The sequence below is a fragment of the Crocodylus siamensis genome, chromosome 5, assembly GCF_052110815.1.
Source record: "Crocodylus siamensis isolate JL-2025a chromosome 5, ASM5211081v1, whole genome shotgun sequence".
NCBI classification, from domain to species: Eukaryota; Metazoa; Chordata; order Crocodylia; family Crocodylidae; genus Crocodylus; species Crocodylus siamensis.
In genome coordinates, this window is record NC_143399.1 from 185,345,678 (window position 1) to 185,489,856 (window position 144,179).

The 144,179-nt window shown below is 44.5% G+C and overlaps 2 protein-coding genes across 5 annotated transcripts; one reads left to right on the forward strand and one right to left on the reverse strand.

The window, feature by feature from the left end:
• Positions 1-1,876: 1,876 nt before the first annotated feature.
• Positions 1,877-27,899, reverse strand: MAP3K8 (mitogen-activated protein kinase kinase kinase 8). 4 transcript variants are annotated; one of them, XM_090047446.1, is made up of 8 exons: positions 27,808-27,899; positions 20,681-21,041; positions 16,797-16,961; positions 13,957-14,218; positions 10,604-10,710; positions 6,110-6,262; positions 5,231-5,477; positions 1,877-3,416 (listed from the first exon to the last, which is right to left on the reverse strand). In XM_090047446.1, the coding sequence occupies exons 2-8, from the start codon at positions 21,014-21,016 to the stop codon at positions 3,283-3,285; spliced, it is 1,404 nt and encodes a 467-aa protein (XP_089903572.1). In that variant the 5' UTR covers positions 21,017-21,041; positions 27,808-27,899; the 3' UTR covers positions 1,877-3,282. The 4 variants fall into 4 exon arrangements, with proteins under 4 accessions (XP_089903572.1, XP_089903571.1, XP_089903573.1 ...); XM_090047445.1 differs by lacking the exon at positions 27,808-27,899 and adding an exon at positions 27,670-27,784; XM_090047447.1 differs by lacking the exon at positions 27,808-27,899 and adding an exon at positions 24,920-27,588.
• A 5,065-nt stretch (positions 27,900-32,964) lies between these two features.
• Positions 32,965-64,089, forward strand: MTPAP (mitochondrial poly(A) polymerase). The gene is made up of 9 exons (XM_090047450.1): positions 32,965-33,135; positions 34,629-34,801; positions 35,979-36,209; positions 42,680-42,904; positions 47,321-47,532; positions 56,173-56,399; positions 57,830-57,922; positions 58,044-58,117; positions 63,290-64,089. Exons 1-9 carry the CDS (start codon positions 32,985-32,987, stop codon positions 63,635-63,637), a joined length of 1,734 nt encoding a protein of 577 aa, XP_089903576.1. The 5' UTR covers positions 32,965-32,984; the 3' UTR covers positions 63,638-64,089.
• Positions 64,090-144,179: the final 80,090 nt, after the last annotated feature.

Sequence of the window (144,179 nt, forward strand, 5' to 3'; positions counted from 1 at the left end):
CTGATAATAGGGTATTTGCACACATGGTGCTTTTGATAGTATGGTCATTATCTGGGCGGTGATTCAGCTACACCACTTCACAAGATTCAAACCGCACACTCACATGCACATGCAATGGTGTCCATTTCTTGAGGTTCTTCCTGTTTTTACCATCTAAAGGTACAGTTGATTTTCATCTCTCTAGCTTTTAAGTGGACCACCTATTGGAGTAAAAGTTTCCTATATAACTACCTAGAATACTTGTGTAGGCTCCTTCAACATAGCATCTGAGCACTTCTCAGTCTTTAATGCATAATGCCTTCTAACTATCTTATGAGGATAACCTTCATTTTACTCATGGGGAACTGAAGCATGGGAAGCCTACATGCACTTTAAGGATGAGGAGAGTTCAGTACAGAAGAGAACAATAAACGTGATTAGAGGCCTAGGGGGTATGACTTACGAGGAAAGGCTTAAATAACCTCTAGGTTTATTTAGAGAAAACTGAGGGGGATTTGAGAACTGTCTTCAAATACCTGAAGGGTGACTACAGAGAGGACAGACATGGGCTTTTCTTCATGACCATAGGGGACAGGACTAGGAATAATGGTCTCAAGCTTCAGCAGCAGAAATTTAGGTTGAAGGTTAGAATGAATGTTCTGACTATGAAAACAATCAAGCATTAGAATGAGCTACCTAGAGAGTCTACATCCTTGGAAGTTTTTCAAAAGTAGGTTGGACAGACACTGGGCTGGGATGCTTTAGTCAGGAATGACCCTGCCTTGAGCAAGGGGCTGGACAACATAACTTCATGAGGTGTCTTCCAGCCTTACTTTCCTATGATGATCCTGTGTCTATCCCATTTTCCCAGGACCCCCCACCCCCCAGGGGCACTTCCATTAAACAAACCCCACCCTCTCACTCCCTTTTCATGTGTCAAACCTAGTTCTGAAGCAGGGAAGCTGCTTTGAGGGGGCCTCTCCTACCACTCAAAATCTCTGCCTCTGGTGAGAATTGTGTGCGTGTTGGGGGTGGGTAAAGCTTTATTACTGCATTTGTGGGATAGGTGGAGAGTAGGAGCAAGTGGGCAGGATGCATTTGACAGCAGCACCCCCAGGAATATTGGGGAAGCAGTGAAGAAATACCTTCAGGCCCAGATCTTCAAAAGTACTTGGGTACCCCCTTTCCAGTGATTTCAAACAGCATGTGTAAAGTTCACACAGTAGACAGTCTATGATGGCACAGGGAATTACATCTGGGTCTCCAGAGTACCAGGCTATTGCCCAAACTATTGTACCACCCTTCCCCTGTAAGTCAGCTGTACTCATCACCCAAATCCCTGGTCCATACTGGTAGCCATAGCCAAGATGAATGAAGCTCTTCAAATACCATCACAAGCAGCACGTCTGTTATTGAAGGCAAAGCTGGTTCCAAATGTACTGGCACCTGCCTTTTCTTTGGATTAAACCAGCAAGGTCAAGAGAGAGACACTGGCATGTGGGCAGCTCAGTGTCTCCACATACACTGCCCAGGCCGTGGTCACTCCAGCTTCACTTTATTTACAAGCACGAATTTACATTTAGTGAGCTGTCATCTCATTCAGTGTAATTCTATTGTCTTGCACAACAGACAGCCAATGCTGCTCTGTTAGTTCTGGAAGTATTTTCAAATGCAAGTTAACGCTATTTTGGAAAGTGTTCAGATTACTATGGCCCAGGACTGAAAAAACTGTTCCACTCCCCAGTTCTCAGGCTGTCACTAGAGGACAGTAACTTTCCCCACTGGCAGCAGGAAGAAGGAAACAGACAATGCTCCAAGCTCTGGCAGTCTCGCAGCTGACTCTGCAGTTCGGAACACATTTGAAAAGAACAGGCAGAACAACTGCTTCAGGACACAACAAACTGGATTTATTCATCTGATTATATCAGTATCAAACTGGAAATAATCAATTAAAGATCACGTTTGATAGAAGCAGTCTTAAATAATTGACTTCTAATAACGAGGCCTTGTGTCCCAAAGGGTTTGATGTCCAACATACACGGTATGCCATCTTAACAGAAATGCTTACAAGAAAATGATCCTAAGCACTAAAGAGTTTATAAAAGTTTACATTCTCATCCCATGGGATGTACAGAACTATGCGAGTTTCATAGTTTTACTACCATCCAAAACATTGTGTTTTAAATGTATTAGCCATAGTGAGAATAGTAAAATTCTGTTTCCATAGGAACAGAATATGTCACTAATGACATGTTTTCTAATACACAGTAGTAAAGTTACTTAAACATGTATAGTTTTAAAGCAGTAGGAGTCAGGAGTTCTCCTGACATTACTGACAGCCCAAGCATGTGTAACATTTGAGTCACATGGACAGTCAAGGCCAGAAAATTTGGCTTACTCTCCCAGCACAAAACTCCCTCAAAGCCTGTGGATGCAGCCAATGAAGGATTGTTCCCTCTCAGACAACCCTTGTGGGGGTGGGGGGGGCACAGTCTATGCAAAAATGCCCCTTACTGCTGGCATTTCCAAGAAAAGGAAGCATAGCAAGGGGCATCTTCCTAAGCCAGTTATCCCTGGCTCCATTGCTCACCGGTCACTGGCACAATTTAAATCTGCCTAAAGGCTATTTTGATTTGTGCGAAGACTGACCAAAAGCTGAGAAAAAAGTGTTGATTGTGGAAGAATCTCCCAAGAGTGGTCCATAAAGTCTCTCACACCTGGTTTTACATTAAGCACAACCTTGCAAGACTGAAGGACCCAACCCCAACATTTAAAAGCACTAAACAAGAAAAACATATTTTTCTTTTTTCGCATATCAGAAAGGGAGGTTTTTTTGTTTGTTTTTCTTGCATTTCAAAGTACATGTGCTAAGCACCTACAGCGTAAGGATCGTTTCTAGAGAACAACAGTCCCAACAAGATGTTCTCCAAGACCCAGCTGGACAAACTTTCACTAGGATGATTTAGTTGGGGGTGGTCCTCCTTTCAACAGGGGGTTGGAATAGATGACCTCCTGAAGTCCCTTACAATCCGTACTTTCTATGATTCTTTCCCCTTTGTCTTGGTTTGCAATCGGAGACAAAATGTTATTGCTTGGGCTGCATCTACCAGAAACCCAAAGGGCTTAGCTTAATTAACTGTGAAGTTAAAAGCAGTTCACATTTGATAGCCCCAAAAAGGCTTCTTCTTTTTTTTCAAATAGATTATGCACTCACACACATATACACACACATCACACACACACAATGAACTTCTGAGAGAAAGGGTCCCAACTCTGATCCAAACACATGAGAACTAGCTAAAGTCAGTCATATTCAAATGTTGGTGGTCCCCTAACAATGTTGAAGTAGCCAGCTAGAGCTCCAAGATCTATGTAGAGTGATCTCTGTCTCTTTAGCAGCTCTGATTCTTCTGTACACCCAGTACACAAGGAAGAATCTGAAAAGAAAGAGAGATGTGACTTTAACAACTCACAACTGATTCATTTAAACTATTGCAAAAAATTGTGGGAAATTAGCCTACTTTTGTTTAAGCTATTTTGGAGGGGGCAGTGGGTGCTATTAAAAAGTAGCATAATTTTTAAGCAAAAAATTATAATCAGCTTATATGGAAACAACAGGCCAAATTTCTTAAGAATTCTGGGGGAGAAGCTGGTGGCAGCCACTTTCTGGTTTCTTCTGCTGCCCCAAGTCTGGTTGGACTAAAAAGCAAAAGCTGTATACAGTTTCTAATTGCCCTTCCCCCTCAACTAGCCTGCCACAGGAAAGCTGGACTTCATCATCTCTGGACAGGATCCTAAGTTGTGGTGCCAGGTTGAGGCTGGCACTGCAGAAAGCCCTGTTTATTTTGCAAGTTAAAAATTCCCCTTATCGACTGAGGGGAATTCTCATCTGGCCAAAGTATTTCCTCTTTGTGCCATTCAGATGTTGCAGACAGTAGAGAACAAGGACTGAGTCTCTGGTTTACTAAGCTTGTACTTTCATAAATGGTCCTGCAGCTGCAGGATTCCCTCAAGCATTTTTGTAATGTATATCCCTGGACACTAGTACTCATCAAAAACCTGAGTTAAATGGCCAAATGTCATTTGATATTCAATTGAATTGTGACTTTAGAGGCCCAGCAGAGGGCAAAGGTGCATGTAACCCAATAAGGCACAAAGAATTATGTAATTACAGAAACAAGTCTTGCAACAAAAACCCAGAACCATTAAAATAATAAGAGTCCTCATGCATTGGGGCACCTACAGCCTTGCATACATGTCTTTTAAAATTATTATTTCAATATAAAAATTAAGTAAAAAACTTCATTAAGGTTGGGTTTTTATAAGCAGCTGGTCAATTTTGCAGGGGGATCGTGGGGCCAGCTGCCATTTTAGAGGACGTATTGTGGCCAGGGCCCCGTGTGCCAGCAACTCCCCAGTTCCTCCCCAGTGGGCTAAGCTGCTGAGCTGCAGCACCACGAGGACTTCTGTCTCCCTCTGGGGAGCCAGCATTTTATTTTCAGTAAGCTTTCCTTTTGTTTTTCCATGGACTTCGCAAACATTGCCTGCTTTTATAGGCAATAACAGATTTTGTGTTTTTCATGATTAGGTAGGTTTCTATTTGTAAGTGCCAGTTCCTAGCATGTACCCACCAACTCCTATGAATATTGGTAGAAGGAAAATGTCTCAACAGAAAGCGAAAGTGAAGAATACAGCCTTTTAATAGGTTGCTGAGACCAGATTTCTTTTGGACCTGGTACTAAGATTTTAACTGGCTCATAAATTATCTTCAAAAGCATGTATGGCACCACAAATAGTGGCTTGGTATGCATGTAATAACTTTTTCCTTTCCTCTAGTCTCATTCTCAGAGGCCTTGCATATCACTGATGACATGCCAAAGCAGTCAAGTTACAGAGTGTTTTTTAAATGAGGCAGAGTGGTCTTAACTAATATTAACCTGGCCTATGTACTGGAAGGGGTTAAGACAACCCAGAGAAGTACTTGTACTTTTTTAAAGAACTTCTTTGGAGGAGGGCCGGGTTTCTGGTGAACTGATTCTTCTGGAATTACAGAATGAGGCCAAATACCGGCACTCTTGAAGTCAATGGGAGTTTTGCAACATGTTTAATAAGCCCTGGTTCTGACCTCCTATTCTCAAGATTTTTCTTACCTCTCTTATCTGGGGTCCTGGAGTGTTTACCTTCATTTAGTTTCTTAAAATTTTGATGGGAATGAAAATACAAAAGTGCAAGAGAAGGAAGCATGTGATACCTGTAATGTTTTCTGGCAACTCCAGCTCCTTCCTCGTCAGTAGCCTTTTCCTTTCAAACAAGGCTGAGTCCAGACTCTGGCACCGCGGTTGCTCCTCTGGGGGAGGGTGCAAGGCCTCATGTTTCAGTAAGTCCGCAGCAGAGAGTCTATGATTTGGGTTCCTTTCCAGAGCTGCTTGTAGCAGTTCCCTCATTGTGGTGCTGCAGTCCTCAGCAATGTCTTCTAGAGGGGGGGCTTGCTTGTGGATCTAGCAAACCAGAAAAATAATTCTCTCAGACCTACAATATTACCAACAAGAGCAGATCATTTTCAGAGTAAGTTCCAGGTTATTAGGTTACTGCCATGGAAATTCTCCTCACTCAGGAATTGTGTCCCCACAATGAGACTGGTAACCAAGCAAAATTCACCTGCTGTCAGGTGTAACAATAAACTGAAAATGTAGACAAGGTCTAGCCAGTGACCTGAAAACCTATTAGCAGCCTGAGGCCCATAGGAGGCTGTGCGTATGAAACATTCACCAAGTTTCCATGCCAAAGCAGAGGTCTGAATTAATTTTGCTTTGGCTATTTTGGCTTTTGTTCAAAACTGAAAAGTATAAATTCTGAGTTTTGTACAACTCAGACCTGACCTCCACAAGGCCACATCAAGCATTGCAAAACTAAACTTTATGGCTGACACCATCCCAGTCAGTCACCTCATAAATTATTACAGCCTGCTTTCAACCTTTATGGTATTTCTTTCAGACTTTGGAAAACCACATCTTTTTTTCTGACAGCAGATACTTTCCCAATCCCACAGACGGCTAGGAGACTTACCAACAAGCATACAGTGGCCTCACTCTTTGGAAAGCTATTCCAAGACAGTTTTCTAGATACTTACTATATAGAGGTAGGATGGATATGCCGAGCGAGGGTATCTATTCACCCAGGGTGGGCTGCCAGTCTGCATATGAATAATGGTAGCCCCCATACTGTAGATGTCTGCTTTCGTTGTGTGTCCTCTGCAAAGTATCACTTCAGGGCTCATGTAAATCTGGGAAGGGAATTAAAAAGGTAGATTACTCTTTGCTTTTGCCATCCACCCATTGGTCAGCCACCAGACTTTGGGCAGTGAGAATCTCTCTCCTATCCCATCTCTTGGCCCCCCCCCGACTTCCACACTGTATCCCCACAGACTGAACTCACATTTGCTCAAGGAGAAAATGTTTTTCTGGCTCCACAAAAATATTCAAGATTTCAAATATTTTTCTGCTTTATCCTGGGACAAACCCAAGATCTTTCAAAGATTTTCAAGTGGAAGAAAAACACATGTCTACTTCAGAATAGCCCAAAACTAGGACAGTCCCTCAGAGTCTAGAGATGCAGATTCAAGCCCCTATGATCGATTCAGAAGTATATCAAATCTCACACAACCCAGATGTCTGCTCCAATTACCAATCTGTTTTTAGGTGGGGCTCTCTCTCCTGTTGAATCTCCTGTTCCACTTTGTCTATTTATTCATGGGGTAAGGGAGTGAAAAAGAATATGGCACTTATCTGAGATGTGGAAGACAAAATACAAATCTCCTGTACATGATATATATAAGTGCAACAGCACCAATGGGTGAGACTGAAAGCCCCAGAACAGCTAACATGGTTTGACTGAAGCAAGGGTAGCCAACCTGCAACATGCGTGGATAGTGTGTGTGTGTGTGTCTGTGTGTCTGTGTGTGTCTATGTGTGTGTGTCACACGTGGCAAAACTGGGAGGGGACAGGCAGCATGAGGACAGATTGGGCAAGAAGCAGAAAGCACAGCAACAGGTCAGGCAAGGAGAGAAAGCAGGATCAGGGAAAGGATTGGAGTGGCACTTTGGGAAAACAGGGGGTTTAATTTGCAGCGCAATCTGCTAAAAAGGTTGGCTGTCACTGGACTAAAGGGCTTGATGCTGGATCTCCCACATATTGGGTCTTCCCTGACCACTGGGCTATATGTTATTCTGATGTGAAGGGTCTCTCCCTCCATGTTTTGTGAGCAGAAATTCCATTCTTGTCGAAATGAGTACACCCATTTGTCAAAACAAAACAAGACACACAAACCCAAGATCTTTTGACAGGAGCCCAAATTCTCCAATGAAAAACAGCTCATCAGAACATTCCCTACCAGCGCTAATCATCACCCTTCCCGGGGAGATCAGCCTAGCAAGAATGTCACCGGCAGCTGTTCTATAATCAGCTGGACAGGATGCCCGAGGCACACCCTCATGTTGAAGTATGACGGCACTGCATGCACACAACTGCCCAGCCCATCGACACAGAGAGCTAAATTTGAACAGAACAATGCACAGACCACATGCTAGATTAGCAGGCCAGCATGTTTGTTTTGGGATTATATTTTTCCTTCATCCAGCTGCCTCTAAACAAACAAATTCAAATGCTTTTTCCTAGTTAAATCATCTGGCAACAAGAGTAGCTCAACTGTCAAACACAGAAGTGGCACATTACATAAAGAATCGTCACCACATAGTTTTACCACAAGTCATCATAGGATTAGGTATTTCTATGGGACTCATGCAGTTATTACAAAACACTGAAGATATTTTTACAGTAAATAATTTGAATCACTTTTGCAATCAAGGCTCCAAATAAAGTTGCATACCCACAAAAGTGCCAAGAGAAATCTGGCTGCAATAGCCACTTGCCTCTGTATACTACTTTTGTTGGGGGTATATTGCTATATCTACCCCGCTTTAAAAGGGACAAGGTGATCAAACAAAAGGGGCCTTTCCAGTTTAGAAAATAAATTAGCATACCTCTCATTTCTATGCATTTAAAAACAACATTTAAGTGCAATAAGGAAAGAAAGTGACTGAATAAGTGTTTTTAGTTCTACTTTTATTTCTAAGAGTAGGAAAAAGCAGCTTTGGAGTAAGTAGGGCAACAAAATAGGCCCTGACTTGCACTCTGTGTGACCTCAAAATCATTTCAACATAGTTGTACAAAGCATAACGTAATACAGAATTCAGCCTAACATGCATAGTGGGTGGCTGAGTGTGCAGGCTCTCAGCATCTGATACATTTCAGTGGACAACTGTTTCTTCAGTAAGGCTTATACTTGGGGAAAACACTTTATCAAGCATGTTGGAAAGAACAATCCATGACTATGAAACTACAAACAGAAGTTATGCTGTCCCTATTAAGCACTTTCCTCAATTTCTGGGTCTACTTTAGATTTAAATTTTCTGTGAAATGCAGAACTCACACCACACACACTCATGCTACTTGGGTGTCCTTCAGATATTCTTGCTTAATTTGTACAGCATGGCAAAACACTATCCTCTGTCACAGAGCCATGATTCAGTATGGGCCATGTACAGCCTGTGCTCACACAGCAAAGAACTGAACAAGAAAGCCTAAATGACACACCTCTGCAACAGCCTGTACCCTCCTTCACAGCAGCTGGCATTAGACCTTGTCACATTCCAGACTCCAAACTCAACAGACCAGTAGCAGGATCCAGAATGGTAAATCCAAGTTCTAACTCACTGTAGCCATTATAGAGGAGCACTGTTTTGCATAACCAAAGGCAAAACTTTTCTAGAAAAGTGTCACCTCTTGAGGCTGCAGTTTGATGCAAAATGCAGGACACCCTCAGGTGGAGTATAAACACATCACTAAGCAGAGGAAACAGCAGTGCTCATTCATCTCAATGGCTTTCAGAGGGCATGGATGCACACCTGAGTAAACCATCTATTCCTGGCACACCCAAGCTTGTGAGCCATGAAGACATTACTGAGGTGACAAGGCAAGAGAATGGCAATGCAGCTTGAATTTTTCCTAATAGGAGTGAAAATCTAGAATTGTATTCCTACAAATGTTTACCCAACGCTCTGTCTGTTGCCTCTGCAGTCCTATCTCGCGATTCCCTCCCTGTCTCAGAAGGCTTCTGTGGATGCAGATGCTGAGGACTTTCAAATGGGGAAGAAAGATATGTGCCTATGAATTTAGGGATTGATGAATTCTTGCATAGCTTGCAAAGGTACAGGATTGCAGGCACCCACCTGGTTTCACTTTGTACAATCACTTAATGTTATAAAAGTAGTGCAATTTTCTCTCATCAACCTGACCTTGACTTACATAAACCTGGCCTGATCAAAGTAAGGCAAACTGTGCCATAACGTAAGTTGTTTTTTTTTATGCCAAGCGAAGTTTTTTGTTTTTTTTTTAATGCAAAAAAACACGTTTCTTCCTCCCTTGGAAATTCCCTTCAGAACTTCATGCCTTTCCCATCACATTGCTTCGTATTTGTTATTGTCACATTGGAAAGGCATTTCCTAAGTCGAATGCCAAAGGGACGGTTATTTTTAGCACAGGTTCAGTAATTAGTTTTAGTTCTGAACTCTTATGGCCGGAAAACCAAAAAATATATATATATATGTTCAAGCATCCTCCCAAAAACGTTTCATGGAACATCAGTTGGTTTTTTGAAATGTATTAGTCTAGCCTTGCTTTCAAGAAGTGGTTCACTCCCCTTAAAGGGTTATGAATACATCTCTGTTAAACACGTATTCATTCTGTGCTTGGAAAGACTATCAAAACAGCAAAATATTTCCTGTAACAGCTTCACTGGCAATGCAAAGCCAGCCCACATTTTCTTCAGATAATTCAGCCAAGTGCAGCTTCATGGTTGTTAATTCAGGCCCTGACCCTGGAAAACCTAAATATGTGCCAAGTGGATACACCAGTGCTTGTTACATGGAATCGTGGCCCAAAATCTAAGTTACATGGCCCTTATTATTTTAGTATCTAATCACCACAAACTGCAGCTGTCCTTACAAGGCGCAATCCTGATGACTAAAGAGCTAAATTATTCATAACTTTCTGTGCTTCAGGTTTAGAACTAAGTGGTGTGAATACAGTCGCACAGGAAGGCTATGGCAGAGCACAGAACTGAACTCTGACCTTCTGAGTCCCGGCCTCAAGCCCTACTCGCACAACCATCCTTCATCCCTGCATACTTGTCTTCTAAATGTATTCTTAACAGTCTGCTAAGCATCAGGGGTAGAGATTTGCCCAGCTGGAAACCAACAGGAGTCCTGTAAGTGGCGGCATTAGTGGAACCAAAATTTTCACACTTGGTTCTGAATTTAACAGTGATTAGAAAAAACGATTGACCTGAAGACAAATTATGTTTGTAACATAATACCTAGTTCTCCAGTCACTGAAAGTTCAATTTGTAACAAACTCTCACTGTCACACAACTAAATGTTAAAATAACATTTTTAAAAAGCGCCCCCAAACCCTCATGGTTTCACCAAACAACCCTTCTTGAACATCTGGCTGCATTACAACATAAGTGGAGCAATGACAGGGCTTTCCTTGCACACATGATCATTACCTCTGTTCCTCGGAGGTCTTTGGGGTAGTAAATGTCTCCATTCATTTGAACGCTTAGACCAAAATCCACCAAAACAGCCTTAGTTGACATGAAAACGATGTTGCTGGCTAAAAGCAAAAAAACAAACACACATTGGGTTCTTGTAAACTTGTGCCATTTATTTTGCAATCCAAGCATCTCACACAAAACTTAAGTGCAAAGACAGAGAACAACAGAAGTTCTAGCTCAGCATTTCCCAATTTTTTGCACAGCAGTGCTACTTCTGGTTAGCTTGTGACCCTTTTTCCAGGCTGAGCCCAGCTGCTCTAACAGAACTTCTGTGGAGTTTGCAAATATCACTCACAAGTGTTGTGAGCTGCAATTTGGGAACTGCAGCTTCTAAGTCTAAAGGCATATTCAACCTCTAACTTCATGTCACAGATTAAGAACACTATCAGATATTTAGCTTGCAATTTTAAACTGGATCTTACAGGTCAGATTGTCCACTTCCACAGTGAAACTGCAAAGCAAGAGGCTGAAAGTTTAGGCGGGTTGCTCCAAGGGCCTAAGGCTTCATGCAAGAATTCAGTAAGCTCAGTCCTGAAATCCCCTAAGGTCCTGCTATCCAGGAAGGGTGGGAGAAACACCTCTTCTGGATCCCAGAAATTTCAACCATGAACAAGTCTGAGCCATGAGGGAAGGCCAACTTGTGCTTAAGATTTCTCCCAGCTATGCAGCTGAACCAATAAGAGATATTACCTTAAAAAATAGAAATCCTCTCCTCTTGCATACAGTAGGATAAAAAGACATATGAGCAAGAGAGCCTGGGATTTTCAAAGCAGCCTAAGGAATTTGGGCCTGGTATTCCCATTGAATGTCTATGATTTTTTTTTTTTTTTTGGGGGGGGGGGGGGGCGGCACATGGGGAGAGTTTTAGTCCAATCCCTAAAACTACTTTGCAAATCCCTACCGTAAGTTTAAACTGGGTCCTGCACTTCTTTCACAAAATGTACAGGTCTCACCTAATTTCTGCCCTTGTGGTTCATTCATCATACACCTAAGATTTTACTGCATTCTCTACAGTATAAATTAGCGGTTTTCAAACTGCGGCCCGCAGAGGGGTCTGCAGACTGTTTAAGGGGTCCACACAAGGTGACTTTGATTAATCGAAAGTATTGTGAATACACACATTTACAATTCAAATAGGTCTGCACTTCAATTTTTAATTTTTTAGAGGTCCACGAATGAAAAAAGGTTGCAAGCTACTGGGGTAAGCTTTTGAGCAAGGTATTACATTTTTTTTTTACCATCTTCTCCAAAGGAACCTATATCCAGATCATTTTCTACTTTGCTATTCAACTTCTTTAAGGAGTTATGCCTAGTTCTCTCTCATCCATATCATCAGTAGGACACAAAATAATTAATACTATACCGCAGGTACATTCTAAAAAAAGAGCTCCTTGGGCACATGTACACATGCTCACACCCTTGTCTACCTTTTAAATCAGAGTGCTGGTGACATGTTACAGTAATTGAACCCAAAATTCAAACATCAAATATTCTGTAGGATCACACCCTTATTTTACAGATATTCTTGCAAAATAATGAACATCAGCTTGTTGTAAGATAACATTTTTAGTTGCTCACAACTTTGTCTTTTGGGAATGAAGCTTTACATGTTTAATCTCAGCCTGAAGGCTGCTTTTTGTTTGAGTGCACATGGAGAAAATATGAGCTAAGTTCTTGAATTTTGTTTTCAACTGTGGAGAAATATGTACAGTTAAAAAGGGGACTTTTCCCTTACCAATAAAATCAAGCCCTAACACCTACACCAGTCCTCCTACCAGCTAATAAAGAATGGACAGGTCATTTCTAACCATGCTGATTCAGGTGGTTTTCTGGTTATCAGTTTGCTCTCTGGTTTAACAGACTGGTTAAGTATAAAAATGCATTTATGTAGCTATGGGTTTGTGCAGAATGTGACACTGCTACAAACGCAAGTAACAACTTCCTTGGGTAAGTACCTCTAACTTCATATTCCAGAGAACAACTGATGTTTGAAATCTTAACTCAGTCACAGAATTTCCAATAACGCCTCACCAGGACACAGAGATAAGCACCAACAGGCAGATCCTAAACTCATTCAAGTGAGGAAGGAAGGAAGACTTAACAGGTTTGGATTGGACCACCTAAAGAATAGTTTTGTAATGTCACAGCCTCCTATCTTCTGAATAGCTCAAAGAGATGTAGCTAAAAACCAAGGCAGAGTCCCTCCTCCTCCTTTTGGCTCGGGGGAAGCTGTGCTCTATTGGAATGTTCTCTCTGGAGCTGGAAGTTGGAATTTGCTGGCCGAGAAACTGTAAGAAGGACCGAGTACAATACAAATGAGGTTTCAGCCTTCCCCACCAACAATACCTGGCAGAGAAAGAAACACTGTTCTACTCACTTTCCGTTGAAAGAAAAAAATACATATGCGTATTTCAATATACTTAATGTATTTTGAGATTATATACATCAAGCCCATAGACCACTACCCTGCCAGGGCAAAAGAAGAGAGCCTGGCGCTACCTCCCTGCCTCCTAAAATGGAAAGGAGAATCCTGAATCACAAGCTCCCCTGATGTTATGTCAAGCCCCTTCTGACATGTGCTTGCTCTTCTAAAAAGCATGAAATATCAAGAGATTACAACAGTCAGACAAGACAGTCTCTCCCCCCTCCCCACAGCATTCACTCTTCCTGTGTCAGAGCCAAAAGCAGGTTCAACATCAGGAAGAAATTCTTTAACCAGATAAACAGAGAACATCAATGATACAAACTTACACAGCTCGGTACACTGCAGGCCCAAACCCTCTTTCTGTTTGGCTATGGGATACACAGCTCCTTTCAGGCATAGGTTTTTTTTTATCCCCATCCTTCCTCCATTGACATACCCTATCACCACAAGACAGTGCAATGTCTCACCACCGCATAGTCTCAAGGCCTGTGACAACCATCATCAAAATTGTTTGATCTACTTTATGCGCTGACCTAACCCAGGAAAAGCAAGGAAGTTAAAAGCTGCTGGAAAATAACAAAGTTTACTAAACTTTTTCAAACTTGAGCTCAAGGTCCTTTTTGATTTTAATTAGGACTTGGATTATCTTAAAGGGTCGAGAGGCTGAAACAATCATGTTTCAAGGCAACATAATAATTGAAATGCAGCACTAATTCAAGCACTCCCTCCACATCTCTCCCCCAACCCCCCAACAAGAAATGGGATGTGGAAGTGCTCAGCCCACCTCAAAATTATGTTATGAAGAAGAGACATTAAAACATTGGTGTATTCCCAGTGTAACGAGGACAAGAAGGTCCTTTGACGAATGGAGCACACATACGTTTTATATCATGATGTATGATTCCTTTGGAGTGAAGAAAGTCAAGTCCCTTCAGGATATGCTTTGTCACCCAAATGATCTCAAATTCTCTCATGCGCCCACAGCCCTCCAGCTTTTCCATGACAGATCCTCCTTCTCCTGCCTCCATAAAGAGATGGACAGTCTCATCCCACAGGATAGCACCATACAGCTCAGCAATGTTCTCATGACGGAACCGGGCCTGGATTTCAACATCTGACGGTTTGAACTGTTCCAGTGGGACCTGGAGCATTGAAACAAAACTTGAGTAGAACTACACAGAATAGCTAACTACTTAGTAAATAGTTTCTCTCTATGTTAACTGAAAACAAAAGGAAAAAAACCTATTAAACATGTTAAAATATTGTTGCCTTGACTTATTCCCCTTCTCTACTTTCAGTGCATCCTGTTTAAAAATAAAAAGGACACAGCTTTTAGAAGCATACCCGATTCCAGAAAATTAGCAAGAACTATTCCCATCAAAATCTAGCAATTTAGCAAGAACTATTCCCATCAAAATCTCATGATTATGCAACATTCTAGATAAACTTTCTGGTGAAAGAGATAAGAATCCCCATTTTCCCTTCAGCCATCTGAAGTTTTATTTATGCAGCGAGAATTGCCTATTGCTGACAGCATGAGTCTGAACAGGTGCAAAGTCCTTAGTTTAGCTACAAGGGTAACCATGGACAAATCGTGTTTAGTCTCTTCACTAACCTCTGTTAAATCCTGATAGATGCAAGACAGCCACCATATATGCAATGGCAAATAAAGTCATTTTAAAAATGATTCCTCAGCAATTTGGTTTATTCTGGAGGTGGTGCTGACTGAAAAGGACCAAAATAATACACAGTTGCAATCTGGGGCTAGAGGGAAAAAAAGGCTAATGGCCATTCTTTTACATTTGCTCAATTCATGGCCACAAGTGAATTTTTTTATTATACTGAGCAGTGCTTTCCCAAAAGCAGTGCATAGCTGCAGTTTTAATTCAGAAACATAATTACTGAATGCTAGCTGTCCCAGCATAAGAGGAAAAGGGCAAGCCAGCCTTCTTCCCACCTCTGCCACGCTGTGGGCAGCAATGTCTGTTAAGCATGGCACCCATGTCTTTATCGGTATTATTTACTAATAGCTGTGCATGGAACATGGCTCCAACTGAGCTTTAAGTCAGCCTTAAGAGTTCATCGATAAAGTCAGAGTAGTATTTTGAAAGCCAATACTAAGAACTGTTTTATCCTAGAGAAGAGATTGAAACAAAACCTTGGACTCTGAAAAACTGCGTCTCTCCTTCCAATGCACGCAAAGCAAACAGAGATATTGCACATTTCATCTCAATTAGACCCTAAGTGAGGGCAGGAAGCAGATACAGTCCAACCTGGACAGGTTTGATAAATGGGCGGAATGAAATAGGATGCAATTCAACAAAGATAAATGTAAGGTACTCCACCTAGGAAGGAGGAATCCCCAGCACACCTACAGGTTGGGGGATGACATCCTCAGCAGCTCAGAGGCTGAGAGAGATCTTGGAGTCATAGCTGACTCCAAGATGAACATGAACCAGCAGTGTAATGAGGCCATCAACAAAGCCAACTGCAGCTTGTCATGTATTAGCAGATGCCTGACCAACAGATCAAGGGAGGTGTTACTCCCCCTCTATGCGGTATTGATCAGGCCGCAGTTGGAGTACTGTGTCCAGTTTTGGGCGCCGCACTTCAAGAGCAACACGGAGAATCTGGAGAGGGTTCAGAGGAGGGCCACTCACATAATTAGTGGCCTCTGTGAAAGACCCTACAAGAGGAGGTCGAGATATCTGGATCTCTTCAGCCTTCACAAGAGACATCTGAGGGGAGACAATGTAGCCTCCTATAAGTTTATCAAGGAAGGACAACTGGGAATTGGTGATGCGCTGTTTCCCAGAGCGCCTCAGGGAGGAACTAGGAATAATGGCTGCAAACTAGTGAAGAGTAGATATAGGTTAGGCGTTGGGAAGACATTTTTTTCAGTAAGGGTGGCCAATATCTGGAATGGGCTTCCAAGAGAGGTAGTACTGTCACCTAACTTAGCGGTCTTCATGAGGAGGCTTGATAGTCACCTGGCTGGGGTCATCTGACCTCAGTCCTCTTTCCTGCCAGGGGCAGGGGGTTGGACACAATGATCCACTGTGGTCCCTTCTGACTCTACAATCTATGAATCTAATGGAAGAACACATGCATGTGCTTCAAATAACAGTAAAGTCAAAGACACTTCAGACTGGCATTGTAGTGAGATCTTCATGTATAAGTTTTTCCCATTGAAGAGAGACTCAAGGTGATGCACGATCTTTATGCATAAGCTTTCTCCTGACCTGCCTTCAACATGAGTCTGCCCCTGACTTCAAGGAACTCAGTGGTTTACTATGCTGACAACAGCCAAGCTCAAAAGGCCTCTGAAGAATACTAATCAGGCAATAGGCTTGTACAGCATGGCAATTACACAAACTGCTGTACACATTCAGAATGCTGAAGGTTTCTCTCTCACAGCTAATCACTCCAGGATATTCCTCTCAAGAAAATGTACTTCTTCAAATCCCCCCCAAAAATGCAACTTCTTGCTAATACAGTCCAGTACAAAAAAGCCAAAACAAAACACTTGAAATAAATCATACATTAAGCATTCTTATAGAGAAGTATCAGTGGCAGGTGTAACTGAAGAATACTTTTTTCCTAAGCAAAAATAATGCCTCAATTACCACTGCAATTAAATGTAGGTATGGTCTCATGATATATTATGTATGCCATATTTTACAATGTTTACTTGGAAGAAAAAACTCTGAACAAGCCTACCAGCTTGCATGCCATTCGCTTTTTCGTCTCTCTGTCTTGTGCCAAGTACACTTTCCCAAAAGCTCCACGAGGAACAAAATCAGAACCAATATTCCTATAGGTCAGCTTCCATGGAAACAAGAGCACATCTGATTCGATTTGATAACGCCCATTCTTTGGAGTGATCTAAGGTGGAGAAAAAGAATGTGTTACAGGAGAGCAGTTCAAGTTTTAGCCAATTCAATTCACACAGTGAAAGCATCATCACTTAAGTCTACTGAATTCAGAATTTCCTGACTAACACCTTTACAGACAGATTCCCCAGGATGTATGCTAGTCTGCATTTGGAACCTGCACGTGAGGCGTACTCATTTGTGGAGATATATTTAGCATTTCTCTCCGATGATTAATCTTTTCAAAGTGTAAGTTGCAATTAATTATCTGGTAACAACAACATGATTACTGAGACTAACAAGCACTGTGTAAATTAACTTCAACATTCTTTATTGGAATCTGCTAACCTGTTAGGCCACATAGCTGTTACTCAGGCCATTCTATACAAGGTGAGCAAGACTTTCAGCATTTCCTCACATCACGTGTAATGCTAGGGAATAAAGCCTTATCAATGAAGAAAAAAAAAAAAGTCTTCACACAGTTTATCCAAAGAAAGAGAGAGAGAGACGGCTGACCTTTGCTGTGTGTCCTCATATTGCTCAAATTAAGCCATGAAATTAAGTTTGCTTCATTTGATAAAGCTGTAGATATTATTGATAATATATGGACTGTCAATCTTACAATTAAAAAGCATATTCATTATAAATGTTAACTGAAAATATTGCTTTAAATAAATAATACTTCAGAAACCAATATCATGCCTACTGGTACAGAATGATATAATTTCATATAAATATCAAAACAGGTCAGTGCTATAGATTAGTTTCACCCCTCTGATATAGTCACATACAGCACATTATTGTTACTCAGTTCTTCAGCGGCACCCTACATGCAATAGCATGTTGCAGAAAGCAGAATATTATTCTTAAAAGGTCATGTGTATAAACGCAAATCCGATTCAGCTATGCTTGAATGAACAGAAAATATGGTATTTTTGCAATCAGGAAAAGATTATTTTGACTGATAAAACTGACATTCATGAACAGCATTCACATATAACAGTGAGATTGCCTAAACAAAGGATTAACCTTGTTTCAAGTTCGTCAGAAAGATAAAACTTTGGGGTTTTTTGTAGGTCACAAGCAAACAAAGGGCAAATTGTTGTATTTTCTGTCACACTGAAGCACTGTGAACAATGAATTAACAGTTGATACAGGGAGAACAGGAATTTCATGTCCATCATCTCTGTTAAGTCCATGCATCTCTAGAACAGAAGATAAAGGCTACAAGGTGTTTTTCTCAGTAAAACATTTCGTGTTTCCCAGAAATATGAAAGGCAGGTAGATCTTCAAGAAAGACTACTATGGCCTCTGCCAAAATGTAGTCATGAGTTTTCTCTAGTATCCCATTCTCTCCCTGTATTACAAGGTATCAGTAAGATGCCCCCCTCTTCCAAAGCTCCCAGATCCCACTTGGATACTACTGTCACAAACAAATTCAGGGGCCTCAAATATACAACTGTGTCTACCAACAATTTCAGTTTTGTTATATGCAATTAATGGGTTCTTAGAGACAATGAAAGTACTTTGATGCTAATCAAAAAGGTCAAAATTAGACCAAAAAAACAAGGTAAAAAAAAAAAGGTTTTAGTAAAAGAAACTAAGAAGAGAGGTTGGATTTTACCAGCTTGTAATTGGTAAAAATTCCTTCAAGCCTTTTCATTAAGGAGCAAATCTATCCTGACATAAGGCCTTGGCAGTCAAGTTATTTTCTAGCGCTCACTATAAGGATAAACTATCCCACCAACAACCGAATGGAACTATTCTGCTTCTACCACACTAGACCCAAAATTGGAACCATGCCTGGACCTTCCTTAAACCTCCTTTACTTTTTTATCCAGCAGAGAGACTGGTGGATCCATTCAGAAATTCTGATTGGCACTATCCTGATTCCACTCACTTGCCCAATTGACTGTCTACACCCACACAGAGCTGGTTAATGCATACACTTTTCTGCACACAAGGCAGTCACAACTATGCAGCACAATATTTATGCTAAGCAGAACCACCATTCAAAATTAGCAAGACCCTATTTTGCAGTGTCACAAAAAGTATCACAACATTTACAAAACTCAGTATTAACAGCCAAGGCTATTTCAGTATTGTATCCGTTACTAATACCCAGTAAACAGGGAAAAAAATATTATATTATATTGATCAGAGCCAGGCAAGTATTTAGATTAAAATTTTCTCCTCCTCTCTAGCCTAAATTCAGAGAGGAAAATAATTAGCCAGGGTTAAGTAAACAATGATCTACATATTTAAGAGCTTAGAATTACTTATTTTCCATTCATGTTTTGAACTCAAAGCTATTATTATTTATTTTTGGCTTTCTTTAATTTGATGGTTGCATGAGAGATGGAAGGCAACAGTACCAGCAAATTAGAGGAGCAGAGCTCTGACTCATGAGAATAAAATCTTCGTAGCCCATGACAACAGGTTAAGCATTTGGAGTTTCACTAGCTCTTGGTTTAGTACTTCCACTGACTCTCAATGGGCTTTCCTTTTAAGTCTCACATTACATCATCGTGGGATTGCCCCAAGAGCCATCACTAACAGATGGAAGTTCACACTGGTCTGTATAAGGGATGGGCTCAAAATGCATATATTCTCTGAAATCAGAAGGTTCAGTGCCAAGGACAAGACGTGAGATACAATGCATAGCAATGACACTAAGGGCACAGACAGAAGTCACATTTGTCAAGCAACCGACTCCCTGAAAGCACTCACATGCACAGCTCCAGCGTGCTTTTAAAGTGGCCAATCACATGACAAAATAACCCTCATCTAATAGGGATGAAATTTATGTTCCCTAGTGTTAATCTGTCACGCAATCAGGGCTGGGCTGATGTAGCCTAGCCCCACCCCTGGGGCTGCCTGCAGGAAGGGAGGCTGGGGTTTGCTTGGCCTAAACTGGAGGATCAAGGCAGGTAGACTGAAGACCCTGCCACACCCCCACCTCCAGCTCAGGTCAGGCAAACCCCAACCCACAGCTGCAGGCAGGCTTAGTTGTCCCCCTACCCCCAACTCAACAGGTGAACATCTGTTGGGTCGGAAGCAAGGGAAGGGGGGGTGCTCTGACTCACGGTGCTTTATGTAAGTCACCAAGAGTTAGGCCACGGGTCTGCATATCTGTCAGCACCCTAAATGATCAAACATTCTCCCCTAAATATATCTGGCAGATCTTCCTGACTTCAGACTAACAAGGCTAACTACCTCTCTCATACATGTATCTATGCAGGATGTTTAAAATTCTAAAGTATCATTTCCTCTTGTGTAAGTGGCAGTTTCTACAAATCAATATCAGCAGGTATGAAGCAAAGTGGAAAGAGACAAGATTTTGTAGCATGCAAACAACATTGTGGCTACATTGTGCCTCTCAACAAGAGACAGCTGTGCTGTGGGTAGCAGAGAATACTCAAATACTGAAATATATGGCATTGCTAAACATCCCGTGGTATCAGTTTTCACAGCTGGTAAATAGGAACTGTGAGCATCAGAACAACTGCCTCTGCGATTTTGACTTTTTGGAGGCAGAATGATCCTTTTGTCAAACTTCTGAATGGAATAATCCTACCAATTGCTTTTCTCCTAATAATTCTGCTTTAAAGCTGTTATCGTTTAATGTTATTTCACTGCTGGCTGCAAAATATATAGACTTGTTTCACTTTCAAGTAATGAAATTCTGAATTTTCTTATTTCCTTTTAATAAAAAAGTCTAAAAACCCATACCGTATGTAACAGGATTCCAGATTCTTGCCGCCTGTGTCCTTTAAATTGCTTTGCAGTGTTTGACACCTGATTTGAAAAAGCAAGCAAGTCTTCCACAGTCCCATATCTGACATTTGACAGCAAAGAAACTTCTCTTTTACAGAACAATAAGGATTCTGCACACTCCTCATTTTCATTTGTTTCTTGGCACATGGTGATTAGACTGTCATCATAAACAGCCAGGTCTCCATTTGGATAAAGGTTTTCCATAATGTCTATCACTTCAGACATATTTAAGTGTGCTAGCAGCAAGTCAATCTCCTCTTTATTGTCACTGTCAGTGCTCATATACTCCATTACTGTCTGTTTTTCTAAACGTCACCTGTAAATAGAAAACAAAAAGTAAACATTAAAATGCTTAACTTCCACACAGATAGTTTGGGGTTAAACACAGCATTAAAAAACAATGATGAGGAATATATATTATCCCGGTTGATTTCAAACTAAAATATTTTTCCCTCATGCATATGGCAAGTATATTCGCATGCAAGTGTTAGTACACTGACAAAATAAGCATCAATATTATAATCTGTTTTTCTTTTGGTAGTGATTTACAGCATGACAACAAAGTGTCACATCTCTTTCCCCTATTAAAGAACACACTGACCAATACCATCTCAAACATAGAACAATCAAGAATTATTAGCTGCAACTGGGAGAAATGAAATGTACATTTTAAAGTACAAGAGTAAACAGTAAGAGGTGCATCATCACCAGTGCCTACAACATTTCAGTCAACAACAGAAATGTAGGGTTTATGATACATGCAGGTGTGCTAGAAATTTCCCAATGTTCAAATCTAAGCACATAAAAGGCTGCCCAAAAGACAAAGATGAGTTAGTTCAGTTATCTAAAAAAAGTAAGAAAAAAGTAACCCTGTCCTTTATATTTTTCTTTTTTTTTAAATTTGTATAAAAGGCACTTGCAAAAGTGCTAGGCACATTTTGAGTTGAAAAAAAAAAAAGAAAACAAAAAAAGGCAACATGCAAATCCCCACCAAATTCTAAACCAGAGTTGGCAAGGTTTTTGGGAAGGAGTACCGAAAACAGCCATACCCTCGACTTGGAAGATGCTGGCATGCCAGGGGAAGATGGCAGAGAAGCCACTTGGGGTGCAATCCTTGTGGCAGCGCAGCCCTGGCCCCTTCCCCGCCTTCTACCCCAAAGCACGTATGCACCCATCACTGGCAAGGAGCCAAGCTGGGGTTCCATGAACCCCAGTGCAGCTCGTTGCAGCCTCCCCACCGTATGTTGCAACAATCCAGGTTCCATGGTTGACAATAGGGGCCTGCCCAGAGCCCCAGCCAGCTGCGGCAGCCAGCCTGGAGGCTGCAAGCGGCTGCACCAGGGTCTGTGGAGCCCCCACCCAGCTCGTTGCTGGCAGCAGTTGTGCCTTGGTGCAGACAGTGAAGAAGGGACCGGGGCTGCTACAACAAGGCTCAGGCCCCTTGTGGCTCCCCCACCATCCTCCTCAAGGCATGCATGCCAAGCAAAATGCCTTCACATGCCACACTCCAGCATACAAGAGGTTGTCGACCCCTGTCCTAAAACCCAACAATTATAAAAGTTTGAGTAGATGGGGATTGGCAAAAGAACCATAATGTACATAGGAAAAGACTAGTAGAGAAATGCAATCAGCAATAATGAAAAAGGAACAACAGTATTAAACTGGAGGGAAGTTAGTAGCCAAATTCCAAGGATTCATCTTGGGACTGACCTTATTGAAGGTTTTCATTAATAACCTGCACACAGAAAGTAGAAGTCTATTAATGAAATGAAGATGCCTACAAGCTATATGTCATCAGTACAATATAAAAGAGGATCAGGATATCGTACAGAAAAATATAGATGACCTTGAGGACAGAAGCAATAGCAATGGGTAACAACTAACAACAAGAATTTTTGTTAACCAAGTAGGGGCTCACCAGTCAAAAATGAATGAAGACGTTAAAGGCCTGAACGTACTAGCTGATCACACATCGACCACAAGTCACCAATATCATGTACTACAAATATACAAAAAGCAGATACAATTCTATGATACAACCAAAACAATTTCAGCCAAGGGGGAGGAAGTATTAATGCCACTGTATAAAATACTAATGAGACCTTATTTAGATAAGCTGCAGTTCTGGTCAGGCACTTTCAAGAAAGATGACTTCAACCTTGAATAGATGAAAAGAATGGCTATGAAGATATCAAGGAATGGGTGCTATCATAAGAGAAAATTAAAATAAACTTGGCTCCTTTAGATTAGCAGAACAAAGGCTGAGAAGAGATATTGTTGCCTTCTGTAAGAGTACTGGGAAAGAAAACATCAAAGATGGGAAAATAATATTTAAAGGAAATGTTGGCACAGGAACAAATAAATATAAACTGGCAATGAATAAATTCAGGCTGCAAATCAGGTGCCTAACCAACAGAACAGTAAAGTTCTGGAACAGCCTTCAATAAGTTTCTTCCCCCACAAATTCCTAACTATTTATAAGATGGAGCCTTAAAGGAATATATATAACAAAGTGGCCTGCAATATAAGATACTGGGCTCAGTTTCCTACAAGGTCCCTTCCAGTTCTATGTTCCTAATTTTACCACAGTATAGTACTCTGCAGTCAAACCCAAAGAACCTTCTTACTCGCACTGGAAGTACACATGCTTACTCCTTCATATACTAATAAAAATAATTAGGTAAAGGGGGCTTTCCACTTTGCAGATTTCAATAAACCCCTATCAGAAATTAATTCTGGTTATATCTCATAAACCCATAAAAAACCCCTTATATCCACAATGAGTCTGGTCAGACTGTCCAGCAGCTTAAGCTCTTGTTCACAGCTACTGCAATTACACTAAAACTCTGTACTCTTTATTTTCTTCTGAAAATACTATTTATTGCCTGTTTGCAAAGATGTGTTAGAGCAGAAGTGCCCCATGCTCATATGATCATTCACTTCACTGTTCTCATGGAAAGAAAAACTGATTATCATAAGTTTGAGAAACTAGGGGAATTTTTGAAGGAAAAAAAGAGAAGAGAGTGAAAAGCAAGAATCAAAACACCATCGTCACCTACATTTCCAAGTAGGCCTGAAAATAACCTTCATTACAGGTTTCCAAGAATTATTCAAGCACTAGGAAGACAGGACCTTCCCTTTTCCCTTTCCAGAATGGACTAACATATCACATTTATATAACATATCACATTCACAGACCTTTCACTGGCCTTTTCAAAAATAAATGCAGCTGCCTACTTAAGGTAAATCAGAAAGTGATACTTTATGGGGGGGAAAAGATCTACAGTTAAGCACAAGCAACTTGTCTCAAGGACAGGTAGCTGACATAAGATTCCTCCAAGGCTTTCAGGCAATGCAGAACTTTTGACCTTAGTTTCTGGTCAAGATATTATCTTTCTTCTCCTCCCTTGGAGGATGTGGAAACTTTCTGGCAGATATTTCTCATGGCTTAGAGTATTTACGTCAAAACAGCGGTGCAGAGAGCTAAATACAGTGACGTGGCTGACCTGGTTAATAGCTTCAGGCCACGTCCTGAAAAAAAGTCTGAAACAAGAAGACAGGAAAAACTGTTCATCTCTAGCACAAAAAAAAGGTGGCTTTGTAGCATGCTCCTCTTCTTGTCATCCCCTGTGGGGACTGGTTCTAAGGTTGGGAAAGAAAGGAGGCATCAACCTAGACCACTTCACCTTATAGCAAATGAAGGCACAGATATCCCCATACTCTTAATTGTTAGTCCTAAAATGGAGCAGAGGGAGCAATAAGATACAGAAGATTACCATCCCTGGAACAGCATGGACAAAAGTATTGAAGATGTTCCACTTTTGTACCTGAGGCCTCCACCTCACCTTCTCATGCCCAAGCCCAAACACTGCTATGTAACTTAGTAAGTATTGCCTGTCTCCAGGAGAAAGGTTTCCTATTTGTTTCAGTGTTGGACTTTTTGTCATTAAGTTGGAAGGAAGGAAAATAGAGAATCAGCTCCTACTGGAAACTCCCTTTTGAGATGTGAGGCAGAGGAGAAGCAACTCTTTGGACACTTCCCTCAAGAAAAAAAAGTCACCCTCCCCCCTCCCCCAGAAATCTTAAGCTTTTCTGGACGCAAACTTGACTCAAACAGCTACTGACACTTAGCCATGATAACATGCTAGAGAGAACTTTCCACCAACCTTCTATTGCGATCTATTCCACGCTTACCTCTGTTTTGCTCCCCAAATCACAGCACTGTACTCAACCTGCTTCTCAAGCCATTCACTTCTGCCCACAGGGCTCAAATGAAAATGACCAAAATATTCACTGATTTTATTCTTCTCCTGCTCAAAACAGCATGGACAGCTAAAGTTTGTTCACACAGGAAGAAAGAAACACAACATGATTTCATGTGTGGAAGGCTGTTTAATCAGAATGAGGTTTACATTTTTCTTTAAAAAGAGAGTCAGTGTCAGCTGTCAGTGGCTCATATATGACCCTTCAGCTGTCAGTGGCTCATAGATGACCCTTAACAAGAAAAGCATCTACTTGCCACTGGTGAATTAATTTTTCCTGCTAAGCCTCCTTAGCTGCAGTTAAAGCAGTATTTGGATGCACAATATGAGAAACAAATCTTAGCCACTTTCATTCAGTGTTTTCCTAATATACATAGCAATCAAGGCCCTGTAAATAGTTTTTGTGTTTCTAATTACAATTCTGCTTTTATCTACAAAAGCAAAAAAAAAAGAAAAAAAAGCATGCGTTAGTCAGCTGACTGAAGTTTAAGAAAAGGAAAAACTCTTCCTCCAATCACGTCATTGCTCAACCAACATCACATGAGCCACCGGCAAGTCAAAGAGTTTTTTGTCATGGGTAGTTTTCAGCCAAGGAAATGTTATTGTTACCTTGACATCTTTTTTTTTTTCTTCCAGGTATTAAAAAAATATTCCTGGAATCCCAAACTGATACAAGATTTTTTGCATGGTTCAGGCCCTGTACTGCAAACTAACTAGCTTAGTGTAAACACATATAAATACTATATCTGTTCTTGTTTAACCAGCCATCAGCTATAAATAAAGGAACGGAGCTGGTATTTTTCCTTTAAATGCTTTCACAGTAAGATAATTGCAGGCCTTGAAAAATACCACCAAAGAAAAGAAAAGTGTCTGGAGGAAGGCTAGTGCACCAAGTTCTGCAAAACACTGTCACAAGGAAGGGGAAAACCTTTAGTCTTTAAGATCTCAAGAAAGAATTTTCCATGTATGTATTCACACAACAGCTCCGTTAGCCTGTGGTCAGACAGCTCCAGCAAAACAGAGGGAGAGAGACAGTTGCAGCAGAGTAAGATCTGAAGGACAATGCTTTCATTCCATAGCTGAACACATCCTATGTGATGAATAATAACAATTTCTCCTGCAGAAAACCCCCATGTAAGAGACAGGGAGGGACAGCTTTAACAGAATTTTAGTACTGCTCCTCACAGCCAATTCCCTGATGTCACTGCAGCAGGACTCCTTCAACCACATGACCTTCAACATTCAGTTTAATTATTGTAAACATAGCCCTATGGAGAATCAAGAGGCCTTCTACAGAAGAGTGCTCACGTTGTTCAGTAGGAGGTTGAAAAGTTACTGGCTCTATCCGGGTCTGTCAGCTGGAATTCTGCTTTGCCTTGCTAGCTTGAGTTGCAAGTGTCAGCAAAGTCAGCCTTTGAACATTATGTCAATGCTCCTCTGAGGGGGACTTCACCTAGCTTGAGAGAAAGTTTCCTCCACCCTGTGATGTTCCTTCCCACTCCTCTTCTAATGCAAGAAGTTTCAAACTAAAGTACCTGAGCTAAACAGATAACTCAAGGTATAGGCTAGGCCAAAGTCTTCACAGACACTTAAATAGGTGCTAATAGAATATCACCTATGGGGGAGGGGGTGCGCATGTATTATATACACACCCATATATATATTCACGTGAATTCATACCCAGAGCTGACCCTAAAGGTGCATAGGGCCTGGGGCATATCAGCCTGTGCATGGTCTGTGGGGTGGGGGTGGCTGGAGCACAGAGCCAGCAGGGCCAGTACAGCACTGTCCATGGGGTGCTAACAGATGCGAATAGGATATCACCAAAGCACCCGGCCCCGGGCAGCTGCCCCAATTCACTCCCCCTCCAAAGGGACAGGTCTGCTCATACCTATATCTAGATATAGCTGTATCAATTTATATAGATCTATATAGATAGACCTCTCTCTCTCTCTCTATTTTATTTATATACACACACACATAGAGATATGTACATAGACATATAGATAGATCTATACATATGCATATTCTATTAGCACCTATTTAAGTATCTATCAAGACTCTGGCAATCTGGACATAGCTATATCCCACTACCTATATACATATTCCAACATATATCCAATTCCTTATATAGCGTTCTCCCAAGAAGTCCCTCAGTCTTCACGGGGTAGGCCAGGCCAGTCTTGACAGATACTTAAATAGGTACTGGGAGAGAGAGTTACCAGTATTGCCACCTCTCATGATTTTTTGGCATTGGTCTTAAAATCTGTGCTTTAGGACTGTAAAAAGAATATGTATAATAGAAGGAAAGAGCCAAGTTTTTCACAGTCCCAAGGCCCAGACTTTAAGAACAACGCTGAAAATCCTGGGAGCTGGCAATCCTGTAACACACAGAACACACATGCGTGTGTGTCTGGCGTGTGCACACACACAAACACAGATATATTTATCTATACAGGCAGACGGCCATCTATCCCAGGAGCACCTGTTTAAATATCGGTGAAGACTGGAGCCTCTAGAGACCCCCCGCGCGGTGCCCGGTGCCGCGCACGCCCCGCTCAGCCCTCCGCGCTCCGGCCGGGCTTGTCCGGCTCCGCCGGGGCCAGAAGAGGGGCTGAGACGAGCCGGGGCCGGGGTCCCCGGGACCCGCCCCCCGCACCTCCCGCCCTGGCTCCCCGGTACCTGCCGCGACGCGACGCGACGCGCCCGGGGTCGCGGTCGGGCCGGCTGCGCCCTGCGCCTCAGCGAGCGCCCGCTCTGCCGCGCCGCTCGGAAACTCGGCGGGGCGGGCGCAGGGAGCGCCGCCCGGCCGTGACTCACCCGGGGCAGGCACCTCCCGCCGCCGCCGCCGCCGCCGGTTTCTGTTTGCCTTTACAGGAACCGCTGCCTAGTGCAAGCGCCGGGAACTCCGCACTCCCCGGCGCGGCCCCTCGCCTCCTGGGCAGGGCAGAGCCCGGCTGAGGGGCGGGCACTGGCGCCGGGGCCTTCAAGCCAGAGCCACAGGGATCCGTCGCTTCTAGTTAGGCGCCTAAATCCCGCTGGATCTGGGCTTTCGGCACCCGAGTCCAGCACCGAGATTTTCATCCCTCCCTGCTCAGCTGCGGCCTGGCCCTTGGTGCACTTGCAGGAGGGTCTCTGCCAGCGGCCATGCAAAAGAAGGCACCAAGAGCACGGGCACCTTGGAGCTGTTCAGGGCCTTGGCACAGACTCGTCCCACCTGCTTTGACTGCGGGGCCCAATCCAGGCAGCACCCCCCTTCCCGAGCCCGCAAGGCTGAGCCAGTGGTCTACTCCAAAGAGCATTTGCCTGTGGAGGGGGGACACCTGTAGCTCCAGGGAAAGGCAGGCAGGCTAAAGGCTAGGGAAGTCCACTCCATGCTAAAGGTGGTTGCCATCTCTAAGGCGTCAGGGCCTCTGGATGTACGCCTACCAGTGTGTAACTCAGGAGAAGCAAGCAGACCTGCCCAATGCTAAAGATTCTCCTCTTATTGGGGCGGGGAAAGGGTGCACAGGGCTGGGGCTTCAACTATTGCTTTGGAACAGTGAAGAAAACAACAGGGAAGGGAATGTGGGTTGAGGTTTACAGTGAGAAAGAATAACACCCCCCCCCCACACGCACACACACACACAAAGTTGTCTACAGAGACATGAGAGATGTTTTCAAATGCCAGCTTGCCCTGACTTGGGACAGGGAGCCTCTTATATCCCATAGCAGATCCCTAAGCTGGGGTGAGTCTTTTTTCCAGTCATTCTGGTTAAAGCTATTCTAGGACATATAAAAAAGTAACCATTTCTTAGGCCAGAGAGAAAGCAAAAAAGTGAGAGTGACCCTACAGCTCATGAACAAAAGCGCTCCAGAGATGTGGGTGATCTCCCTTTTGAAGACATTAGTTTTCAAATCCCAAAATTTCAGGATTTGCATACAGGTTTCTCACCTCCCAGTTACTTAAGCAAGGGCCCTCTCATTTGTTTGGCATTTCCTGCTGGCTAGTTGATATGACTAACATTACTGGCTCCTGTGACTCCCAGTCAGGTACTTAATTCTCTCTTGTGTTGCACAGGGAGTCTGAGCTGGTAACTCAGAGCTGTGGGTTCCACTATCTGGCAGAGCATCAAAAAATTAGGTGTTACAACAGGCAAAGCTGTTTTTGGAGTTGACCAAATATAATTTGGTAGAGGGACTCACGGTCTTTAGTTTTGGATGCGCGCGTTGTAATTGCTGCAAAATCCATTTTATTTCATTTATTAGATGTATATGTTATCTTCCCCCAAAAGGCTTAGAGCAGTTTAGAATAAAAACAAGATAACTTGTAAAACAGATACAAGATTAAAATAAAACAGTGCGCCATGAAGCAAACTCTCCAAACAAATGTGCAGGGCTACATTTTACATCTTCTCTACATAGCAGCTTTGCAGCACAGTACCACTTAACACCCTCTTTTCTATTGAGTACTTCTATTAGAAGGACCACCAAAACCACTTCCTCCAGCATGTCATGTAAGTGTTACATGTTTTGTAAGTGATGACTGAGCCTGGTCATGTTAATGAGCTCAGAGTGATATTTTCCATATATTTATAGCTATAAACATTCTACGTAAAATGCTGGTGACTGAAGGCTTGTTGTCCTCAGGGAAGCCAAGAATCCACTCTAAACTTCAGTGTTTCTTCTTTTCAGTACATATAGGCAATTGGAATTAAACCCCTTGTGATGTGCTGTGGGCTTTATTGTAATCTTTCTGTGCAAACTGTATTTAAGTTGCAATAATGTTGCATGCCTCAGTTTCCCCTCTGGCTAACTTACACAAGGGGAAAAGAATGGGTTAAAGAAACAGTGAAGGAAAAGATTTGCTTGCATATGGGACCTCTAGCAGCCACCTTTAAATAGCTTTGTTAACTGTATCAACAAAGGCCCACACCCAGGCCTCTGTTGGGGAGGCTGAATGAAATGAGCAGGACAGTGGGGAGAGGGACCTGTGAACAAGAACAGGAGGGAGTCTTGAGTTAGAGACCAGTGGTGTCAGACACAGCCCATTGCCTGAATCTGGCCTGGGCAGTTCTGGAAGGAGCCACGGAATTTGGGTATGGAGCCCTGTTGGCAGGGGGGCTGCCTTACCCTGCCACTGCTGGCCCTGCCACTTTCTGCTACTTGCCTGTCCCTTCTGCTGCTCACCCCACCCCCAGAGGTGGGTCTGCATCTGTCCCTGCAGCCCAAATCTGGCCTAAGGGCAAAATGAATTTGACACCCCTGATCTAGGCCATTCCTATTTATTAATGCATTACAAAATACCGTTAAGAGTGGACTTGGCCCTGTGTACATCCAGATGAACGTGGTTCCAGTCCTCAGAAGGAAAGATGATAAATTAACTGAAATTCAAATCTTCACCTCAGAAAGTTTGTCTTGTTTTATTTATGTACTATTTGATCAGACTACTTTAGTGGTCCCAACTTTTTCAGACTTGGCACCCGCTGTTTGGCTCAAGGCAGCCTCCAGAAAATGCGAGCTCTTACTTTTCACTTTGTTTTTAACTACAGAAAAATTATAGAGCAATTCTTCTGGTGCAAAGAATCCAGACAAACCACAGCAGAGCAGAATGTTTTTAATGCTATGAATTCTTGCCTAAAATCTCTGGGTTTATCCTGTGAATCATGGTTGCACACCAGCAGTACTAACACTGCATAGCACCTGCTATATCCTTGAAAGGAACTCAAATCACCCCATGGTGCTGTGGCACCCTGGTTGAGAATCACTGCACTTGATATGCCATCAAAGAAAGATCTCTTTGAAGTGCAAGAAGAAAGTGTAAAGATGAGAGGAAGAAAGAAATAAGAGGACATTCAAGAAGGGACCTTGGGAGAAACACAGGCAGTGGGAAAGGAAATAAAAGGAAGAATGAATGCTAGCAAATAGGGAGGGGTGAAATAAAGAGAGATTTAGGGTGGGCGGATGAGTTTGAATAACACATCTTTAATTATATAGTAGCTCTTATACAGGCAGACCTTAGATATTATTGTTAAAGAACTAGTTCAGTTGTTAATTTTCTTAAGCGCACTATTAAGTTTAATAAGATCATTTTCTTTTTTAGACCAGCCTCACAGGAAGTTGAGTTTCTCTCCTTAGCTCATCAGTGCATTTATGAAGAACCTGCCATACAATTCTGGAGGAAAAACATAGTTTTTATAGACAGGTGGAGAAGACTGAAAGTTCTAGTCACATACCCCATGTAAGAACAAATCTAAATGCAAAGTACTAACTAAAGTTACTGTGCAGTAGTGCCAGCACGTGGGTTTTGAGTGATGCTTACTGTGCAGCAGCCTAATACTACTGCACAGTAGAGTGTTAACATGGTTTTTGCCTGGCACACTACTGCACAGTGTTATTAGGCTACTGTGCATTCAGCATTCATGTAGATGCGCCCAGTCTCAGATTCTTCTATATAATTCTTTGTCTACAAACATGCTAATCTGTAAATGTTAAGATACTACAGAACAGTCGGTATAATCTCCAAATTGCAAATTGGTAAGTATGACGGTCACTCAATGTTGTGTGTGCTCTGCCTCTGCTTTCCCAAGAGCACCCCCTATTTTCCCTTCCCTCCACCCCCTCCAAAGGAGTTGGGGGTGGGTCTCTAGTCTCCTAAGGCAGGGGCCCTGAGAGAGTGAAGGCAGAGCCCACAGGAGAGCACTTACGGACAGTCTGCCCCACTTTCTCCCTTGTCTTCCTGGGGTTGGGGGAACATATATCAGTGGGATGCTGGAAGATGAAGCTGTCCTCTGATGCACTCTGGGAAGTGTCACGTGCACACATGAAACAGGAAGTGCTCCAAAATAGCATGTGTTCTCTTCAGGGTTCTTTTTAGAGTGCTTCCACCAATTTCAGAACACTTTAAAGCAGGGGTGGGCAAAATGCAACCCACCAAGCCATCCTATCCAGCCCCTGGGCCCCCTAAAAAATTTAGAAAATTAATATTTATCTGCCCCTGGCTGCCTGTCATGCCTCCCTTGATGACTTGACATTACTCAGTAAGCTGCCCTTCACCCAAAATAATTGCCCACCCCTATTTTAAAGGGTGTGTATACCTGCCCGCTTGCCCTCTGAAGCATTTTAGAGATCTCTAAGGAGCTTCAAACACTACTCTGTCCACACCTAAATAGTAACTAAACATGTCCTCCAAGATGTGTAGCAAAGGGGTAAGGGTGGGGACGGGGGGGGAGGGAAGGCCAGTGGGGTGACTGCCCTGGGCGCTGAAGCAAAGGGGCGCCAACACGCGCTGACGTGCTGGCACAGAGCATGGGATGGAGCTGTGAGCGGCTCGCTTGGGGGGTCACGGGGACTGGGGGAGGGTTTCTCTTGGCACTGCGTGCACTCCTGGGCAAGCATCCCCTGGGCGAGGGTAGGCTGCCACTGAGGGCTTTGCCCCAGGAGCCAAACTTCCTTGCCACAGCACTGGAGTTGTCACACATTCTCAAGCACTAACTTTATAGCTGGTTGGCACTTTTTTATAGCTGGAAAGTCATTTTTCTTGTGTGATAATCACTTTACACATGTGGTGGGTCTAGATTTATTGCAAAGGACTGTGCAGCACGGGCCTCAGGGACACTACTTGGGGCCCGGTGCTCCATGCCTTCACACGCTGGCTTGGCTTTATGACCCACAGCAGTCCCAGGGTCAGGGCTTTACTCCGGACCTAGAGCCGGGCTCCCAACCCCTACATACTCGACATGCCCCTTGCCAGACCCGATCCCCCTTAGGAAGTGCCAGCTCTTAGCTTCCCCTCCTGTTTGGATGACAAAAAAAGACCAGAGCCAGTCTTGCGTTGTAAGCCCGCAGCGGGGCACGACGCTTCCCAGGCTCCGGCTTGATCCCATGCTCCCGTCGCTGCCCAGCAGCGCCCTCCCCAACTCCTACCAGAGCCGCGCGCAACTAGGCGAGGCTTGACCCTCGAGCCGCGCCGTACACGCTCGGCTGGCACCTGCGCACTGCGCCTCCTCCCCACAGCTATGGCTGCTCCGATGTGGTGGCTGCCGCCATTGCTGCGGTGCCGGCCCCGTTTCCCTGCCACGCGGGGCCCGGGCCACGGTCAGGCCCGGCGCATCTCCACCGAAGTCGTGGTGCAGGGGCAGTCGCAGGCCGCTGGTGGCGAGGAAGCAGGTGTGTAAGGGAGGGAGGGAGACAGATAGAGGGCGGCCGGGCCCGCCCGAAGCATCCGCCGCCCAGCGAGGGGAGCAGGGCTGTGCGGGCAGGCGTGGGCCCTGCTTTCCACGGGGCCTCCTCGGCACCAACGCTGCCGGGCCTGAAATATGAAATGATTGTCTCAAAATGATGCTAATGCTGAAAATCTGTCGCACTGAGAAAATAGGCAAACACGTTTTCTTACTGACCTCATATTGCTCACTATTGGTCGCCAGGGAGGGAGGGAGAAGTGCATCATTGAAGTTGAAGCATTTCTTTATTTTGAGAAAAACGGTGGTAAGAAGGTGCTGAGGCAAACTGGGAAGTCAGTTCAGTTCAGTTCAGTTCACGCTCCCTGAGAGTGACTTGGGCTTTGTGTATGTTGCATCCGTGAGCTGCTTCAGCAATTGTCATATGTTTTGGTTTTACCGTTATCAATTGTACATTGCACAAGGGTTGAAATTATTGTACAGCTACAGTAATTATCGTACACTGGGCAGCACTGCTCATCACTCACCTTCTGGCACTGGTGAGAAATTGCAGGACTCTGGGTGTTAGGTCTGTGTTTAGGCAGGGGTTCTGGGGGAGGCCTCTAGTAGCGTAGTTACTTTTTCCCAGAAGGACCTGAGCTGGTGCAAGCAAAGTCCACAGCACACCTGAGGATCTGTATATGTACTTTTTTTTGCCTCCTGCATGTACTCAAAGTCGTGTACACATGATCCCAGGCTCTGGCAGAAGCTACAAGCCAGCAGCAGGCTGTGATAAGCAAGTGAAAATATAATGTTAGGCAGAGTCTTTTGGGGGGGAGGGAAAGAGCTGGAAAAAGAGAAGTGAGTGTTGTGCTTCTTTGAAGGTGCAAGCTCTAGGTTTCAGGGTAGGTTGGGTGTAAGAGCCTGTTGTATGTAAATTGCATAAATGCAATATTTGCTTTTTCAGTGGGACAGGCATGGAAGAGTTTTCTGGTAGAGGTAATGCGTGCCCTGTTCCTAGTTGTGGGCACCATCTGCAAAAGTGTACTCTTTTGTATGCTAAGATCTCTATAAATGAATAGCAAATGAGCTAAGTAAATTCAGCATAGTAGCAAACTTTTGGGGGAATCTGGTACTGTCTTCTGCTCCCTTACTTATTCTTTATTCTTCTAACAAAATATTTGTAGAGAAAATTCACCTACACTTACATACCAGTGCAGTGACAGTTTTGAGTGTCACATGGTCCCTTTCAAATCACCAGGTCAAGCCATGGGGGGAGTTCCTTCCACAAAGAGGCAGAGAGAAAAACAATAAACAAGTAAAACAATTGTACAGTATCAAGGGAAATGTATGTGAATGTTTCATACGAGGTGATTGAAAGGAATAACTTTGATATTAAATATTGGGTTCTGTAAGATCCTTAACATCCAACTATCAAAATCTGTTTAAAATCAATGCTTTCATTTACAGGGAATGTTTACTTTATTTTTCCTCTCCATACAGATTCTGAAGTCAGTGCTAGAATCAAGACGTTTACTGAGGTGCAAGCAGAAGGATTAGAGCAAGCACAAAAAACTGTTTTAATTAGCTACCCAACTGGAATCAGTAAGAAAAGTATTCTCCAGTATTTGTCCTATCACGGAAGAATTAACAGCTACTTCTTTTATAAAGGTCATGTAAGTAGTTGGGAATACTATAAGCTAAAATCTATTGCTGGAACCAGATTCCAGCAAAAAGTGATGTCAGTTTGTGGGCTAGTTTCCATAGCTTAGACCAGTGGTGCTCAACTTGTGGACTGCAGGGCCATGTCCTCCAGTCCATGGGGCTCCCTGCGAGTCCGGAAATTTGGCAGTGGGGGAGCAGTGGAAGCATCAATTGTTATGGTGCATGGTGTTTCTCTGTGGATGGATCCAGTGTAGCGGATCATGCCTACAGACTGATCCCACCCTGGATCTGGCCTGTGGACCAGCTTCATGCCACTTACCTGGCTTGCTGGGTCAGAAGGTTGAGTACCTCTAGCTTAGAGTGTCTATGCTTTCCTGAACTGACAGTGGGAAGTTCTGGCAGTAACCAGCAGCTGCCACTGCTAGAGTGCTTGTATTTATGCTTTCCTGATGGCTTTGCCCAACAGCTCTGCTACCAGAAAGTGAAACATCTTCTGAAACCCCAGCCACTGAATGGCGAATGGCAGCAAAATGGTGTATGAACAGCTGAAGGTGTGGGAGTGTCTGTGTGCATCTTCTGTTGGTTGCCGGTGGCAACAGAACCCTTGCTCTGTATGGCAGAAGTGGCAAGAAAGTAGGATTCTGATGCCTCTTGGGCTTAAAATGTGAACACTCCCAAAGCTTTGCTGTCAGTATTAGAGTGTCTTTGATGTAGTGTGTATGTATTATCTCCTAAGTTTTACAGTTCTTGAAATAAGGATTTTTAGTGTCTCCTCCAATTTTTGTGTCAAGATTTGATTTTCATTCCCATGATAATGCCCATAATAAAATTGTAGGTCACCCTCTTGGGCTGCAGTCTAGAATCAATAACTTTCACACAATTCAGTCTGCTGCCCTAATGATGAAATATACTGATGCAACTATCTGTTTTATAAATCTGATAGCAGCAAAGATAAGTTTGTGTTTACTAAATTATTTTGGGGTTTAATACTCTGTCCCAAATGCCATATCTTCAATGTTTTTTCTTTGTTATCTTGTGGAAACGTGTGCAACAGGCATAAACGTGGGAATTAGTATGTAATTTATAGATAGTCACCTGGACTGGTGTAGCAGTAATATTAATTTAATTGGCTAGACTTTGTACATGTCTGTATATCTTACCATGTCTTGTCAATTTTTATTGCTTTAGGGTCATCATGCCATGGTAGAATTTTCTGAAAAAGAGAGTGTAGGTTCACTTCAGGATGTTGCACAAATCGCAGGTTCGTCAGTACCTGGGATTCCATTTAAGTCAAGACTCTTTACTTTAACCCCAAGGCAGTCATTGGGTCAAGCATTGGATGAGACGTCAATTCCCGATTATCAGCACCCTACCATTCCAATGGAAGACCTTGTCCAGAAGCTTTGCTGTGCTGACAGTGTAAGTTTATGGTTGTCACTTCCTTTATGGTAAAAACAAGCCATCTTTATTATGGTGTTACATGTGGGAAAAATGTAACTGAGAGCAATGTATTTTTATCTAAAAATTCTCTTGGGATTTTGTAAATTAATTCCAATCAACAGAGCATATTTTTCTTTTTGGAGGTATTAGGTTAGCTTTGGATTAATGCATTTCATGCATTGAAGTAAATATATCGGATCAGAGCTGTTCAATTTGTAAGTGGCTGGAGGCTGTAAGCCATGTCACAGCAGCATGGGCCAGGTGTCCCCCGCTCCCCCTCTTGTACTATGCTGCACATGGATTCTCCCCCACACTATGCTGCACTGGACTGCACTGCTTTTCCTCTCCCCTTCGAACTGCTGCACCATCTATACATGTGCAGTCCACTCCCTCACCTGCCCTTATATGCAAGTACTCCCCCTGCAAAGTGCTACATATACAGTAGGCCTGTGTGAATAGGGAAGTATTAGATTCGGATTTGGTTGATTTGGAGATTCAGATCACTGTCCCAAATGGATTCGGCTGAATTGGCTTTGGAAGATTTGGTGCTGATTTGGAGAGATTCGGTGATGCGGTTCAGCTGGGGAGAGGCAGGCGTAGCGAGGCGACTGTAAGTTCTTCTGCGACTCATCCGGCCATGCCTGCCTCTCCCCAGACAGGGGGAGCCACGGGAGAAGCCCCTATGGCTGCCCTGCCCAGCCCAGCCCCAGCCTAGTTCCAGCTGACTACTGGAGCTGCCCCAGCTCCCAGACAGTGTGTGGCACCCTACTGAGCCATGCTGCACCCGTGCCATGGAGCAGCTGCTGTGCGGGTGCCAAGCTGGTGGGGGGGATGATCCCTGCTGCCTCCCACTGCCCCGCATTACATGGGAGGGCTCTGCCATGAGCCTTCGGAGGCCCCAGTTGCCGCTGCCAGAGCCGGTGAATGCAGAGGTTTTTTTTAAGTGCCAGAAAGTTAGGGCCAGGTAGGGCAGCCATGGAGTCTTCTGCTGTGGCTCCTCCAGCTGTGCCTGCCTCTGCCCCGGCAGGGGGAGCCCTGGAGACTGTGACCTACTGCTGCTTACCCAGCTGGTATTGGGGGGGGGGGGGGGCAATGCAGCAGCAGGGCATAGCCCCCACTCTGATTGCACCTGCATCAGTGCTGGGAGTTGGGGCTCTGCCCTGCTGCCGCTTGCCCCCTTCCACCTGGAGCGAGCTGTGACCTCATCTTGCCCCCAGCTCCAGCTCCGGCTGGGCAAGCGGTAGCAGGGCAGAGCCCCCAGTCCTAGTGCTGCCATCCCACATCCTGCACCCCCCCGCTCCCCTCCCTGAGTAATGCGCCTCCGTGGCCTGACTGGAGAGCCCCAATCTCTATCCCTCCGTCTGCCAACCCGAACAGACTTACCAGCTGGAGGCAGCTATCTCAGCTGCCTGTTTAGGCTATGGCAGAATCTTTGAAGTGGCTAAATCTTTTCTGAATCTTTTCCAAATCAATTCGGATGCTTCAGGTCTATTCAAAGCTTTTAATTGGTCTCCCAATTTGATTCTGATTCGGAGATTTGATCCCCAAATTGGGCTGAATCTCCTCCAAATCAAATTGGCTACCGAAGCTTTGGACAGCCTTAATGTACAGGCCCCTGACCCGCTCCTCCACTCTCCAAGCTGTGGATTGTACTGCCATGCCCCTCAATGGAGGGAGGGTCCAGGAAGCAGGAGGAGGGGAAACCTGGACCCAGACCAGTCTGGGAGCAGTGGCTGGGTGGGAGTCTAGGGAGGCCACAAATTAATCCCTTGTGGACAGCATGCAGATTGCAGGCCTCCATTTGGACATCTGTATACTAAATAATTTAATTACTAAGTTCATTACTTTATAGGAAGGAAATACCTATACCTAGTTCAGTCTTTGTTCAGTCTGTTCAAACCCATATGTAATTCAAGAATGTAAACAGCTGACTGACTCTTTTAACAAACTGATCTTTTCTGTTACTGCCTCACCACCTATTATGAGTAGAGAAATCTCATGCACATACACAGTAGCATCACTGCAGTAAAGGAAGTCAGGTCATCCAACACCACAAAATTCTTAAGCTTCTGACAAGTTTGTGGGAACAACGCTGTATTAGTAGCTTTATCAACCTCAGTGACCATGATTCTGTTTGAATCCTTTAATGAAAACAAGTGAAAGCAGTCTTAGCATTTCCGATGTTAAAGTAAAAAAAAATTCTCGTTTTTTGCAAGGGCTGCAGGGTAAAGATGGGATAGTAAAGTACATACATGCATTTGAAGTCTGATACTTAAGCAATGTGACTTGTTTGGTCTGGTCAGGATAGGAAAGGCAGTCAGGGATATTTTTCATTAGAGTTTTTTGCAAGGAGAACTTTGTTTTCAGAAGTCTTGTATTAGTAACTGCCATTTCTGTCTTCAACCTGCAAGTCTTCTGCATTTAGTTTTTATTGCACTTTAATGGGACCTTATCCTACAAAAAGCAGTTTCCTGCACTCCTGTTGAAGCTCATGTGGAAAGTGGACACAGGAAACACTGTAGGTTTGGGATTATTGCCCTACACTGTAAGTAAAACATGCCTCTTAAATCGGGCTTTTTTTCCCCCTTAATGACTTTAAGAACTGATCAAGTTCTAGGACTAAATGGAGGCAGTTGTTGATGGGAGGATTTTTTCTTTTCTGGCAGCAGCAGAGTTTCAGCTCAAGCATTTCATCTCAGGAACGCAAGCAAATCAGTGAAGTTATTCAGGGTTTACACTTCTATAATAGTGAGCAACTTTGCTGAGTAACTTTGTATTTGCACAGGTGACTCCATTTTGTGTTGATAGGATTCTGAGTAAATATGCTTAGAAAGGATGGCCTCAGCCATCAACTAAGTAGGTGGCTGCTTGCTGTGTTAATACCTGAAGGAGTAATGGCATTCTAATTAGTATGCTGTTTTTTTCTAGCTAGAGAGTTTCTCCCTCTTTTTTCTTCCTTTTTTCCTTCACCTGTCGGGCTTTGCTTAAATGTGTTGGGAGTTTGAGAGGAGTGTAGAGAAAAAAGTAACACCCCTACTGAGATGTAGCTATTATTGCTAGCAGAGCTTCCAGCAAAAATGTTCTTTTACTGGTATGGCTTATCTTCTTCAGGGATTTGGCTTAACCTATGTTGACAAACGAACATTTGCTGAATAAAACTGCATTTCCAGGAGGAGGTTTGTTGGTATAACTGAACTGACAGACTCATTTAAGTGCACACAAGCTTTCAGTCTTGTAAGCACTGCAGAATTCTGCATGGGCCTTAATTGCAACTCTTTTGATGCATCCCTGCTGTCAGTGCAAAGATGCTTGGTACTATACCCAGAGTTTACAGCACCCATTGCAGGAAGAGATCATTTCCTGGAAAAGGGTATCATGCCAGCAATCAGAAGTTGAGGAGATCCTTGGAGGCAGTTTCCATTTTTTAATTCTTGTTATTCATAAATGCAAAGTTTTATTTAAATAAGTGTCACCAAATTGCAGCCATACAAAAAAGTTAGTCTGGGCTTTGAGAGATCATTGCCTAAGGAGAATCTGAATAGTGTGCACATTTCACTGTTCATTTAAAGGCTCCTTAGTAATAGAATCACAGAGAAGTGGGGCTGGAAGGGATCTCTGTAGGTCATCTAGTCCAGCGGTTCTCAATCTGGTATGCAGACAACCTGTCAGTTGTATGTGTGCCCACCCAGACCTTCTTCCTATGAGGGTGAGAGTGAGGCACCCACGTGTATACACACCCCAAATGTACCCTATTGCACCTCGCTCCTACCATTGTGGGTGGAAGGGTCCAGCCCCATCAGCACACAACTTCTGGGTGGGGCTGCTGCTAACACTGCTGCAGCCCCTGAGAACCTGCTCGGCTTCCTCCATTTCCTGCTGGCTTTGGGTAGCAGGTAAGGAAGCAGCAGGAATGGGGACAAGGCTGCAGGTGAGCAGGAGCGTGGAATGTGGGGCTGCAGCTGGTGGTAGCGTGGAGCCTGCACCCAGGAGGACAGCGGCAGCACGGAGCTCAGCTGGGCAGCATGTGGGTGTGAGGGAGGGTGTGGGGTGTGGGGACCCTGCCACACTGCCCCCATGGTACACAGCCCAAGCAGCTGGTGGCAGCAGCAGCAGGTGGAGGCACTCAGGGCACTCATGCCTGGTGCAGGCATCTGGTGGTGCACAGCACTGCACATTGTCTGTATTGTCAGTACTCCCTGCACATCCGTATGGTTCTTGCACTTGTTGGGCATGGGATGGAAGCTCCACTTGCTGGAGCCAACTGCCTTCCTGCTGGGGCTGCACAGCAAGGGAGGGAAGACCCAGGTGCCTTCCGCTGCGGGGATGGGGAAGGCAGCCAGCTCCAGCATGCAGGGCTTCCTTCCCATGCCCAGCAAGTGCAGGGAGTGTCGGCGACACAGGCTGCCCAGCAGAGGATGCACCCCTCGCCGTGATGTGCAGGACTGGCCAGAGCTACCAGAGCCGTACCCTGCCAAGCACCTGCACCCTGAGCGCCCCCACCTGCTGCTATGACATGGGGGGATTGTAGGGGGTTCCCACACCTCCCACACCCTCTCACAAACCCCTCCTCCACACCATACTATACACCCACATTCCACCCCACGTACACATATGCACATACACACATGCACCCACACCCCACACATGCACGCGCACGCACGCACACACACACACACACACTCTACCTTAAGTTCTGGTGGTACTTAAGGTTGTGGTGTTTTAAATTGGTGGTATGCAATTTATAGGAGTTTAGGAACTGCTGATCTAGTTTAAGCTTGTGCCTGAGGCAGGATCATCGTTGTCCAAACCATCCTATACAAATCCATTGTCCAGCTTCCTAGGGTTGACTGTAGTTTTGTTAACACAGCCACAAGACATAACACCCTATCAAGGGTCACATTTGTGAGAGCCCTGCAGGGGAAGTGATGTTGAAGGGTAACCAACATGGGTCCATGCCAGGTCGATCCTGCCTGACTAACCTGGTCTCTTTCTATGACCAGGTAACAAAGAGCTTAGTTGTGAAAGAGGAAGTCGATGTCATCATCTTGGACTTCCAGAAGGCCTTCGACACAGTGTCCCACCCAATTCTGGTGGGCAAGCTGAGGGACTGCGGCATTGACGAATGCACAGTCACATGGGTGGCAAATGCTCCAGGGGCGCACCCAGAGGGTGGTGGTGGATGGGTCGATGTTGACCTGGGAGAGTGTGGGCAGCGGAGTCCCCCAGGGCTCGGTCCTTGGGCTGGTGCTGTTCAATATCTTCATTAGCGATCTGGATGAGGGTGTGGAGAGCACCCTGTTCAGGTTTGCTGATGACACCAAGCTGTGGGGTAAAGTGAATGCAGGCAGGGACCGCATCCAAGCAGACCTGGATAGGTTAGAGAAATGGGCAGATCTGAACAGGATGCAGTTCAACAAGGACAAGTGCAGGGTGCTGCACCTGGGGAGAGGGAACCAGCATTATGGTTATAGGTTAGGGGCTGACCCTCTCAGCAGCACAGAGGCAGAGAGGGATCTTGGAGTCAGGATTGATGATCGCCAATGCGACGAAGCAATAGGCAGAGCCAACCGCACCCTGTCATGCATCAACAGGGGCATTACTAATAGTTCCAGAGAGGTCTTGCTCCCCCTCTATGCGGCGCTGGTCAGGCTGCAGCTGGAGTACCATGTCCAGTTCTGGGCGCCACGCTTCAAGAAGGACGTGGAGAACCTGGAGAGGGTCCAGAGGAGGGTCACTCATATGGTTGAGGGCCTCTGTGGCCAGCCCTATGAGGAGAGGCTGAGGAACCTGAATCTCTTCAGTCTCTGCAAGAGGAGACTGAGGGGGGGAATCTTGTGGCTGCTTACAACTTTATCAAGGGCCAGCAGCAGAGACTCGGGGAAAGTCTGTTCACCAGGACCCCCCTTGGAGTCACCAGGACCAATGGCCACAAGCTGAGGGAGGATAGGTTTAGGTTGGATATTGGGAAGAATTACTTCATTGTAAGGGTGGCCAGAGCCTGGAATAGGCTTCCCAGAGAGGTGGTGCTCTCACCTTCCCTGGAAATCTTCAAGAGGAGACTGGATAGGCACCTGGCTGGGGTCTTATGACCCCTGTCACCCCCAGTGCTCCTTCCTGCCCATGGCAGGGGGTCAGACTAGATGATCTGTCTAGGTCCTTTCCGACTCATGGATTCTATGATACTATGAATATTTCTGTGTGTGCTGATAGTAACTTCTAAATTGAAGAAGATGATAAAGTTTTAGGCAATATAACTTCATTTTTTCTTTACTTGTCTAGGAACGCTAAGTGACATTCTATTGATAATTTTCAAGAGCTGAGGAAGCTTGTGAGGCTTGGAAGTAGATCAAAGGGTAGACGTTATGCAACTACAATGTGATTTATTAGGTCTTCTTCCTCATGAAACTCATGTCTATTTTGACGTTTTCATTCTTCTTTCTCTCTCTCAGATAAGCAATCAGCTGTACAGTCTACTGAATGAACATCAGCTAACAGAGGAGAACATGAAGCTCCGGTTTCTAGCCTGCTCTCTGATTCAGGATATTGCACGTGCATATTTTCCAGAATGTGTGGTAAAGCCATTTGGCTCTTCAGTGAGTACCTTTGGCAAATTAGGATGCGATCTAGACATGTTTTTGGACTTTGATGAGATTGGAAAAAGCCCTACACCAAAGGTAAAGACAAACTGTGTTTTCTAATCTATTGGAATGCTTTGATGCATAGCTTGTATGACTGCAATAGTGGATATAATATGTTTACACCATAAAAGATTTCAGGTAGACCCTTAGTAGACTATTTTGGGACCTTAGAACTGAAGATCTTTCATAGATTCATAGAGTCGGAAGGGACCTCAGTGGGCCATCTAGTCCAACCCCCTCCCCTTGGCAGGCAAGAAAAGAGTCACCAACCCTGGGGTCATGTGATTCCAGCTAGGTGCCTGTCCAGTCTCTTGAAGACCCCCAAGGATGGGGTGAGCACCACCTCCCTTGGGAGCCCATTTCAGGTTCTGACAACCCTGACCATGAAGAACTTTTTTTCTAATGTCCAGCTTAAACCTTCTCTCTAGTAGCTTATGGCCATTGTTCCTTGTCGTCCTAGGGGGTTTACTGGTGAACAGATCGTTGCCTACTTCATGTTGTTCTCCCCTTATGAATTTGGACGCTGCCACAAGGTCCCTTCTCAGCCTTCTCTTGGAGAGGCTGAAGAGGCTACGGTCCCGTAACCTTTCCTTGTAGGGCCTTCCCTGCAGGCCTCTAATCAGGCAAGTGGCTCTTCTTTGGACCCTTTCCAGGTTGTCCACATCCAGCTTGAACTGTGGCATCCACAACTGGACACAGTACTCCAGCTGCAGTCTGGCCAGTGCCGCATAGAGGGGGAGAATCACTTCCCTGGACCTGTTTGTGATGCACTTACGGATGCATGACAAAGGTGCGATTGACTCTGTGAACTGCTTCATCACATTGGCAACTCATGGTCATCCTGGAGTCAGCAGCGACTCCAAGATCTTTTTCTGCCTCAGCAGAGCTGGGAAGGTCGCCCTCCAGCCTATAGGTATGATAGCAGTTCTTCCTCCCTAGATGCAGCACCTTGCACTTGTCCTTACTGAATTGCATCCTGTTGCTCTCTGCCCACTTCCCCAGTGTGTCTAGGTTAGCTTGGATCTGATTCCTCCTTTCCAGGGGGTTATCTGCACCCCATAATTTTGTATTGTCTGTGAATTTGGAGATGGTGCCTCCCACTCCCTCATCCAGATCGCTGATGAAGATGTTGAACAGCACCGGCCCCAGAACTGAGCCTTGAGATTCTTGTAATTGTTCTAGACCCTCTCTAAGTTTTCAATAATTGTCTTGAATTGTGGGTACCCCTCTGCATCACATTAGCCAGCGGGCTCCCACATGTGCTCCTTGATAATTTTTTCTAGGCTTTTCCCAGGGATAGTTCATTCCCTTCCTGTGAGGCTGGTGATGTTCCAACATTTTCTATGCTGGAAGCCCATCTCAAACTTAACTTTTCAGTGATGGAGAATCTGCCATACCTTGACACCTTGGTCTGTTGTTTTAACAATTATTTATCCGTGTCATTTAAAAATATTGCACCCAATTTCTACCTTGTTGTCCAGCATTAGCCTGTTGCCACTGGATCCTGGTATAGTTTGCTGCACTGAAGAGCCTGCTAATACTAGATTTATGTTCCCGACAAAGGCATCAAGTCACCCCTTGGCATTGCCTTGGTTAAACAAAGCAGACTAGGCTCCTAGTCACTCATTGTAAGGCCTACTTATAATCTTGTAATTGTTCTAGACCCTCTCTAAGTTTTCAATAATTGTCTTGAATTGTGGAAATTAGAATGGGACGTACTGTATTTACCCAAATAGAAGACAACTTTAAATATAAGGTGACTCCCCAATGATTAAATGCTACATTTGGAAAATGTATATATGTTTGTTAAAATTTTCCAGGTATAGAATCTACTTATTAGAGTTTTGCCTTCAGTCTGTCCCTTTCCCATTGCAAGGAAGATAAATTGGGGGGAGGGTCAGAGCCACTTTGCCCTCTGCCCTAACTTCTTCCCCCACTCCTTACAGTCAGACTCTGCTCTCTGTACAGACATGGAAGTGAGGGGCAAATCTAAAAGCACTGACCTTGAGATAAAAAGACTGTAGTAACTTGTAAATAGGGAAATTATTATAGGTCCATGCAGACTTAGTTCATCCAGAGTGGATGCAATTTATGCCTTTTGATGCTAGTTTATGGATTTTGGCATAGGTACTCCATAAAGCAGTACTTTATTCTGTACATGAGTAGGTACAAAACTGTGCATGATATTAGCCCAAAGGCTCATGATTTACCACGTAGTTAGGGGTCTGCCCAACTCCAGGAGGCAGCTGGCTGATTTTGCAAGCCACCCACCATTTTCAAGGTGCTTACTGTAGTAGGGCCCCGGTTCTCCCCTGCAAGCCCTCACCACTGATTTATGGAGAGGACTGTCCATTATATGGGCTCTGCCCCTTACCACAGATTGGAGGAGAGGGGGAGGGCTGCACAACGGGCAGCCCTCTCAGCCAATCAGCAGTGGGGGAAGCAGCCATCTTACCTCCTTACCTTCATGCTGGCAGGCCCCTTCATGCTGCGCAGCCAGAAGAACTGCTGGCGCCCGCTGGGGGACTCCTCCGTAGCTTGTTCTTGCGGCTGTTAGATGAGGGCACGTGAGACTCGGGTATCTGAACCTCATGCCTTTGGGCTTTGGTCTGCATGTAGGATGCCTGCCAGTGGATTTGGAAGTATCCTCTTCCCCAGGCTGAACAGTCTGGGGTGGAGGATACTTGCATGTTGCAGTGCCACATACGATGTTTGAACGATTGGGCTCTGCTTAGTCAAAATGATTCGGAACTGATCTGGCTAATTTGACCTGGAACACAAAATGTTTTCCAAAAAATAAAATTAAAAAAAAAATCCCATCAATCTAGCTTGCTGCTTTGGTCTGTTGGTTAAGGGCAAGTAACTTATGGGGACATCCAAAGTCCAAGACCTCTGGGCTTGGACCTGCACATAGGATGCCTGCCATGGCTTTGGAAGTACGGTATCTGAAACCCCAGACTGATAAGTCTGGGGAAGAGGATACTTGGTGATGGTAGTGCCACATGTATCTGAATGATTGAATTCTGGTCAATTGATAGATTTTGGCTAATTTGACTTGGAACACTAAGTTTAAAAAAATCAGCATTTTTGGCACCAGGGGAAGTGTGTTGGAGCTTGCTTCAGTCCCTCCAACTGATGGCCTGGTATTGCAGTATCTCCAGGCTTGGTGCACGTTCCCTGCCCATTTTTTTTTTTTTAAGGGTCACACACACACACAAAATTAAAGGATGTTTGCCTAATATGGGTCATATGTTATAGCCATGCTCAGCATTGGCTGCATTTAATCAGCTACTTGGTTGGTTTTCATTAATGAACACTTACTGCTTTTGGCAGCAGGTTAATGTTGGACAATATACTTTGTGAGGTTTTCTTGTATGCAAATATAAGTTGAGGAATTTCTTTCCCTGTGCTTTTTGGGGGCAAAAAACTTTGTCTTATATTCATGTAAAGATGGTAATATCCCATGGCAGTGATCATGGCTGATAGGGATGCAGGCACTGAATCAGAAGTGCTTAAATTTCTGGAAGCTGTAGTAGGAAAGGAGCAAGAATTCTGGACTTACATACCCTCCTCAGCATCCATGTTTTGCCTCTACATGAAATGACAGGATGTGAGTCTAGGTGGACCTATGGTCTAACCCATTATGTGGTCATTTTTATGTTCAACACACCCTGGGGTAAGGGGGGAAATTTGGGTTGAGCATGAAACTAGCATACAGTGAAGAAAAGGCTTAGGAATGTACAAAGGTTCCTAATGGGTAGTGAAGGTATTTTGTAGCTATAGAACAAATTTTCATTTTTGCATCCAGTATTAAGCATGAAGTTAATCAGTTATAATGACATCTAGTAGAAGAAAGTACATCTCTAACTTGTTATAATGTTGACTTTGAGAATTGTTCTGAATTAAAAAAAGGAAACTAACTTAAATTCTTAGAGAAACAGATTTTTATTTTGAAGTAATAATTATTCAGTGTTTTGAAACTTTGGGATTTTCCAAAAATGAAAAGGAAATGCTTTTTTAAACGAACTTTATTAATAATGGTTGGTATGATATAAAGTTAAGAAATACCCTGGTGAAACAAACAGGAAATAACCTGTTTTGTGGTTTGGTTGTGTGTTTTGCTGCGTGTCTTTTAATTTAATACAATTATGTGTTTCTTGACCTTTCAACATACTTGCTATTTCTGAAAAATATCTTGGACACTCATTGTTATATCTATCACTTTCTGTACTTCGATTTTTTTTCCAATTGTTCTTTATCTGAAAGAACATAAAAAAACAGGTATGAAGTATAATGGCTTTAAAGTTTTCTTTGAATCATATGACCTACTTTCAAAAGATGCTTATATATCTTAATCTCAAACATTTCTTAGCATGTGATTCCCAGTCCCTTTCAGAAGGGTCCTTTCCCAAACTAATTTTTTTTTCTTTTTGTATTGTGTGTGTGTGTTAGAAAACAGGTCCCTTTCATGTGGAATATCAGATCAAAAGAATGCCTTCTGAAAGAGCAGCAACACAGAAAATTCTTTCCGTGATTGGTGAATGCATTGCTAACTTTAGTCCTGGTTGTACACACATACAAAAGATACTCGACGCTCGCTGTCCACTGATGAGATTTTTCCATCAGCCAACAGGATTCCACTGTGATCTGACAGCTAATAATCGGTAATACTGTGGGTAATAACCTTTTATAAACATGTAAATCAAATAATAGTTTACTTGTAGTTCAGAAAGCTGTAATTAAAACTGTTTATGTACGCTTCTATATGTTACTGTTTCATTATCAAGCAAGCATAAAAGGAGCATATTCCTAACATTTTTCTTAAATACATTTGAAAACTATTTTTGAAGTTCCATATTCTTTAACTTAGCAGAAAATATCTGCTTGAGACATGAAACCTTTATGCAATGATAGTTACTTATAGAATCAAAAGAACGGTTTGTTCTTTGTGGTTTTCAGGTTTTTCTTTTTTTCTCTTCCCCCCTCCCCAAGTGCTCCATTGCTGTCAGGCAATTGTTTAATCCTGGTGCTTTCTGTTCCTTCAATTCCCATTTAGTATTCAGCCATCCAGTCATTTGAATGCGTCTTTCATAGAAATGTCTGTTAGGGGGGGCAGGTTTCTTAAAAGTGCCCTTTTTGCCTGCTGCCTACTGTTTTCTTAGAATTACTTACTTTTTTTTTCTGATTACATGGAATCACTTAGCTATGTAACTACCATGAAGTGCACGATTATTTTATTTTTACTTAGGAGCTGGGAAAAAAAACTTGCTATTAGTTTTGCACAGTGCTCTGTATGCTTGTCTCTAAATACGTTATCTGACTTAGTTGTCTAAACCTTTCTGTTTGTGCTAGAGTGGTAAATTTACATAAAATAGCTTTAGGGAGAGATTTCTGTTTTATATGACTTTATTGCAGTTTTGATCTTGCAGTCAAACCCTATGCCAAAGTATCAGGATTACCCAGAATAATTTTGAATGACCTTGTTCAGAATATAAAGGCATTGCAACTGAAAAAAATAATCATCAGATCCTTCAGAACTAATTGCTCTGTTGCTTCTGAACAGAGTCATACATGCAGGAGGAGCAACAGCTGAGACTAGTGTCATTTGGTTATGCAATTATCAAGGACTTTTTCTGGGCAGGATTTTTCTTAATTTTTTACTCTTTTTAAAGATCGTTTTTGGAGCCATACTGCTGCAGGAATTTGTCTACAGAATTCAGCATCTGTCATAAATTGGGCTTTACTACAGAATTTGGCTCCATTGTCTTCCAAAATATGGATATTTTTCCTTTTTTATTCTCCCTGAGAATGCTTCATTATCTTTTTAACATTTAATATTTGTGATATCTTGTAATTGGGCCTAAAAGTCATCATAAAAGAGACATGCCCGAGAAGAAAGAGAGAGGGGAATTAATGTTCAATTCAGTTGCAGTACAGCTGAATGAAGTGTTCTCTTCTTTAGTTCTCTTGGTTGCTGCAGGATTAAATCAGTTTCCGTAACTCTTACTGATAATTTGGTTTCAGTTATTTATGCTTGTTTGTATTTCTCTAGATAATAACCTTATTGAAACTTCAAACTAAACTTCTTTAGAATATCTCTGCTATCAGTTTTATAAGTTAGGGTATTTTCCCAAGCTCTCAGGTATAATACTTAAGAATTTATGCAGAACATAAAAGGAGAACTTGGAACATGCAGGGAAGTTGGAATCTTTGGAGAATTTTTAGCTGTTCTAACAAGCTTCTGAGCATGTACAAACCCAGACTTTTCATAGGTTTTATGTGATTTTTTTTTTCCCCCCCAATAGGAACTTGTAAACCACCACCCCTAAGAGGGGTCACCATCAGGTTCTCACCCGCCCATTTCTTGAGCTTGTCAAGGTCAGCCTGGATCGTTCTCCTGTCCTCAGATGTGGATTGTGGTGGACCTGAGACCGCAATCCACTGGCTGGGGAATTGGCTCCATGGTCGGACCCAGAGGGTGGTGATTGACGGAAGTCAGTCGTTGTGGTGCCCTGTGACCAGTGGGGTCCCCCAAGGCTCTGTCCTTGGACCTATATTGTTCAACATCTTCATTAATGATGGGGACATTAGAGCCAGAAGTGGACTGGCCAAGTTCGCCAATGATACTAAACTCTGGGGTAAAGCATCCACATCTGAGGACAGGAGGGTGATCCAGGCTGACCTGGACAGGCTCAGCAAATGGGCAGATGAGAACCTGATGGTGTTTAACACCGAAAAATGCAAGGTTCTCCACCTTGGGAGGAAGAACCTGCAGCATCCTTATAGGCTTGGCAGTGCTATGCTGGTTAGCACTATGGATGAAAGGGACTTGGGGGTCATCATTGACCACAAGATGAACATGAGCCTTTAATATGATGCTGCGGCCACTAAAGCAAGCAAAATACTGGCTTACATCCACATATGCTTCTCAAACAAATCCCAGGATGTCATTCTCCCCTTGTACTCGGCCTTGGTGAGGCCGCAGCTGGAGTATTGCGTCCAGTTTTGGGCTCCACAATTCAAAAAGGATGTGGAGAGGCTTGAGAGAGTCCAGAGGAGAGTCACGCGCATGATCAGAGGTCAGAAAAACAGACCTTACAACGACAGGCTGTGAGCTATGGGACTCTAGCCTGGAAAAGCGCAGGCTCAGGGGTGATCTGATGGCCACCTATAAGTTTATCAGAGGTGTTCACCAGGATCTGGGGAACGATTGTTCACCAGAGCACCCCAAGGGATGACAAGGTCGAATGGTTATAAACTCCAGCAAGACCATTTCAGGCTGGACACAAGGAAGAATTTCTTTACTGACTGAGCCCCCAAGGTTTGGAATAGCTTGCACCTACATTGAACGCGTTCAAGAGAAATTTGGATGCTTATCTTGCTGGGATCCTATGACCCCAGCTGACTTCCTGACCCTTGGGCAGGGGGCTGGAGTCGATCTTCCGAGGTCCCTTCCAGCCCTAATGTCTATGAAATCTATGAAGAGGCAAACCTCTTCCAAATTTTAGGTCCTTGATCCAGAATGTGGACATGATAGAGTTTCTCAAAGGAAACTAGGGATTGTTAATGGTTGTGCTTGTAATAAACATTCAGCATGCACACATCCTGCATTGTCAGGTCAGTGGTGTTAGATGACTCAGCAGTTCTTTTCTGTCTCTTAACTTCTGATCCTGTTTTTCTTGAAGTATTCAGAGGACCCGAGTGTAATACAGGTCCTGTGCACAGGGTTGCTTTTGTAGCTGGATATGGCATGCAGGGCTGGGCTGGTATGCCAGATCGTACCCTCACACTAGCCCCAAGACTGGCTCCAGGCTGTGGACCAACCCTGTCAACAGGATCTGACCCACAAACTGGCCCTGTGTCACTCATCTGGCCTGCAAGGCCAAGAAGTTGAACACCGCTGATCAAAACTAATGCATCTTGATTGCTCTAATAGTTATGAAAGGGCAAGGATATTCAGGGGTTGGCAGTTTGACTGTTCAATTTGGTGATGCACCCAGGTACCAGATCCTCTCTCCTTAAGACACCTAAAGTGTGATGCAAGGGCAGAGGGTATGGCTGAGGACATAAACACAAAGTTAGTAACAGCAGACTGGAATTTCTAGTGATTATTTCTTTGCTTTTTTAATTCCTCACCATTTCTGAAGATTTAATTTTTTTTTTAATCTCATCCTGGAGGTGAATTGTTTTGGGATTTTTCTTTTGTATGATGTCAGCTATCAACTTCCAAATCTATGAGCCGCTGTCTAGTGTTATTGCTTAATGTGTGCATTCTGTCTACCCCACCTGGGCATGTGTAATTTTCAGTTTTGTGTTGTGCTATGCTGTTTGTTGGACACCACATTCACCTGGGGGGCTGTCCAAGATGTTCATCTTGTGAAGTGTTGTTTTGAAGCAACTGTATCCAGGTCTCACTCTGTTCAACTTGACCTACTTCTCTTGTTTCAAGGTCATGCCCAATGATGGGCTCGTTTGGTGTTGGTATAAAATGCTCTAGGAATAGGTCTGACCTTTCCTAGGGTTGGCTCACTCTGTTTGCTGCCTATAGGTTTGGTTCAGCACTCCCAGTCTTTTCCAGGACCTTGTGTGTTTTGTCTACAAATGGCTTATGATTTTTAAGCTGCTTAAGCCTTCAACTGTTTCGATCTTCAGTTAACGGTTGGTGGAACAGATGATTTTTGTCATCACTTGTCTCTGTTGCCAGTAATGATATGAGGTTCTGTTGTCTTATATCACTAACACCTGAGAGCACAGTGAGTGTGTGCGTAAATTGTGCAGTCTGTTATGAATCTCAGCATATTGTCTCAAGCTTTTTAGTGTGACGACTTGTAGACCATACAGGAGCACAGTATTCTGCTGGGGCATACACCACTGCAAGTACAGTGGTTCTGAGCACTTTGAAGTTGGCACCCATGTCGTGCTGGCTAAGCATCTTAAGGCAGCTACTAGGGCTGTGCAAAATTTCAGCAGCTGTTTCGTTTTGGACGTGTTTAGCACCTGAAACACCAAATCTGAAATGAAATCGTCTGAAACGTTTTGGAAAATTTCAGAGTTTTGGAGCCGGGCTTGCAGGAAAACAAAAATGAAGAAGAGACGGGGAAAAGTTGGGGAAGGACTGCTCTGATATTGACATCTGTAGCTAGCCAGTGTCTGTGATCTGACCCTGAGGTCCCTTCCAATCCCAGTGCTCTGGGGGAGGGATGGCAGCCTGCTGTCATCCTGTGCACAGATCCAGGGGCCCTTGCCCCCCAGGAGGAGTCTGGCACAGCCCCGCAGCCCTCCTGTGGGGTGTGGACCCCCATATGTGCATGTGAGATGACTGCAGGCTGCTGCTGCTGGCTGGGGCCAGTGCCAGCACCCGAGTCTGCTTGGCGCAGCCTTTGCTCAGCACCAGAAAAAACGCAGTGCCGGCGCTGGCCCCAGCCGGCAGTAGCAGCCTGTGGTCATCCCACACACAGATCCAGTGGCCTGCACACCCCCCCCCCACCTGGGAGGAGTCTGGCACAACCCCACGGACCTCCCGGAGGGTGGGGGGGAGGCCTAGATCTGCATGGGGATGACAGTATGCTGCCGCTGCTGGCAAGCGATACAAGTTTTGCTTTGAACAGTTTGAGGTACAGTTTCACAGAAACCCCTGCACCTATCTCCATGAAACTTGGCAGGCTTCATGCCCTCATCCCTACAAGTTTTTCATCAGAATCAGGCAAGAAATGACAAAGTTCTAGGCATTTTAGTGATCCCCCATTGTTGGGGGCAGATCAAGGCCCCTGTGGTGAGGGAGGAGTGGGGCAGGTGCTGCCCAGGTGGAGCAGAGCAGGGTTCCAGGCGGAGCCACGGCTCATCCAGGGGGCGTGGGGAGCGGCGGCTGCAGCTGCGGGGAAGGGTGCCCAGATCTGTGCAGGGCACAGGCACAGTGGGCTGCAGCTGCAGGCTGGGGCTGCGTGAGGCTCTTTCTGGCAGGGGCTGGGCCAAGCTGTGCTCAGGGTAGGCAGCAGCGCTGGAAGAGGGCTATGGCGGGGGTGGGGGGGAGGCTGCAGCCACCCCAAAATTTGCCGTAGCCCCACCAACTCCCCCCCACACACACTTCCAGCACTGCTGCCACCTGTCCCAAGCACAGCCCCAGCTCTAATTCCTCCCCCTTCCACCTCTCCCATGTGGTGAGAAGAGTCTGGTGCCACCACAGCCATAGCCTACCCTGCCCCGCCCCATGCAGACACGGGGGCACACGCCCCCCCACACCCTCCCAAGGTTGCGCACAGCAGTGGGAGCCGCCCCACCCCTCCCTGTGCCCCCCCGATGGGTGGCAGCGCCGTCTAGCACCTCGCCTTGTCCCAGCTGACCAGTGCCTGTCCCGGCTGGCCAGTATCTGCCCCAGCCCCACTCCCTCCCTCACTGCAGGAGGCTTGACCTGCCCACCCCTACAATACCCCTTCCCTTCCACTACAACAGACTTACCAGCTGCATGCAGTTCTCCAAGCTGCCAGGCTTTTTCTCCTTGCTGCCTCATGCTGCGCTGCAGCTGCACGCATGCACGGGCCATTTATTGGCCAGATTGTCAACCTTATCAGGCCAGTTTCCAATATGCTCAATTTTCTTTATATTGGTACCGATCTGATATTGGACCGATGTATCTGTGCACCTCTACTATGTGGCTCAGAGTAGCCTTTATATGCCAGGGGCCCTGCCTCTGCCCATGCTGTTGCCCCTCACTCCCAAGCCACACCCCCCGAGCCCTGCTGGTGCCTCTCACGCCTGACCTGCAGCCCCTTGGCCCTGCTGGTGCTCCTTACTCCCAGCCTATAGCCTCCTTTTCCTCTGCCCCACTGCCCCCAGCCCTGCTGGTGCCCCTCACTCTGGATATGTAGCCACATGCCCCCACCAGCTGCCAGGGCTGTGGGATCAGGACCAGGGCCTGCGTCCCCCTGCCCATCTCAGCAGCACCTGAGTCTTGGCTGCCACATGTGGGAGGTTACAGCTGCTGTGCTTGGAGTGGAGCGTGGAGCCCGGCCTCCCCTGCAGGTGGCACAGTGGAGCATCGGGGGGGAGGGGGGTAAGGGAGGATGTGGGCTGCCAACTGCAGGGCTCCCCATGCTAGCCTCACTGCCATGGCATGGTGCCCCTGCCCACCTAGGAGCAGTGGGGGTGGCAGTGTGGAGTTGTGCTCCCTGCTGCTGCCGGGTGGGCAAGGGGCTCCTCTTCATGACAGCACAGCTGGGACAGGACTCCAGGTGGTGGCAGTGGCAGCACCAACTTCTCTATCCTCTGGGCTGTGGCGAGAGCAACAGGGTGGGGAGCCCCAAGCCCACAGCAGGCAGCCTGCACCCACCCCATGCACAAATTGGGGAGGGGAGGACACATGTCCCCCATGTTCCCCTCCTCAGGAGTGCACGTAGCAGCAGGCACCAGGGGGAGCTGCTCTCCACCACTGCCTGGTTGTATTGCTGGCCATGTGCACATATGTGTGCACAAGCATGTGGCATACTCTGTATCCCACTCCCCCCAGCCCCTTGTAAGCTGGAACTATGCCAGCTTGCACCAGATGACCTGACCTTTCAGTGTTTTTCCTCCTTTAATGGAGAAAATCTGCATTTTCCATGATGAACAGAAAACCCAGATCCCTGATAATGAGAGAGGACAGTTTTTCTTTGTAGTTGGGATATCAGTCTTGCACATGCATTCTTCTCGCTAACTGAACCAATGTTGCAAGCCCAGACTGAACAGAGCGGCTCGGTAGGTTTTGATGCATATTCTTGCTTTCTGTACAGCAGTGTAGAACATTGTAGATATAGGAGTGTATTTCAAATTAGTTTATACTTGAAAAATGGCTTTTTCATAGTTTGTCATACCAAGGAGGGACAGCATTATTTGGAAGAAAAAGTGTAAGGTACTGCTGTAATCTGCAGGTTTGTAATAGGGTGGCTATTCTGACTTTCTCCAACTTAGTTGGTTTTTATAAATATGACTGGAATTGTTTCAGATTTTACTTGACTTTGATACAATGCATAAAAGATGTGTTTTAAAAAAAAGTTTGTGTTATAGTTTGTATTGGTAGATTCCTTGTGCATTGAATCTCTCAATCTCTATATAAGGGGCTAAATTAAAGTCAAAATTTTTGCAATTGATTCTGCATTTACTTGTTCACTGGAGGCTTGATTTCTCTACTGAAATATGCATTTGTCTTCTGGATTTTTAACCAAAGCTGCCCTCTCTCCTAAAAGTATGCCAGTACTAATTTGCTTTAATTTTATATAAATCCCAGTATTATGGGGTCAGCAACATGGCATCTGACAGCTGAGTTAGTTTCTAAGGGCATTTATACACATACCTTTGTCTGCTCTGAAATGCCAGAAATCCAGTGCGTCAGAACAGACTTGATTTAATCAAACCTGCAGAGCACATGAGCTAATGTGCCCAGCGTTGCATCTCATACATTTGTATCAATGGCAAAATGCATGTCAGCATGCAGAAAATGGGGGCAATGCACTTTTGAACTAAAACACCTTTGATGTGTTTTAGTGGTGGTGGGGGGGAGGAAATAGCACTTTACTTCAAACTTGGCACGCTCTTGTGCTGAGCCTAGCACATGCCGAGAAGAGGCTTTGCATTAGCTGGACCTGGCTTGCCTAGCATCTGTATAGATAGGGCATTTTAGTGGGGCTTTTTGGGTGCTTTTACCTAATAGCTAATTGAATCAGTTTTAGATAAAATTGCCAAAAAGCCCCACTGAAGTGCCCAATCTATACAGATGCTGTGGAGCCGGGTAAAAACTAACATGCTGCTGCTTCTGGTAAAATGTGTGGGAGGTTTTTGGTCTCTTGATTTTTAATTTTATTTCCCTCTTCCCCGCTCCAATCTGTCAGCACACTAAGATACTGACTGCTCTGCCCTACCTTCTGCCTGACTTAAGAAGTAACCACCTCTGAATGCTAAATTAACACATCTCTGCCCTCTGTGGGTCAAAGGCAGTGGCAGTTAGATTTTTTGCCACTAGGTGGTGGGTTTTCATGCAAAATTTAATATAACAGCAGGATATATAAACTTATGTGACAGTATCATTTTTTTTGTGTGCTTATTAGCAGGTTGGATAAAATCTCTTGGGCCATAGGTTGCCAACCTCTGCTATAGAGCTGTCAGGAAATTCATCCCATGTAATTTGAAGTCGGGTTTTTTTGTAATGTTTTGTTATGTTGCTTGTAAAAAAAATTTGTCCAGAAGACCCTCTTTCCTCATAATTGATGCTTTAAGACAGAACAATTAAGACTGTGTTTGTCAGTTTATGGTTTTTTTATACTTTTGTCTCTCAGGATTGCTTTGAGAAGTTCAGAACTCCTCTATATTTATGGCAATTTTGACTCACGTGTACGAGCCCTTGTATTCGGTATTCGTTGCTGGGCCCGGACACATGGAATTACAAGCAGTACCTCTGGTCCCTGGATTACAAACTTCTCTCTAACAATGATGGTTTTGTTTTTCCTGCAAAAAAGAAAGCCACCAATCCTTCCAACACTAGCTGAACTTAAAAACCTGGCAGGTAAGGACATCTCATTTTTTGGAACAAGAGTGAAATGGCTTTTGAATGTTTTCTACTTCCATTGATTTTTGTGTAAACCTGGGTCATTATAAACCAGAATACCCTGGTATATTGCAAATGTCACATCTTTGATGAAATATTCATGCAATTGATTATTATTTAATAACTTTCTGTTGTAGGATGAATATTTTGATGAAACAGTCACATTTTTAAGAAGGACATTTTTCCGTGTTCACGTTACAATATTAAATACCGTTAAATTACCAATATGAGTAAACTTGTTTGTGTGCATTGAGTAATTAACATCAGCCTTTATAATAAAAGTCTGGCTTGTCCTTTTTCTGAACTGTTGCTTCTGATTTGTTGACTTACTTTTTTTTAATTTGCAAGAGAACCAGGCTCCCGTGTCACTGATATACTTGGACTTGGTATGATGCCCATTTTATAGCCACTAATTTACATCAATTTAAAATATTCAAATAAATTAAATGTAACTTCTGACTTGATAATAACTTTTACCAGAAGTTTTCAGTGACCCATAAATTATACTTCAGCATCCCTGAGGTAGTTTGTTTACCTATTTAATAGATGGGTTAATTGAATATGACCTGCTTGAGATAAAAGAAAATTCTCCAGTGAAGAGGGTGCAGGTCAGAACTGATTCCTTAGTTCACTGTTCTGACCATTATAAGCATACTCCAGTGATTCCTAGCCAGCGTGCTGGGGCACCCAGGGGTGTCGCAATGTCCTTTGAAGGGTGTTGCAGGAATGTGAGGAGATAAGGAGATAAAGGCCAGTTCTGGCTCTCCCTGCCTACCTGATCCCCTGCCATCCACTGCCTGCCCCCTCTGCAAGGAGATAAGCCCTGTATTAAATAAATAAATCTTTGAAAAGGGGTGCCACTTGGTTCACAGAAATTATGGAGCGGTACTTCAGGGCTCAGGAGTGCTTTGTTAAGTCTAAAAAAGTTGACAAGCGCTGGCATAGTCTCTTTCAAGTTTTGCAGTAGAGAATAAATATAAAGCTGTGTAGTGAATTGTGATGATTTTGAGGTAAAAGTAATCAAAAAGCCTTTTAAATCAGTTGTCAACTGACTTTTTGGTGTTATCTGTGTAAGTAAGGCTCACAGGTTTGTTTCCTTAAGGGGAGATTTTTTTCAAGGGGCACAAAGGTCATGCATCTTCACTATTTGGGCATTTGAGTATTTTTCATTTAGTCCTGAGCAATTCTTCCTTCCCTCTCTACAATTGTAAAACACCTCAATCTGAAGGGTCACTTAAAATAACTATTCCCAGTTCACCTCTTGTACTCACTTTCTCTGAGTTAACTACAGATTTTTTTTTAAGAAGCAGATGTCTGAGCTATGCGAACCATGATGGACTTTTTTAAAATGTGTGTCACTTTGAAACATGTTCACAACTTATTTTCAGATGCAGAAGACAAGCATGTAATCGGAGGTCATGACTGTACATTTGTTAGTAATCTGAACAAAATAAACCAGATGGAAAACACAGAAACTTTGGGTAGGTAAATCTTCAGTCAGTGTTTTGTCTCCATCGTATCTGGGGGGGGGGAGAGAGGTGCAGGAGTGTGAGGGGTAGAAGAAATCTTTCCTTCATACCATGGCTTTTTTTGTTTTTCCAGATGTACTTCTGAATGAATTCTTTGAATATTTTGGAAATTTTGATTTCGGTAGCAAGTCTATAAATGTTCGCGAGGTAAATGGATTTTATTTTCTTACTGTTACTTTATTCTTACTGTTACTTTATCCACTGTAACGGGGAATTGGGAACTCTACAAATATTAAGCTGCAGTATTGGGCAGGTGGCCAAATGTTGCTGTTTTTGCTTACCTGTGTGGGATAAATGGATAATCATCTGTGTTCCCTTGTCATAAGGAAACTTCTGTATTGTGCAAGTGTGTGGCAGTGCCATAGATTTGATTGGCACAGAATATATCTGAAATGATAACATTGAGAAAATTAATGTAAAACTGAATCTGTTGAATAAGAAGATCAGTTCCTCAAAACAAAACATGTTTCTTTCCCCCTACTTTGTTGATAGCTTTACAGCATTCATGACTGATGGAAGCTTCCAAATTACAGGACCTGGTTCTCATGGGGGGCTTGAATTATCAGGACATCTGTTGGGAAGGAAACACAGTAGTGCAGAAGCAGTCCAGCAAATTCTTGGTGTGTGTAGGGGTAACTTTTTTGGTACAGGTGATGATGGACAGGCATACCGTGAAGGACGCTCTTCTCAACTTGAGGCTCTCAAACAGGGAGGCATTGGTTGAGAATGCGATGGTAGAAGGTAATATGGACCACAGTGGCCACAAAACTGAACTTCAGAAAAGCAGGCTATAGCAAACTCGGGGAACTGATGGAAAGGATTCCTTGGGAGGGCAAGTCTGAGGGGGAAAAGGAGTCCAGAAGAGCTGGCTGTACTTTAAGGAGGCCCTCTTAAGGGTCCAGGAGCAAACCATCCCAATGAGAAGAAAGAATTGGAAGTGCAAGGTAGGGCATGAGAGAAAATTAGGAAGGTCAAAGCACAATTTGAGATGCAGCTGGAAAGGCACAGAAAAGGCCATAAAAAGATTCTAGATCCAAAAAGATGTCAAAAGTAAGAGGAAGACCAGAGAAACCATAGGTCTCTTATGGAATGCAGAAGACACAAATGGTCCACAATGAGATTTAGCAAGTGCAAAGTCTTGCTCTTGGGACAGAATAATTGTATGCACAAATGCAGACTGGCTAGGCTGCAGTACTGCAGAGAAAGACTAGAGGTTATAGTAGAACAGAGGTCTGCAACATGCTTGGACAGAGTCCCAAAAAACCCTGAAACCTCAACTTGTAAGATGTTGATGTGCCAGTGGCAGATGGCAGGGGAGCCGTGAAGAGCCAGGTCTTCATTGTGACAATGCAGCTGCAATCATTTTCCTGATATTCATCCCAAGGTGCGTGTGCACTTGCTGCCAGTAATGAGCTAGGCCAGAGCTCCACAGGCCCTGGTACAATTGCTTGCAGCCCTCTCCACTGTCTGCTGTGAACAGCCTGGGCTCTGTGGCTGGCAGCATGGGCCTGTCCAGAGCCCAAGCCAGCTGTGGCATGCCAAGCAAAATGGCTTTGCATGCCATGCTCTGGCACAGTTCCTGGGGTTGCAAACCTCTGCAATAGACAATGAGTTGAATATTCGGTTACGATGTGCTCTTGTTGTAAAAAAAAAAAAAAAAAAAAATGGCCATGGGCAAACATAATTCTGGACTATTAACAGGAGTGTCACTTGCAAATCACAGAAAGCAATAGTTCCATTCTCTTAGGCCCCACACTTCAAGAAGGATGCAGATAGATTGGAAAGATTGTAGCACAGAGCAACAAAATGATTAGAGGCCTAGAAGGCACGATTTATGAGGAGAGGTTGAGAGAACAAGGGTTTTTTTAATTTGCAGAAGAGAAGATGAGTATAGAGAAGAGAAAGATGAGCTTTTCTCTGTGGCTGTAGAGGACAGAACTAAGAGCAGTGGCTTCAAACTGAAATAGAGAAAACTTAAGTTGGAGATTAGGAGGAATCCCTATGAAGATTGCCAAGCATTGGAACAAGCTACAGAAATTGTGGAATCTCCATCCTTGGGATTTTTCAGGCTTAAGTTGGACACATGCTTGACTGGGATTGTTTAGCCAGGGATCATCCTGCCTTGAGAAGGGGGCTGGATTAGATAACCTTGTGAGGTATCTTACAGCTCTACTTTCCTATGATCTGTAAAACCCAACAATCACATATAAACCTTGTATCCCAGAAGGCTTTGCAGTGTTTGGGTGTCTTCTGGGATAGAAACACAGACCTTATAACTTTTAAAGGTTGGTACTGGCAAGGTTGGCCCTAGCCATAGTTTGTGTCTGCATGCAAGATAGTTGGTTAAAACTTGAGCAGTTAGTAGGGTCAGGCAAAATACGGCCCGCAAGCTGGACCCAGCCCACCAGGCTATTCAGTCCGGCCTGCAGGGCCCCTAAAATGATTAATATATATCGGCCCCTGGCTGCCTGTCAAAGATAACAAAGCACCAGTGGCAGCAGGACCCAGCAGCATTGGCAGCAAGACCTGCCTCATCCCTAGTCCCTAACCAGAAGCTTCGGTCTAGAGACTTCTGGCTTGGGCCCCTGTGGCTGTTCCCTCAGCCTCCCTTTTCCCGAGAAGGAAACTGAGATAAGACGGGGAATCATTGGTGCAGCAGGAGTCCAGTCGCTGTGGTTTCTGGCTGGCTCCTGCTGTGCTGTGTGGTCCCAGCCAGGCAGCCAGGAACACTGTGTGCTGCCAGCTGGGCTGGGTTGGCTCCTGCACCACACAGTTTCTGGTTGCATGGCTGGGACTGCATGGCACAGCAGGAGCTAACCAGGAAATGTGGGGGCCTGACCGGCTCCTGCTGCGTCCTGCAGACCCAGCCATGTAGCTGGAAACTGCGCACCCTGAAGCGGCTAGTAGGGGGGAGTGCAGTGGCAGCAAGCAGAGAAGGAAGAGAAGGGAAGCAGCTGGGGAAGGGCAGGAGTGACAGGCAGGGGGAATGCGGAAGTGAGCAAGTGGGCAGGAGTGTGGTGCCCTGGGGCCAGCTGAGAACCATGGGGCCAGGCTGTCAAGGTCCCAGCCATGCAGTCGAGAACCATGTAGTGCCAGAGCAGTGGGCCGGCGTAGGGAGGAGTGGTGGCAGGAAGGAAAGAAAGGCAGCGGCAGCAGGCAGGGCAAGTGGCGGTGGCAGCAGCGGCACACTGCAGGGGAAGTGGCAGCAAGTGGGAGGTGCAGGGCTTGTGTTGGAGCCCTGGGGACAGGGCTGGCAGAGGCCCTGGGTGGGGTGGCAGGAGCTTGGAGCCCAGGCTGGCAGTGGCTCTGTGGAGCCAGACTCTCCACCACTCTCCCTTCCAGCACCCTAGCTACATGCAGTCCTGGGGCTCGCCTGGACCGCACACCACTGAGGGTCTCTGCCTGCCATGGGCCCTGACACATCCCCTCTCCCCACACACATCCCACACCCAAACCCCCTCACATGCTCCAGCCACCCTCCCCCACACACATGCCACAACCTCCCCAGCCACCCTCTCCCCCCCAAAAAATATACAGAAGTAAAATTTTTTAAGCTATTATGCAAATCATCTCTATGTACACTACACAAATACACACAAATCAGGAGAGAAATATTTTTTGAAATCAAATTAATGTACGTTTGAATTTTTTTTTCTGGTTCTATGATGGTAAACCCCCTAGCCAAAAGGAGTACTTCCAGGGGCAAGGGGAGGGACTTCTGGTGGTAAAGTTCAGGGGTTGGGGGCAGGACTTCAAGTTCCACGATGACAACCAGGGGACGGGGCACCTGCAGTGGGGCGGGGCTACCCTTGTGGCCCTGAACAGCTCAGCAAAACTTGTTAAGCAGCCCTCTAGCTGAAATAATTGCCTGCCTGTGGCCTAGAGTCCAGTCTGCACTGTTACCAACTGTGCTGTATGAAGAAACCAGATATGCCACGATGGATCTCCAGACAAACACAAAATATGGGTATACCAGGGGTTTTGACCAGAGGGCTACTTAACAAGATTTGGTGAGCTGTTGAGGGCCACACACACAATCTTTCTGCAGATATCATTTTAACAGATTATAGATAAAAATTATACTAAAAATCAGACATCTACTATAACGCATTTTAATTTTACTTCAAAAATAATTTTTGTCCTGATTTGTGTGTTTGAGTAGCATATATAGAGGTGATTGCAAAATAGCTCAAAATAAAGTCTTACTCTTGTATGTTGTGAGTGGTGGATTGTATGTATGTTTTGGGGTGGAAGGTGTCCGTGTGCTGTGTCCTAGGGGCTGGTCAGGAGAGAGTGGGGGGTGCATGCAGCAGAGGTTGGCTGGGAAGCGTAGTCCAGGTGTGAGCTGCGGCTCCCCGCCATGTTCAGCCTGCCAGTGCCCTCGTGACACTCTGCATGGGGCTGAGCCCACTCCCTCCCACACCCACCAGACAACAGCCAGCACATACACCTTTCCAGAATGGCTGCTGCCACAGCTGCCTGAGTACTGCTCAGCTCCCTCTTCTCCTCCTCGTCCTCCTGCTGCACCACTCCAAGCAGCTGGTAATGCAAAGAAGCCATAGCATGTCAGGCACCACACAGTCAGCCAGGCAGAAGGAAAGCTGCAGCCAGGAGACCTCTACCCCAACTCCAGCTCGCAAGGCTCCAGTTCCAGCTGCTTTCCACCCACTCTCCCACCCAGCATAAGTGGCCACCTGCAGGCAGCCAGGTGGGTGGGAAAGAGGCCTGGAGCTAGAGTCCTGTGCATTGGGGCCAAAGCTGCCCGGCTACAGTTCCCTCCCCTACCTGGCTGGGTATTTGGTGCCCAGCACACCCCTCCCCCCCATGGCTTTCCCATGTTACCTTCTGTCCAGGGCAGTGCAGCATGGGCAGAAGGAAGAGCTGCTGGAGATGTGGGGGGAACCAAGCAGTACCTGGGTGGCTGCAGCAGCAGCCCTGCCAGGAAGCTGTGTGCTCTGGCCAGTGCCATCAGTGGCCATGGGTGAGAGCATCGTGTGGGCAGGGCTTGGCCTCACGTGGAGCACTGTGGGGGCAGCTGCAGGCCATATCCAATCAGTTGGCAGGCTGGATCCAGCCCATTGGCCATGTTTTGCCTACTTCTGATGCAGAAGCAAGAATGATGTGGGCAGAGTAACATGCAATACTAACTTGATTAATATCTTCTTTGCTTTTTATGAAAAATACCTACCGTGTCAAAGTACTTTTGTAATTGCCTGTTAATATTTAATGCTGCTTCAGTAACTTAGCTGAACTTTTATGTTTACTATGTGTATAATATACATGTGAAATATTTGCCTTTTTTGTCTCAAATACCTTCAGGGAAAGGAACACAGTAAGCCTGAGCCTTCTCCTCTCTACATTCAGAATCCCTTTGAACAGACTCTCAATATCAGTGCTAATGTTAATCAGAACCAGCTGGACCGATTTGTAGCACTGGCCAGAGAGTGTGCCTGGATTTTACAGCAAGTAAATCAAGACCATGGGCAAGGTGGTAAGCAACCTTGGGGACTGGCAGCCATACTAGTACCTCCTGTAATAGGCAGTAAGAAGAAGATGGCTAAGAGTATGCTAACAAGTGCAAGACTCAAAGCTTTGTTGGACAGTTTGAGGGCTGATATTGCAAATAAAAAAGGAGAAAGGGCTTTCAGTAGCTGGTCATTGAAGTAGCTGCTGCTCTGTTTTGAGAACTGGTTCTAGTAAGTGACCAGCAGAACATTACTTGAACTTTATAACTACATGAGGGGAATTGAAAAGAACAACCTCTGCCTTCCACTGTGTTGGTCAGGCCCATCTGTTTCTTCTGGGAATCAGCTGTGGTCCTCTTCATCATCCAGGCTTGGACACAGTTAAAAAAGCAAGATGGAGTGGGTCTGGGATAAGACCTTTGGGAATCCTGTCAACTAATATACAAACAGTGCAAAATGCAAGAAATACTGAAACCAGTCTACTTCCAATGCAACCATGGTTTCAATAAAAATGATACAATGTTTAATACACACACACACCACACTGTTGCAAAGGAAACCCTTTTAAATCCAGTGCTTGTACCCTTTTTTGTATTTATTTTCCATATGTGTAAATGGTGGAAGATGCAATAAAGAGAATGGGACTTGCTAGTATGATTAACAGTTTAATTTACCTTGAGATATTTTGTAACTCTTTCATGCTAAATTGACATGGACTTGCTGTAGTAATATACACTAGACATGGAAGGTAATTTTGGCAATACAACTTGTTGCCTTTACACTCCAGAAATAACTACAGCTTGCTGAGCATCCCACAGCCATGATTTGACATGTGCATTTATTGTTTAGTTTCAGACTTTAAAATGATTCTTTGTGTTACAATGGCTTATGACTGTCTTGGTTTTCCTTTTTGGATGGTAGCCTGAATGGGTATGGTAGCTTTAACTGCTGAAGAGTATATTTTCCCTGCCCCAGAAGTGTGCCTGCTGAAAGCAGCATGAGTAGAAATTAGGGGTGTGCAAAATGGGCCGTATTTGATTTGGATTCGGCCCAAATCGGTGACAGTGGTTTGATTTGTTGATCTGGATCACTGTCCCCGATTCGATTTGGCTGAATCCCAATCTGAAGATTCAGTGCTGATTCAGAGAATCAGCAATTCGGCCATTGATGCAGCTTTAAATGTTTTTTCTACATACCTCAAGGTACCAGGCGTGGCTCATGAATGCTGAGATGGAGGGGTGGACAGAGTGTCCCACAGGAGCATGGGCGGGGGGGGCCTCCACATGCTTGGCGGCAAACCCAGAAGTCAATGGCAAGTACTTTTGGTCCACTTCCGGGTCTGCCAGGGAACATGCTGGGGGCCCCCTACACCCACCGGCTTGGCGATCAGCCATGAGGGTACCCTGGGTGCCCCCCTACAGGCCCAGGAGGCATCAGTCACTTGGGGGGGAGCAGCATGCTCCCTGTCAGACATGGAAGTGGACTGGAAGTGCTTCTGGTCCGCTTCCAGGTCTGCTGCCAAACGCACTAGGGACCCCGCTGTACTCCTGTGGGACGCTCCATCTGCCCCAAAATCTCAGCCTTCACAAGCTGCCTGGTTCTTAGAGATATGTAGAAAAAACATTTAAAGCTGCTATGTCCAAATTGCCAAGTCCTTCCAAATCGATTGGAGGGTTCCAGTTTGATACGGAGAGATTAAAGGTTTTCCTGATTCAATTTGTATTTGGAGAGTCGGCCACCAAATGGGGCCAAATCTCTGCTGAATCAAATCGGGGACTAAAGCTTCGCACAGCCATATTAGAAGTATATTTCATCAACCTGTGGCGAAATGCCGGGCTAGCGGCTCCGGCACCGCTTAGGGGAGCCGCGGGCTTTGCAGAGTTGTGCGAGCGCGCGGCTTGTGAGGCGGAATTGAGGTAGCTCTTAGCCGCCCTCGAGGTTCGCCGAGTTGGCACAAGCAGACGACTTAGAGTAAGTTGTTAGTGTCTCTTAATCTATAGGGTGTCCGTTGGTTCACGAGGTTCCAGAGCCAGCCCTTGCGTTCCAGCAGTGGAGCTAGTCCAAAGCTAGGTGCGGCTGCCGACTCCTTAAATCCCAGAACTGGTCAACGGCTCATTGATATGGAATGTTAGTCATAAAAGTTATTACGGAGTAGATATAGAGTAAAATAAAAAGATTTATTCACTCACCTGGCCTCACCCTCTTACAAGTAAGAGGGGAGGCCGGTTGGAACGAAGTTGCAGTAAATACAAGTATAGCGAGCGTAGGTATGCTGTCTAAGCTACGATGAGAGGCAGTCGAGAAGCGGAGTCTCCGATGTTTCTTCAGTTACAGTATGCCAGACACTAAAGGGGTCTGTTGGTTCACGGGGTTCCAGAGCCAGCAGCTGCCGACTCCGTAGTCCCAGAACTGGTCAACAGCTCATGAATGGGATACTCTATAGGGTGTCCGTTGGTTCACGAGGTTCCAGAGCCAGCCCTTGCGTTCCAATAGTGGAACAAGTCCAAAGCTAGGTGCGGCTGCCGACTCCTTAAGTCCCAGAACTGGTCAACGGCTCATAATTGGGAAACACAAAGCAATACTGTAACACAGTGAATCGTTGTCAGTTGTCGGATTTCTGAGGCCTTTATCTTCGCTGGGATACGCCCAGGCGGGGAGGCTGAGAACTGGTCTGCGGGGTGATCAGGCCCACAGAGTTTTCCAGTTGTCGTCTCTGCTGCTTCCTGCTTTTTTGCCTCTTTTATAAATGTTTGTTGGACTGCCTCTATGACACTAACTATAGTATACAGATAGGATAATTTTCTTTTACATAATTATTGCTAGGCAGATTTTCTACATAAGTTTCATTTCTGTAGAAATGACACTTTTAGATAAGAAATGAAATTTACAGAATGCGCATGTGTAGCTTAATGTCAGTGGAGAAAAGTACAAAGCGTTCATTTTGATTAACAGTCGACTTCAAGGTTACATAAATGTGAGAGTGCCGCGCGGCAGTTACACAAAAAAAGAGAAAACAATATAAAGTCTTTGCTAAAAACTATAAGACAGTTACACAACCCTTCCTGTACAATTTTGTCTATCCCACTTAGTGAATACTGCTTTCCAGCAGCCATCCCTGTAAACTTTTGAGTTCTCCATGTAACAATATGGAAACTATATAATGCAGAGCTTAAGATAGTTGGTTTAAATTAATAATAATCAGGGAATCTGGGCTTTCTATTTCCCACCTAAAAATGACGTAAACTGCAGATTTTACCAGAGGCAAACACGGATTTCTCGTTTTTGCAAGAGAAACCCGCAGATTTTGCAGTGAGCTCCCTGTAGGCTGGCAGAGTTGTAGCCTGCAGGGAGCTAGGAGAGAATGGGAGGAAGGCGGAGACACGGGTCGCCACCTGCATGGACAGCCTGCAGAGCTGCTCCAGTAGATATGTGGGGGGGAGAGGAAGCTGGGTAGAGCTGAGGTTGCCCAGCCACGTGGAGCTTGGGACCACAGTCTGCGGCTGCAGGGCCCAAGTGGGGAGCAGGACAGGGTTACAGGTGGAGGGGGAGGCCTGGCTCCCTGCTACTGTGTTCACTCCCGAGGGGTGGGGGGGACCCCAGATCTGTACCTGGGGCAGGTGCAGGCTCAGGCTCTGGCCCTGCTTCTCTCCCCCAACTGCCCTGGCAACATGCCTCTTGCACATGGGGCTGCAGTAAGGGCAGCAGTGTGGGGCTGTGTCCCTCAAAGAAGCAGGCACAGGAGGCATGGAGTGTGGAATCGCAGCAGGAGCCTGCAGCCTGTGCCTGCTCCACATACAGATCTTGGGGGCGTGGGTCCCCCCTGGAAGTGTGCGCGGGAGTCGTTCCACCTGAGCCCACAGCAGGGGGGAGTGGGGGCAGGGGACTGCAGACCTGGGTTGTAGTTCTGGCAGCTGGGGGTCCTCTCCAGCAGGGGCTGTGGGCGGGCAAGGGGCACCAGTAAGGCTGTGCGGGGGGAATGAGGGACAGGGCTGGGGGGTGGGGAGAGCTTTAATTTTAATAATGGAATTTGGGGGTTTTTAGCAAAGAATCTTATTTTTTTACAAGAGAATTTGGTATATTTTATCAGGGAAAACCAGGTTGCCTGGTAATAATACACGAGTATGGATTTCTGGTGCCTTCAAAAACTATTTGAATATGTGTTTTTGCTTTTGCCCCCCTTTATTCTTTTTGGTACAGGAAGATATGTCCTATGTAAACACCTTTAAGGAGGATTTAGCATTGACATTTGCAATTCAATCTTCAACTCAAAGCTCTAAATTCCTCAATCATTTAAAAAAAAGGGGGAGGGGAGGAATATATTAGTCTCACTTCTCCAGCAAGATTCTCTTCTACTTATCTGTTCATCCAGTAAGATTTTGATGATTAACTTCTTGTTAGAAAGAACAGAATTGGTGAAAGTTCAGTTTGTGATGCATAGAATATGTAGAAAGTATGCGATTTTAAGGAAGGTAGAAGCATGCAGCAGACGTAAGGCAGTATGTAGTTGCAGAATATAAGTAATAGGTTATTAGCAAATGGTCCTAGGTATCTGAAGCGCTAAATGCAGGTTTTGACAGGATTTGAGACTGGGGAGTTACGTGGCTTTGGTTAAAATGTCAATATTCAAATGTGATTCCCTGTAACTAGGTATGTGAGCTACTTCCAAATTTAGCCTGACAGCTAAAAGGGTTTTCAATCTTGGGTAGGGTAGGGTAACTATCTTTGCAAAATGTTACAACATCACAACACTTTTACATTTAAGACCTTGTTTGCCTTTGTCTCCAATGACTGTCCTGGCTAATGATCTGTTAGAATAGGGTAAAAGCTTGTTTCTCTCCAGTGGCATTAATGGTGGAGTCTGAACTATGTGGCTGGAGTAGTTGGTTTAAACATCTAGAGTTGATGTGCTTCTGTGGTTGTGGCTGCTGCTCCTTGCTTCTAGTGTCTCATAAAACCTGTAAAATGCAAGTGAAAGTAGTCAGGCTGACTTTGTGTCTTCAAAAGGGGCAGCAACTAGGTAGAAAGGAAACAAAACCTTCTGTAGAACTGGGTATGTGAGCAGGAGGAGGGGCCTTTTTGATGCTCCTAGGGCCAAAGCCACTTGTGAGAAAAGGACTAGGAATAGAAGAGGAGGGGCAAGCTATTAAGGGAGTATGTACATGAACAGCAGGGAGATGACATCCAAAAGGCACAATGCTTCCAAAGGGCACAATGCTTATTTCACTGTTAGACAGTTAAAAATAATGAATGCTTTCCTTGTTCTTTCCATGAAAGTGTTTGATATTTGCCATAGCATTGGCTTGGCGGGTGGTCTGAACTTGGAGCTTCTACTTTCTTTAAAAAAAAAAAAAAAAAAGTCCAGCAGTAACAGGAAGTTGAGTTAGATCAGTCCTCCGTTTCATCATCACTTATGTACTTTCTTGGATAATAGCATTGTCTCCTGGTTCTAATGTGGGACACTCCATGCTACATTTCCATTGTGACAGGGGACAAGCTTGGGGCTGAGTCTCAAGTCAGCCCATCTACCTGTCTATGTAGGGTAGTCTGCCCAGTCTTTCCTGCCATGACTTTGCTATTACAATAAACTGGTGGTGAATGTGGAAAGCAGCCCATTCTATGCCCTGATGCCAGGGGGTGCTATACATGGCTCCATACCTCCGCTACACTGTGGCCCATGTCTCGCACATGACATCCAAGGTGTTGTTATACTCCCGGCCACAAGCCAAACCAAACCTAGTCCTCTGCCAAGTGTCTCGCTCTCTCTCACACACACACTCATACTACCCCCCACTCACAGGGTCTCTTGCTCATCCCATACTGTGCTGCCTCTACTCTGACCTGCTCTTTCCTGGAGCAACCCTTCTGGCCATCAGGCTTATCCAAATCATGCCTTGGCTGGCAATATCCAATCTCTTGGGCCTTTCCCACAACCCTCATCTGGGTAGTGTGCCAGCCAGTTCACCAAACGGAGGGCCAACTTCACCCTAGCCCCTCACCAGGCTTCTTATACGCAACGCTGTGATCTTGGGGGGGGGGTGCTGTGTGCTGCCCCTGGGGCTGCCCTTCAGACCATCCCTGCAGCCCTACTCAGCTCTGAATTATGCCCAGTTCTTCAGGTCATGAAGATGGACCCTATTCTGGGCAGGCCCACTGATACCCCTGTTCTCTCAAGGTCTCTGACCTGCCCCCTTTGCTAGGGCTCCACAACTGCCCCCTCCCTGGGGCCTTTGGGGTCTTGCACCCGTATGGGCTCAGGTGGCCACAGCCCTACCTGGTTCCACTCCTCCCTCTTAGTAACCTACCCAAAAGTAGGGGCTGGGGTTTAGGCGCCGGACCCGCCTTACACCGGGGAGGCTCATGGTCCTGGTATTTAAGTGGGGCTGCCACGCCTCCAGCAGTCCCACCAGGCCTCCCTATCCTGGCAGGGAGCAGTTTCAGATCATGTCCAGGACCACTGAGGTCTCCTCCATCCCCATAGTCTCACCTTTACTTCTGAGGTGTTCCAGGAGCAGCTCAGCCCAACGTTGCCTCCTTGGCTGCTCAACACAGACTGCTGCCTCTGGCTTATGTTTGAAAATGGCTGCCCTCTTCAGGCCTCCTGCCCTTAGAGTGGGAAGGTGTACTGCCATATCCATATTGCGTATAGCTGTGCTTATTTTGAGTTCAAACTTTGAACTTTAAATTCCAAGCCTATCTTTCAGCGTTTTTATTTAAGAAAGCAGATGGTGTTCTCTTTAGTTTCATTTATGTCAGGCAAAAAGTTCTATCACAGGGGCCGGCAACATTTTTGGGCCGAGTGCCAAAAACCCTACAACCTGGACTTCAAAGATGTTGGTGTGCCAGGGGAGATGGGGGAGGAGCTGCAAGGGGCCCTTCATCATGGGAGCATAGTCCTGGCCCCTTTCTTGCCATGGTCCCTGAGTTACGTGTACAGCCACCACCAGCCACAGAGTTGGGCTGCGGCTCCAGACCCCCAGCACATCAGCTGCAGCCTCCAAACTGCCTGCCACATCTGCTTGCAGCAGGGCTTGCAGCCTCCCTGCCATCTGCTGTGAGCTGCCCAGGCTCTGTGGCTGGCAGCAGCTGCCCAAAGCCTGGGTCAGCTGTGGCATGCTCAGCAAAATGGCCTCCCGTGCCATGCTCTGGCATGGGACTGCCACACAGCTTTTAACTGTTGGCAACATGTGCCAGGGTTTGCCAACCCCTGTTCTATCAGCTCTGACTGCTGGTTAACAGCATTTTACTTGGGGGCAATCTCTGGAATTTGCAAGTTGTGCTGGATTGGATACACTCTCTTTCTCACACCTTTTTGTGTCTTTCTATTGTTGTCTCGACCCAAAATTCACCAGCCAGCCCTGATACTAGTGCCAAAAAAGCCCTACTAAAGTGCCTGATTTTACAGACACTGCAGAGCTGGGTAGAAGTAACACAGTGCCTCTTCTGGGTATGCATGGGGCTTGGCAAAGGAGTCTGCTGTGTTGAAAGTGAAGTGTCAGGGGGTTTTTACTTTTGCAAGCACCCACTTGGCAAAAAACAGTCGGCACCTATGCTGGTAAATATATTGCTCCCTGCTCTGTTAATTACAATAACCGTAACACTTTTTGTTCTTATTATGGGGCTTGCTCTTCCTTTTTCTGTCCTGACCATTGTATTTGATGCAACTTCCTTGATTGGGTTTACCATGCTGTTTTCTCTTGCCACCTCCTAAAAGTTCACTTCTAAAAAATGTGTGCGAAATGAGGGAGGGAAGACACTAGAGGGTAGAGCAGAATGAGGCAGAAAAGCAACATTGTTAATAAGGTGTACACCTTCTTACTGAGGAACCAGTTCTGTGTCCTTTCCTTTGTGTCCTTCCCTGGTTGTCATAGTCTGTTTTTCCTTGTGTTGTGTTGTGAGCCACTTAACACATTTTGGGGTGTGGAAAGGTAAGGAAGCATAAATAATCTTAATTAAATGACTTTGTCAATAACTCAGCCGAGCATTCTCGTCAAGATCAGCTAATACACATGGAGGGTTTCTAGACAGAGCTGTTTTGGAGCTCCACTCAGGGATTCTTTCAAAAGTGAAATCATCCCATTTATTTGGACTCTCTACATCTCCCAAGTGCCTTGTCTAATTTTCCTGAAACTTGCTGCTACTTCTATCCATAGCATAAGATTGCCTGACACCTCCAGACAGATTGGGTTATGGTTGGTGAAAGTGAAAACTAAATTTAAGAACAATTTATACCTGAACTCCAGGGAGGATGACATTTCTCTCCATAATTATTTGCTGCTGGTAGACTATTCCTACACATGCGTATCTACTAAGTATTGTTTTGCATAGAACTAATTCTGTTCCATGGAAAACTGCACAGTAACTCCTGTCTCTTACAAGCTAAATACATTTTGTTCCTTGGTCTGGTCCTGCCAAGCATATCTGGATCTCATCGTAGGTGTGAGGATTTGCCATTCAGGTTTTAACTGTAGGATCAGGGCCTTAAATTTTAGGATTGGAGCCCACTTTCCTTTAGTATCTCATGAGCCTAACTGTATCTGTCTTTCATTTTGGTAACCTGTCAGTGCTCAGTAGTCAGTCTTGAGCTGGGTGTCACATCATGTAACTAGAAGTCACAGTCTTTTTTGTCAGTATGAAATAAATGGATGGTGACAAGTTCTCCAGATCTAGCAGGGAGGTGGTTTAAGATACGACTAAAGATCTTTAATAACAGTTCTTAAAAACAGTGTGTGCCCTTTCTAAAGCATTCATTTTATCAGTACCTGAACTGTTCAAGTGCATTTGTTTTGTGGGGCACGTTTTCTGTAGAAGGAATGCATACAGAGCAGGGGTTGGTAACATATGGCCCACCAGCCTACCTGGCCCACCAAGTGATTGCATCCAACCCGTGAAGCCTACGTGTTGGCAGTTTTGATGGTAGGCTGCTTCAGCTGTAGGGTCTTCTGCAGTGTTCAGTGGCAGCCAGGTCATGTGTACATCAGAAATGGTGACAGCCCGGTTGGAAACATGGGCCTGCCTCAGGTAGAGCTGCATTATTTTGGCCTGTTGCTCTGAAAAAGTTGCTGACCTCGATACAGAAAGCATTTTTAACTCCCTTCTGTATTTCATTGTTTGGTGCCATTTTTTCCCTCAAGTATTTTTCTTTTACAGATGCTCCTTTGCTCACTGCTATCATCTGGTTTGATTTGCAAGTATTAAGCCAGTTGATTTGACAAAAGCTACTTGAATCTTGTGGAGACTGATAAATTCAGTCAGATCAAAGAAGTTTGGGATGCTTTTACGTGGTGTGGTTTTTTAGGTGATGGTTCCCACGTTACTCCAACCTCCCCCCCCCACTTTTTTTTAAACTTCCAATGGACATAATTTGGTGACTGGTATTTTGAGAGACATCTTTGTGACCAAAGTATTTGGGCTTTATGGCCTAAAAATGGACCTTGTAGTTTCAGGACATGCATGAGAAGTCTTTTTATATAAGAAATTATGGTTTAACACTGTCTGTGTCAGAGGTCAGAACAAAGTACCAAAAACCTCTGAACATGCACACAGGAGAAGCTCTTTTTCCTTTAATGATGATAAAATGTATTTCCACTTTATCCTACAAAAAGACCTCAAAGTTTGTTTTGTTCTCAGACTGAGGTCTCATACTTGCAGACACAAATTCATATTAAACACAAACATTACAGCTCTACTCTGGAATTTTACATGGAACAACTCCCAGAAAATGTCTTCTAGATATTATCTTTATAGTCTGATACAGGAGGTAAAACCACCATGAATTACTGAGATGCATACTCCCATTCATATTTCCAACATGATACCTCAGGGTATAGCAATGGCCATAATTTTGTATGACTCTTTTCCAGGTCAGGCACAGGTAAAACTCTTGAAGCAGAGGAGTGGGGGTACTTGTTTTTGAATATGTGAAGGAGATAATGTTACACTCCCACCTCCCAACTACCTATGTAATTCCTCCTCCCTCCTCCCCCTGGTTGTCTGCATCTTGACATACTTTTTTAAAACTCTTTTCTAAGACCTTTTTTGAAGATTGCCAGGAAGGGAGTAAAAACTGAAGGATACATAAAGCTTTCAAATTAGACTATAATTAGCGTAGAGAAGACAGAAAGGAGACACAAGTCTTCAAATGTGTAAAGAGGAAAGTATATTATAAACTGCTCTCAGTGTCCATTGGGGATGGGAAGTAATAGAGTTCAGTTTGCCTCAGAGAGGATTTAGGTTGGATATTAGGTAAAACTTTCTAACTACAAGGGTAGATAAGCCTTGGGATGGCTCATGAACTGGATTTTGGAAGCTTTTAACATCATTCATGACAGATATTTATCCAACCTGGTTTTGGTACATTTGGTCCTACTTTGAAGATGGGGGTTAGACTAGATAAACTCTCAAGATCCCTCCTGGCTTTGTTTCAACATTCTTAAATTAATAAAAAAAAGTACATGTATGAAGTTCCTCCCCACCCTGCATTCAGTTTAGTGAAGAACTCTAACATGTTAAAGTGTTGAAGTTGTGTCATCATCTAAAGTGACTGAAGACCCATTGCTTGTAAAAGTTATTCTGTCCAGTACAAATTTAATAAAAATGCATTGTAGAAATCAATCCAGCATTAGTAGGAAAGTGCTTTCTAAGACACTCTCAAAAATAATTACTTTATTGTTGCTCAGCTGATTTTCATTGTGTGCCTGATTCAAATATGTTTCAATTACCCTATTTACTTGAATACAAGATGAAGTTTGGGGGGAAAGGAAGGGGGGGCCTCAATTTATAATCGTATACAAGACAACCTCTTTAAATATATTGCTATCGTGAAACAGCTGCCAAAAGCAACATGTGCTCAGAAATGGAAACCAACTATGAAGTTGTTTAAATGCAGCCAGCACTGAGAGTGACTAAAACATATCCTGATAAGAAACGTTTTTTTTTCTTGGCCCTTAAAAAAAGTGGGTAGATGTTCCCTCCACAGGGAATTAGCATTGGGCCTGAAGGTACTGCGATACTAGGCCAGCCCCAGAAGGGCCAGAGTCAGCCCTAACACCCTCACCTTGGTGCCAAACAAGTTTGATCTTAACCAAAATGCTGAGATACTGATTGGAACCTACCACAAAGATACATTACTGAAGCCCATCTGAATAAGACATATGGTAGTGTCCATTAAGTGCAGTTCCCCTCAGCACCAACTCTTTCAAGTCTTGGTGAGCCACGACATTGGATACATTTTGACTTCACTTACGCAGCTGAGCTGTGCTTTTCTTCGTGTTTCTTCATCAGCCTTAAATGTTTAGTGAACATCATGAAAGAGGGCGCAAAACAGTTCACCCTGAATCCCTCTGTTGCCCCCTCTCTCAGCCTGTTGCATATGATTAGTGGGGCCCCACACTCCAGGAGGTGAAGCTGGACCAGGTTGCCCTGAACCTCATCTGCATATACATTTCTGGAGGATCACAGGACTTGTGACAAGAATACCCAGTTCCAGTCATGTGTGGGGGCTTACTGCCACATGGACACTTTGGGGGGAGGAGGGGGCCTCTGGAGTACCCACAGATGCTGAGGTCATCACCATGGCTTGAAATGCTGTTGACTCTGGCCCTGGTGGGGCTCAGTCCAATGAATTATGTGGTAAATCACAAACCTGCTTTGGACTAATATCATTCATAGTAAGTGTAAGTAAGTAAGTACATCTAAATAAATGCCAAAGTGCTGCTCAAAAGTGTGTTTATGGAGTGCCTGTGTTAAAACTTGCAGTAGTTTAAAAAATAAAGATATAATACATCAATTCTGGATGAACTAAGTGTATGGGTATTACATGAAACTGCTACAGCCATGCTTAATTTTAAGATTATTGTTTTCAAATGTGCTCCTTACTTCCATGTGCTCAGGACAAGCAGGATCTGACAGTATGTAGAGGGGAGGAATTTCCAGGGGAGATAGTGGGGGGAAGCACAGAGCAAAGGGGTTACCTGAACCCCCCAGAGTTATTTTCCCTGCTACAGCAGCGGGAGGGGACAAATTCAAGGCAGATCTCCAATAATTAGATTCTGCACCTGCAAAACTATAACAAATATCTCAGTTTTCCACATATAAAATCTAATTATTGGGGGGTTGACTTATAATCAGGGTCATCTTTTATTTGAGTAAATACATTAAGTATTTTTATTTGGTTATTCAAATCCCATAATTCTATAACTTTTAAATTAACCTACGACAGGGGTACTCAACCTCTGGCCTACGGAGTCTTGGCATCCAGCCCACCGAGCTCCTCACAGGTTGAGAAATTTGGCAGCAGGGGAACAGTCACAGGTAATATCACCACCCCCCTACTATCAAAATCCCAGGCCCCACATGATGTATCGCAGCTGGGCCACGGCCCTCTCACTGCATGGCCAGATTGGGGCCGAGACACCGCTGCTTCCATCTGTGCAGCTGGTTTGGGACCAGTCTATACCCCCTTCTCTTCCCCTCTTCCTCCCCCATTGCCAGGTCAGGCTATGCCTTTCCTTCCTTTGGGTCTGAATTGGAGCTGGATCGTACCCCCTCCCCTTCCCTTTTGGGGTCAAGCCAAGTCCCCTTCCTCTGCATGGCTGGATTGGGGCCAGGCTGTCCCCCACCCCCTGCATACAGCTGGATGGGGCCCCACCATGCTTGCCCCTGGTACCAGATTGGGTCCACCCACTGGATCTGGGCCATGGAGAGACTGGGCACTGTCCACCTGGCTTGCTGGACGAAAAGGTTGAGCACTACTGGCCTAAGATGTTGGTTCAATACATTTTGACATCTGAGTTTGTTGCCCTTTGAATGCCTGTTTCATATTTGTGGGATTTACTTTCTCTCTTTCTAAAGTTTTTTTTCCACTTTTAATAAACCATGACCCTTTCATCCTTCCAGTCTTATCTGGTTTTAGCAGTGAGCTGTAGCATTAATGTGATCTGGCCACAGCAGGGGAAATCCTCGTAGCATACAAGTGCTATCTTTTAAATACTGTTGACTTGGGCATGAGTGCTGAAAAATTTAGTATTTTTCAATACCCTGCTGTTTGCTCTGGTTTCCCAGTTAGTCCCTCTGAACTGTGGTGTACTGTGTAACATCTTTTGAAAATGTCAGATTTTTTTATAGACGTTTTTTGATCTTTGAAATACTTTCTCTTTATCTTAATGGGTCTAACAAATATATCTGCTTGTTCTGTGTTATCTTTGCTTCCAGTTTAGTAGGTTGTTTACTGCGCTATTGTGTATCTAAACACTTTGGTACGTGTTCCTTTTCTTAAAATGTTACTAGGAGTCCAGTCTAATTTTTTTCATTTTTCATTCCCCTGTTAAGATTCAACTGGTAAACAGCAGCTGGCTTAATTTGGGTGTTTACTGCATCTACTTTTGCATTAAATTACATAGAAATATTTTAAATTAACTCCCTTACTTCCCTGTTGTAGGTAAAAAATGATGACACAATCTGGAAATGCAGATTCCAAAATATGATCATACAACATTTTTTAAAAAAGAAATCAAGCTGGCCGGCTCCTAAAATTTCAGAAATGCACCTCAAGCCACCTAGGCTAGTAGCTTTTTTGCTGCTAGGAAAAAAGAAATTAAAACAAAAAATGCAAAAGTTGTATCTGCACAGCTACACAAAACACACTTCTGTGAAACTCTGGTATCTTTTGTCACCTACCCTCTTGTTAGGCAGCAGATTATATCTAGTGACCAAACTGCTCCATGGAATAAGAAATGTCCTCATGCAATCATATGTTTACTAAAGATTTTTTATGAGGTTTTTTTTCTTTCTTTTTCTTTCCTATTTCACCCTCTCCTTTTCTATCAGGACTCAGGTTTTATCACAGTGAAGCTAATGGCCAATTTCCCATTGACATGAATAGGATAGGATCAGCCTCCTAAGCCAAGTACAAACATTCAAGAACCCCAGGAGTGAGGGGGAATCAGAAATAGGGAAGTGAGGTTGGCAGAGACCTCCAGAGGTCCTCTAGTTTCTAGTCCAGCCCCTGCCTGAGCCTGGCCAGACTTTCCCATACAAGCACAATCTAAAGAGTCAGAGGGTTGGCTTGCAGTGTGCACAACAGAACAGTTCCCCTTCCACCCAATACTACTACATTCGATCAGGTTTATCTCAAACTGGTTTCAGCCATTTTCAGACTGATTTATGTGCATTGAACATCTGTTCTGTTACAGGTTTAAACAGTTTCTGATCACTTAAACTGGTTTATGTGTAATGTCCATGCCTAGTCCTGATGTATAAAGCCACATCAGGATTTTGAGAGAGAGATTTTTAACATCAAGGTCCTCATTCATTTGAATGCTTCAGCATATAATTAAATACAGGCTTTTGTCCTCTACCAAACTGGGGACCTAGTCAAGAAACTGGATTATGCAGTGCAGATGGCCTGCCACGACAGACTCTCATCGCTCTCTTGTCAGTGCACACCTAGACTAACTCCACTACCCCAACGCAGTCTTGTTTGAGAAAGAGTAGGCAGATGCAAATTTTGTATTCTTTGTATGTTCAGAGTGCAAACCATAGTATGAGCCTGATACTTCACAGGTTTAGGCTCCTAAACCTACTGCAGCAATGAGCTTGAAGTAATAGTAGCAGCAGCTATGCAGGACTGCTGAGGTGCTCTAGCTGAGTGGGGGGAGCAGTATCCTTTGAGGTAAAACCACAACAAGCAGCTGAGGCACTCATCCTTACTTTTGCAAGCTGCTGCAAATTAAGTAGATTGGAAACCACCTGGATACAAGTGAATAGGTTCTGCTGCATAACATTTGTCTCGCTTCACACAAAGAGTTTCTGGGTAATTTTCAAGTTCATCAGTGTGTTTGTAGAAAGAAAAGTAACTGGGACTTTTTGCTGCTAGTACGTATCCACTTTAATCAATAATTCTCATCTTCAATTTGCTGCAGGCTTCTGTGAGATGCACAGTGTATAAAAGGAGGTGATCTGAGCTATTGAACTGAATGGAAATCATTTGTGTGGAATGCGAAAGTTTAGTCAAAGGTGGTTAGCTAACTGTACGAGAGGTAAATGGAAAGAAGTGTACTCAGATGCAAATAGTTTCAGAAACCTGTAGCATTAGTATTTAAAGTTGTTGTGTCTAAAGGTGGTTTAAGCCTGTTTTTCTTTCTAAAGCATTTCTAGACGTCTGTCAAAGGAAGATTTGTTGTAATCGCTTATAAAAACTCATCAGATAGGAGCATGCAATATTTGAACAAGTAGCTGTTCCTTCATTCCTAGCTATAGTATCAAATACGTGACTGGTAAAGAGGACTTAAATTACTGTTGGTGGGGAAATGTGGAAAGTAATGATTCCCACTTCTCTTTTAAAAGAAAAAAAAATGAAACAATCATACCCCTGCTGTTACTGACAGACACTCGTGCTGTTCAGCACCATGGTGTTTGAGGTGCACTCCATACCATGTGCAATATACTTAGCACTCGGCTTTTCATCTATCAAGTGTTCTGTGAACAGCTGATCCCCCCAAGTCCTCTATGATGTAAGTAGCAACAAGAATAAGGTTTTTTTTCATTACACATTTCTAAGTAAATTAGGGTTCCCATTTCTTTCTACTCTTCAATAAGAACAAAAGAATGAAATATGCAATACTTTCCTTCTCCAGCTGTTGGCAGGTTGAGTGTGCTTTGTAAAGGAATAATAGAATACTTAGCAACCGTATAACATTTCCTGCTTTCTGTCATTTTGTTACCACCTTCAGACTACTGTATTAAGACAACTTTAAGTAATTAGATTCTATACATAGAAATTTCCAAATCTGTTATAGTTTTCATTGTATAGGATCTGTGGTTCAGTGGTAGAATCCTTGTCTGCCACACAGGAGACCTGGGTTTGATTCCTCCATGCTTATACACCTACAGCCATGGAGGCAAATGTCTGGACTCAGTCTAGCCTTTGGATTCTGTCTCAGTGGCCTGAAGTGGGGATGGAAGGTCTGAGCAACCTCTGCTCCTCCCTAGGCATGTGTGTGGAAGGTTTGGGTGACTTCTCACATGTACACCATGATCCAAAAAGATCAACGGTTGCCAAAAAACATGTATAGAATCTAATTATTGCAGAAGTCATCTTAAATTCATTTCTTTCACCACTACAATGTAGCAAGCAGCATCAGAGAGGCAGATGGCAAGGGAGTCAAGTCGCCTGTCCCCTTCTGTCACTTCTACCTCTTTCCCCACCAGAACCCTCCTGACCACCTGCCCCGAAAGATGCTTATCTTGAGTTGGCTCCAGGTCTACCTCCAGCCCTGCTTGAGTCTAGGACACAGCGTACATGCTGGCTCTAGCCCCTACCTGGCTTGGTAGCAGTGGCTGATGGCAGCAGTTCCTGCCCCACCTTGGTTCTGGCAGAGACAGTGGAGCAGGGTGGGAAGAGTTGGGGCTACAGGGGACAGGGCAGTGGCTGGGCTCAAACTTGGGGCTGGGGCCCAAGCTGGAGCAATGGCCTGCCACTCTCCCCCACACCCCTACCTTGAACTTGAATCTGAGACATGGAGCTTCTCTGCCCGCCCATGTTGAATACAGTAGTGGGAGGTAAATCTCATCTTGGATTGGGTAAATATGATGAAGATGATTTATCTGAGCAAATGATTATGCTTAAAGGCAGGTCTCTTTTCTTATAAAACACTAACAATTGGGGAACGTTTCTTGATTTTCATAGCTTCATAGTTGGTAGGGTCAGAAGGGACCTGAGCAGATCATCAAGTCTGCCCCTTGCCATGGCAGGACAGAATGGGGTCAGACAACAAGGTGTACATCTAGCCTTCTCTTAAAGACCCCCAGGGTAGGAGCCAGCACCACTTCCCTTACAAGTTGGTTCCAGATCCTAGCTGCCCTGGCTGTGAAGTAGCGCCTCCTGATGTCTAGCCTGAATCTACTCTCCATCAACTTATGGCCGTTATTCTTGTTACTCCCAGTAGTGTTTGGGAGAACAGGGACCCTCCCATTGCCTGCTGGTCCCCCTTGGCCAGTTTGTAGACAGCCACCAGATCCCCTCTCAGCCTCCTCTTCCTTTCTGTTTGTTTTGTTTTGTTTTGGTTCTCAATGAAGAGATCAAGGCTATTGTTTTTCAGCACTGACACATTTCTAAAGCACCTTAACCAAATAGATATCAAATCATACTTTATTAGTACTGTGTACCATTAGGGAGCAGTGAATTTTTGTCCTAATAAATTAGAAAGGGAGAATACAGGTATCTTGGTTTTCCTTGCTGTTAATTTTATTCCACGTGTATAGGGTTACAAGGATGTGGCAGTTAGGCGTAAGTGATATAATTTTATGCTCCAAATACTGGTAAGAGAAATGCTTCAGATCACATAGGTCAATGCAGACTTGATGCAAGGATGCCAAAAGTGCTGATTTAAACTTCTCCCACCCTTACTGCAGAAGTCCATAAATATTAACTAGCTCCAGTTGTTCACTTGCCATTTTTTTTCATTCTTTGTATATGTTGGGCCTGTCCCTGGAGCTGGTAATTTTTCTGAGTTAAAGGTGAACTTTTAGGCTGCTGTCAGAAGTGGAAAAAAAAGGAGTGCTTTACTGGAAGAAGACTTCAGTGTGGCTTTTTGGCACTTCTATTTACAGCTGATTCAATCGGCTACTAGACAAAAGCACCAAAAAGCCCTGCTGAAGCATACAATCTATATAGAAGTTGGGCAACCCAGATTGAACTAACACAATGCCTCTTTTGGGCTGGACTGTGCTTGCTGCAGGGGCGTGCTGAGCTTAAAGTGCTGTGTTTTTGTTCCCCCTTTGTCTGTAAGCAGTCATTATGTCAAATTGACCGTGGACTTCTCAGGTCATCTCTCTTATTAGCCTCCTCTAAGTCCCAGGAGGCAAAGTGTTTTTAACATAAATCTGACATGGAGTTTAGTCACTGACTTTAATGGTAGCAGCATTGGGCCTACATTTGTTAGTTCCTTAAATGTGAAGTGGGTGACAATTTAATACCTGAAACCGTTTGGAGTGAATATTGAATATTATCACGTTGAGATGCTCATCCAGCTCAAAGAAATGTTTAAGTGCTCCTTTTTCATTGTTTAGTGTTTATAAACACTAAACCCTTCTTCAAATGTTTGAAAATAAAATTCCTTTTCCTAAGCCCTTTCTCTTAATTTTGGTTTAATTTGACAAAAGCTGATGTTTTTCCTGATTTTAATGATCTGGAAGTAATGCATTTGTGCTTCATTTACTCCCTGTTTGTCCTGGCAAAGCTAGAGGAATAAAACTTAAACTTGTTTTTTGTTTGGGTATTTTTTTTCTTTTTTGTAGAAGAATAGATGTTGTGTTGGATTGAGAGAAGAAAAAGCAGAATCCATACACCACTCCCTTCCAGAATATTCTCAGCCCTGCTATGGTGCAAGGAAATACAGTAATAACCCAATCGTAAAGTTTCTAGGATAGTACATGATAACTGTGTTTGCAGTCTTTTTATAAGGAGGACCAGCAGTGAGAGCACTTAGCAGCGAAAGATCATCTCACCTCTTGAATTCATCTCTACAGTAAGGAATAAACAGTTTGTTGTAGAGACTTTGTAAAAATAAATGAAGTTTAATTTTCCTGGGCTTTTAATCAAGTGCTTACTTGTGCATGCACTCTTGTACACTTATGAACTGGAGCTTGATATGTGGGTTTTGTAACTAGTGGATGGCCTCTATGTTAGGGGAAGAAGGGTGCTTTACACTGCCTTTGAATATCAGGTTAGGCACTTTTCCACAGTGCGCATGTCTGTGAGACATTTCCTGCAGTTGCCTAATTAGCTCTGTATTAAATGTCTCAGTGTCTACATGTGCAATGCTATTAGGATGCAGTAAACGAATTAACTCTGCTGTGTTTATTACTTGTAAACAAAAGTAGTATCCTACGGCAGAGTTTTTTACTCCAGAGCACCTAACGCATGTGTAGACGCTGACAGGGTTGGCTAGGGCACAAGGGTGTTTCAGTGCGGGGGCTGCCTGCCAGCTAGCCCTACACCGGAGCACCCTTGTGCCCCAGCCAGCCCCTCCACAGCACATTGAGCCAGATCAGAGCGCAACCCCAGGCTGGCAGGCTGATCCCCCAAGTCCTCTGCCAGCCAGGCTTCTCCCCTACCCAGTTCAACAAGCAATAAACTCCAGCGTGATGTGCACCAGAGTTTATTGCTGCACATTAATAGCATGCATGGATGTACCCAGTGTGAGTTGGACTGGAGTTACTCTATTTTCTCACATATTACATGCCCCTCAATAAAACATGCACCTTGTTTTTAGAAGGTGGATTATAGAAGAAAAGGTTTTTCCAGAGTCATGGCTGACTGCCATGAAGTAACTCATTAAAGCATAGAGTGTCCAGGAAGTGTGGTATCTCAGAAGATCGTCTGGGTGACGCAGCAGGAACTTCCTAGTGTGGAAGTATTGCAATGAGGTTAGGCCCCAGATCTTTCCAAGTCCAGTAGTAAGACTGTGACCTCGTCACTGTAAATAGTTCTTTATGTAAGTCCCTGCAAATACTGAAATGTTGCTTCTATGCCACAAGCGTCATAAGGATACTATAGACTGAATGCAGCACCTTGATCACCCTCCATCAGCTCAGTGGCTCTTCAGCCAAAAGCTATTGCCTCCCTAGTGTCTATAAGAGTTAACACTGTTCTCCACCCCGCTCTTTAGAGCTGCAGGGAGAAGTAGCAGACATCTCACTGGACACAAGTCATAGTGTCTGTTTTCTCTTCTACCCTGGTTCTCTTTCAGTGAAGAAAAGTCAGCTTTCCTGCTTAAGACAGGCATCTCAGTTTTGGAGGGCTGATTTTGGAGGAAATGATGCATGCGATATGTGAGATAATATGGTATGTTAATTAGATACTTTGTGGGTGCTAAATTTACATAAAATTTAAGGAATGGAAACAAGTTGTGGAAGTACCTCTCTCTAGCTAAACTTTTTTTGTCCTGCAGTTCCTCTGTACCTGTCTTTCAGAAGCCAACTGTAGCATAATTAAGAGGGGAAATGATTGGGGCAGAAGCCAGCTGGCTGCTGCCGGCAACCCATGTGCTACCACTGTGAGGATGCAGACCTGCCTTGTTATGTCTCTAAGGCCAGAGTTTATCTTCCAATTTTGTTCTTCCCAGTTTTGGTAGTTGTAGACTATGTGTGTACATGCACTTATTTTGGAAAGAAAATTAGAGAGGTTGCTCTACCCCTTTTTTTGGTGTCCTTACTAAACCAATGCAGAATATGTTTTCCATACAATATGTTAGACAGGGCTCATGTAAAAGATAAATGGCCAAACCTTAAAAACCTTAATTATGTAACTTCCCGTGTATTTCATTTTTCTATAAGGTGAGTGGAAATAGACCTGAGATCAGCATAGTTCTTGTGAACTCTTTGGGGCTGGGGAGTGGGTGCATACTTGGCATCTAGATACATGCTCTGGGGTGGAGTAGGGGGACTTTAATTAGAGCAGCACTAAGAGTCACTCTAAGGTGCCTGCAGCGTCATGTGTATTCAGCATTCCGCTCTTCAAAAAGGGAGCAGGGGTGCTTTAACTAAAGCTTGTTCAGCAAGCTTTAGTTAAAGTGCCCCACCGCCGTTTTGAAACAGACAGATGCTGAATACATGTGTAGCCCGGATACACCTGGGGGGGAGTGTGCCCTGACCTCCAATGACAGTGGTGGTGGTCAGGCAGGGTGCTGAGGAAGGGGTCAGCAACTAGAACAGCTTCTTCCCCTCTCTATAGAGCTAGACCGAAACCAAATACTTAACTATGTACAGTTTATAACCTGAATATATACAGAGCCTTAATATGAAACATAGAATATTTACAAGGCTTAACATATAATACAATATATAATATTCCACAATTCACATATAATACCAAATATGAACCAAATAACTTATAACCTATATAACACAATTAACACATAGGGATATTAACCTATATAACCCAAGTAAATTAACAATAATATTTCTTTAAACTGTCACAAATAACAATACGAATATACACATTGAGGCATTAAAACACATAAACCATATAAATCCCCTTAAAGAATACCCCTAACTATGTAGGCCTTAACACATGGACAACTCAAAATAAGGAGGGCATTCAGCACCTCCCCAAGGGGTTTCCCTAAAGCCTCTCCCCTTTATGGCCCTGGGACATGGACATGCCCCTCCCGCAATGGAGGGTGGAGGCAATAGACCCTCCTCACCCATGTCAGCCTCCTCTGCGGGGCCCGCTTCCCCAGTAATTCACACTTCCTCTCTGGAGAAATCAAGGCTCATCCCCTGGTGGCTGATCCTGCAACAGCCTCTGCCCAACAGCATGTTCAGCTCTCTTCAATGGCCTGATGCCCCATATTGGGAAGCCCAGGGCTTGTTCACCCTCATGGGAGCCAAGCCCTTGCAGGCCCCGACTCCTCAGTCTCACACCAGGGGTTCTCCCATTTCCCAGGCCTTGCTCTGGGCACTGGGATCTTTTAGTTAAAGGTGGAGCCACGCTGCAGGACTCCAGTCACTTGGCCTAGGGCCAGGGCTAATTTGAGCAGCCATGAGCTGCTCCCAGGGCCAGCTCTCCATGTGCCAATCTGCACACTGACTGCCCAGCCACTTGCCGGGTTCACAGGTTCGAGCTGCCTTGAGCGGCTCCTAGAGCCTGATCCCCATGTGTCGTTTCGCACACCACTGAAGCTCAGGCAGGGTCCCGAGGATGGCTGTCTCTGGAACTCCTCTCTGCTCGCCATCCCTCATTGTCTCTCCCCAGCATGCCAAGCACACTCCCCTTTTGTACCCTCCAGGGGCTCCACCCCCAAAGTGCTCCAGACCCGGCTGGCATGGTTCTGATTCAGGTCCAGCTGCTCCTTGCCCCCTCCCTTCAGAAAAGGGTGTGGCATTGCTTCCGTTGTGCTGCCTCTGGATTGGTGGGCAGACTCCACCAATCAAACAGCAGACCCTCGAGCCTGGGACTCAACCCGAGCCCTGAAAGGGTAAGCCATACATATAATACAGAGGCTGCTGGAGCATGCTAATTAGCATGCTCCAGCAGACTCGATTAATCAAGCTGATACTGCAATATAAACTAAATGCATAACTAACTATTCTTAGAGCTGTTATTTACAGCTAACCAACCAAAAAAGATGCACAGGAATCTTAGCTGCATCTTGTGCTTGCTCTACTTGCCTCTGTCAACCCATCCTCCACTTTAAGAATGAGTGCCTGTCCATTCTTATACTCTTGGAGCAAATGTGCTGAAGCTTACAGAAATGGATGAATATACGGTATGGCAAATATTATTGCTATTTAAGAAAAGATTTGTTTCCTAGTCTCCTAACCTTTTGAATTGAATGTGTTTTTGAGGCAGTTGTAGGCAGTGTTCCTGGATCAGATTACACACCAGCTTATTTTACTCTGGAAAGAAGTAAATAAATCCTGGTGGTTGGGCATGACATTGTCTAATGATCCTACTTTTCTTGGCACATTTAAATGCACAATGTGGACTTTTTATGAGGTTGTTCCTGCTCCTCCATCAATCCTAACCATTTATAGAGTCAGAAAAACTTTTCTCTGGGGTGCAGTTAGTTATTTTATAAAACTCCGTCTTAAGCAGGAAAGAAAGCCAGGCGATAATAGATTAGAAGCAAAAATATGCTTGAACAAACAATTTAAAGCTATAACTTAGGGTTCTGAAGGGAAATGAATGGTAGCTATAGTCTCTTTAAATCAGTTTCTCATGCTGAAGGATAAAATTTAATCTGTCTCCTGTTAAATTAAAGCTTTATCAGCAAGGAAATAAGCCTGGGAAAATCTTAGCCTGTCTGATTAAGGGTCAGACTTCCCTGACTAATATTTTTGTTAGTTAAACATAATGGCCAGATCTTCAATTGGTGTAAGTGACTGTAGTTCAATTGACTTCAGTAGAGCTACTTGGATTTGCACCACATGAGGGTATTCATTATTCTGATAGAAAAAATATGCATAGGAAAATATTAAAAGCATGTCTTGATCGTTGTAAAAACACTTTTATATGAAATACAGCAATAAGACGCAATGGCTCTAGACTGTATGAGCAAGGATATCTGCTTACATATAAAAGAAGATTTTCAGATTGGGATTTTAAGAGGGATCTAAAAGAAGGTGTAAACAACCAGATCTCTCTAGGCACCTTGTGCAAATCCCTGGCCTGTGCACCTCAGTTAAGAAATAACAGTATATACCAGGCATAGGAGAGGTGTTTTCTAGTGAAATGTTGAGTATTGGCTACTGGTTACTTGGTTTGATGAACCAGCAGTTTAGTCTGGTATGGTCTCCATTTCTATAAATGAGCAAATGAGAATGCAAGTCATCCTGGAATCAAAAATGATCCACAAATAAATCAGAAGGTCCTAGGATGAAAAACATGCTTTGAATTCTTCCAAACCACATACATACCTGTTCAGCGAAACAGCTAATATAGCCTCAATTAAAGTGGCTTCTAAATTTTCTGTTAAAGCAAATATAGGTAGGAATATAAATAATTTAATCTTCTACCATAATTTTTATCACCCAGAAGCAGACCAAAAAATAAAAAGACATGCCCATTCAAGCAAGTCTTAACCATGTAGACCTTATCCATGGTAGACATTCAGTATGTTTACATCTGGTTAAAAGGTTACAGAAGATGCAGAGAGGCATATACAGATATAATACAATGTACCATTATTGTCATCTTAGAATATGGCCATATATAGATTTTGCGAATCTAAAATTATTTTGTAATAAAACTAATCTTTAAAATCATATGTTTCTATGTTCTAATTTATGTCTACAAAAAAGATAACTCCTTTGGCTTTCTCCCCTTATGCGAAAAAAGTATTTGACAGGGTGGAATGGACCTTTGAAATACTACTTCTAATTTTGACTTGTGTTTAAAAAAAAGAAAGAACTATGTCTAATAAAATTCTGTTATGGCTTCCCTGTTTTGTATGGATATGATATGTTGGGTTCCTCCTCACCCCCTTTTTCTCATAGTTTTGCATGTTTTATGGATCTGTACAACAGGTTGCCTAATAATAGACTATAACATCTCCATTAAGACAGTTTTCAGAAATAAATTCCTGTGCATAATTCTCAAAGTGTGCTGAAATTCTCCTAAATAGTCCTATGTCAACATGGCAGAAGCTGTGATACTTCACACCCTACTGCATGTAGCTAAATATTGCATCAGGGACCACCCTGAGTTTGTTTAACCTTTCATCTGAATCTGTTCTGTGTGACAGTGGTGTACAGATTGCAAATATACATGTTTTAATATGTATGTCTGTCTTTGCAAAGGAGCAAAGTATGAACTTCCTCTTCTTCACTGAGATAATAGGTTACAGTGCCCAAACTACACTTGATGGAATAGTGGAACTTAGCTTCCTTCACTTCTGATAATTTTATGTGCTTCTGCAGTGTGAGCAGATGCAATTCTAGTGACAGTGGAGCTATACTTGTAACTTTGACTTCTAATGCTCAAACTGTGAGTGAAAAATGATTATTGTAAGTAGATATCTGTTCAGCTGCCAAACTTATTTTATATATGGAATGAGCTACCTAGAGAAGTTATAAAATCTCATCTTTTAGAGATTTTCAGGAAGAGGTTGGATAGATCTCTGCCTGGGTGGTTCAGAATCAGTAAAACAGGCATCTGTACAGGGATTTGGACAAGAAGACCCTTAAAATGCTTTCTAGTTCCATGATTATATAATGCTAGTTCAGCTTAGTTTGATGTACTAAAACAGCATCAAGGGGATAGTAGGTGTTTTAACAGAACTGTGGGAAGACACTTGCTATCAACACCTACCAGTGCTGTTTCTGACTACAGGCAATCTTAGTTTTCTTTCCCACTTATAAGCTTTAAGCACACCCAGTAAAAAATCTATAAATAATGAATAACAAACTTCTTATAAACTAATCAGAAAAAGTGTGGTTCTCTTACTGAATGGGGGAGGCAACCTTGTGACAGAGGATGCAAAAAAGGCTGTGTGCTAAGTGCCTTTTTTGCCTCAGTCTTCACAGGCAAGGTCAGCTCCCAGACTATTGCACCAGGCCACACAGTTTGGGGAGGAGGTCAGCAGCCATCAGTAATGAAAGAAAAGGTTTGAGACTACTTAGAGAACCTGGGCATGTACAAATCCATGGGGCTGGATGGGATGCACCCGAGGGTGCTGAGAAAGTTGGCTGATGTGATTGCAGAGCCACTGGCCATCGTCTTTGAAAACTCATGGCAATCAGGAGAGGTCCTGGATGATTGGAAAAGGGCAAACATAGTGCCTATATATAAGAAAGGGAAAAAGGAGGATCCAGGGAACTACAGACCAGTCAGCCTCACCTTAGTCCCTGGAAAAATCATGGAGCAGATCCTCAAGGAATCCATTGCTAAGCACTTGGAGGAGAAAAAGGTGATTAGGAACAGTCACCAGGGACAAGTCATGCCTAACTAACCTGATTGTTTTCTATGATGAGATGACTGGTTTTGCGGATGCGGGAAGACTGGTGGATGTGGTGTATCTTGATTTTTAGCAAGGCATTTGATACTGTATCCCACAACATTCTCACAGGCAAGCTAAGGAATTATGGACTGGATGAATGGACTGTAAGGTAGATAGAAAACTGGCTGGAGCATTGGGCTTAGAGAGTAGTAATCAATGGCTCAATGTCTAGGTGGCAGCCAGTATCAAGTGGAGTGCCCCAGTGGTCGGTCCTGGGTCTGGTTTTGTTCACTCGCTGTCTTCACCAACAACCTGGAAGATGACACAGAGTGCACCCTCAGCAAGTTTGCAGATGACACCAAGATCGGGGGAGTAGTAGATTCATAGATTATAAGGCCAGAAGGGACCTTGGAAGATCATCGGGTCCAGCCCCCTGCACCAAGCAGGAAAGATAACTGGGGGTCAGGTGACCCCAGCAAGGTGACTGTCTAGTTTCCTCTTGAAGATTTCTGGGGTAGGCGATTGCACCACCTCTGGAGGGAGCTTATTCTACAGTCTGGACACCCTGACTGTGAAGTTTTTCCTGATGTTGAGCCTGAATCGATCTTCCAGGAGTTTGTAGCCATTACTCCTGGTTTTCCCCTCAGGTGCCCCAGTGAACACTTGCTCACCAAACCCTTGATGTTCTCCCCTAGTGTAGTGGTAAGCTGCTACCAGGTCCCCTCTCAGTCTTCTCTTCCTCAAGCTGAAGAGTCCCAGGCCCCTCAGGCTTTCCTTGCATGGTTTGCCTTTTAAGATTCTGATCATATGGGTGGCTCTACTTTCAACCCTCTCAAGCTTGTCCATGTCTTTGTTAAAGTGTGGTGTCCAGAACTGGACGCAGTGCTCCAGTTGCGGTCTTACCAGTGCTGAGTAAAGTGGAAGAGTCACCTCCTTGGTTTTGCTGGAGATGCATAAATTGATGCATGCCAGAGTATTATTTGCCCTACTGGCTACAACATTGCACTGCCAGCTCATATTCATACTGTGCTCTGTTGTTACCCCATGTCCCTTTCATTCATGGTGCTAGTCAGTTTTGGTGCTGCCAAGCCTGTAGGTGTGTTAGGGGTTGCTTATCCCGAGGTGGAGCACTTTATATTTCTTGACATTGAACTTCATCAGGTTCTTATCTGCTCAACTTACTAGCCTATCTAGGTCCACCTGTAACTGTAGCCTATCTTCAAGCGTGACCATGCTCCCCCATAACTTGGTGTCATCCGCAAACTTGGCCAGTGAGCTCTTCACCCCCACATCCAAATCATTGATAAAGATGTTGAAAAGTACTAGACTGAGCATCGACCCCCGCAGTGCCCACCTGTCACCAGGAAGACACAGATCCATTCACTACAACTCTCTGGGTCTTATCCTGCAGCCAGATTCTCACCCACCTTTCTCTCTCAGAGTTAAGCCCATAATCCTCCAATTTTCTTGCAAGGGCATTGTGGGATACTAGTTCAAAGGCCTTTTGGAAGTCCAGGTATAGAAGGTCAACCTGCTCTCCCATGTCCAGCTGGCGAGTTACCTGGTCATAGAAAAAGATGAGGTTGGTAAGGCAAGACCTGTCCATGATGAAGCCATGCTGCTGTTTTTTAGAATCCTACTTTCTGCAAGCTTATCGCCGATAGACACCTTGATGAACTTTTCTAGGATTTTCTCTAGGATGGAAGTTAGGCTGATTGGCCTATAGTGACCCAGGTCCTCCCTCCTGCCCTTCTTGTGAATAGGCACAATATTGGCCCTCTTCCAGTTCTCAGGGACTTCTCCAGAGTGCCATAAGTTGTGGAAGAGTTCTGCCAGGGGTTCTGCAATGACTTCAGCCAGCTCCTTCAGCACTCTTGGATGAAGATCATCCGGTCCCACTAACTTGTATATGTCTAGTTTTTTAAATTGGTCATACACCAGTTCTACAGTAATAGTAGGAAGGCAGTTATTCCTACTGTGCTCATCCTCTACTGGCAAAGTAGTCATTCAGGAGTTCAGCTTTCTCCTAGGTATTGGTAACCAGCTCTCCTGAGTTGCTGAGGTGCCTGCTACTTATAGAGCCGGAATAATCACTCAGGTGCCGGTTGCTAGGGCAACCAGAGGAAGCCAGTGACCCACACCTGCTAGTAGTCAGCTGACCAGAAGGGCAGGGCCTGGCTCCCATTTAAACCCCAGGACTGAGTCCAGGAAGGCAGTTCCCTGCTGGCAGCCAAAGGGGGAAGAAGCTCTGCCAGAGCAAGTAAAAAGAAGACTAAACTATATGAGCAGCTCTGGAGACTGGTAAGGGATGGATCAATCCTGGGGGTGTGAATGAGATTTTAGCCACACAGTTTGAAGTTATGTTATAGCCCAGGGGCTTATGTTTTGTTTGCTGTTAAACCGGAGGCTTGGGTTAGGCTATTAGGGGTTGGAGAGGGCTCACAGGGGACCCTCGGCATTGTGGGAACCCCAGCCCCATAGAAGGGGCAGCAAGAAGCCCCGGAGAGGGGGCGCAAACCCCCGGCACCAGCGAGGCATGATCTGAAAAGCCAGGGAGCTCTGGTGCGCCTGTGGTGGAGCATTTTCTGGTCTTGTTTTTTTTTTGTGGCCTGGGAGGCAGCAGGCTCATGGTCATCCCATGGATGGGGGCTTATGGCCCTCCAGCTGTGGGGTTGGCGCCCAGGCCCTCTGGACCAGGCTCCAGATTGGAGCAGGAAAGGGGCCTTGGGCCTCAAGACAGTGGGAAAGGCTAGAGCCTCGAAGTCAAAACGTGTTTAGTAGGTTTAGATGGGGAGGCCTAGCTACAGAAAATAAGGGGTCAGTCCCACATAGAGGAAAACCCCCAACATATCCAATACAATAGGCAGCCTCCCACTTGCAAGAATATCATCCTAATTTCCATCAAGACGTGGCAGGCGAGTATAGGGCGGGACATAAGAACCCCAAAGAAGGATCCAAGGACACCCACGCAGGGCGTGGGGTACTAGGAAGATGGCACTGGAAAGGGCAACCTGTTACACCTACGTACCTAAAGAAGGACTTCTTGTTGTCTTTGATTCCTGTTGCTAATCTAAGTTCAGTTGCTGCTTTAGCCTGTCTTATCTATTCCCTGCAAATGTGGACTGTCGTAGAAGAGTTCTTCTTGGGTCCACCCTGAGCTTCCATTGTTTATAAGCCTCTTTCTTCTTTCTTAAGAGGACCGTGATTTCCCTGTTTAGCCAAGAGGGCTTCCCAGCCCTACTGTTACCTTTTTTCCTCATGGAAATGGAATTCCTTTGTGCTTCAAGGATTGTGTCTTTAAGGAACAACTATTCTTCATTCACACGTTTTGTCTTTGGTCCCTGGTCCCACAGCACTTGCTCTATTAGTGACCTAAGCTTGTTGAAATTTGCATTTTTTGAAATTCAAGACTTCAGTCCTGCTATCCAATTTGTCTGCCTTATTTTGGACAGTAAACATGATGGTTTCATGGCTGCTGTTGCCCAGACTTCCCTCTACATTTAAATCGGTCACTAGGTTGTCTCCTTTGGCCAGGACCAAGCCTAGCAGAGTGTCACCTCTGGTTATACACTGGAGGGTAGGGATAGGATTCAGAGTGACCTTGACAAATTGAAGGGTTGGGCCAAAAGGAATTTCAGAGGTTCGACAAGGACAAGTGCAAAGTCCTGCACTTAGGACGGAACAATCCCAAGCACCAGTACAGGCTGGGGACTGACCAACTGGCTGGTCATCAGCTCTGCAGAAAAGGACCTGAGGGTTACAGTGGGCGATAAGCTGAATATGAGCCAGCAGTGTGCCCTTGTTGCCAAGAAGACTAATGGCATACTGGGTTCCATTAGTAGGTGTGTTGCCAGCAGGACAAGGGAAGTGATTATTCCCCTCTATTCAGCACTGGTGAGTCATATCTGGAGTACTGCATTCAGTTTTGGGTTCCCCACTACAGAAAGGATGTGGACAAACTGGAGAGTCCAGCGGAGGGCAACAAAAACGGTTTGGGAGCTGGGGTACATAACTTATGAGGAAAGACTGAGGAAACTGGGCTTATTTGGTTTAGAGAAGAGGAGACTGAGAGGGGACTTTATAGCAGCCTTCAGCTATCTGAAGCGGGGATTGAAAGAGGATGGAGCTAGACTGTTCTCAGTGGTGCCGGATGACAGAACAAGGAACAATGGTATTAAGTTGCACCAAGGGAAGTTTAGATTAGATATTAGGAAGAATTTTCTCACTAGGAGGGTAGTAACACTGGAACAGGTTACTCAGAAAGGTGGTGGAAGCTCCATCCTTGGAGGTTTTCAAAACTGAACTAGACAAAGCTTTGGCTGGGATGATCTAGTTGGGGATGGTCCTGCTTTGATATCCCCGAGGTCCCTTCCAGTCCTAACTTTCTATGATTCTATGATCAGTCTACTTTTGTAAACTTTATTTGGAAAAGCATTGCTTTGGTTTGCAAGTGCTCGGGACAACTTCCTGCACTGAAGTTGTTCACGTTGTCCCAGCCACCTGCAGAGAGTTTAGATTGAGAGTGTGGTCGGGGGTAGAAAGGTAAGAAAGATTTATTGACTTAAAAAAACCACAACTACGTGTAATAACAAGACAAACAATGACAGACAAAATCAATTTGCATCGGCAACTTATCGGCAGTCCCTCTGATGCCTGATACACAGCAAGCTTCTCTTCCCACAAAGTTCAGCGAGGTCAGGCGTCCCCGAGCAATGCTGTCTGAGGGGTGCCGGGAAGGACCCTGGAATGCAGTTCTTGGGCTCCTCGAGGTCCATGGGCCCACTGATCCAGGCAACAGCTAACTAATCCTTTTCATAGAGCTGCATCTTACTTCTGAATGGTTTCCAGATATTTCAGCTAATTTATAGCTTCTGAAGGACACGGATAACATATGACCACTTAGATTCCTTTTTCTTCAACTGTCCATAGACTGACCAATAGCAATACAAGCCTTGCATTCCTTTGATAAGGTAATTTTAACTGTGCCACAGGGCCTTACTACTTCTAGGCTTTGCTAAATTTACTAGGCCTTACTTTATACAAGGCCTCACTACATCTTAAACTATAATTAGGCTTTTAGCAATAATTTATAGCTTAATATCTAAACAAATACAGAAAAACACTTAGTCTAATCTTCATAGAGCCTTCAGCAAGCACTTTTATCACACAGACATACGTTTCAGCTCTCACACGTTGTTTGTGGTCACCAGGGATCTGGGTTTTCTGTTTTCCATGGAAAATGTTCCAGAGTAAAATGTGGATTTTCCCTTTTACTGGAGTAAAACACAGATTTCTCATTTTAGCAGAGAAACCCATGGATTTTAGTTTTGCAATGAGCCCTCTGCAGACTGGCAGAGTTCCAGCCTGCAAGGGGCTGGGAGGGAGCAGGAGGAGGAGGGTAAGACAGGGGCCAGCTGAGCAGTGCATGGGGCTTGGGACCCAGGGCTGCAATGCATAGCCCTGGTGGGGAGTGGGACAGGGCCACAGGTGATTTGTTTGGGTAGCAAGGGAGTGGTGACAATTTCCTGCTGCAGCATGCACTCCCGTGGGATCTGTGTGAAGGGCTGGTGCAGGTGCCCTCTGTGGGCTTGGGCTTCCAGCCTTGCTGCCCTCCCCTGGGGCCTCCACAGTCCTGCATGTGTGACCCAGTGCTGCAAGGAACAGTGGAGCTGAGCAGGAAAGCTGCTTGCCGCTGCAAGCTCTGTGCTGCCCTGGCAACGCATCCTCCACACGGACAGCAGGAATGTGGCACCGCCCCCACTGCAGTCGCACACATGAAGGATGCATCGCTAGGGTAGCATGAAGCTTGTAGTGGCAAGCAGCTTTCCTGCACAGCTCTGCTGTTCCCTGCATTGAGTCACATACACCAGGCTGTGGAGGCCCCAGGGAAAGGCAGCAGGGCAGGGAGCCTGAGCCCACAGTGGGCAGCATGCACCCATGCCCACCCCATGCACAGATCTTCAGGCATGGGTACCCCCTGCTTTCCGGGAGTGCGTGCTCCCATGGGAAGCTGGCCCCACCCCACCTGAGTCTGCAGCAGGCAGCAGGAGAGGGAGCCGGGCTCCATGCTCTGTTCCGCTGCAGCAGCCACCACCTCCTGCTGGGGGCAGGGTGCTGTGGACCTGGGTCCCTGGCCCCACAGCTCTGGCAGCTGGGGGCCCTCTCCAGCAGGGGGGCTGTGAATGGGGTCAAGGGGCACCAGCAGGGCTCAGGGAGGGCTGTAGATGGGGAGTGAGGGGCACCAGCAGGGCTGGGGGGATTGTAGGGGAGCAGTGAGAGGCACCAGCAGGACTGTGGGGGGGAGTGAGGAGCACCAGCAGGGTCAAGGGGATAGTGGGGGGCCTTTTATTTTAATCACAGATTTGGGGGCTTTTTATCAGAGAATTTGTGATTAATTTTTTTTTTTTTATCAGGGAAAACCAAGATCCCTGGTGGTAACACACAACCCTCTCCTAAAGCCTGAAGATCTTTTCCTGTGTTACCCACTAGTCTTGAAATTTCTCTGTGCATTCATGCATGTATGTGTATGTACACACCCACCCACCCATGCACACACATGATTCAGCAAGCTACCATGCTGTCTTGGAAACTGTTTCTTCCTGAGGCTGGCAATGAGTCATCTACACACTATGTGTGTCTTTCTTATCATTGCTTGTATGTGTGGAAGAAGAAGGAGTAAAAACAGCTATCAGGTTGATTCCCCCACTAAATAACCATGTGGTCAGGTTATTGTGATGCTTATCATTGCCCTAAGCCTTCTCTCTTGCTTTGTCACCTTTGCTTGCCAAGTATAAAACATACTGGGCAAGCAGAGTTGGTTTTAGCATTTCTAATTAAATGACTTTTTATCAGAAAATTGGTTCCTTAAAATAACTTTCACAGAAACATTGGTTTTGAGACTCGTCTGCCAAAACAATCAGGCTTAAACTTGCCTCATTTCTTAACAGCTGACATGGCAGACTTCTTTGGGACCTTCAGTGTAGTGTTTTCAGCATTAGAACAGTCTTACCATGTGCACCATCTTGGGACCCTTGGGTCTAGCAGAAGATTTTCAAGATTTATGCACTATACTAAAAAGCCTTCAAATCCTGGCTAAATTGTAGATTTATAGGTTCCTGCTTCCTGATGATGGAATCCCCTAGGCTACTCCCAGCTTCTCAGGAGCACCCAAGAGAATTGTTAAAGTTGACAACAGGAGGCATCCACAGGGGTCAGGGCAATTCCCTTCTGGAAATTTTGTGTTTTCTGTTTCATTCTGATTCAGAAACAAACTTTTTTTTTTAATATTGTAATTTACCCATGGAATGGAAACTGTAAATGTGTATCAACTCTACTCTTAGTTCTCCAGTTAGTGACCACCAGTGAAATTCTGACCTCAGTGGAGTTGGTAGCAAAATTCCTATTGATTTTAACAGGGTTAGATTTGACTGTGTCTCTCTCTGTTGTATATTAGCGTATTTCTGGGTGGTAGAAACTACTAGTTCACATTAGGGCTTTACACAAAGGATAGTTTGTTTCTTTTTTGCAGCCATTGTAGAAAGGGATTTTCCCTGTTCAGTGAAAATGTTTAAAACATGCTAATAGCTTTCCTTCCTTTTAAGGATGCTTTTACAGCGTGCCTAGGACTGGGGTTGAGTTGTAGCTTGTCTGTTCCTTCAAGCTGGCCTCCAACTCACCCTCCATCCAGACTCCCACAATCTCTATCATTGAATTACATGTGCCAGTTAGCTCCAGCTGAGGTCCAAACTTTGCCCCTTTGCAAGGCTCAGCTTTCACATCCCAACTGTGTCTGTGCCAGTGGCTGCCAGTCAGTTAATGGTTATAACAGTTGATCTAATCCCATTTTCAGTGGTATGTCACAATACCCAGCAAGCTATTTCCCACATGCTTATCCTCTCATGCACCTGTTCTGAGCCCCTCAGATCCATAAGGAAAGATGAGATTTTTAAAACCATTTACACATTTCATCTAAGCACTTCCCAAATATTGATGACTATGTTTCCATAACATTCCTGGGATGTGACAGAGCATTATCCCCCTTTATACTCCTTAGGTCCCCATTTGGAAAAGATTTAACAATTTTGAGCTTTTCAATTTTCAGTTCAACAGATTGACCATTTATATCTGAAAGCTTGAAAAGAATTTTGCCAACTATTTGAGTTGGTCTAATAAAAGATATCAGATTTACCCACAGAACCTTGTCTGCCTGTGTCCTTAGACGGTCATGGCTACACCCTATACCCCGTAACATGTTTGAGAGCACTTGATATTCCATACTATTAAATTAATTCAAAGCACAGATTCCATTTATTTCAGTTCCAGTGACACATGGTCTGCACTTCTTCCAATCAAAATTCATTACAAAGTCAGCTACCAGGATAACAACGGTGATCTCCTTTGCTCCAGCACCTCCTGGAAGCGAGCTAGTTCCAAACATACTGGCAACTGCCTTTCCTTTGGATTAAACCAGCGAGGCCGACAGTGGGGACACTGGTATATGGGCAGCTGAGTGTCTCTATATATACTGCCCAGGCTTTTGCACCCTGGAGAAGTCACTCCAGCTTAACTTTACCTTTCAGTTGAGGATTACTTTCAGTGAGCTCTCACACTCAATGTAATTCTGTTGTCCTGCAAGATAGACAGACACCTACTAAATGGCACATGCCTGTATTTCAAAAAAGCATGGAAGTTTAAAAAAAAGAAGACAATGGTTTATGAGTGGAACAGAGACATAACCACTCAGTATTGTGCCCTGGGCTGGGCTGTCCTTAATCACCTCTCCCTCCCCACCCTACACCTGTTGACAACTAGTTCCTGGTCTTTCCTCTTATTGTATTACTTAATGATATGAATGCTACATGTGCGCACCATGACTAGGGGTCTGAAGGTGCTGGAATCATTGACTGGACTACCTTAAGGATGTCATAACCTACTTAGGAGGAGCACGTGGAATCACCTAGTGTTACACAGCACCCTTTGGCGGGAAATATTAAAATACTCACCAGTGGTACTAAAGCTCCTGAGTGATCACCTTATGATTGATGGGTGATTGGCAGCCCATGAGACTGAGTGATTGGTTGAGCACAAGATTGACAGGAGCGAGTGGGGTGATTAAGTGATACAAAAGGCAAGTGTGACCCTGAGGTGTGTGTGCAAGGAGAGGGGGGTGTAAGCAGTGAGTTGTTGGTATGGCTGTCTAGGGAACCTAACCCAAGGAGGGTTCACCATACTGAGTGAATGAGAAGGTGAAGTGTTGGTGTGTGGACAGTGAGAGTGTGCTGCAGGTGATCATACCAGCTGGAAGCCAAGTGACCGAGGACAGTCAGTATGGTCCACGTAGCTTAGGCGTCTCTCTCTATTGTGTTGTTGTGTTTGGATGAGGTCCTGGGAGGACCCATATCCTGTGGGTGCAGACTGTTGGTTAGAAAATGATATGTAGAGGTTTGCTTTTAGGAATTGGCTCATAGGTAAAATAGAATTAGAATAAGGGTCCAAGGCAACAGCAAGGGTTAATTGATTTTCCTGCCATGGCAGGGGGTTGGACCTGATGATCTGCTCAGGTCCCTTCCAACCCTACCAACTATGAAACTATGATTTCTAAAAGCCTGTTTTGTGTTTCACAGCCTTCAGGGAAGACAGGGTGTCTGCGCCCAATGGATATACACAACCTGGAAAACTGAAAACATCCAAACTTTATTTTCATAGTAGAGATAGGCCTAGTGTTAGGCTATAGTGCCCACTTGCAAAAGCCCTTGGGCTTTCCAGTTTTGGGGGAACAGACCAAATTAGGAGGACACCAATAAAGCCCAAATAAGATGTGTGCATGTGATAGGTTTATAAAAATAGGATTTTTGGCTGACAAAACAGAATGTGGGCAGTATGATGACCACAGGAAGACCAACTAATGATGCCCAAAGATAAAGAGTCATCGGGGGGGAGGGGGGAGAATACAAAAGGAGGTGTTTCCAAACAGTAAGTGGGCAGTTGGCATCAGCCTCCCAACCTCCAAGGTTGCTGACGTTGGACATTCAAGCAAAGAACCTCAAGGTGGTGCTTACATCCCGGCTGGACACTCTGGTAACCTTGTGTATAATCTGGGCACTTGAGAATTTGGGTAACATGTGTTGTAATCATCTTGCTTGCTTTGCCTGCACGGTTCTTATTTCCTATCACTGTGTATCAATAAAATTCACCTATTATCAACCAGAGGAGTTATGGTCAGTCTGAAGGTTATGCTCACCTGAAGCAAGGTATCAGGCCTGGGTTGAGTCCAGTGCCACCACAGACCAGAGTGGTCAATCCCCTCTATGAGTGTGGTATGCTTGGAGTGAGTTGCCTGTCAGTGTGTGCTTGGGTGAGAGCCTGATTTCTCTCCAACTGATTTCTCACCTGGCTGAGACTCGGTATTGTTGGTTGCTTGTTGCATTGTATTGGGGCTATTGCTTTGTTATCATTGGATTTTGTTTGTTTACCTCATTGTATTCTTATATATTGTATCCAATATATTGTTGTTTACCCCTTTCTCTTGTGCTGAGTGTGTTTTATCCACAAATTAATTAGTCACAGCCTTAGGTGGGGCCAGGCTGCAGGCCAATGTCCAGAGATATTTAACCCTCTAAACCCACCATTTCCTTTTGGGACCTAGGATTTGTTTGAGAAGGCCTAAGAACCCTTCATCCTAACTGATTTTCAGAAAGCCCGAGATGTTCACACCCTGCCCCTTTCCTGCAGTGGCTGCAGGCAGCGGAGACAGTAGTGTGCAGTGCTGGAGCCCTGACTAGAGGTTTTCTATTTCTGAGAAAGAGATCACCTCCATTTTTTGCTTCTGATATGCATGGCAAGTATCCAAAACACCCACTGTTTTTAGTGGCAAAAAATGATGCCTTCTCCCCTAGGCTTTTAGTGGGGAAAAAAGATGCCATGCCCTTCAATTCCTGCGCCAGTCAGTTACTGCTCTGTTGTCCCTTCAGTGCAGGAAGGTGCTGAACGAGAGGGGGTGGGGAGAAGGCAAAAGAACAGGACGGTGAGGGCCCTCCAGCTCCTTTCCGGTGCTCCTGCTCACCCACCCATCCTTAGGCTACTGGCTCAAAGCAATTTTTCTTTCTAGCCTAGAAGTTATCAACCCTGATTAGGAAGGAATGCCTCAGAGGTCTGCTAATTTTCTGTGTCACTTCTATATAATTTATGCCACTGACTAAACCCGACTGGGTGTTGTGCACTCATGCAGAGTTGTCATATTTTTACCGTCAAGTTGCCTATCTTTCTGTGTGCATGTACAGGTATACACAAATTGATTCAATGAAAGGGTTGACTTTGAATTCTGGTTAGTATTAGGATAGGATTAGAACTCCAAAGGATCATGATTAATTGAAGAACTGGGGTATAGGTGACAAAGACAACTGTAAGGTGCTACACCCAGGGAAGAAAAATCACATGCACAAATACAGAATAGAAAATATTGAGCGTACATCCAGGTCTTCAAGGACAGTAAGCACTCAACTCCCTTTGATTTTTCGGGAAGAGTTAGGTGCATATATATATTTTGAGAACCTAAGCCTAGGGACTTTTAAATTTTTCTTGAAAAAAACTTCCTACCTAGTTTTTCTTTTAAATGGATTGTCACATACCTTATTTCTCGTAATATAAAATCCTTTTGAATTTAAGACACACCCAACTTTTCTAACTCAAAAAAACATACAAGAATAGTTTATTAACTCTAATTTAAAATCCAGGTCACTTTTTTTAAAGAGATATTTCATGTTGAAAAGCGCACCTTATATTCTAAGGAATATTGTACCTGTATAGTTAGGCAGTTTACCCATTAAACTGCGGTCCTCTTCAAGAAGTCCAAGGTGAAATCTTAGTGCTGTGGTCTGTTTCAATTCATAAGTGGCCGCTGCTCCTGCAAGACCTGAGCATATTCCAGTGGTGCATTAAGAAGGTGACTAGCATCTGGCATGTGTGGCCTCTCATCCATTCCTTTAGTCAAGGGAAGATTTGTACATTAGTTTTAATTTTGTTCCATTATCCACTTTATGCCCTTACTGATGAAATCAAGATCTCAAAAGTGTGTGTTTCTGCTTCTATTTCTTCTGCTCCTTCCACTATGATCAGTCCTATCTCCTAATCTGGCTCTTTTCTTTCCACGTGCTGAAACAAGTGTTACAAGGGTCTCTTGTCTGCCTGAAAGAGTAGCAGCTTGCCTGCTACTCCCTTTTTTCTTCTACCAGTCATCTTATTCTGTGCAGAAACACTTTTGGACTTTGTGCTAGGAAATCCCCAAACTGGACATTGTGGTTCTCCAAGATGACTGCTCCCTTCATCTCTATAACAACCAAGGAGATTACAGGCTGGAAATAAAATGAAAGCAGGGCAAAGGCTGAAGAGATATTTTTGGGATGGGGAGGAAGGTTTGTCTGGGAATGCCTCTTTTCACAGCTCTCAACTTGGGCCTGATAATCCCAGCCCTGCCTTCCTTCCTATCACAATACTTCTTGCAACTGGAACAGGTTACCCAGAGATGTTGTTCAATCTCCATCCTAGAAGATTTTTAAGACCCAGCTAGACAAAGCCTTGGCTGGGATGATTTAATTGGGAATGGTCCTGCTTTGAGTAGGGGTTGGACTAGATGACCTCCTGAGATCCCTTCCCTAACCTTAATTTTTTGTGGTTCCAGGATTCTACAATTCTATGAGCTTTGGAAAGTTGATCTAGCAATCTTAGCATATTCATAGTATTAACTGAGACAGCTGAAATTCTCACTGATAGCAACTAAGCCTGCATATAGCAAGTGTGATGGTGTGGAAAGTTTTTTTTTCCATCATGTATAGGAATGGCAATACCATTTGATGCACTAAAAGTTCTATTAGGTGGTATTTTCTCTTTCATAGAAACTCAGTGGTGGGTAGGTGTCACACATCTTAATTCTGAATGACTTAAACATGGCCCAGCAGATGTGAATGTCTGTTTGCTGTCAAGCATATATTTGTTGCTTAGCTGAGGCATGGTCTCCCACTCACCATTCTATGAACAAGGCACAACAAGGTGTGAGTTTCTTGGCTTTTGGTTGATGTCTGTGTGTATTGGATGTCCATTCAAGTGAATTATGATGTTGAGTGGCTTCAGCCACCCATGGTGTATTGTAACAGCCAAATAATGCATTTTTTGACGTGGCTTACTGAAGTATGTTTAGAAAGTTACAAAAGATTGCTTAGAAGACTTTGAAAAACAAAGACTGTTTCTGGCTCTGCCAGCAAAAATAACGCCTAGAGGGAGAATGAATGAACTTTCCTAAAAAGGTTTCACTTTTCAAAAAAAGCAACCGCCAGCGCAATAGGGATGGGGCAGTGAAAGGAGACACTTCATAGATCAGGCAGATTTCTCAGTGTGAAGCGATGCATCTGGTCTGCCTCCCACTGAGCTCCCCGCTTCAGCCACCTCCCTGCTTACATCATCTCTATTTTCAAATGTGGCTGTAATTCTGGGGTTTAGCATTTAAAAATGTAAAAATTTGTATTTCAAATGTGAAATTACTCTCTCTCCAAGAGCTGGATGCAGGTATCACAACACAAATGTATTTCTCAAAAGCGTATTTGGGGCTAGACAAAACTACGGAGTCAGTTGTCTATCCACCTAGTAGTAGCTACAAGCAAAGGATAGTTATAAATGGATCCACACCACAATGGCAGAAGCTTTCACTCCAGTGGAGTCCCAATGGGATGTTTCTGGGCCCAGTGCTGTTCACCATCTTTATTAATGATTTGGATACTGGAATTAAGGGCTTCTTCAGCAAGCTTGCAGATAGCATGAAACTGGGAAGGACTGCAAACATGATGGAGGATAGAAGCACAATTCAGAGGGATCTTGACAGATTAGAAAGCTGTCCACCCTCCACCCCTCATGCGTTGCCCCTGCTTGGTAGATCACTGAGTAGATATGAGACTGCAGTGTAATCCAGCTGTACAAATTCAGTTTGGGATGCATCAGTAGAAGTATTAGGTGCAAGACATGGGAGTTGAATGTGCCTCTCTACTTAGCTCTGGTTAGGCCTCATCTAGAGTAGTATGCAGTTTTGGGCTCCACATTTTTAAAAGCACGTGGAGAAGTTAGAGGATCCAGAGATGGGCAACAAAAATGATCAAGGTGAATTCAGACAGTCTGAGGCAATTTCTTTCCGGATCACTGATTTCAGGGATAATTTCAGTGGCAGCTCCTTACCTGCTGAGCTGAAGCAATGGGTTTTGCTTATGCATTCATATAAATTTGTATTTGCAGACTTTCAGCTCCTAAATGCTTTCACAACATTAAAAGATCAACTGTCTGCTCTCCTTGTGGGAAAATATGTAATGATGAAACCAATAGGATTCTATACAACTTTTATAGATTTCTAGGGATATTAATTGAAAACCTAAAGAATTTGATAGGAGAATCTCTCTTCTGTTGCTTCCTCCTTTGAGCTATGCTATAAACATCAAGGTTAGAGTTCTTCTGAAATTTTCTGCAATGTTTTTCTTTAAAAAAAACATAACCTGCCTAGGTGTACGTGTGCTTCTGGGGAGGGGCGGAGGTGGTGGCTTGGTATTAAATTCTCCAGAATTTCCATAAAGGATAACACTGATAGAAATGCATGCACCAAATAATAACTTACATAGCAGCATTTTACCTCCTCCCCTCTTGAGTCCCTCTTTTCTGCATGTCTGAGAGAACAGATGGGCTTTGCAACATGTCCCAAAGACTCGCAGTCTCCACCTAAGAAGGGGAAGTATGGTCACGTTCTAATTCAGCTGCAAGTCGTGTCAGTGCCAGGGTATCCATCACACTTTCAGCTTCGCTGGTTAGCAGAGGAGACCCATAGGGGAGATTTCTCAGTTGACTCATCCCACTGCTCTGACATGCAGCACATTCAGAACAGTTGACGTTGTCAAGTCTTCAGCAAAGGGCTATTGCCACCAGCTCTTCAGTGATGCTGTTTAAATGTGTTTTGTTGTTGTTAAGGTCTGTTTTTGACCTGCTGTTTACTGAGGGCGTTAGAATTTGGTAGGACTGCTTGGAAAGATTAAGGCTAGTTAGAAGCTCTTAAACAAGCGTGTAACTAGCCACTGTAAAATCTCAATGCAGGTGTGAAGGCAGTGGCATAAAGGGAGATAAAGTTTATTGTTTTAAGCTCCTGTCCAAGATTCCCGCTTATTTGTACCAAATAGTGTAGATTTTAATTATACAGTCCAAAAATATTAACTAAAATTCTACCAAGTGCTGAGTTAGAGTTGTCTCTCTTCCCTCCTCCTCCCGCCCCCCTCCCCACAGAAGAGGATCTCAAGGGAAGAAGCACTTTGCTTTACATTGCTGATCTTTTAAAACTGGTGAAAAGATTGCCTTGGACCTTAATGGGGGCAGGGGCAGGCCCTAAATATTGTTTGCTACTGGAATGACAGGGGGGAAAAAAATCTTGGATCTTTCTGAGACTATACTATTAATTGCACATATGTATATAGCCAAATCTACTATTTAAATGATAGATGAAACTGAAAGTTAACTGACAGATAAACTGAACACATCCCATTTTGGGGGGGGGGGGTATGCTTATCCACTCTCAACTGGCTGTAGGTGACACGTCTGGTTTTATAAATCATTGCTCTGGGATCTTCACCCATTTTTCAAAATGCGTTTACTTTTTCTACTAGACTTTCCAATAAAATGCCCTTGTTTAAGGGAGTTGCCAGTCTATCATGAAAGAAAAATTAAAACTAGAAGGATGTGGTGAGTTTCTTGGCGTGATCCCCAGCCCCTCTGCATTTCCTGTTGGATCTGCTAGCTACTGTCTCAGCCAGAGAGCAGAGGGTGGCAGTACAAAGACCTGCACTACTGCTGTGGATGCAATGCTGTGGCCGAAAGGAGCCAACAGAGGACGCCAAGGTCTGTACTTTCTTTAGCAGCTGTATGCAGTTGAAAGTAACAGTAGAAATCAGAACTTGTAAATTAGTCTATTTACAAATCTAGTGTATAGCAATTGTGGGAGGACATCGTGAGCTTCAACAGGAGGGCAGTATTTTGACATGGTTCCAGTTTATTTCGCCTTTTCTGTTCTCTAACATTTTGATGCAAAAACTTCCCAGGTCCTATCAGGGCTAGTTTTAGCATCTGAAGTGCTTGTGAGCCAAACCCTAAGCAGTTATGTAAACAGGTCACTGTATTATTGCCTGGCCTAGGGAATCTGGTTATCCCAACAGAAAGCACAAATCTAAGATGCGCTGGACATTTGGAAGACTTGTCACTTATCAGGGGCTTGGTCCAAAGCGTGCTGAAATCAGAAAGGCTCCCTGTAACTTCAGTGAGCTTTGGCCAGCGAGCTTGGCTCCTGGGGTGGTAACGCACTCCACTCTGACTGAACTCTATCTTTTTACTGCACACCAGGATTACAGATTTGAAGCACTGGAGATTTTTGTTGAGCCAACTTCATATGGTGAACATCTATTTTATTTGCATTGGGAGAACCCAACTGTCCCAAGGGCTGTGCAAGCAAAGAACAAAATGGCCAGTCCCCACCTCAAAGAGCTTCCCATCGAATGGTAAGGAGGAAGAGGAAGGGAAATATGGCCAAGCAAGAAGAGTCCAAGGAAACAGTGGTTCTGTCCTGGTCAGTATAAGCAGTGGCCTCAGCACACTAACTACCTAATGACTGGCAAGCTTTTCTACATGACTTGGTACAAAGGAGAATTTCAAGGCAGGACCTGAAGGAGAATGATGAGGTGATGTGATAGCAGCAGCATGTCACCAGATGCAGTCACCTATTTAAACCAGAGGCTTCCACAAAAATTCTCCCTCTTTTGCCTGCGATTAAACCCCTGGTCCTATTCCCAGAAGTGCCTGTACATGCTGAGACATGTGGGAAAGTTATCTAACTCCCCATCTCAACAAGTCTATAACTGGCCCTGGAAAACAGTGCATTGGTAGCATCACTATCTGTCAATGTTAACACTTTGTTTCTAAAAGAAGTACTTAGTACATTGACTCTCCCACTTTGTGGTCAAAGTGGCTACTGAAGGAATGGGCTTGGTGAAAGACCTGATAAACCTGGTGGCCATCCAGGCTAGGGACAGACATTACACATAAAACGGTTTAAGCGATCAGAAACTGGTTTAAACCTATAACAGATGTTCAGTACACATTAACCAGTTTGAAATGGCTAAAACCAGTCTGGAATAAACCTGGTTGAATGTAGTTATCAGACTTAACTGATTTGGGTGAAACCAGTTCATACAATGTCTGTCCCAGACCCCTTCCTGGTTTAAGTCAAACCAGAGTCCCCCAGTATTCCAGATGCTTTGCTACCATCGGTGGGGCTCTGCTCCAGCCTAGCAGGGCTGGCCCCTCCCCTCTGCTCTCGGGCAGGAGCTCCAGCAGAAACTGCAGGTACAATGGCATCTGCTTGGCTTCCCCCTGCTCAGGCAGAGAGGAAGGGGGAAACCCTGCTTACACAGACACACATCATTAGCTAGGATACCACATGCTGGCTACAGTCCGTGCTGTGAGAGACAGGACAAAGACAGACAGCACAATGTCAACTTAGGGCTTTTTGTAGCTAATCAACAGGTACCTGGTACTGTCTCTCTGTTCCTTCCTTGGAAAAAGTTGTTTAAGAAGAGATTGAACTAATGAGAGGAGCTTTTGTTTTGTTTGACTGATAAATGCCAACTCCCCGTGTAACTACTTACTGTGTAACTCAATGATCTGTCATCAACAACGGGTGGGCCAGGGCTAATCAGAGCGTCCTTCTAGGGCCTGGCTATGTCCCCCCTCAGCTCACCATTATGGAAGGGAAGGGAAGGGAAGGGAGGGCCCCCAGCTTCCAGTCTGAGCTACTGCAGGCAAGTACCTGCATTGCTTTAGCCCAGAGAGGATGTCTGTACGATTACAGACTGGTTAAGCCTAGCCAGGTTAAACTAATTTGCAAAGACTGAATCAATTCAGGCTCAGGATTTTTGAATGTCTATCCCTAGCCCTGGGTGTTTCAGCTCATTTCAAGTCCTGGGTTATGAGGCACAGGAGGAAGTCTCAGAGTACCCTGCAAAAGGCAAGACAATGTTTTCTCAATGAGTTTCCAAGAGCCCCTCTGGTACTTTGGTACGTATTTATTTTCCAGTCCAAAGGAGTAATACTGACTAGCACAAAATGTTGGTTGTCTGCAGCCAGCCTGAGACAAGAGTTGCTTTCTTTGCCAGACTCATGTTAACCTCTTACCAGCCATTTGGTAGGCATTCCTTTTCCCACCTCAACTGCAACAGCCAGGAGAAAGAACAGATCCCAGGCTGGCCTTAAGGTTATTGCAGAGCTTGGAAAGTCCTGCCTGGCCAGGCAACCAGCATTTTTTTCTCTGTCCTCCTAAAGATCTCTCCAGAGAAATCAAACTTATGACAAGCCTAAGCCAAGCTCAGCACGGTTAAAGTTTCCAGCTATTGCTTTCCAATGCTTCAGTCCTCATGCTCCAGCAGAGCAGGTCTATTTTAAAGTGACAGTTGTTCTGAAATGCTCTTCTTTTTTTTGTGCCTGGCTCTTCAAGCAGAAGAACTCTCTCCTGCTTAATCAGCTACTTCAGGTTTTTTCAAAATATTGATTTGTCCTTTGCCTTATTGTCTGCAGAGTCCTAGTTGGCTTGGTTTCAAAAACAAAAACAAACTCTCCTCCACCTCACCTGGTTCTGTTCCCCAGTAGCCGTGTCCCCAACCAGCCTTAAGATGCCACTTCTGTCTTCTGAGCAGCTTGGCAGAGGTCTGCTATCATTCTGTTTGTTTAATGCACACACATTAAACATTCAAACACTCTGCTTGAGTTTTAGATTCCAACACTTTGAAAGCCTGATGTACAGCTTGGGAGGTGCACCACTGAGAAGGACACACCCAGCATAACACACCTCTTCTCTGGGGAGAAAAGCAAATTAAATGTCCAGAACCACAAAAGGGAATATGGGAAGTACCCTACCCTCCTGGGAGAACTGGCTGCAGCTGCTGCCCAGAAAACTGGTTTTCTTTGCAGCCACAGGCTCTTGTGCAATTCCTGTGCCCCACCCCACCGCTCCAAAGTTGCAACTTGTGAGCCTACAGGGTGTTGCATTTGGCAACTGTCCTGCTTGCCAAAGCAAAGCACAGGGTCAGCATGATGCAAACACATATGCCCATAACTCAAAACAAGAGTGGCTGTGTCTAATTTTAAGCCAACCAGCCCAGCTGATTCAAGATCCTTGTTAAAGTTTTCAATTAAATTAAACACTGTTTCCATGTAATTTTAAGGGCGAGATAGGGAATGTCCTTCTTGTGGGACTGAACAGAAAGTGAGAAGTTTTTCACAGGGATTTTTTTTGGAAAATGACTGAATAGAATATGACAAATTCAGTCTCTCTCATGTGATTCAGAGTACTTCACACAGAACCCTAATGGACTCAGCCCTGCTGGGTTCTATTCTACAAGGAGTGAGTTAAATATTAATAATGAATATTATTAAGTATTAAAATACTTTTTACATTAAGATCAGACAGCTTATCTTGTTTACAGGCCATTTCTAACATGACAGCCAAATGCCATACACCGCACCGATAGCCATTAAAAGGCTCAACAAGCTTCATTATGGAGCCAAGCAGAGACTGGAAGGAAGTGGGATTGCCCACTGCAAGCTACACTTTCAGTGCTAAAAGGATAGGTTCCCAACTGCATGGAGCCTGGGGAAGATAAAGGAGCAAAATGCAAAAAAATGAGCATTAGCAGGCGGGGGGTGGGGGAGAGAGACATTGCTCCCACTCCACCAGGAAGATTGTTTATCCAGCCTTTGTCATCTCATTGTTATAACTCCACACGCAAAGCCCAAATGTGGACTTTCACTTACAATAGTCTGTTTTCCAAGAATGCAAATGGCAAGCAATATCTTCTCCGTGATGGAGAAAATGACATGCACATGGGTGGATCCAGGATCACAGCAATGGGGGTGTGGCTGCACCCACTTTGGCCACTTTGGCAGTGTGGCACATGCACTATGAAAGGAGCTCATTGTGCAGGCAACACTTGGCTAAAGGGGTATGGCTGTAACCCCTTGCCATGATCCTGGATGCTAGTGAGCTCTGTGAGCTCACTAGCCTACCAGCATAGCTCTTGCTGGGGGCTATGTGTTTATAGTGAGCTGTATGAGCCAACTGACTGGTTGTGCCAGAGCACTTGTTTCAATGCAGCTCTGTAGGCCAGGGGGAAGTACTGCTGCTGTTTGTTTTCCCCCAACCTCCAGCTCCTTCCCCCTGAATTCAGCAGCAGGAGAAATGAAGTGACAAGCCATGGCCATAGCACTCAGTCCTTGGGTTCCAGAGCTGCCGCAGGGCCTCAGCATCACCGTCAGCTGCTTGTCCCCTATTTTCCTTTTTGCTTAATTTAGTTGGGGAGTGGGGGGTGGAAATGGAGGGAGAAGAGGAGGGGAAAGGCAAACAACAGCAGCGCTCATCCCTTAGGGTCCAGAGCTGGGTGCAAACAGGGGCTCAGGGCAGCCCCAGCGCTGACCAGATGGTGAGCTCAGAGCTTGCAGCACATGCATAGCTCTTGGCAGGGGCTGCACTGACATGCTGGCAAGCTCAGAGAGCTCATCGTGCATAGGGCACACAACCAAAGGGCAGGTAGAACTATGCCACAACACCTGCTCTGGATTTGCTAGTAGACATGCATATCTTGTCTAGTCTGCTCAGAGCTGAATGCAAAATGGTATTCAGTCTTCACAGACAGCAGTCTTTAGAGGTACGGAAGTTCAACAAACAGAAAACACAGTTACAGAGCTAAGTGCAGCTCTAGCTTTTAGGATTTGGCAATGGTTTTCACTTGGAGCACAGATTTTGCCTAGCTTGTATTTTTGTTTCATTTCAGCAACTGGGTTTCCTCACACAACAGATGCAAATCAATGTTTCCCTGTAATAATGACACCCAGGGGGATGGAGTGCAGGAAACCATGAACTATTTCTTTGTCTGCCGGACAGAAAACAAACAGAATATACAAGTGTTTTAGCACCACTAAAGTCAGCAACCAGCCACCAGGAAGGCCACTTCACAATCCGCTAGGATACTGTATAGTAAAGCATTTCCCAGAGCAGAATATGGTACTAGGGAAATAGACCAGTCCCATTGTTTCCTCCATTTACCAATGACTTAGCTAATAAAGTATGAAGCATCATCCATTTGTTTTTCTGAGGATGATGTTGATTGCCTGTTACTGTGACCATGACAAATGTGTAGATATTAAATTCTAGGGCTCTTTGGCTTACTGCTTTGCAGGAGACCTTGACAAATAGCGAGAGTCATATCTGTGCTTTTCTTTTCCGTAAGAAATTTTGGAGGTGTTCTGAGTGCAAGGTCATGGAGGTTAATGCCACTACTTAAAATCTAATACTTAATGGAACAAAAACCCCTTACCCCTTGAGCATTTTCACTGGCATACAATGGAAAAATGTCTATTTTTTCAAGCCCCTTTGAAGTGAGTTTTGTTGGCTTCAGGGGATTTATATGCAACTGTACTCAAAAGAGAAGCCTCATCTAAGACCGACTTTGCATCTCCATTCAGTGAGGGACATTGTTCTCAAGAGCCCATTACTTATCACATATTAATGTGGTCACCACTAGAAGGCCTGAATAAATAGAATTGGAGATTTTAGTGGTTGGATTTACTTGTTTTATTTAAAAGCATGCCACACAAACCACATCTGCTATTGTTAATGGGATGATAGCTGTACAGAATGCGTAATAAAGAGGATCGAAGAAGCTCTTAGAAATGCAAATTAAAAAGATATAGATAGAAATTGGTGATGAGTATTGAACTCAAAAGTACCTGCTGATGTTTGTATTCCCCAGTCAGAGATCAGCTGTTTTTCAGGGCGGATACATTTCTTCCCCAACCCTCCCTTCTTCTCCATGCTGCTGGATAATTGCCTGGAAAGTCACAGTGCGTTTCAGCAGGTTTTTCCTTTAGAGAAATGAGGGAAAGGTTTCATTCACTACAGAGTCAACACAATGATATCTGCATTGGAGCTAACCACAGGTACTATCAAAACAAGCAGCTGAAAAAAGAGGGGGGGGGGAAATCAAGACATCTAAGAATTTTCTTTCTAAGCCTTAATCTCATTAGGCAGCAACTAATGTCTCCCCTTGATAACACAAAATACTGTAATACAAGTGATGATGATGATGGTCTGGGTGCATTCATGAAGGAGTAAAATATATCCTGGAAATCAAGAGTGATTGCAGAGCAGAATTTTGTCTTCATATGTGGTTTCAAAGATCTGTGCAATACATAGTGACTGGGGTGCAGGAAACAAGCTTGATTACAAGCACAGACCAGTGACCATGCTCAGCCACCAGTGCAGAAAGGCATCCCCACAACTTTTCATCTTGTCCTCCCCTTCTCCTAGTGCACAACCACTGTACAGCATCGTTATGCTAGAGTCCCCAGAAGTGAAGCATAGTACTGCTGGAGGCAAGTGATTGGTGCTGCTGCCACTGTAACGGGTGTGGTCACGTTGGTATTTGAGGAGAAAATTGCCGATTTCCCCACAAAAACTACATTGATTTGTGCGTCTCGGGGTCCTTTAGCATCCAAGCAGTTTTTCAAATCTAATTCTGACAGACGGGGGATTCTGGAGAACAGAGGAACTAGAGCATTCTGGGGACCATGGATTACCTTTCTAAGCCACTTGAACTTCTAAAAAGTGTAGTCTTACTTCAAAATGAGTTTAGTAAATATGTAGAGTCATGCTGTGGCATTAGCAACGGCGGGGTAGACAAGCCTGTATCCAGAGTTGTTTTTTTGTTCTCTACATGTCAAGCTAACTGGGATTTGAAGACCACTATATAGATTTCAGAAATAGAAAATTGTTTTCTTCTGGATCCTAGAAACATGTACGTGGACTTTGAGTTCTGGGGAGAGAGAAGTTGGCTTAAATACAGAGAGACTGTTAGACAAATCAGCAGCCAGCTCCACGATCTACCAGTCTTATTTCCATATGTTGGATATCTGTTAAAGCTGGGCAAGTGGTTTGTTTTGCTTACTCACCTTACACTCAGAAAGCGTGTTCTGAGCTCAGAGAGATAAGTGTCTAGCTCACATCTGTATATATTTGAAGTAGTTAGGGGCTGGAAGGGACCTCAGAGATCACTAGGTCCAGCGCCCCCACTCTAAAGCAGGAAAGACAGCCAAGGTTAGATGATTCCAGCGAGATGTGCGTCCCATTGTCTTTTAGAGATCTCCAGGAAACGTGACTGTACCACCTCTGGGGGGAGTCTATTCCAAACTCTGGACAAAGTTTTTTCTTAGGTCTAATCCAAAGATATCTTAGATCAGTTTATGACCATTATTCCTAGTCTTTCCCGGGGGGGGGTTAGGAGGGGGATGGTGGTCTTGGTGAACAGATGTTCTCTTAGCCCCGGATGGTGGTAACCTTAAGTATATGGGGGTGAACAAGTCCCCCCCACCACCCAAGTCTTCTCTTGTACAGGCCAAGTAGTCCCATGGCCTTCAGCCTCTCCTCATATGGTCTGTTCTCCAGACCTCTAAATCATGCGTGAGGCCCTCCTTTGGACTCCTTCCAGCTTCTCTACATCCCTCTTGAAGCACAGTGCCCAGAACTGGACGCTGTACTCCAGCTACAGTCTCACCAATGCCACGTACAGCAGGAAGATAAAACTTCCTTAGTCTTGCTCGTGATGCATCAGTTGATGCATGCAGGTGTGTTGTTCTCTTTGCTGGCTATAGCATCCCTTTGGTGGCTCATGTTCATTTTGTGGTTGATCATGACCCCCAGGTCTTTCAGTTGCGGTTACTGTGGCCATCAGAGGACATTTCAGTTTTCTCATACTCTGCCCTCTATTGATACGAAACCTGACACCTTTAGCTCCTGTGGGATGCTCCATCCACCCCAGCATCACACCATTCAAGAGCCATGCCTGGTACTTCGAGGTATGTAGGAAAGGAAGAAAAAAAAAAAAAAACCCAACCAAAACAACAACAACCAAACAAACTTTAAAAGCTGCATTTATGCTCAAAATTGCTGATTCTCTGAAGTCAGCATTGAATCTTCAGATTTGGCCAAACGGAAAATTGGAGACAGTGATCCAAATCAATGAAAATTGAATCACTGTCCACAATTTGGGCTGAATCCAGAACGAATACAGCCCGATTTGCACATCCCTATTGACCGTCTTTTAGACTACTGCCTTGTGTTAGCCTGTCACAGATGGAGTCTTTGATAAATTTTTTCCAGGGATTGAGATCAGACTGATTCATCTACAATTCCCTGGGTCCTCCTTCCTTCCTTCCTTGAAGATAGGTACAACATTAGCCCTCTTCCAGGTCTCCTGGGATCTCACCTTAATGCCATGAGTTCTCAAAGAGCTTTTCCATTGTTGTGTGACGATGTCAGTCAGTTCTTTCAGCACTCTTGGGTGTAGTTCGTGTACAAGGCAGCAGGACCAGATATCTAGCTTCTCTAGGTATTCCCTCAAGATCTTGACTGATTAAAAGGTGGGTGATCACTCCCACCTTGTCCATCCTGCTTCCTGTCAGGTAAGTTAATATCCTTTGTCTGGTGGAATACCAATGCAAATTATTCATTTGGGAGTTAACCTCAGGTAATGAGTTTTGGTCTTCTTGGGTCACATGGTTTCATCAGGGTTGGTACTTAGCATGAAGACCTCTGGAAAGAGGTCAGTACTGCAAGCACATTGTGCTGATTCAGCAGGTTTCACCGTTTCCTCCAAATCGGTAAATAAACTTATCCCCCAGCATGGTGCTTGAGAGTCATTCAGTGAAGGACTGTTGGATTTAGATGCTGCCAAGTCAGAACAGGAGAGGAGAAACCTCCAGGAATAGGACATCATGGAGGTGTCACGCTAGTAACAAGGTAAAAGACAGAAGGAAGACATGAATAACTATATACAGAAGGAATCTTGCCTCATGTCATGACCTCCATACATTTCATGTTTCTGCCTAAAGCCTGGGATCAATCTCATATTTCATTTTACAACATAGCATTGAACAAGTAGATGGGACACAAGCATGCTCACAACTGGAATTGCATGTATCAACTCTACCTTTTTAATGCATCCTGCTTTAAAATTATTTTCTTCTTTAGTAAGCTTATCTTCCAATGTTTCCAGCTGTGCATCTCCAGTGTAATGTGATAAGATGCTAGCTTCCAGCAGCCAGAAAAATATAGTACATTATTGGTTATAGCAACAGTGACCTTAATTGGATTGGGAAAGTATTCTTCTAATGAGGCCAAAAACCTCAAAATATTTCAAACTGATTTATACTTCTAACAGAAATGCAGAATCTTAACATCTCTCCCACAGCTTTAACTCCTGTTTTGAGCTATTACCATTTCTATCCAAAGCAAGGAATTGGAGTCAGAGGTGGATGGATATCAGAGAGAAGGAAGATCAATTGTTCCTACTTCAATAGTGAGCAAAAATAAGTGCCAATTGCTTTCTATTTTTTTTTTTTTAAATATAATGTAAACTGGATTTCTGAAGCCTTGCCACAGAGCCATCAGTGCTGCAAAGCATAAGACCTGCACAAATTGAGGTAATATCATAATCCGCTTTTAACATGGTCTCTTCTATCCTGTTATCTGTCCACTGCAGACTAAAGCTGCCTTCTACATTCCAAGACATTATGCTGGATGGGTTTGTGAGAAACTGGCCACTTCAGCCAGTATATCAGGACAGTTATCAGTATATCAGGACAGTTATGTGAACTGGAGAATTTTCTCTTCAGGAAATCCCAGTGGGTCACCTTTCCTGTGAAGCAAGCTAATATACTCAAATACTTGATCAATCCAGAAAACCTATCTTCACATTAGCTTCCCCCCAAGAACAACAAGCAACTGCTCCATGCAAAAGAGCTTTAGTGGTCCTCAGAGACCGTGAAAGGGAAAAATAAAATTCAGGCAAAAAAAAAAAAAAAGAGACAGACAAACCCTATGCAGCAGGAAGCCTGAAGATTTGCTGAGGAAATGGATTTGTGCCAGTCCCGACACAAAGAAAACAGGCTAGATGCTCAGAGGCTAGGTTGCATGGCAAGAAGGTTTCTCTCCTTTCTTACAACTACCTGCTTGCCTCAGGAAAGTGTACTGCCCTATAAGTCTGCCAGGGCATGCCCTCGCATCAAAAGCTGCAGACAACACAAGCCCCAGTGCTCTGCACTCAATTTCCATTCAGGAAATTCTGACATCTCAAAAGAGGCTTTATTCCAATGTAGAAGTCAAGTCAGACCTGGACAGTTCTGCTAGAAAGAAGATACTGGAAAAAAAAAACACCACCAGAAAAATCCAAATGTGTCCAAGTCATTTTCTTTAAAAACAAGAACAAAGACACACACCTAAGCACTTCAAGGGACTCCCCAGAGATTTGGGCGGGGGAGGGGGGTGGTGGAAAAGAGAATGCCTGGAGTCAGGCCTTTAAAAGAAAAAAAATTTAACACAAAAACAAACCAAACTTGCCAGGTTTGGGTAGAAATACATGTTGAAACCATAGTATTTCCGTGAAATAGTCCACTCCCCACAAGTCTGCCTTTTCCAACAAATAGCTGTTTTGTCAGGAAATTCCCAACCAGCCTACTCGGTGCTGGCTTCTAGTATTCCACCAAGGTATTTCCAAGTCTGCACGCTGCAAAAGCCAGACAAGCTGCGAGCCAGACGGCACAGACATTCCTAGAAGGACAGATGTGGATCCGTTGGCACATCAAGCCATTGACATGTAGATAATGTTTTTATTCCTTTTATACACTGGGGACTCCCACTTGTTTAGAAAAATGTGTTATATTTTTTTAATGAGCAGCTGGTCTCTGTAGGTCTGAGGGTTCACAGACAAGTGGGTAAAAGGGAGAGAGAGAGAACAAAAAAAGGTGACAAAAAGACGGTGGTGTTAGAAAATAAAATCTCAAAGCCTCTGACAAAGGGCTGGATAATATAGCAGGCAGTCCCAACTGGCTCAAGGCCTCTTAAAGGGTGCAGTTCTCAACAGCTTCCTTAGTGAGTAATAAAGCACCATACACAATATCAAGTTCTTATATAGCTAATAAATTAGTTATAAATTGGCAATGTTCACCTGGTCTCTGAGTTTGTCTAGGCTTAGAGAGACACAAGCATCAATGTTTTTAGATAGTGTTATGCACCAGGGCATGGGCCATCTTGCTAGGGTTAGTTACCTGAAGCATGGGTGTAATCCAGGCCAGTTTCCAGGAAGCTGCCATCTAGTATCAGAGCTAGATTCAGAAGTCATAGCCAAAGTCAGGTCAAGCTGGGGTTGAAAGTCAAATTGAGAGACAAGGTAAGCTAATGGTTAAACAGGATCTGAAGCCAAAAGCCAGAGCTGAAAGGCAAACAAGCTTCAGAAGCTAGGTACCAGTCAGGGAATGCAGAAAGTCTTACTGGAGTTAGAAGCTGGAGTCAGAGCCACGAGTCAAAACCAGATTAGCAAGGACATACATAGAAAGCCAGGAGCAAGAACTTCTACTTTTGCCCAGGCAAAAAGACTGCAGCCTGGGCCTGGTTTTTAAGGGCTGAAGCAGGTGGGGCCTGCTGCTTGGTACTTCAGGGGATTGGCTGCCTTGATTGCCTCATTCAGTACCAGGAAGATGCTCTGGCCTTGCTACAGGTCTGTCTTGTTCTGGGATGACTTGCCCTGATCTCTTCATTGGGACCAGCTGGGTCCAGGGTGCTGCATGTGCTGCTCCTTACACCATGTACTAATAAGTATAATGATTTTCTGCAGGGACTCATCAACAATAGTTCTGGTAATCACAGTCCACCAGATATTGGATAGTATTTAACAGGATGACATGTATGTAATCTCTCTCTGGACTTTGCTCCATTCAAATGCTTTAGTAAATAGAGCTATAACTGCCAAACCTCCCCTAAATTTGTATTCCATACATAAATAGATATTCTAGCTCTGAAAAAAATTGCCTTCCTGGACTCCTTCTGGCAAATGTTTTTTTTGTCAGGTTCATCTGATACTAGTCTTTCATAAATAGCACTGGCTCCATGAACCTTTTTACATTCATGAACTAAAACCACACAACATAATAAATGTAAACCAACATAATATATGTAGTATCCAGTTTAACCATACTCTTGGAAGGGGACCACCCTGATATCCTTTCAGGAGGTATGCAGAGACAGTTTAGTCTGCACTTACTGTCTTGTGTGTCAGGACTGTGAACTTCTTGATTAGTTCTTTCAGTTTCTCAAGCTCTTTATTATGATTTTCATCTGACAACCATTGACCATCTTTGCAGAGGAGCATTCTCAGATTGCTGGTTCAGATTGCTAGGCACAATAATTTGTCTGTTGGAACAGGCACGTTGGTGATGGCTTCAATCTTGCTGTACTCCTTGCTCTGTTAACTTTTTTATCAATTTATATCCATTACAACTTTAGTTCAGCAGCCTTTGTTCTTTGTAAAGGTGAAAAGAACCTCTAGCCGTACTCTTTTCTACTGGTTTTTCTCTAGATCCAATATCATCTCCACAGACTTTCATATCCTTTGAATCTGTGCAGTCAAAATGTTATTGCATTTTCTTTGAAACACTATGGGTGCCAAACAGGAGCCAAATAGCAAGTATTTGGTAGTAGAAAATATTCTCTTTTTGACATAATTTGTTTAGTACTTTTGGGTCTGTACAGGGGTGGATCCAGAGAGGGTGTGGTTGCACCCCTCTTTCCACAGGGTAGCTTGGTCGCTCTGGTTTTCCATGGTTCTGGACAACTGGCTCCCCTGCAGGCTGGATCATCTCATGGGAGCTCAGTGGCACCTCCCTCCCCCTTCACCTTCCATGCATCCTTCTGGGTATTGGAAGGGGAGATTTGGGTGGCAGAGCTCCAGAGCTGCTCTTGTTCTGCTCTAGTTGAGGCTGTGGGGGCAGCAACGCAGGGAGCCAGGCTGAACCAAGGACCTAGGGGCCTAAATCATGGGATGATTGGCCACAATCTTGTCTTTTACCAAGAAGAGGAACCCCAGCATTTTAAAACTGGCCTCTTTAGCCTCATATCAAAGACAAACTTGTCTAGTTTTTTCACATTCCATTAATACCTGCTGTTTAAAACCATCTTTTAATGTTTCATTTTTATAAAGAGTAGAGTACTCACATTTCTGTACTAAAGTAAATCTTCCCTATCTATGCTTATAACTGAAAACACAAAATATTCCAATGCTTCACAACCAAGTATTGGAGAAAATAAGGCCACTTTCTACTGCCTTCCTCTGTGCTGATAGCTTTTGCTTGCAGGTACCGAAGAACATCCTGTTCTTAAAACCTCCTCCAAATTGTCTTCCATCTTTCCAGGGAGTTTCAACTCGGTAGATCTTTCAGTTCAGTAGGGGCCAGTGTTTTTGACAGAGGTGCCATAAATTAAAAATCCCAGGGTCATTCCATTCCTTTTCTCTTGCCAGATCTGCTGCTCTGCTTTCTGCTGCCTGTCCCCTCTCTGATTTGCTACATGCTACACACAGATGCTGCCACTTGTAGCACATATGCCACAGATTGGCCACCCCTGTTTTAACTGCTCCATTCTTCGACTCAAGGTATTTTCTTGCTTTCTTTTACTCCTGGCACCATGTGTTGTTCAGTGGTCACACTCAGAACCAAGGAGTGTGACCATGTTCTGGTTCTAGTTCTGGTTCTGGTTCTGCTTCAGTCAGTGTCTGAGTTCTGACTGATTATCACGGTGCAACATGAGCCTCTGCACCCCACTTCAGCCAGTTCCAGTTGACTTATCTCAGACCTGTTAAGTGCAGTTTCCCATAGACAGTGACAGTTACCTAATGCCCCTATTGATCTCAGGTGTAGGAGTGTGGCCCAGGGAAAGAGATAGCCTTGTATGCATCAGGTCTAAGTAAGAAGCTGCTCTTTCAATTCTTCCTAGAAGCTGTGGAAATTCTGGGAGATAGATTATAGCTGTGTTGGCCTACAGGCAAAATCCTGTAACACTGTGGAAATCCTGGAACATGGATTCCTCTTGCTTGCTCAACCAAATTGCCTTCTGTGCAGACTTCAGCTTCCAAATGGATTTCAGGCACTGCTGCATTGAAGTAGACTTGTCTGATTTAGAAATGGTAATGGAAGGAACTCTGGTAACATACCATGAACTGCTCCTAAGCCTAGGAGTAGTTTTGTTCCAATCCTGAACAATTTAGGAGACCTGTAGGAAGAGAACACTGCTACTGGCTGCTGCTTCTAATTTGCATAGGACTCAAGATTAGGATACAGTGATTATTAGGCCTGTGTGAGTCGGCAGCAATCTGATCTGGCTTCAGATCCGGTCACTTTGGGTTTCTGCCTCAATATTCAGTCCTACAAGCACCCATGGCAAGAGTTTTGTCTGTCAGCAGCCAGACAATCTCAACAGCTGGCAGGCTTCGTGGCTGCAGCAGGGGCTACCATCCCTGCAGCGCCTTAACACACGCAGTGTCACCCATGGCACAAGTTTTGCTTGTCCGCAGCTTGAGGTGCAGTTCCCCTCAAACCCCTGCACCAATCTTTTTGAAACTTGGCAGGCTTTATGGCCTCAGCATAGGCTATCACTCCTGCAGTTTTCACTCCCCCCACCCCGACCCTGTAATGCCTAGATGTGGCATGAGTTTTGCTTTCAGGAATTTGGGGTGCAGTTTCCCCCAACCCCCTGCACCGATCTTCTTGAAATTTGGCAGGATTCATGCTCTCTGCAGAGTCTACCACCCCTGAAAATTTCATCCAAAAAAACAAAAAAACCCAAAGTTATAGATATTTTACTGTTTCCCCATTATACCCTATGGCTGAATCTCCAAGGCGGCTCTGTGGCTGCTCTGAAGCGCTTTGGAAGCTCCAAACCACTTCAGGAAGCCTAATGAGGCCAGCACTTTGACTTGGATGTGCTGCTTCAGACCCCAAAGTGTCCAAAGCTTCTCTGGATCCGAAGCTCTGTCTGAAGCCTCACATAGCCCTAGTGATTATAGCTATAGAAGTATTTTAGCTTGAAAACTCCTCAAGACTGGGACCATATATTTGTAGGGTGCATAGTGGTTTAGGGCTGGGGTCTCCAGGCATTGCCATAATAAATGAAAAATATTATTGCTTCTAAAATGCAAAATAGGTGGCTATGCCATTATTGGCACATCCATTCACAGTTACAAGCAGTTGTATTATGTCCTGTCACAGGGGCACTCTGGTGCCCTGCTCCTATGAAGAGATACAGGTGCTGGTTGCCAGGACAACCACAGTTGGTCAGCTGACCAGAAGGGGGCAGGGCCTGACCTATATAAAGGTGATCCAGGCTGAGGGCAGGGAAGCAGTTCCCCTCTGGCAGTTGAGGAAGAAGGAGCTCTGCGGGAGCAAGCAGAGTAGGGAAGCCAGATGGCCTGAGCAAGGATACCAGGTGGAGGAAGCCCTGGTAGGGAGTTGAATGAGAGTTAGCCAGGTTGCTTAGAGTTTATGTTGTAGCCCAGGGGCTTGAGTTTTCTGTTCATAGTTTTATACAACCAGAGGACCGGGTGAGGCAATAAGGGGTTGAAGGAGGCCTCATAGGAGCTCCCCAGTAGCGTGGGGGTTCCTGGTGCCAGAGAGCGCACAGTAGTCAGGGGGTGCACTGACCCCAACCCGGAGAGGGGAGTTCAGTGGACTAGGGGCCAGGTAAGGCCAAGGCCACCTGAGCCCAATTGTGGGAAGCCCCTGTGGGGCTCAGAACCCAGAAAAGGGGTCTAGGGGCCAGGTAAAGCTGAGGCTGCCTGAGCCTAATTGTGGGAAGGCCCCAGTGCGGACGCGAGTGCGAGTGCGAGCAAGGCCCCAGCGCGGGCACAAGCCCGGAGAGAGACAGGCCCGGAGGACGTCCGTAAGGGCGCGGGCAATCGTTGACCCAACAACGTCCGGTACACCTGAGAGGCTTGGGGCGTGGTATAAGGGGTGGTAGGTGCCACGCATAGCCCATAAGGCTGGGGTGCACCAAGTCACTCCATACAGAACAAGGGCCAGGATAAACAAGAGCACCGTGTCCAAGGGGACAAAAAGCAGCCTCCATTATAAAATTAGATAACATCAGAGACATGGCAGGCGAGCATGAGGGTGCTTGATCGCCAACTTGGCACGGTAGGGGGCGCCAGGAGAGATCACGGCTGCTCCTAGGTCCCCGCGCCGTGACATGTCCATAAGATAAAGAGGGAAGGTAAACTTATACCAGACTCACTGCAAGCTTGCTGAACTTTCAAAGAATATGGAGTTATCATTTTTACTAAAAAGTTTGAAATAAAAACATTTCTTTGCCATGAATTTCACCATGCCCCTTCCATGGAACTGCCAAAGTCATTACCTCATACTACAGTGCACTGCAGAGATTGCTCACACATGCACACGCAGGTGATTTTTCCCCCCCTTTTTTTAAAGTCTTCCTAGCTCTTTGAAATTAATATAACCAGACTGCTGAAAGATTAACAAAGATCAGAAAGACTTTAATAGCTGTTCCTGGGTTTAGCCGACACATTTATTCAGCACTTCCCAGTGCCACTGAAAGGCTGCAGTGTTACTGCACGTAACATAATGGCTATCCTATAAACTTCAGAGAGCTAAGCTGCAGGTTGACTACAAGCAGGGCAGAGACGAAGAAAAGCGTTTAGTATGGGTGAGGAGCACGCCCTTTATTTTGGCAGCCTGAGCTTCAAATTCATATTCTGATTTACTGTAGTTAGCAGAGAAGGCTGTATCAAGTCCTCATAGCATGTGGTAACATTTAACTATATAAAATGGGATCATATTCAAGTGCTGCCTGTGGTGATCAAAGCTAATAAACTGTACTTTTTATAAGGGGAATAACTGTTGCAAAAAAAATCAAACTGATTTAAGCTATAGCCAAAGGATAGTGCCTTGTTTTGACTCTGCTATAAAACAAAGGAAGCAATGGCTATATTCTTTTGTTTGTTGCTTTTAAGAGACTGTTTTTGGAGCCCCTATTTTAAAATAAACGGGGCAAACTCTCGTGCACTTTGTGTAAACACGTTTGGACTCTTTGAAGCTGAGGATAATGAGTGTGATAACAGATGAATGTTTATACTCCACAGGCTTGTTGTTTTCTTAGCTGAACTCAGAAGACTGTAAAGTTCTTTTTCTATTGCAAGTGGATTTCTGAATTAATCCGAGCCATAGTGGAAAGGATGGGGCCTCGATCTGACTTCAGTAACTGGATGACTTTTGTCTTCATCCAACAATCTTGAATTGTTTTAGTTTCAGTGTATTTATGCCAATGTGGAATTTAGCCCTATTGTTTCAAAAGAGGGCAGAACTTCTGCTTGGCTTATCCGTGTTCTCAGCTAAACATTTGTTGAATATTCATCTATGTAGTATTAACCAAAAATACTCTGCAATGCCAAGGGCCCTTCCTAGATCTTGTTCTGTTTTAGAATGCATACTGACTATATATGCTTTCCCTGACCCAACAGGCCTGTGGGAATTTGAAGTTAGCTGCAGACTTTGGAGAGAAAAGTAAGTAAGGTTACACTGCTTTTTCCACTCGTTAGTGCTGTAAAGCCAACACAGCAAAAGGAACTGAGCAGGGACTTAGCCATCTGTGCATCAACAGAATTGCTGCCTTCATTGCAGCTGTACAAAAATGGGGAGAACTTCCTCTGCTAGGCCTCAGTTTGAGTTTGCAGAACTAGCAGCAAGTAAAACCACCCCTTGCTTTCATAACTCTACTACCTGTATTGATGAAACCAGGGAGCCCCACTGCACCATTTATTCACAGTCACTCTTCAGTGCAGAACGGTGCTCCAAGATCCACAAACTTAATGGAATTGCTGAGAGCCACCCACGCTAGTCTGATATCCCGACACTGCATTTTATGAGAGTGTAGCTAGAGGAGGGAAAGCGTCCCTCTGTCTCACCCTCAGCTTCAGCTACTGGTAGGATATTCCCCTTGCTGGCTTTCATGTCAGACAACACTAGTTAATTCTTCTGTGCTTGGCACTCTAACCAAGTCCCTGCTGTCTGTGAACATGGAAAGACGAAGCAATTATACCAATTTAAAAAGGGGAGTAGAAGGGGAACTTACCACAAGCCAGCCATTCCACAGTAACTGTTTTGTAGTTCACAGAAAGTAAACCAGGGCAGTTTGCCTCTGAATGAACCAACTTCTAAATGATGGTGGTTTAGCTTCCACTTATCGTAGGATAAAGTGGACACACAAAACAGTTACTGTGGATCCGCTGATGTGTAATAAGTCCCCTCTTGCCCCAGCCCCCTTAAATGCTCTCTCCATTCCCTGTGAAAGGAGATGAGCCTTTGGGAGCAATGCTTGCTGACAGTCCCAGTCCTGTAGTAATAACTCACAGTCAAGGGCTTCTTTAATGCGTAGGAGGCTGGGGATATCAATCAGGAGTTTGACCTGAACGGCTCCCCCACGCTCTCTTGCACCTTTTACAAGACAGCTTTTATGTCATGGTTATTTATTTTAAACGGACTCTCTAGGGCTGCCCCGTGCAGCTATTTTAGTAATTTCCTCTGGTGAGTTCCTCCAATTGTTTGGCTGGCATTGTCTGATTCACTGAGTCACACTTCCTCCCGCGCTTGCTCACAGATGGGAAAAACGCCTCTTGCTAATTTTCCTTTGTTAACTGAAGCATCCTGAAGTAATTCAGACTTTAACACCACAAAGACCAGGCTTAACATTTGCGGTACCCAGCCTTGCAGGTGCCTGAGCTTTTTTGAGCAGGCTAAAGACATAATGGAATAGGTCTAGGAAGTGCCAAGGGTGGCTGTGCTGTACATTCACTTTGTATTAGCAATGCAGTGAGCACAAGCTTTTTTGTGTTTCAGGCTTTCAACATGTATTAAGGGACCATGTTTAAAGGGGCCTAAATCCATAGCCTGGACTCTAAACCCCCTGTAAAACATGCAGATATTTATACCCTCTCTGATCTGCTCATGTTCTTTGCTACTGCTGAATATCAGGTGCTGTATCATTGTGCTCTGCTTTACTTAGCCTGTGATGACAATGGTGCCAGGGGGCACTTGTACACGTGATGGTGGGGCCATGTACACATGACAAAAAAGTGACAAGAAATCATAATTTGTCTAACATAACGGCATCACCATGTATGTGTGCATGTTTTTTTAGTGTCAAAATTTATTTGAGCATGGCAACTTAGACCACCTCTGATGTATTTTGGTTTGATCGGGGCCAATTGTCGCATTGTAGATAAAAACATTGTGCACTGGGCACCCCTGCAGCTCAGGGACTGCACGACCCAGCAGCAGCTCGTACAGGCAGGCTCCTCCGGAGGGGGGAACCCAGTGAGGGACCCAATCCTTTTTTTCTCACCCCCCTCGCACAGCCTGCCTGCCTCTCCTGCAGCTGGGGGGTGAGCAGCTGTTGGCCCCTGGGCTGTAGGGGGCCCCACTTTTTCCCTCCATGAGCACAGTATCCACGGAGGGTGGGTGCTGTCGGGGGGGGGAGGGAGGCACCACCACTGTGGAGTGAAGGTCCAGGGCCCCCCACAGGTCAGGGGCTGCCAGCAACTCCCCCCCCGCAGGAGAGGTGAGCAGGCTCTGCTGGGATAAATAAAAGGATCGGGCTCACTTCTCCCCTCCCCTCCAGTGGAGCCTGCCCAGGGCAGGGAAGGGGTGTCACTGTTACCTCACAGTGATGGAAGCCCCTAAATTGAAGTGGTTGGTCACAATTAAAACCCCACTGTTTCAGCTTAGGGGAACTATACTCCCCTCACATGTACAAGTGCCCAGGGAGATAACAGCCCTTTCTGTTCCCCCACTCCTTTTCCTCTGCCACATGCTGCTGCTAGCATACGTCTTTGGTTGGAGCTGGGAGAGAACAGAGAGCATTCATTAGTGCTGCCATCTCTCCCCTGCTTTAGATTGTTTCTTCAACCTTACCCCTTAATTTGTCCCCCAGATTAATCCTGTCCCCTGCTTCCCTGTGCCCACTCCAGGTCTGTTCCCCCTCTCCTGCTCCTCTGCAGTTCTGCACTCAGCTATCCAAAGCCTTCACCAGAGTCTCCTTTATTTTCCTGGGTGGGGAACAGCAGCAGGGTTTTTTCAGCCCTTTACCCCTTTCCCACATCAGTCAGACAGAGAGAAAGGAGACTAGAACTGGCCTCAAGGAGCAAAGAAACCCTGAGCTGCTGGTTCTCTGTGTTCCCTCTTCCTCCTTTCCCTTTCCCTTTTCATTTCCCTTCTGTGAGAATGGCATCAAGGGGTGCCTGACTCCTGTACCAGCCCTGACTGGCTCCTGTGCCCCTAGGGGAGGGCAGTGCAACAGGCCATCAGTTAGAGGGACTTTTTGCCCAGATAGGTCTGAAGACAAAGCCTCTCCAGCTGCCTGGCTTGGTAACATTTCTTAGAATGACTCCTTTTGTGACCTAACGCTCACTTAACTCTGGGTCTCAGGGCTAATACCACCAAGTCTACCCCAGCTGTGGCTAACGAGGTAACAGCAGCTGAGTTACCCTTCCCAGTGTACCTGCAGGGGCCACTGAACTGGCTACTGGGAGCTGCTCACAGGTGTTTAGGGCTTCACTTAGCAGTTAGGCTCAAGCTAGGGAAAATTGAGCTTTTCTTGTTGTGCTGCTGCTGATACTCAGCTGGTTCCTGCTTCTACGTCATTCTTTGGCCTGCTTTCTGGGTTTCCTATATTTTGGCTTTTATATGTGGCCCTGGCATTGGCATGCTTCTAGGTCCAGATCTGGGCTCTAACAAGTGATCTTGAGTGCCTATAATAAATCATGGCAAGTCTATAGGTATAACTCTGAATAATGCTGTATTCCATGAGTGTTTTCCATTGTTTTTATGTGCACTTAGTCATGTGACCTCAATTCAAGACAATGTAGTTGGGCAATTCACACTAACAGCTGTGCCAAAGTCATTTCTGCAATTTTCAATACACCTAGAAATTGGGCTTACAAGATTACTCTGGGGAGACCTCCAGTCAGCTTTGCTGTCAGGAAACTGTCTGCCATTTACTCTGCTCTAAATTCTTCTTTGCTCAGCTTCATTCCATCAGTCCCAGTTATGCCACCTTGGTCCCTCCTTTTCCTAAAGAAAGGAGGTATTTCTCCCTTTCAGACACTTATCAGCTATCCAAGCAAAGAGTTAGATCTGGGAATAAGGCATGAACCAACTAATAAGAGGAGACCCAACTTCCGTCATGGGGAAGACCAAAAGCTGAGTTCATAAAATTAGCTGAGTGTTGCTAGGTAGACCCCCTGGAAAACAGGGTAGATTACAAACAGTAAAGTGCATGTAGCCTGCCTAGCAATGAAATGAGTATTGCATCTGTGCAACATATGTCATTTGGAAATGAATGCAGACACCTGGTGTGTATGCTTCATGCAGACCAGTGTGATTCTGGAGCAAATGAACTGTTACTGAGCAATAAAAGCACCTAAAATACCTAACTACGTGTGACATGCAGTTTGGAACGGGCCTCAGAGAAACAGTACAGATTTTATCCCTTTCTGTTGTATTCCCTCTTTTTCCCCTTAAAACAAAAACCTTCTTTTTTCAAAGCACAAGGTTGATGTGTGACTAGCACTTCTGCCTGCTCACTAACAGCATCCCTTAGGCAAGCTGGAGGTCTGTGCACCTATTAGTTGTTTTGTTAACAAATAATACTTCTTAGCTGCAAATTGCATGGAAATGATTCATCCTCAGTGAGGATGGTAAGATGCAGCCTCGGCATTTTCTAGATCGGGAACTCAAGGCAGACAGCTGCACTGGCACCACAAAGGGTGTTGGTTTCCTGAAGAAATAGCACACACGGAGTTTCTAACTCTCTAACCTGGGCTTCAGTGACTTGACTTTGCCCCTTTTCATCACAGAGGACATTAAGCAAATGGTCTGTCTCTGCAGTAGATTCAGGAAGTTTGCTTCAGCTCTTCACAGCTTCTCTGTGAGAGGAAAATGGAATATTTCTTCTCCTCCAGTGCTGGAGAAAGTGACCCAGTGCATGTCGTTCCGACAGCTGCTACTCCGAATTCTTCTGGCAAGTTACATAAATCATCGCCCAATTGCAGAGAATAATTATCATTTCTGTCAGAGTGACCCTGATGTTTCTTATTAGTATCAATGATATATGCGGAAACCTGCACTTCAGAGAAAGGAGATGGTAAAGGGGCCCCTGAGAGTACTAGGAGAGAAGAACTGTCCTAGTGCCTCTGATAGGAGCATCTGCCTCCTCCGTGCCTGTATAGCATAGCTGAGGAGTACAGGGGGAGATCCTTTGGCATGTGGAGAATTGGGAGTTAGTGGGAAAAGTAATGTAAAAAGACATAAAAAGAAAAATGAACAGGAGGAAGGTAGAAAGAGACCCTAGTTGAAAATGTTGCAGCTGAAGGATTCCCCACTAAACAAAATTCAATTTTGTTCTGTTCAGCTTCCTTTATGGGCCTTATCATTGTGGCATCTGAGTACTTTTTTTAAGAGAAAATTTCCCTTTGCAGTCACTAATAGGCCTTTTATACTTGTTAAACTGGCCGCCAGAGGGCAGAGGTGCATGTGCTGCCGGGCTTCCTTTACTACTCGTGTCTCTGCCTTTCTTTGGGGGCAAGGGCTAGTTGAGTGGAAATGCACTGTCCTTTTAAATGTTGCTGAATCGGGGTTGCATTCATTTGTTGCAAACCCACTCGGTGTCCCAAGAACTGCAAGTGGTTGAGGGAAATTTTAATAGCTTTTCTCTCAACCAGGGAAATGTGCATTACACTCAGAGCACCTGCTGGGAGAAAGAAATATAGCGTGAGCACATTGGATCCATCCTGAGCAGGTGGATCCAATCTGCACTAAACGAGAGCAGCTCTCAGAGGTAAAGTAATCCAATTTCTGCTGCTTTTTCTGTGTGACACAGAAGTCACAGCATGGTGAGGTTGTGCGAAGGAAATCTTGGTTACCCTCAGTCTCTACAGCCCAGCTGAGTTTGACAAGGGCAGATGAAGAAGGCCCTTCAAATCTGATTTTATTCTTCCTGCCTGACAAGGGACCTCCAAGATGTTTTGCAAACAGGATGTGTTTCCCCCCTTTGCAAGTCCGGGAGGAGAAAGATGGGCCCATTTGTCTAGAGTAATTTTTAAGACTTTTTTTTTTTTTTTAATGGTGAAGGAATTGGAGGCACAGTCCCATCTTTCTCAAACATTAAGTCTCAAACATTAAGTCTCATTCATGTGATGCTCTTGGCTGGGGGTCTGAGCCCATCTCTCCTCCTCCACCTCCTCCTTGTGAAGCCTCTCCTTGGTCAAAGAGTGCCCATGGTCAGTGTCCATGGCTAACGCTGCTACATGGGTTCATGCTGGGCCTCGCTGGTGACCTCCTGTGAGTTTACTGAAGGCAGTAGGAGCTGAAAGCTGCACCTCACAGGTGCCAGTAGCAACTCCTTAGGGAAAGCTCACTGTCTAAATCAGCAGCTCATTTAAGTGCACATAAAAAGAGTTCAGGAATTGCATTTCTTCTCGCAATCATCTTCCCATATAGAAAACCCAGGAAATCCTTGTAAATAAAGATCCATTAAACTACTGCTGTTTGTAGCCATTAATTCCATCTCTACCAGACAGTAGCTGTTTTCTGCTCAGCACGGTGTGCCCTCAGCTGTGTGGTCCTGAGTTATATATGTACACACAAGACATTCCTTTCCCTCTAACATAAAGTGCCTGTTTCTTAAAGAGTCTTGGATTTTATTTCCTCACAAAAACAAGATTGAGTCTGGCACAAGCTCACCAAGACCAGGAAATTCAGATGTGGGGCAGAAACACCCACCTTGCAGCTGTTAAAGGGGGTACTATATAAGTGCATACCTGGGGGCCCCTCTGGCTTTAGATTGTTTTTGCTCAAATTCCTAGGGATTTTATGTTGAAATAGGTTTGTATGTATGTGCAGAAACTGAAATGCCATGCTCAGATTTTCCAGTCGGTTCTCTGCAACTCTGCTGGAGCCCTAGGGGCTCCCCACCCCTACAACTTTTTAGTATCTCTCACTTCATGTGTCTACATCACAGTCAAAATTCTTTAAGATTAGGAAGTTTTGGGACTCTGTTCTTGTCTGAACTCAAACCGCTTGTTTTGGAATCCCACGAAACGCTGAAGTTTGCAATTAAAGTGCAGGACTGAGAGTTGGGAAGTCTATGCTCTTTTCCCAGCTCTGCTATAGATTTCCTGCATGACTGAAAATTGGGAATGGAAAGTTGAGCAATAGAAGGCATTTGTTCCCTTTCTATTTGCTGCTTCATATCCCACCACAGTCCTAGTCCTTTCTGCAACTGAGGAAATTAGAGACCAGAAATCAAGTCTCCTGTACAGCTATATAGAGCAGTGCCTGCAATGTCCCTGGTTGTCCTTGATTGTTAAAGGTGATCTTCCCCATGTAATCAATAGTTAGGGTGTACATTACAGACCAACAGGTGCTGGGCTTTTTCAAGTGCTGACAGGTATCACACCTACATTTTACTGAGCTTAGTCCAGGTGAATGCCAGCGTAACTGCACTCTCTAGCCTAGGTATATAACGCTGCAGACCATATGAAATGTTTAGTGCCTCATAATCTTTAATACATTTGTCCTCCCAACAACCCCATTTTACTAGCAGGGAGCTGAGGGACAGAAGGCTAAGTGATTTACTCATCCCATCTATTATTCCATCCAGAGGAGGTAGACAAGTTCTTTCAGTGTTGTATTTATTATATGTAGCCTTGGCAGAATTCAATTATTATTTTTTTATCATTTCAACAGATAATACCAATGTTTAAGTATGTATTGTGGTTTTTATCTATTTAAATTAAACTTAATAACATAAAGATCTTCCACCTTTGGGACGGCAAAAAAACCAACCCAACAACAACAAGGCCAAGAAAACACCAAAACATGTATCCTTTTTGATTGGAGACTGTCTCTCCACATACCAGCCTCACCAGTAGGCTGCTTTGCCTCTTTTTACAGTTTCTCCCCAGTTCTCTGCAGCTCGGTTGTCACATTCGGGCTTCAAGAACTCCCCTACTGCTTCCAGTTCCCTCCAGCCCACTTCCCCACACCTGTGAACAAGCAGCTAATTGCCTGATTGATGAGTCCCCTGGCCTTCCTCTTTAAGGAGAGAGCTCCCTGTACTCCAGCCTGCAGCTCTCTTCTGGTCTTCTCCTCTCTTTTCAGGTAACAATAGTATTTTTTTCATTGGTCTAGGAGTGTGAGGTGAAGTCAATGTTTACCCATGTTTACCAAGAAAAATTGAATTCTGCCATGCCTAATCATATGATGGTACAATGCTGAATAAGGTCAGCTGTGTTACTCAACTGACTCCTTGAAAATCACAGGATTCGTTTTAAGATATTGGGGCCCAATTATCTTATCAAATTATCATGATTAATGGGACTCCTAAATTCAGTAGAGTTGCTTCTGATTTTCACTGGATGAGTGAGATTACAATATGGCCGGTGGGATGTATATAGGAAGCTATCCCTGAGCAGATGCCTTTATTTTTATGGGGGCTGCTCACCTTTAGGACTTCCGTGACCAGGGCAGTTCTGTAAAGCCCTATAACACATCTTCTAATTGCTGGCAAAGCCAGGTTTTGGTCACAAGTTGGCTTTCTTCTTGCATTGTTCTTCTACAGCAGTGGGGGCCACCTTTTGTGGCACGCATGTCACATATTAGCCCCACACCCTCCATGAGGCACTCTTCCTTTTCCCTTACCTGATCAGCTGCTGTTTCTGCTTCCTGTCCTTGTGCTTCTTGCCTAATCTGCTGCCCTGCTTTCTGTCCCCTACCCTAACAGCCACTGTTCTGCCTCTCCTTTCTGCACCACACGCACAGGCTACTTGCGCCACTTATGGCATGCATACTGCAGGTTGGCCACCTATATGGGATTCTTGCTAGTGAAATGCCTGCTCTGAACTTGAGAGCTGCAATCCTCACACTTTTTAGGCCTGTCATCCCATGCTCGACTTTCACTCTACTGTTCCCCAGGATCCTTTGGATTCGTTCTTACAGCACTTCAGACTATGAACTCATGGAGCAGTTATTTAAAGGCTAAAAGGGGATGGGCTTTAATGCGCATCATCTATTCTGTGGTGACTGCCCATGACTATGCCTTACCCAACATTAAGTGGAAGGTAAACTACAGGAAGGAGAGCAGTAAATTGTTGTGATTCAGTTTCCACTGACCAGAGAGTAAGAGCATGCATGGTGATCTCAGAACAGCTGATGTGTGGGGAAAACCCTATGGTAAATTATTCACATGTCCATACTCTGAAGAAACTGCTAGAGGAATTAGTATTGTCTTTTACTGGGGAGGCCTAGGCAGCTAACAACAGTTAACCAGTGCAATTCAGAGTTGTACTATTAACTTCAATAGCATTCTTTCAGACTGACAGAATTTGGCTCCTGGTATCTAAAGACTGCTGTCTCTTCAGCAGATGAAAGGCCAATTTGGGATGAGATTCACATTCACAACAGACAGTTACTGGTGGCCTCTGTGGAAGTCATGACTGACCGAGTGAAAAATCTGTCTAAGCAAGTCTAAATCTGTACTTTTCATTCTGGACTGTGGTTGAGCTGCGTTTTCTTGATGATTCCTTTTTAATGTTGTTGTACTTCAATAACATGCACGTAGGTGGGTATTCTGTTATGAAGACATGTCCTGCTGCACCACTGCTGCCAAATCACATGGTTAGCATTAGAAATGCTGAACAGCCCTCAGAGATAAATATTATTTAGCATTTGGTAATGCACTAAATGGCTGCTGGTTTGAAAGACAACTGGCCTCATTCCACATACTTTAAAGACACAGTGCAAGATGCTTTCCATTCTTCATGCGTTTTAGTTTTTCCCTCTACTCATTTCCTTTTAAAGTCACTTGCAGTTCTGTAAGGAACAAAAAACTAGGCAGTTATAAGTTGTGTTGGATGTAGAAGCCTACTGCAAAGGATCCTGGGAGGATATAGTTATACAAGATACTCAGCAGACAGATCAAAAAGACTGACCCTGCTCCAAAGAGCTTGCTTAGTTACCAGACTTGTAATGCAGAGAATTTGTAAACTCTGACAAACAAGCCAAACAAGTGTTTTAAGTGAGGGGGGAGCAGACAGCCAGACATCGTAGTAATGTACACGTAATGGTTTGTTAAAAATTGTTAAAACAAAGGAACACGCCTGTTACTTCGAACTTCCATCTTTTTGTTCTTAAACACTAAATGATAATGTGAAGGAAAGCCCATGTGACAGACTGAAGTCGGGTTTCTTTAAACCTCTCTCTGCACTTCCAGGGGAGCTTAGCTAATGCAATGTGGCAGCTTCACAAGGTACACTGCAGGATTCCTGTGTTTTTAGAGACTAGCCAAAGACAAGCCTGGAGATGTGGGAAGTGCCAGTGTTTCTGCAGTTCTGGCTCCTGCACCTTTTTTCACTTAAATCTTTTCTAAACAATGCACATATAGTATCCAACTTGGAAAAAAGCTTGACTGACCCCTTGTGAAGCTGGCTCTAGCCCTTTTCTCATTCCAGTTGTGTGTCATTATTGTATATGAATAAGTGGTAACTACTTACATGTGGGAAATAAAGTAGTGGATCAATCATGAAAACAAGCCCATGCTATTAGTCTGGAAACCTTCCTCATAATTGCCACAAAAATCTAGTTTCTGTTGTGTCCTGTGTTTGTTCTGCAGAGTGAAATTCTGGATGATTTTGATCATTCAATTTTTTAATAATCACTTTCCTGATGCAGGTTTGAACAGCCCCAGCAAGAGGGTGGTGGATGCTGAAGTTCAGACATGAATGTCAAGAACTAGTGAGTTCAGAATTAATAATACCTGGACTAGCTAGTTGCAATCACCACAGTGTGGCAATTTCTGAACTCTTTTTTAAGGCCTATGGAAAAATACTCTGTTTGCCAAATAAATTAATAGATCATATGGACAGAAGGGGCTATTATAATCATTTAGTCTGATTTTCTGTGCAGCTCAGGCCACAGCTTGTAGGTTTTACCTGTGTTCCTATAAGATGCAGGCAGTTTAAGATGTAATAAATAAAGCAAATAGTTTTACAGTAAATATATGCTTTGTCTGATCTAATCCATCAATCCATGTTGGTTCTGTCTACTACATGGCTGGTGGTCCCCTTGCCCCTGCACAGAGGCACAGAACGTTGTGGTGTAGGGGACAACCTATGAATGGGTTATAAACTTACAACAGTTGTAAATATCTATTCTTCAGCAGTTCCAAAAATTATCCCCTGTGGATAAAGGAAAGGTGGGATAACCTGAAATTAACATGTAGAGGCAAAGTTCTACATGTCAAATCAACCAGGGATTTGCTAAATGAGCTGTCTTGTATGAACAGCTTGAATTTAGATACTTATCTGATGATTCCCAATGGTATGAAGACTTTACACTGACATGCAACAAGCTATAAGTTTTGCTTACTAAAGGAAGCGCATAATCGACTTCCACTTAGCTGTGCACTTACCTAAGCAGAAGTGATATTTCTCAAGGATTACGTTGAATTTCAGGATCAATTTTAATTACATAAATGAGGAAATACTGTGGTGACTAATAAGACTCTAGCCTAAGCTAAACTTATTATGTGGCGATTAGAAGAGGAATTCACTTATCCACACCTGCATTCAATAGTTTTGCTTTACTAATGGCACTGTTATCCAGGCAGGGAACCTTATGGGCTTGCAACTTTTATTACCTACAATAATTCTGTGCTTTAGAAACTTGGGTTTTAATTTAGTTTTAAGATCTACTTTTGAGGAGCAATGTATGAAAAGAGAGATGACCAAAAATATTGCCTGCAGTTAACATTTTTCCCTTTTATGGAAAAGAAACCATCAGTCAGCTTTGAAAGCAAAAAAACAGCTGAGGGAAACTAAGAGAAATGGAACCTTGGATAAAAGTGATGGAAAAAGTAATGAAAGAAAAATGTAACACAAGAGCATGTATAAACAAGACAGGCAGAAAAAATAGTCAGTGATTTGTATTGTATAATATGCCATTATGTTAATGTAGATTTTAAAGATATTATTACATCTGAAGAGATTGGTAACATAGGCAGACATCTACTGTTGCTTTTCTAACTCTCTGAAATGTAAGAGGTATCTTTTTTTCCCTCAGCTGTGCCTCCATCTCTAACTACTTGGGAAGTTAGCAGCACAGGTATTTTACAATAACGTGATTATCTTTATCTATCATCCCTGACACAGGCAAAGAGTCTACCAGGGAAGGACCAAGCCTTCTCTGAATCCTACTTTGTAGCCGATGCATTTTTGTACTCATGCAGGCACCACTACATGGGTAGAAGTACAGGATCACTTAGAAGGTGCTTGGCTTTGGACAAGAGTACTCTTTTCATGGTGCTGCACACCTCGGGAATTGCCTTGCTTATCAAACTGGGCGTGGAACTGGATCCACTTAGCTCTAAGTCACTGTTAAGAAAGTGCCCTTGATAAGTTCTCTGCTTTCATGTGTAAAATGAAATGGTGGTCACAGCCTACTTAGCAAACTTGTGTCCCAATCCCCCTTGGCAGTCTCATCAGGAAAGCCCAGGATTAATAAGCATCAAGATGCTTTTACACCAGGAATGGACAAAGTGGGTTAGGGATTAGTGCTAGTGACCTGGTATTGCTAGTGTCCAGACTTACTCTTGTGTAAGTAGACCAAAGTCTTCAGTCTCCACAGCTGTCAATCTGTTGCCTTTCTCAAACCCTCATTCCAGCTTAAAAGCCCATGACCAGCTCAAATATATATGCAAAATAATGCCTGTTTAAGAGCAGCAGCCACCAGGACGGCTCTGTCTATATTTTTAATTCTGCTTTAAAACAAACAAACGTCCCAGGCTGGGCATGGAAGATGCTCAGAAATGGGTGCCAGAGAACATTATTGTGCCCAATGAGTATGTCATGAAGAAGTTCAGGATTGGTCATCAGGGCATGGAGGTTGCTAATCAATTATGTGAATTTGTACTGTTAATTTAAAACCATCTGCCTCAAACATTTGGATTTCAATAATTGCTCCAAATTGTCTTTCCAAATGCACCAGTAGAACAATTGTTGAGAATTTTTTTACCTCTCTTTTCCCTGTCTGCCAGGCTAGGGACAGAAGTTACACACACACTGGTTTAAGTGATCAGAAACTGGCTTAAACCTGTAACAGAACAGAAGTTCAGTGCACATAAACCACTTTCATAATGGCCAAAACCGTTTTGACATAAACCTGGCTGAATGTAGTATCAGACTTAACTGATTGACGTCGAATAGATTTGATGGAACTTCTGTCCCAGACCCCTTCCTAGTTTAAGTTGACTCAGTCTCCCAGCATCCCAGCATGCTTTGCAGCCCTGGGCTGGGCCTTGCTGTCTCTACCAGAGAGCAGTTTGGAGCCAGAGCAGCGAGGGCTGGCTGACAAAGGGGTGGGGGTGGAAAACCTGGCTGGGGACCACAGCCAGGTCTACCCAGGGTGGAGGGCAGTCCCTGTTGGACCTTTTCCCCTCTGAAGTAGAAAGGGCATGGGGTGGGCAACAAAGGGAGAGGGACTACCACCCACAGGCAAACCCTGTCTGGGATGTAGGGCCTTGAAGGAGCTTTAATCACCTATTCCCCAGCTCAGGGTGCTGCCCACACTCCCTGAATGACCAGGGTGTGGGGCTCAGGTGGGCAACAACCTGAGTAGAATAGCTCCCCCCTTCCCCTGGGCAGACTCCAGCTGGGGGCCGGAGTCTGGAAGGGGCTTTAAATCCCCCATCCCCAGCTCAGTTTGCTGGCACCAAGCCCTGCAGGACCAGACTGAAAGTTGGGAGGTATTGGGAAAGACCTGACACAATCATCACATATATGTACTGGAGATGGAGCTACAGGAACTGGAGAGGAACTGTGTTGGCTAGTGTGACCAAAGAAAGCAGAGCGCTACATTTACAAATGGCAGGAGATGAGCAGACTCCACCTCCTCCCACCTCTGGCAGAGACTGAAGCCAAGCAGTTGATAAAGGGAGGGCAAGGGGCATAATTCTCCTCGGCTCTCCCAGGCCACGGGGGAGGGAGAAGGGACTAGGGAACTGGGATGGTCTCCTGCCACCTGTGAGCACAGAGCCAAACCCTGCAGGACCAGACTGAGAGGTGGGAGGTGTTGGCAGAGAGCTGGCACAATCTTCACTTGTATGTGCTAGAGACGGAGGAAGAGGAGAGGGTTGAAGATGGCTTGAGCTCGTGCGACTGAAGAAAGCAGAGAACTACATTTACATTATAAAGCAGAACCTGTACAAGGTGGGAGACTGGAATACCCACGCAAGGGCTTTCTGAATACCTGGTAGCCACACTCCATTTCCCAGCAGCCCCTGCCTGTGCGGCTTGGGCCAGTCTCCATGGAGACCCCAGCAACAGCTGCACTTTGATAGCGTGGGGCTGGGGTGTCTCTGTGGAGACTGGGCCCAGAAGTGCTGGCAGGGCACATGGCAGACCATGGCAGCTGCTCTGGAGCTGGGCTGGGATCTTGCGGTGGTGACAAAGTGGTCCAGAAGGGCACAGCTGTGATCTCCAGCTGCATGCTCTGAGTATGGACGTGCAGGCAGCAGATCGTGGCTTTCACCTGGCTCCTTGCAGCGGTGACAGCGTGGTCCAGAGCTGGAACAGGCCCACAATCCACAGCCTGCTTCCCCCTGCCCAGAGCATGCAAGCTGCAGGTCGTGGCTCTGCCCTGGCTCTGGACCATGCTGTCACCACCGCGAGATCCCAGCCTAGCTCCCAAGCAGCTTTCTGCCTGGTTGTGTACCGTGCCAGCAGGGGCAGAGGTTTGTGGGGCTATAGCCTCCCCAAAATTCCCCATAGCCCCTCCTTCCAGCAGCACTGCTGCGCACCCGCACAGCCGCTGCTCTCGCCCACAGCAGAGCTCCCCTAAGCGCCCCCACCAGGGGGAGGCTGGCACAGCTGCTGCCTGCCAGCGCTACTGGGGCTAGTCTCCATGCTATCTCACATAGCAACGCTGCTGCTAGGGTCTCCATGGAAACCGGCCCCAGGCAGGCAGGCAGGGCTGCTGGGAAATGGAGTCTATTGCTGGGCTGGATCTGGCCACTGCCTGGACTTTGCCTGTCTGTGTTGTAAAGAGACACTCAGCCCTCAGGATTACATAAGACTTACGCAAGGCTTTCTCTTGTCTTTTTGGTTCATTACATTCCAGTGTAAGTTAGTGAGAGCACACTGCTTAGTGTGTGTTTTACTGGGCTGTATCTTGGCTGAGGCAAAGATATTTTTGGTTGTTCTGTCACTTGCTTGAGGTTGCAAAGCGCTGTGTTTTTAATAATGCTTGCTTCAGAGAAATGACTATTCTTGTTCAAGCTTTTATGAATTCAGTGCCACTACTTTTGACCTCCACTCCGCCCTGCCTCCGGCATCCTCAGTTTGGCAGCAGCTGCCTCTCCCGCCCTGTCCCCAAGCAGGGTTGTGGGGGGGGGAGCAGAAGCCTGGCAGGCACCCCCAGGCAGATCCGGGCTGAGGTCCCCACTCTCCAGAGGGTGAGCCCCACGCTGGTTCCTGGCCATGCCCCCTCCTATGGAGTAGGAAGGAAGGTGCAAACTTTGGAGGGCTTCTCTCTTCCTTTCTCTTTGGCAGTGGCTGGCAGGTATACTCTAGTGCCACCTGGCTTCTGGCTTGAGCCACTGCAGGCATGGGCCTGCATTTCCTGACTCAAAAGTGAATGTCTGTTTATTTGCTTATTGGTTCAATCTGCGCATCTTAGACTAACCTGCAAAACCTGAATTGATTCAGCCTTCAGCTTTTTGACTGTCTGTACTTAAGCCCAGTCATGGCTTTTAAGGCAGTGATGACTCTAGCATTTCCAACAAGCATTGTTTCCACAAAGAGTGATTCTCAACCCTTTTCGAATCAAGGTACCCCTAAAGAAAAAAAAAATCCAGCTCTTAGCTTTTGACTTAGTTTTTGACTACAGAAAAATAATAGAACAGTTCTATTGGTTGTAAAGAACTCAGGAAGATTGCAACAGGTCAAAATGTTCTTGATGCTGTGGATTCCTATTTGAAATCTCTAGGCTTATCTTATGAATCGTGTATTTGCACACCTAACAGAACTAATATTTTGTGGCATCCTGTGGCACTCGTAAAAGGATATGGTGGCACTCCAGGGTGCCACAGCACCCTGACAGTTACTGGCCTAGGGAGGGTCAGCATAGCAGACCAAATAGCTTCAGTTTATAAAGAATGAGGAAAGCTAGCCTTCATGCTCTTGACTTTTAGAAGAGTGCTTTTCACACAGTGACCTTAACAAAAGCTCCAAAAAGAAAAGAGAGACTTGATCTGCAGCTAGAGAGAACTCATGTTGTACTGAGAAAGTCAACAAAGCCATTAATATAAAGCACAAAGAATGCAGAGCTACTCATTGAAGACTGAGTCAAAGAAAAAATAAGCTGAAACTAGACAGCTAACAAAATTAGTATAGACAAAACAGGAGAACTGAGGTACATGATGGGTAACTAGTGCTTCCAAAAGCTTTTGATGAGCCTGAGTCAATTTAAGTCAGCAGGGCCTGATGAGATTCACCCCAGGGTTCTGAAAGAATCGGCTGCAGAAGTCTCAAAGCTCCTTGCCATCATATTCGCAAAGTCATAAAAGCTGGGTGAGTTCCCAAGGGAATGGAGGAGGGCTAACAGAGTGTCCCCATTTTAAAAAGGAGGACCTGGGGAATTGTAGAGCTGTCAACCTGATTTAAATACCTGGGACATTACTGGCACAAATTAGAAAACAGTCAATTTATAAATGCCTAGAGGAGGAAGGGTGATCGCCAATAGCAAGTATGGATTTATTAAAACAAATCATGCTAAATCAACTTGATATCCTTTTTTGATAAGGTAACTAGTTTAATGGATGAATTGACTACAGTAGATATAGTATACCTAGACTTCAGTAAGGCTTTTTAGATAGTCCCTCATGTCATTCTCATAAGCAAAATGGAGAAATGAGGGCTAGATAGAATTACTTGTGTGTATATAGGGGTGCAATAGTGTAGTTGTGTGCCCTTTTTTAATCCTTGCTCCACCCAAACTTTAAAACCACCTGCCTGGGAGGGGCAGTGGCATTTCTATTCAGGCAGTAATAAGAGGGTTGACTGACTTCATGGCTCATTACCATCTCCCTGGTTCATGCTAATCTTTCTCCACTCCACAGGTGTTACCAGCCTCTATCCTTTTTTGATAGTCCTTGATGTTCTACTATTCAAACGATCCTTTTTTCTGGAATTTTGCCATCTGCTAGATATTCCTGGTGATATCTCTCTTCTATTTCACAACCTGCAATTGTTTTTACCTATAGCTAAAAATCTTAACTGGGTGTGGTAATATTAACTCAGGTGTACAAATGACTGACACAAGTATTGGAGGTGCTATCAAGATGCTCAAGAATCCTAAATTTTGTTTTATGAACTGGAATAAGGGACATCTATTTAACTATAAGACTATGGGACTAATAACACTATCTTTTGACTATTTGGACTATTTTTGTCTAGTTTGTTGTGTTGTTTTTTTAAAAACTTGATATATTATCTAGCACATTAGTGTACATTACTATAAAGTTATATTTGTTTTTTGCTTTAAACTGAATAATAGAGTGCTAGATCCCTAGCATATTAGTAACACTTTGTTTCCCTTTAACTGGAAAAAATGTGTTGTGTTTATATGTGATGATTTGCCACTTCCAAACCCTAAATCTGCCCATGTATATATGAGTGTGACTGAATAACCACAGTCAGAGTACCATAAGTTATAAATAAGTGAATGTCAGAATCACGGGAGGTTTCAGATGAGGTCCCACAGGGATCTTTTCTAGGTCTGGTGTTTAATATTTTTATTAATGACTTGGATGTAGTAATAAAAAGCTTCCTGAATACAAGGTGTTGTACCTAGTGAAGAAAACCCCACAAGTACAGAATGGAAGAAAACTAGGAACAAAGATGAAAGGGCAGGAATACCAGCTGGATAAGGAAAGGCTGAGAGAACTAGATATATATAGTCTGGGAAATATTGAGATTTTGGGGAGATATAATGGCAGTTTTCAAATATTTCAAAAGCTGTCACAAAGAAAAGGGAAAAGAGATATTTCCCTTTGCTGCAGTGGGCAGGACGTGGAGCAGTTGGTTTCAATTGCAGCAAAGGAGATTTAGATTAAACCTAAGGGGGAAAAAACAAAACTTCATAACTTTAGGAGCAGTAGGACTGTGGCACAAGCTGCCAAGAAAGTTGTGAAATCTGTTTCACTGGAAGCTTTCAAGAAGAGGCTAGATGGGCATTTGTCTAACATTGTGTTGGGAGAGTGCATCCTGTATTTGTGTAGAAGGTTGACCCCTGAGGTCCCTTTCAGCCCCTACCCCTACGATTCTAGCAAACTGGAACGGTTCTGCTTGTTTGTTTCTTGGAGTAGTGCACTGAGACGGTAAGTAGCTTGCGCAGTCAGAGGAGCTCTAGTGAGAGGGCTTTCCTAATGGAAACATGGGAATTGAAAGGAATACAGGTGTATGAAGGAAGATGGGGAAGAGGATGTCACGGGAGTCCAACGTCTCATCTGTGTGTCCCATCATGGCAAGTGGCAGAGCAATGATAAAATTGCAGCTGCAGAAATGTCTTTTGTAATGCACTACAGGAAACCAAATGTCAGCAGTTCAAGAACTGTGTTCAATCTTGAAAGGAAAACATTGTGTTCCTGTAGGAAGCTGCCTATGACATTGCCTGGCATCACCACAGTTTCATCCACTTGTGCAGGAAAGATTTCTATGTTGGAGTCATTCTGTGTGATAACAAAGGAGACTTTGTTCTTTTTCCTTAGAGGCAGGTGGCTCCTTTTCTTTCTTCTTCAGAACATGGTGATGTGTTGGACAAGCTGCTTGGAATAAACACGGTGGTGTTGACTTGCATGGAACATTTAAACATACTGCATTTTGATTTTTGAATGCCAGATAGGGTTTGCTTCGGTGGCAGCTTTACTTGGAGCTGCTAAATAGACCCAGGAGCTTTCAACATAAAAAATAAAGATGCTAAAAATATACATTCAGAAAAAATGAATCATGTGCTAATTATTGTTTTAAAGTTTATATAGACCTAATCAGCAACTCAAATGGGGACAAAGGTGTTGTTGTCAGAGCTTTCTATAGGTTAATGTAAATGTTCAAAGGAAAAAGGTTAAGTAAAGTTATTTTAAAAAATGGTTAATTAGTGCTCTCAAAAGTGGCGTGTTCACTGTGTGTCAGAGCCCTGCCTGAACAAGAGCGACTCACTTAAAATATCCTGCCTACTCCCCCACCTGGGAAGCCACTGGTTGTAGCAGTGACTGTACTAATGTAGGAGGCTCCAGTAACTGCCAGAATTTCAGCTATTGTGTCATCCACCCCGTTCATGTAAATCTACATGATGTGGGTGGCTGTCAGTGCATCATCTATGGCAAATCTACAGAGTTGGGGCATGAGGATGAGAGTAAGTGAATGACCTTTCTTGCTGTTGCCCTTGACCTTTCACAAGGCCCCCAGTGGCAAGCCTAATCAGCAGCTCTAGGCAGCTGCACCTAATGCTGGAGTCTCTGAAATCACTGACGCTTCTGGGAAAATTTAAAGGAAGGAAGCTAGTGTTGACAAGGCCTTAGACACCACTGCAGCCAGCTTTCAATTAACGTACTGGTTCAAAGAGTAAAGTAATTATGCACGAACACTGAATTCCCACCACCCTTCTTATCAACCGTTTTCTTCTTTGCACACCCACATCTGGCCACATTCTGCTTTTCTTACTCCCTCTTGCATCAAAGTTAGCTTATCATTGTTGGAGCTAATATCAGCACTGGTTAGTTTTGACAGAAGTCTGTGAAGCACAATAGGGGCAATTCAATGGGAATGTTGAAAAAGTGCAAGGAGTTTAGAGGAGAGAGCCAAGCAAGTGACTGAAGACCTGGAAACAGTCACGCTTTTCCTCTGATAGGCTGTTATCAAATCCTCCTTAGTTTATGTGAAATGCATAAAACAGTACTAGAAAGTAGTGGCAAAAATCTAGGACTCCTGTCTCCTAGCAGAGTGCCATAAGTATTCCCAGTAATTAGAGGCGGGCTCCTCCTTACTTGCTCCTGGCACTGCTTTCTCCTTTTACATTAAACAGTCATTAAAAGTAATAAATACCCTGGTGGTAAAAACCAGAACCCAGGACTCTCCCCTCTCTAACCACTTGGCTACAGCATCATGAATGCTATTTCTTGCTTGTTCATCCTTTGGCCCTGTGGCTCATGCATTTTTGGCTACCTAGTAACTCAGCTTCAGCCTGGGAGGGGTGGGAGCTCAGACACACCCTGTCCTTTAACATGTCTCATTGACAGCAAATTGAGTAGGTCCCTATTTTGCAGAAATCATGAGTTTGGGCATTGTCCATTAAATTGGGCAATGTCGGCAAAATCCGCAAAAAAGCCCCCTTAACATAAAATGCTGGCTCCCCAGCAAGAGCCAGTGGTTCTCATCACCACTGCATCCCTGCTGCACAGCCCACCAAGAGGAAGGGGGTGGGGGGGAGAGGGTTGCTGGCACAAAGGGAAACAGCCAAGGTGGTGGCTGTCCCCCTCACCACTGGTTGTCTGAGGGTTGTCTGTCATGTGGCCAATCAGCAGCGAGGGCTGGTGCTATAGGATGGACAGCCCTCAGCCAATCAGTGGAAAGGAATTGGGCCACAAGGGCATTTCAGCCAATCAGAGCAGTTGATCAGAGCTCCAATCACAGCAACAAGCCTGCAAAAACAGTAGCTGGCCCAGTGACCTGCGCACAAAATTGACCACCTGCCTCCTCGATTTGGGTAAGTCCTTACTTATTGACTACCTCTAAATACCCTCATGCTTCTGAATTGCCTTCCAGCAGGCTTATCATTCCCTGTTCTATGAATCTCTGAAGTATTTCTGAACACTGACTCTGGGGCTGCTAGACAACTAAGACATCTTTTGGGACATGAAAATTAGGTGTTGCCGTATCCTCCTCCACATCACATCCATCCTACCACAGAAATAATGTCCCTTTCGGACACTTTCCCTGAAAAGTGTACTCCTTACTATGGTTGCTTGGGGAATCCTCAGTGCGTGGCACCCGGGGCAGAAGAGGAGCCTCCCAGAGGTTCTGCTGCTTGTCTTGTTGTGTCTATTCCCTCCCCAGCATCTGCTGATCACCAGGGGGTGCGGAGATGTTTGTGTAGCCCATTGAGGCATAAAGGTGCTGACCACTGATCTAGAAGAGAAGTTAGACAACTTTGCCAGGATCATACAGCAGCTTTTTGGGTAGATTAGAGAACAGAACCCAGGTCTCCCCAGTCTCATTCCGCCCCTGGGCCATACTGTTTCCCCAGTCTACTGTAACTTCCCATTTAGCTTTCTGACTACTTCACACTCATTCCTATTGCAGCGACTTTAGTAGGTGGGTCACACTGACCCTTAGGCAGGTTTCTGATTCTTGAGTTTTATGGTTACATTAAGAACTACCTATCACTTATTTTCAATTGTATGAGAACTCAAAAAGAAATCTCTGCTTTTCATACTTTGAAAGCTCTATGCTCCTGCTAGGGAGCCCATTAGCTTACATGGTGGAAATACAAGACAAACCCCTTGTACCAGGAATCTTAGTACTGTTCAAAGGTTTTTTGAGAGACTTTTTTGGTTTCTCATTCTGAAAAGCTCTTCACTTCCTTTCTCTTTTTCATTCTCTTTCGTGTGCCTTATATTGCTATCCCAGTTACCTTCAAATACAAGGACAAATTGTCAGTGAAATCTCTCCTCCCTGCCCCCAAGGATTTCACTGGTTATAAAATGCCACATTATTTCTGTAGTCCTTTGTTTTGCACTATGAGCTACTCACCATCTACAGGCTCTTCCTTCTGGTACTCATAACTGGCTCTTTTCAGAGGACCTTTCTGCTGGGCTTTAGACATGCATCTTATACTATCTGGGTGCATCTACACATTCATTAGTGTGCCATAATTGTAATAACAGGTACTAAATGCACCAAAATCAGCACTATTGTGCATTAGTGCAGATGAACACTGAAGTGACATTAGTGTGCATTGGACTAAATCTACCATACATTAGCATGGTTTTTGCCAGCCGTGCTAATGTACAGTAGATTTAGTCTTCTGCACATTAAGTGTCTCATGTAGATACACCCATGGCCTGTTGTTTAAGTTAATCCATTGAGTCTGAGCCATGGAAGCTAAGCATCAGCTGGAAGATCTATTCTCTAGTATTCACAGCTATTTTCCCACAGTTGCAAGTAGATACGAATCATGAGAACATTG

Bases quoted from the DNA above. Each gene is read 5' to 3' on its own strand.
- MAP3K8 (XM_090047446.1), bottom strand. From the start codon at position 21,016: ATGGAGTATATGAGCACTGACAGTGACAATAAAGAGGAGATTGACTTG. The intron at 14,219-16,796 runs GTAGGCTTGTTC...TCAATGCTCCAG, and splicing joins AGCGAATGGCATGCAAGCTG to GTCCCACTGGAACAGTTCAA. The intron at 10,711-13,956 runs GTATGTGTGCTC...TTTTGCTTTTAG, and splicing joins CATACATCATGATATAAAAC to CCAGCAACATCGTTTTCATG.
- MTPAP (XM_090047450.1), top strand. From the start codon at position 32,985: ATGGCTGCTCCGATGTGGTGGCTGCCGCCATTGCTGCGGTGCCGGCCC. The intron at 42,905-47,320 runs GTAAAGACAAAC...TGTGTGTGTTAG, and splicing joins GAAAAAGCCCTACACCAAAG to AAAACAGGTCCCTTTCATGT. The intron at 56,400-57,829 runs GTAAGGACATCT...ACTTATTTTCAG, and splicing joins TGAACTTAAAAACCTGGCAG to ATGCAGAAGACAAGCATGTA.